Raw genomic sequence first — 141,127 nt, forward strand, 5'->3', positions numbered from 1 at the left:
GCCAGAATTGGAGAAGAAAATGAAATTATCTGCTGCTGATTTTCTTTATTATTCTGGACAATTCAGGGCTCAAGGATGAGTCACTTTTTCCAGACTTTTCAGCCTCAGAAATCTTTTTGCAGCCACAGTGGTCGTACCGCAGTTTGTTTCATTACGTTATTACATGTTGTGAATGGACTGAAAAGCTTCCTCGCCCAGAAACATTAAGGCTATAAACAGGAAGAAGACCATGTTTTCCTGCCTCTCACCTCTGACAGGTGTGCAACGCCTCCTTGATGGTTGCCATGGCAGTCTGGATGTCTCTGTGCTCAAAGGTCATGGTCGCCTGCATCACCAGGATGCTGCTGTATCCCAGAGCGTGGTACATGCTGTCCCTCCACCTGCGCACAGCAGCAGTCATTAATAACAGGGAGCTACGACTCCAGAAGACACTAGAGAAAGAGAGAGGTGTAACGAAGCAGCGCGAGGTAACGACTGCTGTGGTTACCATGGTTTGAGGAGATCCAGGGCTTGAGAAAACTTGTTGTTGAGGACTAGGTTGAGAGCACACTGAGTCTCCTGGATGGCAGTCTGCAGATCCATGCTACCCGCCCTACACAAAGGCAGAACCAGCAGTCAGCACAGAGCGTGACTAAAAGTGAAAGATACACAGGAAACGATGCTCACACACACACTCAGTCTGTGCGCTGCAGGTGTGTGTGTGTGCATGTGTGTGTGTACTCACGCAGGTATCCGATCAAAGGCATCTTCGAAGCTGTCCTGAAACACACAGAAACACAGAGTTTAGTTCTCAGCATCCTCCTCCAGGTGACAGAAAGGCCTGTGAGACGTCTGATTGGACGCGATTCTAAAGCACCACATTTCATTTGTACAATGTGTGTAATCAGCAACAAGTTTGCACTGCTCGGGAATTACTGGAAGGCTACATGACCCGAATCCTGAACCACGCCGCCATGACTCTGACCTACTCGAGGGCTCTGTGAAACCATCGGGGTCATTTCAGAACTGAACCACGAACTATTCATTCACCGCCACACACGCTGGGAACAAAAAGAAAACCATTTTTATCTCATTCTTCAAAGTGATGTAAAGAATCCATCAGGTTTCAGTCTGAATTATATCCTATAAAATAATACCAGAGTCTTTTGACTGTTAAGTAATTTTAGTTTGCGTTTAATCGAAGTGCTTTAAAATTTTAGTGTAGAATGAAGTTATTTCCGACTATCCAGGCAATGTTCTATTTAATTTTTATTTATTTATTTTTTGGGTCTTGTAAATTTATTCCAGTTTTTTTTATTTTTAACCTTTCAGACACTACTTTTTGAGAGTTATTCAAGAGTTTTCGAAGCTTAAGGTGTCTGGATTTTCCAAATTGTTATCAGTGACTTCTCGAGTTGTCACAATTCAGGGCTTCCTCTTAAAAAGCCTTTGAGATTTATTCCTGAGTAATCAAGGGAATACAGGACTTATGATAAATATTCTGACAATTGTAAGAGCTTTTCAAACTTTTTGCAATTTTTCTGCCTTTTCACGATTTTGCACAAATTTCAGAGTTATTCCAGTTTTGGGGGAATAGTGTGTCAGTCTTATGGACCTCCCAGGGCTATTCGAGAGTGCCTGGATTATTCCTAAATTTCAGGTTTTTCGTTTGTTTGTGTTACTGAGACTTTTCAGCGTTTGCAGGGCGTGTTCCAAGAATGCCCTATATTCCTATACTTTTCAGTTACTATGCTGTAAAGTGTTACAGCCCCGAGAAAGCAGCCATAGAAATTAAAATATGAATAGTTGAGAGCGTTTCCATCATTCAGTGTAAGATGGTTTCTCTGAAGTCTGGAATTTGTGTTTTATATTTTAGTAAATACCTGCAGTGCTAATAAGGGTCACAAGGGTCATACATGGCTTAACATGAGTAATAACAATCATGCTGCAGAGCATTAATTCATTAGGCTAATTCAAGGTTTTCCATTCATTTCAATGCAGTCAGCGATTCAGGGAAGATTGCTGTTAGAGGAACTGCTGCCCATTGCTTAATGCTAAGACCTGAACCCTAGAATTAGGTTCGAAACTCCAGATGTTTGAAAGACAATATTTCTAGCATAAATCCAAAAACACTTTTACACACATCTACACGTGTAAGCACGACTGCAACACTTCAGAGGTCTCAACTATGAAATATAAGGATTCATATATGTGCGTAATGGTGTAAACAGATTTGTGTCCACACTACATAAGTAACATTTACACAGCATGTCAGCAGCAGGCTAATAATAGCTACACAGTGGCTCCTTACATAATAGGGTGCAGCTGCAGTCAGCGCTGTAAAGTAACTCTGCCTGCTGGCAGCAGCTTCTCACTGCTCCACATTGGAGCACTGTGACCCATCTAACCACAAAACATATATTTAAATCAAAAAGATATAAAAGAAAAGAACCAAAAAGTGAATCATTGTGAGTTAATAAGAACACAAAAATATCATAGAAATGTGGAAAAAAGCCTTGGAAAGAGAAAAGAACAAAAAGTGACAACATAAAGAAGTGAAAACAAATATACAGAGACACAAAAACACCCCAAAAAGAAGCAAGACTAGTAAACAGACAAGGTATGTAAAAGAAAAAAGCAGGAATTAGAGACATGAAGAAAATACCTATAAATAAACAAATAAATAAAAGTGCTAAACTTCAATAAAGTACCATACCACCTTTATTTATAAAGCACTTTCACATAAAACCAGGGTTCACAAAGTGCTGTTCAAATAGCACAAGCAAAGTAAAAGTAAAATAAAAAAATAAGATAAAATATGTTAAAACAAATTGAGTTAACCTCTTAATATATTTTAAGAAGCGTTTTAAACTCAGAAAGAGAAGAGGCCTGCCTAACGTGCAAGTACTAAGAAAAGACACAAGAAGTTAAGCAACAAATGAGTTTAAAGACACACTCACAGAAACAACCACAAAAAAGCAAAACAGCTAGAAAGACTTAAAAGCAATATAAATACAAAGTATCAAAATAATCACAAAAACATTCAGCAGAAACAAAAATTACTACAAAGGTGAAAAAATAAAAACGAGTACAAAAAGACTTTAAAAGTGGATCTGTTCATTTTGCCAGTGTTTTACCTCATTTTGATTGTGGTTTTCCTCTTTTTGGGGGTTATTTTATGTTGTTTTGAGGGCATATTTACTGAGAGTTCAAATGGCTTCAAAGAAACAAATTGACAAGAAAGAAAAATAAATTTAAATAAATTCACAAGAACAAAAAATAAAACATCAACAAAGAGGCAGAAAAAGTTCTTATTGCAAGCAAACCGCAACAAAAAAAAAAAACAGCACAAAAACACATTACTGAAAATAATGAAGGCCTCAAAAAATACATAATCAGAACTGACAACCAGAAAAAACTAAAAATATAGAATAAAAGAAAAAAACAAAATCAAAAAAAGAGAAAAAGTCAAAATCATGGACAAGCAAACATCGATAATAAAAGAAAAAGAAAGACTGGAATAAGTAAGACGGGATTAGCACAAAAAGTAGAAAAAAAATTAAAATATATACACGAGTAAAAAAGAAAATAACCATGAACCACCACATTTCACGCTTTGACTCATTTAAATTTAACGGTAGAATTTTTAATGAAACAACAAAGTAATGCAAGTATATCAGACGTGTCGATCAGACATGTGCACAGGAGCAAATAAAGGGCTGAGTGTCAGCATCCCTGAAGGTTAAAAATGGTTTTACAAGAATTACAAACTCTACGGAGTGACTCTTCCTGCAGGCAACAGCTTCAAGTCTGATTTTTCTGACATGTTTACATAACTCACTACAGCCCTGTGTGTGTCTTTTACCCTGAGAGAGAGGCCTTTAAATGAAAACAATGGAAAACGAGACACAGGACAGAACACAGAAGAATAATAGGAGGCAGAAAATTACTAAAATACGAGACATAATCCCTTCAGAAGTAACATTTGTAAAAAGTTTCTTTTTAAGTTAAAAACAAAACCCCACAAAGAGAATCAATTACCTCCAATGCCCAAGAGACAAAACTAACCACACACAACAAATACAAACATGACAGAGGCCAAAAACCAACCAGAAAAAGAAATGAAATAATGGAGAAACTAAAAATGATTAAAAGTACATTAAAAAAAAGATCAAACACAATCAAAAAGACATAAAAGGCCCACAAAAAACAGAAACGATGCTATCAGAAAGAGCATAATTCCCACAAACATAGATGCAAAGAAAAATATCCAAAAAACTAACAGAAACACGTAAAATGCCATCAAAAAGAAACAAAATTCCCACAAAAAGAATTAAAGCAAATGTAAGCAAGCAGCAAAGCAGCAAGAAGCAAAATGTCAGCAAACAATGTAAAATAACCCCCAAAAAGAGGAAAACCCCAATCAAAATAAGGTAAAAAAGTATGTATGTATAATGTAGAAAGATGAGATCAAAATGAGGTAAAAAACTGACAAAATGATCAGAGTATGTAGAAAGTTTTTATTGGCTGAATTATGGACCGTGTGTTATTTTATGTGCAAGTTTTTCTCTGTTTGAAAGTGAGGTGGAGAAAATGTAGCAGATGATGGAGGAGGAGGAGGCCGGCTGCAGTCAACAGAATATTTTCACAAAACTGGAAAAGTCCAAAAGTAAAAATGTGTGAATCCAAACAGACGTTGCTTCCTAACTCTTTTCATTCCAGCAGATGCTCCGTGTGGCATTCCCCTCTCGCTCTGTCAATGTTTTGGTCTGTTTGCGACATTCATGGCTAAGGAACAGCTAGCGATCACAGTGAATAAGACCTGGTTATGTTGTAACTCAGACCTTGCCAAAGTGTGGGGCTGGGGGGTGGGGGGGGGGGGGGGGGGTGGGGGGGGGATGAAATGGGGGGAAAAAAAGCAAAAAAAGAAACAACAACGCTTGGACACTGCTAGCACGGGGCGCCCACAGAAACGCAAAGCAGGAGGTGAAGCATCGCTGAATATGTTTCCAAACAAACTATCTTCCAAGCCAAAGACTAGAAAATATGGTGAAGCAAATCTTCTCTTTGGTTTCACCTGCACAAGTGCCGAGGTAGGTCTCCCCTGCAGGATTGGTTTCCCCTGCGTCGGGAGCACGGACTGGGCTCTCCAAATCACAGACAAACAGTATCCCACATTCTTGATTTTTAGTTCACAAACACTTGTTGTAATGACTAACTACTCCTGACATTTTGGAGATGTTAGCTCTTTATACAGTAAAGTCACAGCTGGATACAAATAACATCAGGCTGATCCTGCACGATTTGTTCCCTCGGTTCAAATCACGGACAAACAGTATCCCACAGCTGTTTTTGTTTTTAAACCCATTTTGCACAGAGAGGCCTTTTTTGAAATATTTTTCTTGTAAAACAAAGGGGGGCCTAGCAAAAAAAGTTTGGGAACCACTGTTGTAACTACAGCTGATAAAGTTATTTAAAGCAGAAAGCTAAGTTACATTATCAGCCCCTAGCATTTGGATGAATCAGCTAATCTTACTCAAGATTTAGTTTTCTTGAAATACTTTCAGATTTGCTTGTGTTAACACCTTTGGGATGACTTATAGTGGAGACTGTGACTATGTGATTAGGTAGAGGATCATCAGGGGGTCCTTTGTCCCTCTTTGAGGGGAAACTCCCACTGGGTTTAAATCTGGGACCTTAGAACTGAAGAAGCTTCTCGGATGAGAGGTGAAACATCTTCAAGCAACTTAAAGAAGTCCAGACGCTTTTCTTTCCAAGCTCCTTAGACAGTCTGATCTCACAAATATGTTTCTGGAAGAACGGTAAAAACACACTCCTGAGGCTTGTGGAAAGACTTCCTAGAAAAGTTGAAGCCGTTATAGCTGCAACTCTCTTGGGCCAGATAGCTTTGTAGAAAACAGAGACTACAGATGAGGAACATACAACCATTTAGTGTATTAAAGAGGTTTGAGTCATCGCCAGTTTTACAGCCTAATAATCGTGAAAGTCATTAAACCTAACCCACCATATCATACCTGAGAAAGGTGGCTACGCCCAGGCATCCAGACAGGCAGCAGTGGCTTTTTTAACAACTATATTTAGATTAACCATTAAATATTAATTTTTCGACCATAAAGAGAAAAAATATTGTTATTGTTATAGGCTGGGATCAATTTGGAAGAAATATGATCCAGTACATCTAAACAACCCATAAAAAACTGAGTTTAAAAGCTCATTTAGAAGTTGCATCATTTTATTTTATAGCTTTTTATTCCTGTTATACTTTGGTAGTTAAAGAAGTCAAACTAATACCAGCAGACCAGATACCAGCGTATTGCAAACACACAAAGCAAACACAAAGAGACAAAAAAAAGACAGAAAGCCTTAAACACTGAAAATAACCACAACTAGAAACTAAATGACTACACAAATATGGGGGAGAAAAACACACACAAAAAAACAGAAATGGGCAGAAAACGACTATAAAAGGTAAAAAAACAGGAACAAAAAACACAACCAAAACGTAACTACAAAGTAACACAACACTAACACAGAGAGACACAAACAGACTAAACTTCAACGATAGGCGACGCAGGATTTCTGAACACGTTTGAAACAATCGAGATATAAAAGTCATTGAATATTTTTATCTTTCTATTCACTGTTTGACTTTATTAAGATGTAATGGTGACTTTAATCATGTTGGGATTTTCTGATATTTACAATCAAACAAAAACCAGATTTTTCGGAAAAATCTGCGTCACTTCTGTTTGATGTTACAGAGCAGGAGAGGTCAAAGTCAGAGACGCGTCTCCTGTGACTGCAGCAGCTTCCTCATCAATTAGTCAAAGCCTGCAACTTGTGTCCGATTACCCAACGCACAAATAACCCGGCTGCACTCGAGGAGCGCCTATGGAGCGTCCTCACAGCCCCATCGGAGCCTCGGACCTCCCTTACATCCTCCAGAACCAAATCTGTGACACCTGGAGTTAACAATGATCTTCCCTGACCTCTGACCTCACATGGGGAACAGAAAGCAGACAGAGAGTGTGTTTTCTTAACCACATCCTGCAAACTGAACTGGTTGCAAACCACTACGGGATCTGAGGTGTACTTAGGCTTACCAGATGCCATTAATAACAAATTAATACATTTCATATAAACTAGTGAATCTGAATTATATTTCTTCATTTTTTGGTATTTTGTAATTATTCTTTTTGAATTCTCCCACTTTTACTCCCCATTTTTTTTGACCCATGTTTGAACCCTCCCTTTTTCTCATAGTACCACCAGAGGAACACACAACTCCAAAGGGATTTGTGTTTCCTCCTGGTCCTGCATTATTGCCAAACTCACCTCTGGGATTCCTAAAATCTGCTCTCTGGACAACCTACTGCTTCAATTAAATAAGCATAAATTAAATTATCCACTTTGTGAGTATCTGTAAAAAAAAAAAAAGCCTCTGTGTTGTCTGAGGAGGGCTTCAGCAGTCAGGCTTCCTAACTGGCTGTGAGAAAGGTGTGCATTATATTCTATAAGACTGAGCTGATCTGTGTTTTCTTGGCGTTGCTCACATTCCTGTCGCGCCTTTGGGTGTGTGCACTGCATGGTAGGATGAACTTAAGATCCTGGATTCACAGACAGTCAAATGTCACAGCAAACATGCCAAAACTGACATGATTAGTAGTTTCAGTCTGAGCAGAGGCAATACCCTTGCACTGAGTGTTTTTTAAATAAAAACAGCTCGCCTCACATTATTTAGAGCTGAGCGAAAGTCAGCTGAATTCCTCTGTATTAGGATGAGTCAAGGCTGAAGGAGTCGAACACAGGAGCATTTGTCAGCTGAAATGAGGAAATGACTGGCTGAGGTGTGACGCAAGAGGGCCTTAACAGAAAAAACCAACCCATGTCATCAACCTTAATGTCTGCAGCGGGTCTATCGGGGAAAATGGTCATTTCCATCTGAATCCTTGACACCTCTTCAGAGACAAACAGGTAAAAAGGCTTTATGGAGGCTAATTGGGTGTCCTGCTTGCTAAGTTCATCTGGTAGTAAAACAAGTAGTTTTAAGGGAGCTTAAGAGCCATGGACCTATAAATATCCTACTAAAATCCCCCTGGATTTTTAGTTTTGCTGAAGTCCTTGCAGATACCCAAACTTGCAAATAAGTGAAAGTCCTCATAAAAATCTTTCTTTAGTGTGTGTGCTGAACTGAACTCCTAGACGTCTCCAATTCTCTTCACATAGCAACTTGACGAAACCCTGAAACATCTCTAAATAGAAGTTAGTACAGAGTTTCAAAAAATATCCCGATGGCCCTTCAGCCCCCTTGGCATGCTTTAGCGCTTGTCACTACCCGATCTGTACCGGAAACCCGATGTGTACCATGATGCGTGAATCTTACGTCACTTCCTCTCTTTGCCAACATTGTGACGGTTAATGTATTTGAATGGCACGGTTAGCGCCCAGTTAGCTCCTAGCATTTCTCAACAGCTCTGCCTCCTTTTCGACTGCCCGGGACATTTAAACAATGGATAATCCGTATACAAACAAAGTCATGCTTTTCTACTCAACAGAGAGCGTTCCCCGATTGAACAACAGTGCCGTAAAATAAGAAGAATGGCGCCTAATTACAGACTTAACAATACTGACTTAGTAATGTGTCACGTGAAGATTCATCAGCCAGATTAAGTGTTTACTGACAATTGACAGTGATAGCGAACATCATCATCACTATTCCAACAATCCTCTCCTCACAGACAAGCATGAACACACTCTATCACTAAATCAAGTTTAACACACGTTTATAATGACTAGGGATGGGTATCGAAAACCGGTTCTTGTTGAGAACCGGTTCCCACTGTTTCAATTCCTTGGAATTGTTTGCCATTTTAACAAACGATTCCCTTATCGATTCCAGTCGCCCCGAATGGCGTCACCACGTTGCGGAGCGTCATTTACCTGGCAGGAAACACGGCGCCTAAGCGGCTCAAATGCTCAAAAGTTTGGTTATACTTTACGAGAACGGATGACAACAGGGCAACTTGCAATACTTGCAAAGTAGATATTTCATTTAAGGGAGGAAACACTACAAATATGCAAAAGCATTTGCTCACAAAACACACGATGACCTTAAATGAATGTCGTGTTTTTAATTCCGCTCCGGACTCGTGAATCTCAACCCAGCAGCAGCGGTAACGTTTGCACGTCCTCTCCCGTTAATGCGGCAGGTAAATAATCAACTAACAGTGCATATTATGTTAGCGCGATCTGCCTTATTACAAAACCTGCCATTACTGTGCATTTAGGTGACCACGATGAGAGAGACAGAGTCTGGCTCAGATGCTGGCAGCTCTCGCTGCAGTCTACCGGTAGCGTCTCCTTTCAGGCCAGGATAGAAAAATGTCACCGAGCAGTGACTGAGTTTGTGGTAAAAGGCTGCCACAGCAGATGTTCCCGATTTTCGGTAAGTGAATGTGTTTAATTGTAGGCAGGGACATTACTGGATATTCTTGTGTAATTGCCACAGAACAATTTATGTTATACTTTGTTATTGCTGCAGACGAATATTTATTTTATTATTTTACATTTACATTTTTTTTCCTGGGGACCCTGTGACACCCCATTGAAGAGCCGTAGGCTGTGGATCTCTTAAGATCTCACTGCTGGGTTTGTAAGGCCATGTTACTCCTCAATTTCTATCTTGTTCAAAGAGAAGATATAAAACAAAGTTCTAAGCTAATCGACCTTAGTGTTCTCCTTTTAAAAAAAAAAAGAATCGATAAAGAATTGAATCGTTAAACAGAATCGAAAATGGAATCGGAATCGTGAAAATCTTATCAATACCCATCCCTAATAATGACGCTACTCCGGTTTACAATAGGGTTCATTCGCTCGGTCAGCAAGTGGCGGTATCCTTGTACAAACTGCCATTAAATGAAACAGAAGAATAAGAAAACATCTGCACATGCGTGGCACGGATCCTGTAGACCCGATTTATAACTGTCTTTGTTTTTGTCTACATTATATAGAAAGGTTTCATTATCGCACACATTTTAAGAGATACCTATTATTGTTAACACCTTAATACAGGGGTAGGGGACGTTAGTCCTTAAGAGCCGGTGTCCTGCAGGTTTTAGATCTCACCCTGGGTCACCACACCTGAATCAAATGATTAGTCCATTACCAGGCCTCTGGAGAACTTCAAGACATGTTGAGGAGGTAATTTAGCCATTTAAATTAGCTGTGTTGGATCAAGGACACATCTAAAACCTGCAGGACATCGGCTCTCGAGGCCTGGAGTTCCCTACCCCTGCCTTAACAGATACTCTGACCTGTAACTATCGTAAAATGCTTCGAAGTACACGCCTGTCGAAAATGCATGGTACGGATTGGGTTTCCGGTACAGATCGAGTAGTGACAGCTCTCTTGGTGGTCCACTTTCTCAGGATATTTTAAGAGTTTATGGAGACTTCTTTTGGTTCCGTTTCTGTTTTGGGGGTCTTTTGTGCCTATTGCTGGGTTTTGTGTCTAGTGTCTTGTGGAGATGATTTTGAATGGCTGCTTCCAAAGAACACCTGATGGTCTCTACAGCCCAGCCATATATCCAGTATACAGACCTGCTGAACCCTGTCATCTAAACTAGAAAACCTCAAAATATCCTTTAACACCATGACAAACCAGTTGATGAGCTCTCTTCTACATTACAGCTGTACTGCGACACTCCCCATTTGAACAGTGTGAACCAGGGAGGGTCAGGGTGGAGGACTGGCTTTAGTGAAAACAAAGGTTAAAAATTAAACCTGGGAACTCGGTTCCCATCATGTTACCACTGACAAAGTTAGCATACTGTGAACATTTTGACTTCCTCAGCTCACTGATGTTATCTTGTCACTAGTTTGAATGTGAATGTGAATTTGAATGAATGTGGTGGTGTGAAAGTGCAGAAAAAAACCTGATATTTCCTGTGTTTACAGTGCAGGAGGCAGCCTGTGGCTGAAATCAGAGCTGTCATTTACATGAAGCTGTGCACACATGCAGACACGTGAACCAATACTATCAGCTCACTTAGCGCTGAGACATAAATCCAATAATGAGCAGGCTGCCTCCACAGCTCTACACATAACTGAGGAAATACATCCAGAGCTCAGTGAGAATCCCATATTATGACAGATCTATGGTCCCATACATTGCTCAAGGATGGCGATCAAGATAAAATGAAAAGTTACTGTGCTGCATTGTATATTTATTAATGAATTGCCCTTTGGTGCACACCCCTGTCCTCTACTTTTACCACTTAATCAAAGTCCAAATTCACTCCCCACAGCCTGCGGCACATTTAGTTCAGTTCAAAGTAAACTGTTTTTTCCCCTGTGAGTAATCATTGTAAATAAAACGGATCTGGAATAGGTGTGATGATGGGTTTTGCTGTAACTCAGCTGCCCTACATGCGTGCAGCACTGTATGTTTGGAGAATTGTATAGATTAGGATCTATTTACGGTCAGTTGGGAGTTCATTTTGCATCCATGGATACAGTCTGTGGTGACTATAGAAGCACAAACATAGGAAAAAATGAAAGTCTCACTGAAATACTACAGGAGGCTTTGTAAGGTCGATTTCAACAGAAATATAGACAGGCGTGGTGAAAAGATGAGAAAACCTGACAGAAACCGATAAGGACTACGCGTTTATGTTGCATTATTTAGAAATGGTACCACTATACAGTGATAAAACACACTATATGTACACATATCTAGCTACCAACACATATACCACATAAGGCTTTCTCCTCTAGCAGCACAGTAGCAGTAGGTTATTTTTTTGTGTTTTAACGCACATCAACATTCAGAGCTAAAGAAAGGTAGTGCTAAAAACTGCAGTTCCTCTAACGTCAGCTAGAGGCTGGCTCAGAAAAGTGAGACTCTAATGTTAAAACATACAGTGGAAATTGAAAGAAAAAGCTGTGCAGCTAAATTTGACCTTCATAACAACTGTAAAGGGTTATAAATGTTCATATAACTCACCTATTCAAACTATATTAATGCTAGGGGGCGTGGCCACTGTTTTTAATGACAGCTGCTTGCTAGGTTTCACTCGAGCTAATTGGAGATGCTGAACCTTGTGCTGCTTGTGCCTTTCAAAGCATTTTATTACCAACACGTCCCTTTTAGGTCCCTGCAAAAATCCAGCATGGTCGCGGCCAAAACACCAATTTTGAAGCCAAAGCCATAGCTGTGGCCATCTTTTAATACAGTCTATGCTTTCCAGCCAAACAAAGGTGTGTGTTTTTAACGCCTAACCAGTTTCTGATATCATATTCACAGTTTAGGTGTAAAATCTGTCCTTTCCAGAACTCTGATGTGACAGAGAGACTAAAACACCCTCAACAGCCTGGTGGATGTAGCCCACGTGATGTAGGTATATGAGATCAAAGTGGGAACATCATCACAAATAACTGGTTACATCACGCACTGTGGACATGTCAGTGGAAATGCGTGCGTTAAATGCGATCTCCGGCTCCCACCTCCTCCTCTGCGGCCGCTCCGTTGCCTACGTGGGCCATGTCCGCTCCCGGTGCCTGTTCTCCCTCTGGTCCGCGGGTCGCCTGGTTCCGCTACGAGGACGGGCAGAGTCCCATGACAGCTGCAGCCGAACCTCCGCTCCTCTGCGGCTGCGCACGGATCTCCTTCTGCTCCTCTGTGCTCCGTTTATTTTGATTCTTATCGCCGTAGGTCCGCTTCGTCCTTGAGTCAGGCGCGCTTCTTTGCCTCTGGTCTCTTCCGTGAAAGAAACACGGAGAGAAAACACACCTCCCACATTTCCGTTTCTCCGCCCATAGAAAATAGAGGAGAGGGAGGAAATGAAGGAGGAGAGGAGAGAGGGAGGAAACGGAGGAGGCCAGTGTTTGTGTAAGCTGATCAGGCAGAGGCGCAGATTACATGTGAGCACGGGGCGGGGGCACATTAAGTGTGTAGGGGGGGGGGCTCGTGTTTATTAATGGGACAAAAAAAACACTAAAACCAGACAGCAGGCAGAAGTTCAACCTACTGTTTTGATTCAAAGCAAATCCCTTTTCTTCTATGTGTCATATATAAATTATATTTTAACTATAAATTTAAAATGGCCACTTTATTAGGCACAGGCTCCTCTGCATGTTAATGCAAGTATATAATCAGCCAACTGTATTGTAGCGTCGACATGCTCTACATGGTTGAGTTCAGACTGGGGTTCAAGCTGTGGCTGGTGTGAGAGTGCCAACTGAGCCTTGTTTAAACAACCTGCCCAATTATTGTCCAGGCCTTTATGATGGCAACATGACACACTGCCTACATGACGATGAGTTCACTGTCCTCAAATGGCCTCCACAATCACCAGATCTCACTGCAGCAGAGCAGCTTAGGGATGTGGAGGAACAGGAGATTCACACCATGGATACGCAGCCTGTCACTACCAAGGTGTACCTAATAAAGTGGTCGTTGAGTGTATGTGGGTAAAATAATAATAATCAGACTTGAGACTCTTTGTTAAGTTTGTAAAATTCTTATTTGTGAAATAAAAAAAATACATATTTACATGAAGACCAAGATAACAGGAATAAAACTGCTAAAAGGAATAAAAACACATCATTGAATCACAAAAAAACCAAAAAAATTAAAACGGCCAGAACCGTCTGTAGGCCTCGTGCATCTCAAGGTTTAATGCTTCAGTTTAAAAAAAGAAAGAAAAAATATCAGCCCCAGTGACGGCGATGACAAAAAACTTCATAAGAGATGACAGAGTCAGAACTGTGTCAGGTGCAGGAAAATCTCGCCTCTAAATGTCACAGCAACAGGACGTCAGCTTAAACAGCAGGTACACATTAATGCTTAGGTGTGTAATGCTCTCGCCGTCAGTTTAACGCTCATTACATTAAAGTGGAAAATAGATAAACATCCAGTTAAAATAAAATCAGCTGCTCCAAAGCGCTTAATAACTTAATAAGGTGGCCTTAGCACAACAAGCTGTGGGGTAGGAACAGCACACCTGCTAAGGTGTGACAGTCCACACTGCGAGAAGTTAAACAGGTAAGCACGCTACTGCCCAATGAGGTAAGTGGTTTTGGAAAATCCTATTGTGTGTCTGTGTTGCTCCCCCCAGTAGCAGTTGGTCCGGTCCAGGCTGCTTCCAGTGATGATGAGCCGTCAGGAGGAGTCCACTGGAGCTTTTGGAGAGGGGGGAAAAATTATTACATAAATCCGAAAAAAAAAAAAAAAAAAAGTATGTGTGTATATATATATATATATATATATATATATATATATATATATATATATATACACACACACACACACACACACATATACATATATACACAAAAATTATGAACTGAAACCAAACAAACAGCAAAAAACCAAAATGTACAACAGCATTTTTGCATTTAAATAAACACCCCTCACAAAATGTCAGTATTAATGCTTTAATAAACTTTATAACTTTAATTATTGAATGATACAAAAACAAAAAGATGTGGTGTAAATATTTCAGTGTTATTTATGAAATTATGTTTTCTCAATTTTACTTTTAAAATATTTTCTAATATAAGCTATAAACGCTTGTCTTTAATATTTTTACTTCCTGTAAGTTTGTGTAATTTCTTGTCACAAATCAGTTGATTTAGTTTTTATTTATTTTTACCTTCAGCTTTCTCCTCTCCATCTTCTCCTCCATTATTCCTCTTCTTGTTCACCTGCCCCATACTTCTCTTCGCCTCGTGCAGCAGCCCCTCCTTCCTCACCTTCTCCATACAGCGCTCCACCCTCTGCGCCTCCTCCTCCTCCTTCTCCTCCAGCAGCGAGCGCAGAAAGGCGGCGCTCACCACCTCCTCCCCCTCCCCCACCAGGAAGGCGTTCTTGAAGCGGTTATAGAGCATCGACGCCTTGTCCATGATGTCCTGGTTTGCCCGGTAGTAACGCATCTGCTCACGAGGAAAACAAATACATAATAACAACTGACACGATTTGTATAGTTATTATTTGTTTATTCATTTGATTTATTTTGAATTCAGTCCAGGTTTAAGGTTGCAAGTGACCAATCACCTTGGAGTGATGTCATAGCTTTGCTACGTGGAAACACCATCACACCTAATCCCAAACGTAATCACAGTGACACCCTAACCCCCACCCCATTTTTGTGATTTCTTGTCCTGAGTGGACACAAAGCGATGACATCATAGTAGTGTGACAGGTCAGATGCATTGCTTATCCAAGAACCACCACGAGGATATCAGTATGTGCGTTTACCTTCCTGAGCGTGGCGACGAGCTCGCTGTGCCTCTGGACGTGTTGAGACGTCACATAAACCATACTGAGCTGATTCAGCGCCGCCAGACACTTGCTGATGTCCTGAGGATGAAGCACATTAGTCGCGTCGTTCAGTTTCAGTAAGCATGCAGCGTTTTTGAAATATTAAAGCTGCATTTAGATTTTCTGGCCACAAGGGGGCGATGTAGCTCCTGATAGCTAAAGCAGTGAGAATCATAAAAATGATCTAATGTCGGCTCACTTTTTATAAAATCACTGTGAACGGTTTTACATTTTGTGCCGTCGTTAATCTGCAGCCAGTTTAAGTTTCGGCTCTTACGGGATTGTCGTTCTTCAGAGAGATCCGGATGTCTCCGTGGATCCGGTGTAGCGTCGAGTCCGTCAGCGTCACCGTCGAGCGCTTCTTCTGCTGCTCCTTTACCGGGTTACCTTCTCCTCCAGCGCTCTTCTCCACTGCTGCTGACGTCTCGGGTCGGCTCGCTCCGTCACTTTCCTTCTCCTCGCCGGTCTTCCTCTGCCCGCCCGGCTCCGCGCCTTCACATTTCTTCTCGCCCGTTGTTTTTTGCGTTTCGTGTTTTTCTGCATTTTCCGCCTTTTTTGGTTTCTCCGCCTCGTCCTTCTTCTTTTCTTCACCCTCCTGTTCTTTTCTTCTTGCTGCTGCTGCTTCCCCCTCCTCCTTGCGCTCCTCGTTTTTCTTCGCAGCCTCCGTCACGCTCTTGGCTTTTTTCTCCTCCGCTTGAGTTCTTTCAGATTTCATCTGGACCTCGATGCTTTTCTTCGAGCTCCCATCATCCGACTTCTCTTTTTCTTCAGCGCCCTTCTTCTTCTCCTTCTCCAAACTTCTTTTCTTTTCCACCTTCTCCTCTTTCTTCTTCTCCCCCTCCTTTGCAGATGTTCCTCCCACCTTCTCCTCTTCCCTCACGGTCATTCCTCCCATCATCGTCTTCACCTGGACCTTCGGACCCTGCCCAGCTGTTGCCTTGACGATCTTTCCAATTATTTTTCTCTCCTCCTTCTTTTCTTCATCAGTCTTCTTCTCCTCCTCCTTTTCCTTTGTCTTCAGCTCCACATCTCGACTTTTCTCCAACTTTTCTTCTACCTGCATCTTCTGCGATGTCCTGCCGTTCCCCTTCTTGGCTCCTTCCTTCTTCTTCTCTGATGTTTTCTTGGCTGAGGCCGACTCCTTCGCACTCCTCCACTCTGACCTTGTCGGGCTTCCTGTCCTCCTCCTCTTCGCTCCGTCGCCGCCTCTCCTGATGAGAAAACAGACAGAGGTTTAAACTCCTGACTGATTTTACCGTATCATTTTTTTCCCCTTCCTCTTACAGAGCGCTCCTCGTTGCCTCCCTCCTCCTCCCTCCTCTCCCGGCCTTCAGCAGACCCCTCAGAGACTTTAACACGCTCTCCCTCTTGGCGGCCAGGTGGCGCTGTCGCTGCAGGAGAAATGTTGAGACGTTTTCATCCTTCTCTTCAATTTAAAACATTTCCTTAATGAAGACAGACTCTACCTCATCGTCTGGAGCAGCACCTCCTCTTTTCTCCCTCTCAGTTTTCTCCTTCTGCTTCTCTCCCTCAGATCTCCTCTCCCTCTTCTCCTCTTCCACCTTTTTCTTCTGCTCCTCTTCTCTTCTTAAATCTTTCTTTGCTTCTATAACATCCTTCCTCGCCTTCTGCTGCACCTTCTTCACCTCCTTCTCTCTTCTTGACTGTTTCCTTTCATCTGAATCATCCTTCCTCATCTTCTGAAGTGCCTCCTTTTCTCTCGTCCTCCTCATTTCTTTGGGCTCCGGGCTGGTGTCTTTCCTTGTCGTCTCCTCTTCCACCTTCTGCTCCTCCTTCTCTCTTCCTAAATCTTTTTCTTCTGAATGATCGTTTCTCGTTTTCTGCTGCACCTCCTTTTCTCTTGTTTTCCTCGTTTCTCGGGCCTCTGTGCTCCTTTCTCTCCTTGTCTTCTCCTCTTCCAACTTCTTCGCCGCCTTTTCTCTTCCTAAATCTTTCCTTTTCTGTGAAGCATCCGTCCTCATCTTCCGAAGCGCCTCCTTTTCTCTTGTCCTCCTCGTTTCTCGGGCCTCACTGGTGTCCCTACTTATTTTCTCCTTTTCAACCACCTTCTCCTCCTCCTCTGTTCTTAAATTCTTTTCTTCTGATGTGTCATTTCTCGTTTTCTGCTGCTCCTCCTTTTCTTTCGTCCTTCTCATTTCTCTGGCCTCCAGCCTCCTGTCTCTCCTCTTCTCCCCCTCTTCCTCCACCTCCTTACTCTTCACATCTTTCTTTTCCTCTGAAATATCCTTCCTCGCTTTCTTCTCCGCCTCTTTTTCTTTCATCCTCCTTGTTTCTTTGCCCTCTGTGCTCCTGTCTCTCTTCTGCTTCTCCTCTTTCTTACTCTCCTCCTCCTCCTTCTCAGCTGGACTCGTCTTTACTCCTTCCTCCTCTGTTCCCTTTTCCTGTTCCTTGTGTCTTTTTGATGATCGTCTCTCCATCGTTGCCTTTTCCTCGCTGCTGTCCTGACTTTTCTTCTGCACCTCCCCTTCGCTCTTCCTCTTGACTCCTCGGGCCTCTTCTTTTTCTCCTTCCTCTTTCTCATTCGTTTTCCTCTGGACCACCTCCTCATCGTTTTTCTTCTCTCTTCTCTTCTTGACTCCTTTGTCATCTTCCTTCTCCTTCCCCTCATCCACCTTCTTCTCGTCCTCCTCGTCCTTCCTCCTCTTCACTCCTCGGCCCTCTTTCTTCTGCTCCTCCCTCTCATCTCTCCTTGTCCTTACTCTTCTGCGGTCTTCCTTTTCCTCCTCCTTCTTCTCCACCTTCTCTTCATTTCGGCGCTTGAAGTCTCTGCTCTCTTTCTTTTCCTCCTCCTCCTCCTCCTCCTCCTCCTCCCTCCTTCCACCGGTCGTCATCAGAGCAGGTTCCATCTTCTGCAGCTTCACATTGATCTGACGGAGACGAGGAAAACATGAAACTTTATTCAAAAGCTGAAAAGACAAAATGAGAAAAAGAAGTTTAACATGTGTCTCTGTTGCTTAGCAACGCATCAGATTAGCAGAGGGTCTGAATTGAGCTTTTAGATTAAATCTTACATTTTAATCAAAGAAAGAACTGAAGGCTTTTCTTTGAACAGTGTTGAGCTGCTGAATAACACAAGTTATTAATGGCTCATTTAAACTTACAATGGGCAGCATCACTCCATGCGTGTTCAGCTTCGGCTCTTCTGCTCGGCTCCTGGTCGTCACTTCACTTGCAGCTTCTTTGGAGGCTTCAGCCTGTCTGGGTTCTGCTTCAGTTGTGCTTTTAGCCTTTTCTTTACTCGCTGTGGTTTCACCCATTGAAGCTTTGACCGCTCCTGTCTGAGAAAAAGAAGAAAAAGAAGAAACAAAAGTTTATTTGTAAGCATTTAATGTCAACAGTTCACCATGCTCTTCCCCACTGAGCTCTAATAAAAGAAGAAGCTCCAGTTTCTTCCATAAACTAGAGGATGAGGCGAGCCATGGATTGCTGGTGTTCTCATGAGGGTGTGTTAGAGCAGAATGAACCAGACACTTTTTTCCTGTTGCAGGAAAAACTGGAAAAAGCCTTCAAAGGCGGTGACGTGAGCCCGAGACCGTCGTCCACACAGATTTGTTGGTGCTTTGGAAGCTTCTGCATGGGAGCTTCAAGCTTCAATTCAATCCTCCAATTTCGAGCACACAGAGACGGATCTCCGTCGCCCTGCTTTACTAATCTATATATCCAGAAAACAGGAAAATATCCACAGAAATATCCGCAGGTGCAAAGCCAAAAAAACAATATCAAGCAAAACCTTTATTCTCTCTCCACTGTAGGTCCACGTCATTATCTGTGATCTACAGATGCAGAAATGTGCTCACATCTCCATGAAAATGTTTAATCTGTGACATCCAATTACTCCACAGCATCACCCGTTGAGACAGACACTGATGGACACATGGATGGGATAAACATTAAGAAGATGAAACTATTCTACTTGTGTTTATGTCTCGAGTTTCCCACATCCCCCTCCTCTGCAGACAACTCCTCCGTGCTTCTGAATTACCCCCCCCCCCACCCAAAAAAAAAAGAAAGAAAAAAAAATATATATTTTTTTAAAATATAAAAGAATATATTTATATTCTTTATATATATATATATATATATATATATATATATATATATATATATATATATATATATATATATATATATATATATATATATATATATATATATATATTTGTTTTTTTTTGTTTTTTTTCCCCTCACTTTGCAGCTTTCAAGTTCAATCTCACAACAGACAGTGAAACACCAGCACACAACAAGGAGCTTAATCCTTCTAAATCCCTCCCTGCAGCACACTCTGAGGATGTGATTTTTCCAAGTTCACAGAGCACATACAGAGTGGGTCCAGTGCTCCACAACCAGGATGGTAACCCTCACTGTCTGACTGACAGGCACCATCTCCAGCCCCCTGGTATAGTTGTTGCAGGGAGGCTGAGAGACCCCAGAACCACTGCTGAACCACTGCCAGTCCAGAGGCCCTCTCCCCAAATGGAACAGCCCCACAGCTTTAAAACATTTAACCTCTCACCTCTTTGTCTGTCTTGGCCAAGGCGGTGCGTTCACCTGCACTCCCTCCTGCAGACGGACCACCGCTTGCCGACCTTCTGGTTCGAGCAGTCGCAACGGTCTCTGCAGTGTCTGCAGCAGGGGTGGAAGCCTGCTTGGACTCCTCACTTTGCTCTGCAGCCAATCTTGATGAAACTCGTGTGGGAGTTTTAACAGCAGCTTCCTTTTCGCCTCCTGTGCGCCGCCTGTCGGCGGCAGCTTTACTGGCCGACTCGGATCTGCTGGGGGAAGATTTAGTGACAGCGCTTGGAGTTGGACTTTTAGCAGCAGACGTCGGTTTAGAGGGTGTAGATTTGGTCGCTGGTGCGGACTTGGCAGGTGTAGCCTTGGGTGATTTGGCAGGTGTAGTTTTAGGTGCTGGGGTTGGTTTAGCTGGAGTAGCTTTGGTTGCGGAAGCCGGTTTTGCTGGTGTACTTTCTGTGTTTGTCTTCCCCGGTACCTGAACAGAAGATAGAACGAAGAACCTTTATTAGAACCGAAACATGGGCTATAAACATTTATGAAGCAGAGGTGCCAGCAGTGTGAGAAATATGTTGGAAATAGCCTTTTCAGCCCCCTATCCATGCCTTTGACCCTAGTCTGTTCTGATTGGTCAGCTTCCAAAACAAATGTAACTAGTTGAGATGATGCTGCACGTGAAACATTTACTCTTTCATGTCTGTCACATGAGGTCATCCTGAACCTGCTCACATCTGTGAAGAGAACCAGCCCTCACTGTTGGACCTGTCACTTCAGGTGATGATCTGACCCAACTGGACAGACTGATACTACTGAAGTAGAGCTGTGCCACATCAAATCACCCAATGTAATTGTTTAGGTGATGTAAGAGTGTCTGATCAATCACAGCAGCTAACTGGAGAAGGTGGAAAATGCCCTGAATTCACTGACATTAATAAAAGCGGCAGCATCAATGAAAGCATCAATAAAACACTGTTCAGTATTTTTATATACCAGATACATCATCACAAATATAATTTTAAAGCTATATAAGCTTTTTTTAAGCAGTGCGTCAGAAATATTACAAACACATCATTAGAAAATGCTTTTAGCAGTTCATTCATAACCATTCAATTACATAAAAATGAACTGAAGCGATTACGTAGCATTTTCATTGCAACTGATGAGTGATCTTTAAAGAGAGACTGACTTTGAGTTTACTCCCGACTCCAGGCGTGTTCTGGATCTCCCACATGCCCTCGGTGAAGCCTTTGATGCGAACGCCGCTGCCATACTTCATCTTGTTTCCCACATAAGGGACGATGTTCTCCGGCGGCAGGAAGCCTCTGGGGAGGGGAGATTAATCACAGTTCGATCAATGCTGCTCAGAAAATGATACGATCGATCTGCAGCTGCACGTACGTACATCTGATGGGTGCCGAAAAAGAAGACGGGGACTCGCTTCTTGTACCCCTCGTCCGACTTACAGATCTGTAAAACACAGAAGAAGAGTTAAAGCGCGTACACACAAACAGCTGCATGCAGGTATTTACAGCTGAGGTGTGAGCGCACCCTCGCCGGCCAGTGAGGGAAGCCCTTCATCTTGGCGAACACCAGGTCTCCGGGTTTGAACTGGTCGCCGTTTTTTCCCGGCATCCTGTTGCTTCAGAGCTCGGTCGCACAGCAGGAATCAAACACTGAAAGACAAGCAGACCATTTAGACCACAGCAGCTGCTTCACACACTTTACCGTGTTTCATTTAAGGAGGTAAATGTGGGTAAGAGTGAGAGTAAATGAACAGATGTTGATTCGAGCTGTTCTTCAGCCTGTAGTAACCCCACACAGCTGTGACATACGTTGTAGTCAGAGGATTACAAACACTCATTAGCATGAATGTGATGGTCGTTTGGGGGTTTTTAATGACTTATTGAATCCACTCTTTCTCCAGGGTGAAATGACCGTACATCAATCTTTAATAACTTAAATAAAACAAGAACTGGATGCACAAGTTTGAATTCATTTTGGACTCTCTCCACACAGGGTCAAACATACACACAATCACTTAATCTTTTATTGATTCATTGATTGATTGATAATACTTTATTCATCCTGAGGGAAAGGGTGGAAAGATCTCATTTCTAAACAAATGCAGATTCAAAGATCATCAGTTCAAACAACTGTATTCAAGTACAAGTTATTCAGATCTGTCACCACTTTTGGTCTAGAAGCCCCATGATGTGACCCTCAGATGATGTTCTCAGTTAGGATGTTTGGGAACCACCAAGAGCTGGAAACAGAACACCAGTGAAACCAGTTTTATATCACCATGGACTGAGAGGGTGAGAAAGAAGAAATAAGCCTCCAAATCAAACTCCTTCAAGCCAAGCAGCCGTCTCGTCTGAAACTGTGCTCTGTAGCAGAACACAGTTTCAGACGAGACGGCTGCTTGGCCTTGTGTGTCAAACAGAAATAAAGACTTCATTGTGTCAGCTGACGTCAGCATGAAGATAAAATATCTCTGGTAACATTTATAAGGTGGGGATGGGTTTTCTTATACAGGACAAGATCCCTGACTTGAGGTTAATTCCGCTGTGGCCAAGTGGAAGGACGACGAGGAGAACAAATCAGCAAGCACTAAGTCTAAACCACAGCATCTCCCCATCAATAACCAACCACAAATATGTTTGTTTGCATGTGTCTAATAAATTCTTCTCTGTAAGCAGACTGAGAGTCCACAGCTGTGCAACCCAAACCTTTAACTGCCTGATAATAAAATAGTGTGAACTCCTGAACTTCTCTCAGCAAAAAAGAAAACCACTCAAACCTAAGAACACAGAGCAACTGTACAGCACGGTGGTAGCATCACACCCTGGGGCTGTTTAGCTGTGAGTGGTACTAGTAACATTACACATTAAGGAATAAAGAAGAAGAGAACTACCTCAAAAATCTTCACCTTAAATAAACATCTAGGTGGTTGAAACATAGACAGTCAGGTGTTCCAACAGGACAAGAGCTGCTTTTTATGAGATAAAGCAGGTGAACACTGAGCTTCTGGTCTTCTTAAAGCCTTTCTCGAGTTTAAAGAAACGACCAATTCTGCCAAGAAGATATCCATCCTGAATTATGAGGAAGCTTGTTAATCCAAATTGTGCACCCAATTCTCATTTTTTAAAGCCATTAAAGATGTAAGCGGTGCAAAGATTCCACAGTTCAAAGAAATCATCAAACGCCTAAAATTATCATGACATTCATGGGTGGGTGTGAACTTCTGACCACAGAATACATGGACTGTGACATTTTTTTTAAGTATTACTTTGCTCCGTGTTTTGTTCACTGTGCGTGTCCAGCCCTGATCTTACCAGGTGCATAAAATCGTCTGTAGGAAACAATTAAAGCGGAAACCCCAACTGTTTCCTTTCTCTTCTTTTTAAATATGAATGTCAGGCCTGAGTTAGAGGGCTTTTCCACTAGTTGGGGATTTGAATATTTCCTCAACTCAATTTCAAACTCAAACACACCACCACACAAAGAATTAATACATTTAACGTAAACTTGGAGATTAACGATAACGTGGCAGCAATACTTCAATCAATACACCCAACATGTGCTAAACCTGAGAGGATGCATAAGCAGGGCCAGACTTGAAGTCTGTAAGTAAAACATTTCACTTCCTGGACCTGAATCGTCCCACCAGCTGACCTTTGCGTGTGCAAAGTATAATCTTTCACACTAGCTCATCAGTTTCGCTCTCGTCTGCGTGTTTACGCTTTGTTTACAAATACAGGCTAACCACTGAAAGCTCGCGCTAACATGCCGACTCGCGCACCCTTACTCCGTGTTCGTGGCATGCACCGTGGATGTGACGTGGACTCACCTGCACACGGAACGACTGCCGCCTGGCACCGCGGACAAAAAACACGAAACAACAAGGCTTCTTGTTACTAAGCTATCCTCTAATGCACGTCGCCATATTGACCTCTGTGTTCGTGTCACGTGATCCACAATGGTTTTTCCCGCCGCTAGAGGACCGTTCCAACCACACGGGAGCTTTTGGACCGTACCACCTTAGGGTACAAAGGTTTTGTTTGTTTGTTTGTTTTTTTAAATCTGAATTTAGATTCCTTTCTTTATAATCACCATAATGATGTCATCAATGCACACCTTAAGAAATAAAGCACTACTTTGAACTAATAATTCTGTCGTCATTTCCGACTTTCGGCATTGAGCGTCTGCCCGTTGCTACGATACCTCAGCGCGTGGATTGGTCTGCCCTCAATATAAAGTACTGAACTTCGTAATAAGTTCATAACTTCATTCACATATTCACGCGTGCACTAATGTGTTTTTGGGGAAAAATAAATGTAACGAACGTAAAGTTCACTGATAATTATAAATGAGAACTACTCGGTGTATGTTTAGAGTGCAGACAGGTACCACACCAAGGTGAATTTTTCTAATGATTTTTTTATATGGTTACGTCTTGCATTGTTAGTAACATAGTAAATAGTTAGTATCTTTGTTGGGGTCACTGTTAGTAACAGTAACTCCAACAACTTTTAAAAGTCAAAATAAGACACTGTAATTGGCAGTGATCTACTCCATCTTCTCATAGCAGTGACACTATATGAAAAAAAATGTAGATCCTCGTTTTTTTGTATAAATTAAAATTTCATGGTTAAAGTAATAATAAAAAAAGAGAGCTAGTTTCAACAGTTGCTTTGCAAATGCAAAGTGTGCCAGAAATTAAATGCACTACTATATCGTTCTAAACCTTGTGGAAGGCTTTCCACAAGGTTTAGAACTAATAAATCAATCAAGCTTTATTAACAGACTTATTCGATGCTTACACAGATTAAAAATGAACACAAAATCTAAAAATCAGTCTCTGCTCTAATTCATCATGAAGGTGTTTTGTCAGGTTTCGATCAGGACTCTGTGCAGGCCTTTATGGACCTGTCAGTCATGTTGGAACAGGAAGGGGCCATCCCCAAACTGTTGCCGCAAAGTTAGGAACATTAAATTATCCAAAATGTCTTATGTCAGTGCTCTAGAGTCCAGTGGTGGCATGCTGTACACAACTGCGTATGACATGTTGCATTGTGTTTGCTGATATAATGCTTGGATGCTGCTGTTTCTGTGGAAATCCATTCCATGACACTCTCTAAGATAATCTGAATGCCACGTGAAGTTTGGAGGTCCATAGTGACTTACTCTGCAGAAAGCTGCTGGCCTCTGCACACTATGTGCCTCAGCATCTGCCGACCCGCTCTGTGATTTTACGTGGCCCACCACTTTATGGGTGAGCTGAAGTATATGTCAGTGGGACTCGAGTGAAGGTGATATGGGCAAGAATGTCCCTGGTCACAGTCAGCCGAGAGTTACCTCATTGGTATCACTGTGATCTAAAAGCTCTAAAAGAAAAAAAAAAATCTTAATACCAGTTGCAAGTGAACAGCAGATTAAAAGCCCTGCTGCTGATCTTCAGTCACCTTAGCGTTGAGGATAACAGAAAACATCCAACCTGCAGTCAGGTTCTGACCGTCTCAAGTTCTGGCAAACTTTTTAATAATTTTCATTATACTGGAGAACGACTGTCAAATTACAGTGTTCACTCTAATATTAGGTTTTACCTAAAGTTTTACATCCATTCACAACTATGAACAATTAGGAATCACTAATTAATTGAACACACTAAGTGCATGTGTTTGGACTTTCGAAGTTGGAGCACACCACATCCACAGATGGTGGTGTCAAACCCAGGAGCTTCTTCTTGTGAGGCAACAGTGCTTAACTGTTTTTTTAAGTTATTTTTTTATTTATTTTATATTTAAATTGTGTTAAATAATAATAACAATAATAATAATAAAAAAATTATAAATCACTAATCATAACAAATCTAATAAATACAATAAAACCCCTCTTTAATCAGCTTTTGATGTCCATGTTTTAGAATGGTTCGTATATAACAGAAACCATCTAGAATTGTATTTTTTTTTAAATAAGAACCTCTTTACCATCAAACATTCTGTGAAACAAAAAGCATAAACAATTGTGTGTCTGAACTACCACTAACTGTTATGGAAATATGAAATAAATTGAATCACACAAGAACAGGTCGTCTTTGTGAGGTTTAATCTGTTTTGCAAAGAGACAAACGACAGTACAGAGTACTGCAGTCTGCATCACATCTGACCAACAAGAACAACAAGCACCAAATCATTTATAGACACAAGTTATTTATCATGGTGAGAAAAGCAGAGCTGTACATGTGGGAATATTTAGTACTGAAAGATTATATGGAGGCAGAGCGTGACACTGTGGAGCCTTTCATTCAGCCAGGTTAGCCTGACACAGAGAAGAGCAGAAACTTTCCATCACACAACTGGCTACAGAGCTTTGTACACAAATATAGTTATATTAAAAAAATAAATTAAATATAATTTAGAATTCAAACAGTTGTTGTTTTGAGCCACCAGATGTCAGTAAAGAGCTTCTATGCATCCTGCAGGTTCTTTCTATAAAGTGCAGGCAGGCAAACCTGCTGCTACTAACTGTTAGAAACATTTAACAACAGACAGAATTTAACAAAGATTTTTTGTTTGTATTCTTAAACAAAAGGCCTTTAATGTGAAAGGATCGAGAAAGTGTTGAGAGTGCAAACGACCAGAGAGTACTGTAATATTGTAATAATTATTATTTTTTCATTTCTTGTGTTTTAAATGTATTTTCATCCATGATTTCATTTTTAATTAATATAGTTGTTGATCTTTGATCGTTGGATCTAAAGAAACTCTCGTCTCTTTGATGGTGTAACGTGTAGTAACTCAGCCTGGGCTCTGTCTGAGTTTCTCCTGTGGATGTCAAATACTCAAGGATATTATGACACAGTGAGAGTGCATAGCTGGTCATGCACATCACATATGTTGCTGCTTTGTTTGAGGTATTATTACAAGGGTTAATTTGTTTCCAGTGTGGAAATTTACAGGAACAGCAACAGGACCTGAATGCAATATGAGACTGCAGGTCTCTGCTTAATTTCAGGTCAGAAGTGATGCTCTATAGTGACATCATCATAGTGGGCATCTAATCCCTGCTCAGCCTGACTGGGTTGCATCTTTTCCACTGATGCATGAGGTTCATTTCCTGAAAGATAAGTTTTAAAATGTATCTGCTGTTAACTTATGAGGAGTTCAGACAGAGAGATGAGTTAATCATCACCATATTGATTGTTCAGTGAGTGATTCAGAGTGTTACCTTTGGCTCTGAGTTGATATAAAGATATCATGAGAAGAGTGGACATGAAGTATGGAAAGAACACCATCAGGTGGAGGAGCACTCTGAACGCAAGCTGGAGGGAGCTGTAGTCAGGGAGTGGAGCTGTCAAAGGCGGCACAGCAGTGGTGGATCTCACTGTAGATGTGAGTGAAGGTGTGGTTGTATGTTTGTCTGCAGAGAGAATCCCACCTGTTCAGGTGAATATGTGGATGAAATAAGAGGTGAAATCAGAGTGAAGCTCCTCACCTGTGACAGTGATCCAGCTGGATGGAGACTCTCCATGACCGCTGATGTCACACTTGTAGAGGCCTTCATCAGACCTGGAAACATGCTGGATGGTCATGTGACCTGTAGGCTGCTTCCTGATGAGGGAGCCATCTTTATAGAAAGCAGCTGGGAGGTTGGAGGGAGTGGTCTTTGTTTTACAGAGCAGAGTGACGTCATCTCCCTCCATCACAGGGAGGACAGGACTCTGCAGGATCACTGATCCACCTCAACACAGAGACAAACTACAGCATTTCATCCATTTACACACAGCTTCATCAACACTAACTCCACACACTCAGCTTACCAGTGACTGTCAGGTTAACCATGTTACTGATGGGACCCTCTCTGGACTCACACCAGTAAACTCCACTGTCCCACATGAAGATATAGGTGATGTTACAGGATGAACCAGCTGGTTTTTCCCACCCATCTCTACACTGAGTCCTCTGTTCTGTGCTTGTGTTTCTCCACAGAGTCCATCCAGCAGAGCTGTCGTCCTCCTCACAGCTCAGAGACACAAAGTCTCCTCTAAAGAACTGAGAGCTGCTGGGACTCACAGTCAGACGAGCTGTGATAGAGAGAGCAGGATATTTATTGTCTATGTTTTTTGATCATGAGACAGTTGCCAGTTGTCTCCTCTACTGTGACATATGGTCCTGAAAGTAACTGGTTGTCTGTATTCACAGCTTTAAGAATCTCCCCAAGTGTTTCAAATTTGCCCATTTTGAAACAGTGAAAGATGAAACTCTGTTCAGTTTAGAAAAGATAGTTGGGTTTTAAATGTTTCTACTTTTCAGAGCTTTGTTTTCTTTGATTCAAGGGTGGGGTATCTAAACAACATATGTGCTACACATGAAACATTCTTCCTAAAGAAAGAAAGAAAGAAAGAAAGAAAGAAAGAAAGAAAGAAAGAAAGAAAGAAAGAAAGAAAGAAAGACGGGTGTAGGTTTAGCTCAGTTGGATGAGCATGTAGTCATATATCGAATCGCTCTGAGAGTGGCCGGCCCATGTTCTAGTACGACCGTTCTTTAAAAAGAAAGAAAGAAAGAAAACTTGATGTTGCGGTCATTTAGGTTAGGTTTTTTTAAACATATAAATTCCCCTCTCGCCCCTGCGGGGGGTCTACCCTTCAAGCTCAGGCGAATGAGGCGTTGACAGATAGTTTTTTTCTTTCTATCAATTTTGTTTTTCTTTACTCAAAGAGATCAAATTATTGGTGGGGACAATTCAATAATCGCTGGATATTGGTGGGGACATGTCCCTTCCATCCTTGCCAAATCACTCTTGCATTTTTTATTGTAACAACCAATGAAAATAATGACTATTAGCAAGGTTGCCCAAACTTTTGCATCCCATTGTAGTTGCCTGTGTATGGTGACAACTTTAATAATCTCTTCAAGTGAGTCAAAAAATACTTTCATCTTTAAACAGCCAAAACGTTTATGCAGACTTGCTAATGAAAAGAAAATGGAGAATTCATATCCATGAAAACAGACAAAAAGGTTATTTTTTAAAAACTATTTCACATTTTGCTAAGTCTGCCAGATTTACAGAGTGACAGAAGAAGGTTACTGACCTTGGTTTGTGGTGCAGCTCAACAGTGAGATCAGAACTAAAGAGAAATTAAACTCAGGTTAGTTCAGAGTTTCACATTCAACAAGACAGCAGAGGCATGAAAAACACAGTGAGCTTACAGAGCAGACACAGCAGAGACGTTTCCTCCATCCTGCTGCTCAATGATATCAAACCAACACTGAGATCAGCTCACAGTCATATAAAGTAAAACCCGCCTCCCTCTCCTCCTCTTCCTCTTCCTCTTCCTCTTTGATAGGATGTCAGTATTGTGGTTTCCTTTGTAGTGATCATCATGAAAAGGTTTCTTTGTTTGTTTGTAGAAAAAGAGTTTTAAAGTAATAAAAAAAAGTCGTAGGTGAGAAAACTGAACCAGAAAATAAAGCACAATGGATAATAAATTACAGCTGACCCAGCATCTGTAGCTGTGGGATGCTTTCACTGACAATCACTAAGGTAGTGGTTTTGAACGTGCTTTCGTTTCCTTAGACTCCTATATTAAAATCCTATTCCTAATCCTAAAATTTCCATCAAGACTAAACCTCACTGACAGACCCTTCTGTAAAGGATGTTAGCGGTAGCTTTTGTTCACCTGTACAGGTAAAAATTCTCTAGTCACCAGGTTTCTGGGGTCGATGAGATTCACGTGTATATCTCATCTTTCGGGTTGGTCACTGGACTGGCACCTTTCAAACACTTTTCATGTCAAATTGCGCTCTCCAAACATTCACCAATCACACACACACACACACACACGTTCATACTGTACTTTATTCTCTACCTAAGCGCTTTGTCTAGCATTCACACACACTCACTCTCAAGGTTCAGCCACCTTCCCCATGGATACTCCAACATGCAGACTCAAGTAATCGGGAATCAAACTACGGACATTCTGATTAGTATTCAATTGAATTGAATTCACTTTTATTTATACAGCGCCAAATCACAACGACAGTCGCCTTAAGGCGCTTTGTAAGGTAGACCCTACAATAACACATACAGAGAAAAACCCAACAATCATATGATCCCCTATGAACAAGCACTTTGGCAACAGTAGGAAGAAAAAACGCATTAGGAAGAAACCTCCGGCAGAACCAGGCTCAGGGAGGGGCGACCTCTGCTGTGACCGGCTGGGGTGAGAGAAGAGAGACAGGATAAAGACATGCTGTGGAAGAGATTAATAACAAGCATCACTCAATGCAGAGAGGTCTGTTAATACATAGTGAGTGGTGACTGGAAAGGAAATACTCAATGCATCATGGGAATCCCCTGGCAGCCTATGTCTATTGCAGCATAACTAAGGGAGGATTCAGGGTCACCTGGTCCAGCCCTAACTATATGCTTTAGCAAAAAGGAAAGTTTTAAGCCTAATCTTAAAAGTAGAGATAGTGTCTGTCTCCCGAATCCAAACTGGAAGCTGGTTCCACAGAAGAGGGGCCTGAAAGCTGAAGGCTCTGCCTCCCATTCTACTTTTAAATACTCTAAGAACAACAAGTAGGTCTGCAGTAATCTTGTTGCAGCATTTTGGATTAGCTGAAGGCTTTTCAGTGAGTTTTTAGGACATCCTGATAATAATGAATTACAGTAGTCCAGCCTGGAAGTAATAATGAGAATCAGAATACTTTATTGATCCCTACACAGCAAAATCTCCAGTGTTAAATTAACACTGGAGATTTTGCTGTGTAGGGGAAATTCTTTTTCGTTACAGTGCTCCATTATAAAAAAACATTAACAAAGACAGACAATACACAAACTAAGAATAGCACACTATATACAGGCATATATATACACGTAAAGGTCACTTATTAATAAATAGCTGAAAGAGGAAGAACATGTGCAAAAAGGGTGTAGCTGTTGCAGTAAACAGTGTGTTAGATGGAGGAGTTGTACAGGGAGATGGCCACAGGCAGGAATGATTTCCTGTGTCGTTCAGTGGTGCTTTTCGGTAATCTCAGTCTCTCACTGAACGAGCTCCTGTGACTGACCAGCATGTCATGGAGTGGGTGGGAGGTGTTATCCAACATTGTCTTTATCTTGGACAACATAATAAATGCATGAACTAGTTTTTCTGCATCACTCTGGGACGGGATATTTCTAATTTTAGAGATGTTGCGCAAATGGAAGAAAGAACTCCTACGAGTACAATAACCTCAGTTTTATCTGAATTAAGGAGCAGAAAGTTAGCGGCCATCCAGGTCTTTGTGTCTTTAAGAAATTCCTGCAGCTTAACTAATTGGTGTGTGAATAGGGAAGCATGTATAATGTAAACAGAACTGGTCCTGGCACTGAACCCTGTGGAACTATGAGTGGAACTAATTAACTTTAGTATGTGAAGAGGACTCTCCATTTACACGAACAAATCAGAGTCTGTTAGATCAGTGATTCTCCAACTGTGGTACACGTACTACTAGTGGTACTTGGGCTCTCTCTGGTGGTACGCAGTTAATCTCCAATTTCTTTAAGATTAAACAATATACTATTGTGGAATTATGCAAAGACGAGTTCCCGAGGCTCTTCTGGGAGCCGGAATCAACCAGAAAACATCTCCCCGAGCGTGAGTCCTCTATGAAGAGCAGCCTTTCCTAGTACAGAGCAGTACTATCACCCAGGTCCGAGAGAGAGACGAGTTTCTCGGCCGCTCTGCGTCGGAGAGGGAGTAGCCCCACACCAGCAGCGCCTTCAGAGCAGTTTATTTTATTTTATTTAATTAACAAAAGCTGACTCAACACTTTGATTCAGCAAAGACAAAAGTCACTACGTCTGATTACCTTCCTCTTTCTTTTGTGAAGGATTTCACTGGCAGGGTAGGTTCAGCTTGCCATGTGAAAGAGGTGGCGTTCCTTGAGGGTTACACAGGAAACCTCTGACATATGCCTTTTTTTTTTGCTGAAGATAGCTCCCATCAACACTCTGTCATGGTTTTGGCATGGGTAACACCAAGATGGAGGTTGCTTCCAGTAGCGGCAGGTATCGACCACCCTGTTATTTCTCCAGAAAGTTCTCACAGACCCACAGAAACTACAGCACTATTGTTGTTGATGCTCTGTCTGACATTTATGAGTGCCATCACCTTCATGACGATGAGTGTTACATCCTGTTTTATTTTAGAGTTTCCTGTTTCCCTCGCCTTCTTGATGAGATGATTGGCTACAGAACGTTCTGGCTCATGGGCTGTTCTGATATCAGTTTATCTTTTGTTTGCAGCTCTCCATCCTGCTGCAGCAGAGGGTTTGAAGTGCATTGCATATCATTTTCAGTTATTGGCTCATTTACGGTAAAATTAATCTTGGTGCATTAAACTTTCAGTCTGGTGTTGTGTCCAGTTGTTTGCTGACCTGCAAAAAACTCAGAAAGAACCAAACCCACAGCTGTGTTGTTAATGATTTAGGTACAGTGAAGCCATCACATCATCTCAGTGGGTGTAGTTTGATGTCATTTAACCACAAAGTTTATTTCTAACGACATGTTAGAAATAAACTTTGTGGCTAAATGACATCATTTAGCCACATCATGTAACAGAAGCTCAGACACCCCAGCACCTCCCCCACCTCCAGCTCTCTTCCTCTCAGCTGACCTGCTGTCAGTAACAGTAACAGTCTTTATATTTAAGATTTGACACCTTCAAAGAAACTCCTCCATCTTTCTGATGAAGCCTCAACTTTACGTTCACATGGAGGAAACATCTCTGCTTTTGCTGCTCTGTAAGTTCAGTCTGTGTGAAGATTCAGCTGAGGAAATCTAACAAAAAAAACCCCCTCAAAAAAACAGTCTGTAGTTTGTTTTTAGTGATGTTTGTCTGTAAGATGAATCTTCTGTACATGTTTCAGCTGAACAATCTTCCTCCTTTCTGCTCCGATTCTTAGCAAACAGACATGTTGCGTCTGCTCTGCTCTCTGATCACTTCATTAAACACCACAAACCCTAAACTAACCTGAGTCTTGTTTCTCTTTAATTCTGATCTCACTGCTGAGCTGCAACAAAAACTAAGGTCAGTAACCTCCTTTACTCAGTCTGAAACTCCCTGATTGTGTCTGCTAAACTCAGGCTACATCCACATGTATAGAGGTATTTATGAAAAAAAAAATCCCATACACATGTGCAAAGATGTCTCCGTCCACATGTAAACGCTAAAAACCCAGTCAAATGCTGTCATTTAACCGTGTAGAAATGTTGGCCAATTAGAAGTCTAGAAGCATGGGAGGTAAAGAGTAAACAGGGTTCTTAAGTACTCCGGAATAGTTTTTGTATTTTTCTGGAAAGGCAGCTAATTTTGTGTTACTTTTGAAGTGCCTTTGTAGAAATTCATCTCATGTAAACAATGACGTGTCTTAGACTGGGATAGTAAAAAAAGGCGCACACCTTTGATGTTGCGTGACTAAATCCCCATTTTCCTTGTCCACATGTAAACGCAAAAACTGAGTTTTTAAAAAGCAGTTTTTAGTGATCAAAAACGCTGTTTAAGTGTGGATGAAAGGTAGGAAAAACTGCGCTTTCAAAAATACCCATGTATGTTTGGACGTAGCCTCAGGCTTGGTTTGATTTTGTGTTTGCAGGTCTCCTCCCTGTTATACTCTGGTGGCTTTTAATGTGGGCACAAATATAAAAGATCACTGTTGTATCATTTTAACCCTCACAGCTCGTCTGACTGTGAGTCCCAGCAGCTCTCAGTTCTTTAAAGGAGACTTTGTGTCTCTGAGCTGTGAGGAGGACGACAGCTCTGCTGGATGGACTCTGAGGAGAAACACAAGCAAACGACAGAGAGATGGGTGGGGAAAACCAGCTGGTTCGTCCTGTAACATTAGCTACATCGACCCATTGGACAGTGGAGTTTACTGGTGTGAGTCCAGAGAGGGTCCCATCAGTAACATGGTTAACCTGACAGTCACTGATAAGCTGAGTGTGTGGAGTTAGTGTTGATGAAGCTGTGTGTAAATGGATGAAATGCTGTAGTTTGTCTCTGTGTTGAGGTGGATCAGTGATCCTGCAGAGTCCTGTCCTCCCTGTGATGGAGGGAGATGACGTCACTCTGCTCTGTAAAACAAAGACCACTCCCTCCAACCTCTCAGCTGCTTTCTATAAAGATGGCTCCCTCATCAGGAAGCAGCCTACAGGTCACATGACCATCCAGCATGTTTCCAGGTCTGATGAAGGCCTCTACAAGTGTGACATCAGCGGTCATGGAGAGTCTGCATCCAGCTGGATCACTGTCACAGGTGAGGAGCTTCACTCTGATTTCACCTCTTATTTCATCCACATATTCACCTGAACAGGTGGGATTCTCTCTGCAGGTAAACCTACAACTACAGCTTCATCTTTCATTTCTTCTCCCTTCAGCCTTGTGTTCAGAGTGGTCTTCTACCTGGTGGTGCTCTGTCCATACTTAATTTTCGCTGTCCTCACAGTGTCTTTATAATGACACGTACCCACAGGTGACCCACAGGCACCACATGTTCATCAGGTTTCACTCACCACAGAGCATCACTTCTGAAGCAGACCTCATGTTCTGTCAGATTTCATATTTCTTATTAATGATTCTATTGTGTCTCTGTGGTTCTCACTTGCCTTCATCTGTCATCTTTATTCTGGAGATGATTCGGATACATGGACTCTAAAGTACTCTAAATGTACTTATGTGGTCAATTGAACTATATTGGTATTTACTCTGTACTACACTATACTGAAATCACATATTGGGTTAAATTGAGATATATACCATAAAATTATAGTGAAACACGAGCATTCTGTTTTCAATATTTTTAATCATATTATAAAATTATTAAAATTTTTAGTCATGTTACTGAGAAATTATTCTTTATTAGCCTCTCTGATTCTTCTTCATACTTGTTCAAACTCTGCAGAAGAATCTATTCTATAAGTCTCTCTGAGGCCTGTACAATAACTCAGAGATAAGAAATTCCATTGTTATCACGCTGCAATTGTTTTTTCTGTATTTGTTCTTTCACAAAAAGTTTACTTCTGAATATAAACTTTGAACAGCAACTCTGTGGCTCTTCAGTACTCCTCTTCATTCTCGTGTCTCCTCCGCTCCACCATCTCTCTTTCTATTTTCACTGGCATGCTTGACTTCCTGGGCTTCTTCTTTGGCACGGGGTCAATTGACTCCGGCTGCCACTGATTTCCTTCGTAGTAATGGGATGCTCTCGGAGTGTCACAACTTTCTTGGGAAATTGGGGTGGTGCTGGAAGAATGGTTAGTCAGAAGGGGGTGTTTGATTTTGTCTGTTGCAGAACTGACTACAGGGATCAGAGAGGGAGGGGAACCTAGCGAAGAAGCAGTATGAACTGAATGGAGGTGGGGTGGAAGTGGAGGCAAGACCTGGGGGTTATTTAGGGCAAAGGTGGGATTGGTGTGTTGGTTCTGGTGCTGAAGAGGGGAAGAAACAGGAGTTGAGTCAGAGTGATGTGGCATGCTCTGGAGAAAGCAATGTTGGAGGTTTTTGTGACCATTTAAGCCACTCCCCACAGTGTGCACATGTGCCTGTGAATCCTTAGTATGTTTCCAAAATGTGTTGGCATTTTCCTTTTTCCTATACACATACATGTGACTGTCTTGTGTGCTTTTGCGAGCCTGTTTAGAGCCATGTATCTGTGTATCAGTGTGAACGCTTGTGTGGTCAGAGTGTAAGCTGCTGTAGGTGTCTCTGCTGCTGCTCGTGTGAAGTCTTGGGTTTGGGTTGGCGCTGTGTCGGTTTCGACTACGCAGCGAGCTGAAGACCATGGTGCAGCCTGCCACTGTACAGCGATGTTTGATCTTCAGATGGACAGCGTTGTAGTGGATCTTCAGTGTTCCTGCACAAATTAAAATGGGATTTTTATTAGGTTGCTACCGAGCTACAAATAAAAACTTTTCAGGGCTGAAAATTAAATGGTATTAAATTAAATTCAAAGTTTCTTTTCATTAATGCTGGTGTATGATTCAAAAATGAGATCATTAATAGACAAGAGTAGTAGACCTTGAATTAAATCTTCTGGATCTCCATCGGACAGACACAGGTCATTTTTATAGGCTGCTTTACTGGCAGAAAAAAGACTCTCTAAGTATACCATGAAGTAAGGGATAGAGTCTAAAGATAGAGTAAGGAAATAGAGAATATTCAATTGGAGTAAGGGGAACCACAAGAAAGCAAGATAAACTATATAGGACCCAAAACAGAACCCTGTGGTACTCCAAAAAATACTTTGTTATCCAAATTTATAACTAACTGCATGTCTGTAGCAGTACTTGTACATAACCCTCACAGACATGAGTAGAACATGCAAACTTTACAAAATGAGGCCCCAACCAGATGGTGGATTCAAACCAAGGACCTTCTTGCTTGGAGATAACAGTGCCAACCACCACACCACCATGCTGCAGTTAGCGGGGTTAGGTTAATTAGCGATTCTGAATTGTCCAAAGAGGGTTAGGGTTAGGGGAATGGTTGCCTGTCTCTCTGGGTTTGTCCTGTGACAGACTGGTGACCTGCCAAGGGTGTGCCCTGCCTCTCGCCCTAAGAGAGCTGGGATAGGCTCCAGCCCAACCCGCGACTCTGAATTGGATAAGCAGAAGAAAATGGTGGGATGGATGTTATACGTAATACTATCATGTTTAATGTTAGTCTTGTTTAAGCTGTCAGTAAACCATTTAAGGATGCATAACTAACATTTACTTTCTATAGTAACAGCATAGATTAGGCGGTTAGCCAGCTAGCTGTAACTTAGTTACACAATATCCATCTGATGTTTTTAACTTTGTCCAAGTAAATTTTGTTATCAGTATAGTGATACTGAGGTATACATTACACATTCTGGTCTCTCATTTTGCACAAGACACTTGATATACAGCACATATAAAAGTGCAACACAAAAATTAAGTCCTATATTTATACTATAGGATAATTTATAGTATATATATATTTTTTTTCTTTCAGACTCTATTATTGCACACACACACTCACAAAGGCCTGAGGATCCATACCTTTGTCATAGAAGCTTTTCCCGCAAACGCCACAGCAGACCCTCCCTTTCCGACCTCCTGCAGCAGATGAAGGGACAGAGCAGAGGGTGGAGGGGAGTGGATGGAGGGTGGTAGATGAGGAGGAGGGAGGATGCAGGGAGGAAGAAAGTGAGGCAGTGGGAAGAGGACAAAGGAAAGATGAGGAGAAGGAAGGGAGAGGATGTAGAGAAGAAGAATGGGAGCCTGGCACGTTTTGGGAAATCTTCAAAGGTGAGGACGGAGAGGGGGAGATGGGTGAAAAGACTGAAGAGGAAGAAATGATTGTCGATGGGTTTAAGGTAGGAGAAAGGGAAAAGTCACTCTCGTGTTTGGCTGTTCCCCTCTGAAGGTCATTGTCCTGCTCACTGTGGAAGGAGGGATACCACAGCGAGCGAGGCGGGCTTGGCTTATCGGGGTCTGCTTTGACTTTTACGGCCAGTTCTCCTATACACTGAGGTAAGATTGGATCAGTCTCTTGGTCTGTTCTTCCTCCTTCTGGCTTGTGCTTCTCAACCAATTTGCTGCAATGGGACTTTCGTAGAAACTGTGTCAGCTTACTGGGAGGAATAAGCTCCTGATAGAAAAAAGATGGTAATTGTAAATGTAAGAAGCCTAAATCTGGAGGAACTTTAATGTAAGAGGTTTCGAGTATTTAAAAAACTTAATATCATTTGATTACCTTAGTGGGAGAAACCAAACAGTGGAAGGCCGAGCTTGGAAAATGGAATGGCAGCAGAAAAGAAAGTCCACCAGCAAACTTTTCAAAATGGCGGACATTATTGTTGTGGTCAGCAGGACTGCTTTTTTCTAAATGACAGACAGTGGTCACCAGTCGTGAATCTCCTCTTGAACTCCTTAACATCATCATGGTTCCTTCTTTCGTGCTTGACTGGCAGCTGCTGTGTGTGGGTTTCAGCTCAGGATCAGAGAGGATTTCAGCACCGTCTGCAGTCTGAAGCATCAACTCGACTATGGGTCGCGTCTCTCCAAAGCGAAGGAACTGTTTGAAGATGAGCACTTCTTCTTCTGGAGTCACCATAAACCAGCGGTCCAAAACTTTTCCACTGGGAAACTGCAGAGGACGAAAGCTCTTTTAAGTTTGGTTGTTGGAAAACGTCCATCATGCACTGCTTTTAATCAGTTAATTACTGTAAATCTAAAGTGATGCTTTGAGAGCACGTGAGGAGAGGTTCCTACTGGCACGAAAAGTCAAAAAGCTTGCTTAGCTGGATGGACTTATTTTTAAACAGTTGTTTTCTAGTCTTACTGACTACTCAAAGTATTTTAGGCTCAAGTCATATTTACACTGACATTCATACTTTTTACACATTTCAGCACTTCTTCATCTGAGGACAATTTAAAATCGACATGCAACAGTTGTTTTATAACTTCAGCAGAATGAGTGTACATTACGTGTGAATAGTGAAGAACTAGTCCAAATCTGCTAAAACAGAAGCAGGAGCAGTTTTAAAAACAGAAATTCAAGTTTTAGTTTTCTCATTAGTTTCTAAATATCATCCACCTTTTAATCCGAGCCACAGTTATAAAAGCAATTCTTGTTTGATTTTTCCTCTGGGATCTGGTGAAAGGTGTGTACTTCTTCTTACCTGGGTTTAGTAAATGCTTACATCTAATTGGTGCTTTTTGAATGCCCCCAAACTACAAACTCAATTTTGAGAATCCTTAACTTAAAAACCAAAAGGTAAAGAATATACTCATGCTTGCTGGTTTACAATTAATTTGTAATGATTTAATGTTAATCATATATTCGTTTTAGCTGTTACTTCTTCATATGGTATCACAAAGTACAGGTTATTTTAATGTCAGACATTAGATGTTCATATTCACTCACTCACTACTGTGAGTAGTTTACCTGCAGCATGTAGCCTCTAACATAATCCCCCAAATTCCAGCCCAAAGTGTGAAGTATGTGTCCGACCTGGAAAAGAGAAAAAGCAAATTCAAACGGCTTCTCTGCATTACTACCAATCACAGAGGTGCACTTACTTACCTGCTCTGGGGTCAGGATGCTGTAGAGGCGGTCCAGCAATATCTTGAGACGAACAGGAATGGCCTGAGCTCCGTACAAGACCAGGGAGCTCAGGTCGAACACCACCCCAGGAAGAGCCACCTCCACTGGACCACAGCTGGAGGGAGGCTGGGCCTGGAGCTTCTCCAGTGCTGAAGGGGCAAATACAGTTTCCAAGTTTTGTATTTATACAAATGAAAAATGAGTTACATCAGTGATAATCTGGTGATTAAAAAATATACAAAAAGGTCAACAGTGATAAGATGCCTCTGAAGGCCAGCCACAGGTACGACTCACCTGTTTGTCAAAGCAACAGATGTGTGTTTACCATCTACACACTGCAACATTTGTGTGTGCGAGTGTACAGATGCTTACTCCAGATGCTCACACTGATGTGATGACAGCGACACCTGACTCCATGTCACCATAGTGACAGCACACATCTGCACTCTGAGGGCTAACATGACTACTGACATTTTGTCAAGAAGTTTGTTTTCCACGACTTCACGTTACAAAAAGAAGCCGACTCTGACTCAATACTTAGCTTCGTCAGACACATGACCTCTGTTTTACATATCAAAAAGCACAGTTTTATTTATTGAAATTTATTTAACACAGTTTAATTAAATATTGCCATTTGGGGACTCAAATTTTATTAAACCTATATAAACATTTTTTTTCAGTCTCCAGGACTTTAAATACACACATCTGTTCGAATACCTGCATCACGGGGACATTAACCTGTCACCTATATTATGGAGACAGTTTTTTATTATCAATAATCATTAAGGCTAATGTTACTGTCCTCTCAAATACAAACAGTGTATGTAACAGTGTAATATAAAATGTGTATCCATGGTATTACCATGTGCCACCCAGCCGTGTCCACAGCAATCACATGACCTGAGCTGTACACTTCCTGGTCTGAAACACACGCAGCTGCAGCAGGATAAAGTGCACCTGATGGACTGCCGAAGCACGACACATTTGAGACTTAAACATTTGCATTTTCCACTTTGACATATTTGTAATAAAACACAAACGTGTTTGCCTCATTAACAGAGTCGGTACCTCCTCTGGGTCTGGAGTCATCCTCACGTCTCGGTCCTGCAGTCAGAACAGAAACATCAGCTCAGGCCTCTGATTGGTCAAATACAACGTAACCTCTATCTGACTGGTCACTGTGATTATTTAAAACTTTATGAATATTTATCATAAATGTGCTGATGACTTCTTTTTTGCAGACATGATTTACCACTGTTTTAAGTACCAATGCAATTGGGAGTAATTGTGAGTGTGATTAATGATAATCAGTTAGTGAAATTCCTTTTTGATAACTGGGTTTTGATCACAACTTATTAAGATTCATATGAAGTACTGTTTTAACATAATATATAATATTATATAGCATTATATATTAATATCTTTATTATTATTATATTCTTATTAATCATTAATGTACAATTTCTTTTCCTTCTTTCTCAGAAATGGTCAGACTTATTATATATTTTATTTTGTTATATACTTAATATAATTTTAAATGATGTTAAACAATCTGTTTTAAAAAATATTTCTATTTTATGCTCATTTAAATTCATTTAATTTAGTGTGTTTCCAACTTTCTTGTTTAACAAATCAGATTTTTTTTTATTATTGTTGAGTGAAATCGTTTTTATATATTTGAGATATAATTTTTTCCCTGATATAGACACTGTATATTTTCTTGAAAATGTAGTGAAATTAATATTTAGATGTTCTTTCTTCATGGTTTAAAGTTATTAGAATGTTTATATTATATAAAAAAAAAGACATACTGACCTTTTTTGCCGATGTTAAATTCTCCACTGATGAACAAAAAAAGCTCTTCTTTCTATTTTGAACCTTTTCCTTTTTTATTAGGATTCTTGGTTTTTATTTTCCTTTCCTTGTGGTTCTTCTTGTCTTTTTATTTCTTCATTTCTTTTTTCCGTCTTTCCCTCCTCCTCCTACTCACTCTGTCTTCTCATTTCTTTCTATCTCTCCAGTACAAAACTCCACTTTTCTCTCTCCCTCATGTATTTATTTTCCTTTTTAGGGCGCTCCATCCTTTGACTCCACCCTCTAGCTACACTCACTGGATGTGATTGGGCCCTTTTGTTCTTTGTCTCCCACCCTGACAGAATATCATGATTATAATAATGGCAATGATGCTGATGCTTTCTGATGCTTTTCAAAACAGAAGTTGGAAAACTATCTGAAATAAGCAAATAATAATAACAATCATGTGTTGTTGTTTTTTTGTTGAAAACCTGTAAGCCACACACCCAGCATCCCCACCACAAAAACAGAGGTTAGAAGTTTCAAATACAAAAATTAAACAAATTTGGTATGGATAATCAGAATCATAATAATTAATTAATCCAAGGAGAAATTGTATTATTACAGACACTCAGCCCTTTAAAGCCCAAATCATGATATAGTTGCCAAATTTATTGAAATTATTGTGTTTATTGAATCATCTGACATTTTTGTAAAATAATGTAAGTCATATATAAAAAAAAATAGGGCCAAATGGAAATGAAATATTTCAAAGTTAAAAAAAAACCCAACAGTATTTACAAAATGTTACAAGTGAAAACAATCCAGATGTCACAAGGAGGAGTTAAACTTTGATACTCACAGGTGGGAATAATTTCCTGTGATATTTTGTGATGCATCACATGATGTTGATTGAGTCTTTTACTGAATGCGCTTCTGTGGCTGTCCAGCATGATTTTAAGAGAATATGAAACAGTATCTACTGACTGACGCTTGGACAGCTTCCTCCTTTCTGAAACCTGGTGCATTACTGGCGTTGGGGATCAGTTTAATTAGTCTGTTGTTATCTGCTGCACCACCACAGCCTCATCAAACATCCTGAGCATCATCTAGCACATGTTAAAATACCTCGGTCACATCAGAAAATGATTTTTGCAAGTGTTTTTCTTTTTGCAGCATTTTTCTTTTTGCAAGTGTTTTCTGAAGTTGCAGTCCGTTTGGCTTCTCAGGGCCACCGTAGAAGAGGGCCATGTGACACATCAAACTTATTGGTAATGTCACAAGAAAAACAATGGTGTGCTTGGTTTCAACGTAACTTTATTCTTTCATGAGTTATTTACAAGTTTCTGACCACTTATAAAATGTGTTCAATGTGCTGCCCATTGTGTTGGATTGTCAATGCAACCCTCTTCTTCCACTCTTCACACACTGATAGCAACACCGCAGGAGAAATGCCAGCACAGGCATCCAGTATCCGTAGTTTCAGGTGCTGCACATCTCGTATCTTCACACCATAGACAATTGCCTTCAGATGACCCCAAAGATAAAAGTCTAAGGGGGTCAGATCGGGAGACCTTGGGGGCCATTCAACTGGCCCACGACGACCAATCCACTTTCCAGGAAACTTTTCATCTAGGAATGCTCAGACCTGGCACCCATAATGTGGCGGTGCACCATCTTGCTGGAAAAACTCAGGGAACGTGCCAGCTTCAGTGCATAAAGAGGGAAACACATCATCATGTAGCAATTTCAAATATCCAGTGGCCTTGAGGTTTCCATTGATGAAGAATGGACCCACTATCGTTGTACCCCATATACCACACCAAACCATCACTTTTGTTGTTCCAACAGTCTTGGAGGGATCCATCCAATGTGGGTTAGTGTCAGACCAATAGCGGTGGTTTTGTTTGTTAACTTCACCATTCACATAAAAGTTTGCCTCATCACTGAACAAAATCTTCTGCGTGAACTGAGCGTCCTGTTCCAATTTTTGTTTTGCCCATTCTGCAGATTCTGTGCCGATCTGAGTCATCCTCGTTGAGATGCTGCAGTAGCTGGAGTTTGTAAGGCTGCCATTTGTGAGTAGCTAATATCCGCCGAAGTGATGTTCGACTAATGCCACTCTCCAGTGACATGCGGCGAGTGCTACACTGTGGGCTCTTGCTGAATGAAGCTAGGACAACCACTGATGTTTCTTCATTAGTGACAGTTTTTCTTGCGTCCGCATTTTGGCAAATCCAACATTGAACCAGTTTCACGAAACTTAGCAAGCAGTTTGCTGACTGTAGCATGGGAGATGGTTGGTCTCGTAGGGTGTCTTGCATTGAAATCTGCTGCAATGACCCGGTTACTGCGTTCACCAGATATCGACACAATTTCGATCCGCTCCTCACGTGTCAACCTCTTCGACATGTCAATGGCTGTGAACAAAGAGAAACTTGTAAATAACTCATGAAAGAATAAAGTTACGTTGAAACCAAGCCCACCATTGTTTTTCTTGTGACATTACCAATAAGTTTGATGTGTCACATGGCCCTCTTCCTATTGAAAAAACAAAAGTTGTACCCAAGATGGCCGACTTCTAAATGGCCACCATGGTCACCACCCATCTTGAGGAGTTTACCCCCTCACATATACTAATGTGCCACAAACAGGATTTTAATATCACCAACCATTCCCATGTTATTACAGTGTATCCATATAAATGGCCCACCCTGTATATTTCTGCATGTGCAAAACAAACAAAAAAAAATTAATTGCAAAGAAACTCAGAAGCTAGTCAAAAAGAGAATAAAGTACACAACAGTATGTGCATTTAGAAAGGATAAGCAAGCCATGTAGTGCTTGCCCAGAAATCTAAAAATCAATTAAAATGTTTTATCTGTTAAAACGAAAATTGTTTCCACCTTCTTTTAGCCATAGTCCTGGTTGCAGATTTAAAAACTGATTATTACTTTGTTTCTTTCACAGGTCATCTAATGTGAGAGACACCGCTCTAAGACTACTAAATAAATAAGGCTGCCCTTGGTGTGTCCATCAGCATCTGTGTCCCCTGAGAAACAGCTTCCCCCAGGGAGGAAGGTTCCCCACCCGAGGGTCAGATTGAATCAGGGTGACAGTGGGACTTCTGCCCTGCAGTTAGAAACAGCAACAAGGTTAAATTGATTATATCGTCCTGAGAGTTTTGTTCTCTCAGAGCTTTAATGAAGCAGTCAAGTTCTCTTGTGAATAAAAAGAAAGAAAGAAATGTCACACTGTTCCAACTAAAGGAAGTTAAAGTGTTTTTCTTTGTAAAGAATCTGATCTGATCGTCAGCTAAATCTGAGGCATTGGGAGATAATAATAAATGTTTCTGCTGCACAAATATGTAATTTTCTCTTGTTAAGGACTAAGTTTAGTTATTACCTTTCTCTGTGCGTTTCTCAATAATCTTATCTCTGTATAGATCTTTAAAATAACTAAAATTTTTAAATACTTTCCTCTGTTGAGCGCTGTAACTTTCCATATCTAAATACTTTGGGTCACATCCAGAAGTTGAATAATCTGAGACTTGTTTTGGATAGTTACTGCTCAAGATTTTATTTTTATTTTTTTTAAAGTGATCTGCATATATTTTTGTTCACGTTTGTTCACTACACATTTAATTCTTTCTTGGAGCCTTTTTTAAATTAATCTTAAGACCAAAGAGAGATGGAATTAACTATTTCATAAGACATAAAATAAGATGACTGATGAAATATGTCAATGTATTTATTGGTGTTAGAATAAAACTAGTGTAATTGATGTTACCACCCAAATCCTAAACAAAGTACTTTTAATGTTTTTAAAAACCTTTAATTAGAACATTTATTTAGGCTTGATTAAGAACCCATTATGCAGATTTAGGACAAAAAGAAAATTTTAAATTAAGCTGTGAATTAAAATAATCCAGTAGACCAGAGTTCAGTTCAGTCCTTCACACCGAGATCAGCAGAAGAAAAAAAACAGTCATACCAGAAGCAGAGAGACTTCACAGTTGTTCCTCATGGGAACTGAAACGACCTGAAAAGTATCTTGTATTGTTGCTGTGAGGTGGAGGCACTCGCATACAGTGAAGGTAGGGCTGTTGGACAGGCTGTCTGTCTGCTGGGATCCAATGGACCTCTTTCCCGTTTTGATGTCGTACTAATTAAAATATCAGACGATAACTCCCCGTTAGCGCGTGATCATCGCCGCTCCCTGACATACTTCCTGAGCAGAACCTCTCTGAGGGGTGGTGTTTGAAACACAGCAGCGGACCACCCCCTCTTTCTCCTCGTCCTGATGTGTGTTTGTAAGTCCTGGTCCTGTACTCTTGGCTCAGTCTACAGGAAACTCAGTGAACCAGGTTACACTGGCTCTCCGACACTTTAACATTAAAGTATGTTTGAAACAACACTTTAACTCAAGATGTTTAAAAATACTTTAGGTGCTTTTGTGAATGAACTTTTTGGTAGTTGCAAATGTTGCTTTTACAGCTTTTTGTTGCCATGTCCTCCTAACTTGTTTGAGATGTGTTGCTGCCATCAAAGTCAAAATGAACTAATATTTTTCTTTAAAAGGCTCATTTTCTTAGTTTAAACATTTAAAATGTTTCATGGATTCTATTGTGAATAAAATGTGGGTTTATGAGATTATTGGAAATTGGCCGGCATTTGTATACGCTGCACTAAGATGGCCTGTATTTGTATAGCGCTTTACTCAGTCCCTAAGGACCCCAAAGCGCTTTACGCTACATTCAGTCATTCACACACACACATTGGCAATGGCAAGCGACGTTGTAGCCACAGCCACCCTGGGGCGCACTGACAGAGGTGAGGCTGCCGGACACAGGCGCCACCGGGCCCTCTGACCACCACCAGTAGGCAAACATGGGGTTAGTATTTTGCCCAAGGATATTCGGCATGCAGCCAGGAGGCAGCCTGGGATCGAACCACCGACCTTCTGATTTGTGGCTGACCTGCTCTGCCACCTGAGCTACAGCCACCCAAATTGGTTTTGGTTTTTTTAATTCACATTTTACACAGTGTCCCAACTTTATTGATTACTTTAGATCAATTCATCTCTAAACATGTGATTCTGAGACGATGCAAATGCATGACGAAGTTGACATTCTGCTTCAAACTCAATTCAAATGATCTAAACAGGAATGAAGAATGTGTGGCCCCTTGGTGTGATCCAACCTGACTTTCAGTTGTTCTAAAGAGTTTATTCAAACTAGCTCTTTCCTCAGGCCCCCTGCACATGTTTGGGTTTAGTATTCCTGATCTCCATTTAAACAGCTAATACATTAAAAATTTGCTCTGCTTCCAGCATGGCTTTTCCCCGTCTGTCACTTTTCTGCCATTTGTCACCTCAAACGTTGAGTTCAGCGGGCTCCAGAGGTGAATTTTACATGACACTAAAGACTCTGTGTGTGTTTTGTGGTAAACATATATTTAACAGGACATGTTGAGTGCCTGAGTGTGTCCTCTCTTTCCATCTTCGTTCCTCCCCCACTCTTTGCAGTCCCTTATCCCACCCCCTTTGTATCTGTGTCATTGCTCTGGAGAGTGAGAGGGTTTCTCTTTGTAGCGAGTCCAACTTGGCAGCAATGCAGTCACTGCTGGGAAAGTGTGTGTTTAAGTGTGGGCTTAAATGAAATGTGTGCGCTGTCACAGGTGGAACTAGGACAGCATGCTGGGAGGACTCGGAGATGGAGAAGAAAAGTTTGTGGAGTATTCATATGGGAGATCGAGAACAGAAACAGGACGCTGACACCTTTTAATTCATTCTTTTTGTACTGATGTTTTGTTTTCTTTCGGTGTTCCAGCCTTTAGTCGTATTATTATTTAATGAACAGGAGGCTCAAACTTGGAAGAAAGTTCCTATGATGTTGATAGAAAAACAAACCCATGAAAAGGCGGCTCTTTCAGGTCTTTAATCCTGTTACAGTTTGAGGATCGCGCTGTGGATTAACGTCTGTCATGTGTGTGAAAGGATAACATGGGATTAAGTTGCTGTTTGACATTTCGCGGTGTCACATCAGACTTCAGAGCAGAGGCCGATTCATCACATGAAACAAGTCAGGGCTTATTATCAATACTTTAATGTGGCTGCCGATGGGTAACGATACTCCACCCATCTGCAAACGGCAGGTTTGCAATCCTAAAGTCATCCTGCAAATGAAGTAGCTGTATTTACTGATCTTTAACAAGTTTCAGAGGAACGACTATGGTTAAGAAGAAAAACTGGACAGTTTTACAGATGATTTAAACCATTTGAGAAGGTAATTACCACACAGTTCTAGTGTTCTCTTGAATACTAAGGGCTTCGATTTTGGCACTCTCTAAAGAGAGAAATGGTATAACCTTCCAGAACCAAATTTCCACGACCAAAGAACAAACAGAATCAGAACGAACTTGTAATATTTGAACCTCAAAACTGCAAACCAGTTACTTACTCAACAAATATCCAGATCACCATGAACAATATACCCAAGCACTTGGACTCATAGTCCATCAAACACCATTGAAACACTACTAACCATTATAGGCCTGGGGTTCTCAGATAATTCTTTAATATACCATCAAGGTGCACCTTTTGATTTGCCTTTGACTCTCTGGACTACCATTGAGCCAAAACAATTTTCCCCTTTCAGATCTTCACACCTGCAAATGTCTCAAACTGACTGTAAAGATAAAGTTTGTCAGTTTGTTTAGTTTTTGAAGTTCCTGATCTCATACACAGTAAATTCTGCTATATTTCATGCATTTAAACATGAAAGTAGTCCTTAACAAATTTGCCTGAACTCTGTAGAGGTTTAAGAATTACAAATAAAAAGCGCAGAAACATTTTGCTTCATTGAAAACCTCCTGGATATTATTCCATGGAGGTTAGTGTTCTGTTATTGACTTATGGCCACTCCGTCACATCCTTCCTTTGTAGACTGTAACATTTTAAAGCAAAGGCTTTAACTACGAGAAGAGCCAATATTGTGGATGGATACTATCAGGTTTTCGTCCCCAGTGGAAATACTTTTACTTCACAGATTCTAACAGTCACAGGAGACATTGTGTTTGTATGTAATTTTCTGGGAAACGCTGAGATAAGCAGCCTCGAGTGCAGCTGCTGGTCACTGTGGCACGAGTCGAAGCGGTTAAAGCTGGCGATCCTGTTGTGTCGCTGCATGCCGGAGCTTATCTTTGTTTCTGGATTACATTTTTTATCCTCTGAGGGAATTCACAGCTCCTCAGATTTGTCATTTGAATCTGGTTTTCTATGAGAGAAGCTGCTGCTTCATCAGGAATTAAACTTAATCTGTCGTTTGAGAGCGGGACAAACTCTGACCGCTGCCTCCTGTTCAATGAACCTGTCACTTTTTTATTGGTGGAAAACACTAACCCAGCTGTCCTCTCTGTGATGCTAAGCTAAGCTACCCACTCCTTTCAAAGCAAATGACAGAGGAGTCAACAGCTGAAGGAGGGAGACAGCTTTTACCCGATTCCAGTGACTGTCAAGGAAAAAGCTTTCTGTGCACACCAGCACTTTCTTTGATAGAGACTTTAAAGCTTGCATGCTAAATAAAACTAAAACTGTGTAATCTGTGACAAATAAATACTCTAAAAAAAGTAAGCTGGGAAGGACTGGCCACCAGGACTCATAACTGAAAAGGTGAGAGCAGGTCATGTTACGCCCACTGAAAACGGTCTTTGTATTGATAAGAGCTGAAGTTTCATTAGGACTGAGTGGCACTTATGTGTATTTTTTCTTTTCTGTTTGAGTTCATTTTGTTTCTCTTTGAGTGCAAAGAAGAACTCAAGACAACAGTAAAAATCAGAGAATATAAGTTGGATATAAGTATGAAAGGAAGAGTGTAAGACAGGAGGGGGAGCTCAAAGGGACTCCTCAGAGACAGAGAAAAAAAAAACGACGAACCCCTCCAGAGGAAAGAGAGTCGCGTTCAGCTGAATCAGCGCGGCTCTCTGTGTGTCAGCAGCTTAAGTCGCTTTGTAAAGACGTCACACACTCAGAGCCCGAGGACATTTCTTTGGCCGTCTCATGGTAATGCCAAATAAAAAAAAGAAGCACACACCGCCTGAGGCTTCACACACACACAGAGTTATTGTGCTGATGCAGTAGTTATGAAATGTTTGTCTTGATTGCTTTTCCTGCTGAAAACTTTTGTTTTCACAACTTCAGTTTTGATCTTTAATGTTTTTTATTTTTGCAATATTTTGTTTGGAGGAATTTGTTTCTCTCTGAGGTCATGTATGTTTAAACTTAGTGGTCATTCAGTGTTCCTGAGATTATTATTTTTTGCTTAGTTTATTTATTTAATTGGATAATTTTAATTTTCCTTTAAGTCATTTGTTTTCTACTTTTTCCTCTTAAGGACTCATTTTGTGTCTGTGATGATGTCCTGTGTCCTTAGAGATTATTTGGGGTTATTTTTTTGTTTGTGATCATTTTGCTCCTTTAAAAATTATTTGCTGTGTTCAGTTACTTACAGATTAGTAAAATGAAAATGCTGCCGTCACTCCTTAGTGTTTTATTTTTAATTTTTAATTCCTAACAGTGAAAATCTGACAATAAATAAGTAAAAACAAATACAATAAACAAAAAAACATACATTTATATTTCTTTAGTTTTTCTGCTTTAGCTGGACATGTATCTGCTCGTGAGTTCTGTGTGCAAACAAACAAAATTTCAGCTCACACGAGAGCGAAAAAGTAACACGAACAGAAAATCTGCAGTGAGGTAACTGAGTAAAACCGACTGAACACACTAAAGAAGAATTTTCACGCTTTCTCTGTGATGTTTTCTTTCACATGAATCCTTTGAGAACGCACTCGGCCACAGCACACGAGCAGTAGCGTCTGAGTGACAGCAGCTCTGGTGGCAGCGGCAGCTGCTGATCCGTCACCGAGTCGCCGTCGTAACGCTCGACCATCTGGCCTTCAGGCGTCTGTCACCAGACAGCTGTGGAGAGAGCATGTTTGCCCGCTACTGCAGATGAATAAAGTTTTGGTTATTTGAAGGAGAAGTTTCTAAAATCAGAATGCCTCCACAACTTCAAAAAAGTGTTTCTTCTTCTGTGGTTTGTATCATTATATATGTGATCATTTCCGCCCTCCGCTCTTCACGTGGCCTCTGGTTTTTTTTGTGGCTTTCTTCAACTTCGTTTGACCCACGGTGACTTTGCAAGAAGCCGATGTAGGGGAGGAACTTGCTTTTGATGGAGGGGTGGGGTTTACCTTAGAGGGGGAGTGGTTTACAGTGATCATCGGGTTCTTTGACAAATCACAGAGGGGAACAGCTTGAGGTATTTCCAAGTCAGCGACAGGAAAGGTTTCTGTGAAATCAGACACCTGAAGAGAAACAAAGGTAATATTTATTGTAAACAGGAATTGTTGCATGTATAAAAATAATTCATTACACTAAAGATAGAGGCTTATAGAGACCAGTATTTAAAGGAGAGGGAGTCTTACAGGAACAAAGGCCAAGTTGTCACGGAGACAGGCATCCTGCAGCTCGCTACGCAGTGCTGTCACATGACTGCGGTGGGCAGAGACTTCCTGCTCAAGCCAATCAATCCTGGAGCTGCAGGTGTGGCAGAGCTGAGAGACGGCGGAGAGAAAACTCTGCACAGGAAGAGAAACATGAAGGGATGAACTGAGAGCGGCGAAGGGTGGAGGCTAAAGAGGAGAGAAAGGTGTAGAAGGAAGGAAGGAAAGAAGGAAGGAAGAAGAAAGGAGGGAAAACATAAGAAAAGAAAGACACTTCCTTCCTCGCTCTGCTACCTGGCACGCTGTCGCCTCAGGAGCTCCCATGATGCTCTCTGCTCCACTCAACTCTAGGTTCTCGTGAGGTAACAGCAAGGGGCGGGGCTTGGCCTTCAGAGAGTGTTGTGATTGGACGAGACTGTCCCTGAACTGAAGAGCACACTGCATTGTTTCAACAACTGTGAGGCCCAGAGTGAGTTTTCAGCAGTCAAAGTGAGGTCACCTCACTGTGTGTGTGTTTGTGCGCATGTGTTCACCTGCTTGCAACTCGCCTCTGCAGCCTTCATGAAGCTGACCACACCGTCCCGACGTCTGAGAAACAACAACGTCAACAACCGACAATCTCACAGTAAACAAACTTCTGGGCGGAGGGAAAGAAGGCCCGCTACCTGCTGGCATCGCTCAGCTCTTCCTCAGCTCGCTGCAGCCTCTCCTCCACCTGCTTCTTCCCCTTCTGAATCCCTGATAGGTGCTTACCCAGAATCCTCAGTGAGCGCTCTTTCCGATTCACCTCCTGCCGTGCCTCTGACAGCACCTGGTGAGAGAGAGAGAGAGACCTAGAGTTACCTGAAAGTAACCATCACTGCACCAGGGCTAAGGTGTCCACTGTGCAGGCTTGCAGGCATCTTTTCCACATTAACTGTGAAGGTAAATTATTGACAACATCACCATTAAACAGCTCACAGTAAACAACTCTAGGTTCTCGTAAGGTAACAGCAAGGAGTGGGGCTTGCTCCTCCTGTTGGTTATTAATGTAGAATATTAATGCTAGATTTTTGATTTGTACCTTTTTGTATATTTAAAATCCGTGCAGTTTGACATTAAACATGATAGCATCAGAGAGAGCGTCTCACTTTCTAAGTTCCAGTTCACCCAGTTCTTACATTGGTTTTGAAATGTGTTTAAAGCTTTATCTACCCACCTATTTGTGGAAACAGATGATGAATTGTTTTCCACCAAACTCCACTAACTAAACTTTAACTTTTCTCTGACAGGATGACGGGGCTGCGGTCAGACTTTTCTAGTTTGTGTCTGAACCAAAGGATCAAAACACCAAAGTCACGTAACAGGGCAAACTTGCCCGATCAATCGAGGCAGCAGGAGGCAGTTCTGTGTTCTGTGAGGTAAAATTACTGTTTTTATGAATGGAGTCTGGTGGACAGCAATTTGGGTGACTTCCTGCTTACTGTAGAAAGGGCTGTTTGACAGAAGGCAAAGTGGTGAACATGTTCTCAATAGAGCGTCCATCAAACCCAGGTCGAGTCAGATTCTGTGTGGGCGTGTCCTAATCCCACCTGCTGCAAGTAACACACTTGTTGATGTTCAAAAAGAGCAGAGTGAATATTTGTGTGTGGCGTACCTGTGTGGTCTGTCTCAGTGTGCGCTGTGTTTCAGCTTGCTCGGCAGCATTTTCGTCGACTCGCCGCTGCAGCGTGTGCAGCTGGTTGGACTGTTCCTGGATCAGCATCTGAGCCTCCTGCTCTCTGCTCAGAGCCTGACGGAGCTCCACGCACACACTCTGGAAACGCTCATCTGGTACCTGAACACACACACACGTACGTCATGAAGGTGTTTAGCATGCAGGTGTGTGTGTGTGTTTTGCCTCACCATTCTGCTCGTCTCCTTCCGGAGTCCTTTCCTCAGATTGGCCACCTCCAGCCGCAGGCTCCGCCTCTCCACCTCTGCCGAATGCAGCCGCTGGCTGAAGACCAGGAAATGCTGCTGGAGGACCGACACCAAACTCTGCTGGCGCACAGAGGTCAAAGGTCAGCAGAGGGAGACAGTTTCTCAGATAAAATTGAGTTTCTTTTGTGTTTAGCGACCTTTGTGTCAGACTGCAAAGACGTCAGGCTACTCAGACCGAGCCTCATTCGGCTGCTCAGTGTCTCCTCCTTCACGCCACAGGATGATAGGCTGGACTCTGATTGGTCGAGGAGGAGATCAAGGAGGCGGGACAAGCCTGCGCAAGCCACTGAGAGCAAGAGTGGAGGGGACGAATCTCGAGAAACAAAAGAAACAAGATGTTTTTGAGGTCTGTGTGTGTGTGTGTGTGTTTGTTTGTGTGTGTGTGTGTGTGTGTGTGTTTGTGGTTACCAGAGTCTCCCAGAGCCTCCTGCAGGTCAGACATGGAGGTCAGGATGGTGGATGAGAGACGTTTAGATCCAAACAAACGAGCACAAAGACCTTCACGACCGTCAGTCAGCTTTTTGTCTAAATAAAAAAAAAAGAAAAGTTTCTCAGTTTCCTTTTGTTTTTTAAACACACTCCACCAAACATTTATCATGAATGAAACACTTATTAATGTCTGCCAATGAACTAACTGTGCCAAAACTCTAAGGTTTTATAAATCAGGACATGAAAATCCTTCAATCTTAAAATTTGGGAAATCCCAAACCAACTACAAAACACAACATATCACACTGTCTCATTATTTACTTTTTAAAAATGGCGTCTAAATCCAGGAGTGATGTGTGAAAAACTAAGTCCACCCTTACTGCGCCCACAGGAATTCAGAGGCTAAGCAGCAGCCACGTGCTGATAATCAAAAGCACTCAATTAAACTCACGATCATGTGTGAGCGCCTCTATGACAGCAGGAGAAAGCCATTGTTAAACAATCTGAACTCCACCTCTACAGTCAGAACAGATTAATCCCACATGGAAAACATTGGAGGCTGCTGCCAAACTTCCTGCTGCTGCTGCAGTGGACCTCCCCGCAAATTCACTTGAAGGTCGGAGTGTAATTTGAGGCTCTACGGTCCTCAGTTAGCACGCTAAATGCTCGAGTTCTCGACGGTACAATTAGAAAACAACAGAACAAGTGTGGCTTGTTGGGTATTTCAAGACCCTGCCTCTTCACTCTTAAATAAGGTAGCATGGTTCAATTGCATCTGAAGAAACCGCAAGACTTCTGGAACGATGTGACCGATGGGCACATGAGAGCAAAGCAGAGATGTTTGTCCATAATGCCCAACACCATGTTTGGAGAAAACTAAACACCTCATACCAACTGTCTGTTTGTTATTTAAGATTCAAATGTGAGGAGATGCATCCGACAGCTAAAGCTTGGCTGAAACCAGGTCATACGACAGGACAACGATCCCACCAAATTAACCAAGTCCAGACTTCAACTTGATTGAAATGCTGTGGAAGGACTTTAAGAGATCTGTGCACAAACCTCAATCATCTGAAGCAATGCTGTGAAGCAGAGTGGGACAAATTTCCTCCACAGAGATGTGAGAGATCGATAGTCATACAGGAAGTGATGACTTCAACTTCTTGCTGCTAAAGATCGTTCCACAAGCGACTGAATCGTGGGCTGAACTGTTTTTCACAGGACCGCAGCTCCACAGCATGTATGTGAGTCTGGTAGCTTGTCATTACACTGACACTCAGATACACAGTATTTACGCTGCTCTCTCAGCTGCTGCACAACATCAGTGACACACAGCAGTGCAGCACAGTCTGTGTGTGCCTCAGCACCATCTCTAACATCAGTGTGTTACCTTCTGAAGACGGTGTTTCCTTGAGCTGCTACAAACACACTGAAAGTGTTTCCTTTCTTGTTTGTGGAGGTGTGTGTACCTGCTGTGTCTCGACCCTTCTGTGTCGCCGTATCCGCCCCTCCACAGACGCAGACAGCTGGAGCTCCGCCTCCTCTCTCCAGACGAAGCAACACTGTCGTGTTCCTGGCCAGCGAACACCACCTCCTCACTGCCAGCACAGCACACACAGTCCTCCTCCACCTCTTCGTTGCCCTCCTCGTCCTCTCTCTCTTCTTCTCTTCCTCCTTCTCTTGGTCTTTCTCTCCTTCCAGAGCATCAACCAGCCTCCTCACCTCCTCCTCCAGCTGCTCCCGCTCTGCCAGCTGCCGGCACAGGAATTTCTTCTGCTCAGAAAGCCCACACAGACGGTGGTGAGCGTGCCTCAGCGCTCCACCCAGCAGGGCGCAGGCTAAGAAGAAGGACGAGGACTCCTTGCGACTTCGAGAGAGGAGGCCTCTGAGCTGGGAGAGGTCAGAGGTCAGCGAAGAACAGCGTTGCTCCAGAGAGGAGGTGCGATCACGGAGAGAGTCGCACTGAGAGCGGCAGAGCTGGAACAAAACGTGGAGGCGTTAGCATCCAAAATCAGAAACACGCTGGTTCAGCAAAGAGAAGGAAGTGGGCGGAGCTGATGTGTATGCCGCCTCCAACGTAAAAACACACAAACAAACAAAATCTGCCATTTTCAGATCTTAGGTAACTGTGCACGTCTGGTATTAACACGGAGTGTGAGTATTTATTACACGGCGTGCTGCGGGGAAAAGCCTGTTTGAGTCTAAGGTTTATTTTTTAGCACCTTTTTTGCTTCTCATCCGTAAACTCTCTGCATTCTCTTTCACGTGATTCGGTTTATTTTGAAGCAGACGATGGAGCCACACTATGGTTTTACCGTCGTTGTTGCTAACGACAACGCATAAAAACAGGCGCTTGTCCGTCTGTAGTGTGGTTATATTACATATAATAGAAAGAGAGAACTTTAAGAAAGTAATATAGCCACTACAGTGACCATCAAAACGATGAAAAAATATTGCCATAAACAGTTTATTTTGCGACACCTCGAAACAAACGATAGCGTAAAATGAAACGATAGATGTTTTTATATCGTCATCCGATATATATCGTTATATCGAACAGCCCTAATGCTGGGTGTCACGGTATTTTTAATGGTGACAGTTGTTTACACGGTTAAACAAAGCTACTTATTTTCTTTTACATTAAACATGAAATGTGTCAACATGTCTTTTCTTCTCTGCTTTCGCATTTATTGCGTTTTCATGAGAAAAAACGTGTAAAGTGTGACGCTGCTCAGTGACACAAAGGTTGTAATAACTTTGTAACAAATCCCTATTAAGCTTTGCCTTTTTCTGCTCTTCACTCTTCGGTGAACTTTTTCTGTTGTTGTAAATGTTGCTGCAGAGAATTTTATGCTTTCGGAGACAACAAAGTTGGAAGTGAACAGATGATTTTTGTATCTGTCGTCTCGTCTCTTCGGAGAATCTGACCAAAGGGACTGATAACTGAAATCTTTCTGCTTCCATCCTGCTGATTCAGCTCACAGTGCCTCTGTCGCTGCAGGGCGACGTGACTGACGTACACGAGGCGCCGAAACACCCCAGGGATGAGTGTGTGTGTGTGTGTTACCTGCAGCTCGCTCTGCAGCCCCCTCACAGTGTGCGTGTGCTGTCTGCTCCACTCCTCCTCCCTCCTCCTCACGCTCTCCTCCAGACGGGACAACACACACTCCTGATTCCGCTGCAGCTCGCGCACACACACACTCTTCTTGTCGCACACGCTCTGCAGGTGGGCGATCTGCAGCGAGAGAGCAAAGAAAAACAGGGTGGGGGAGGGGCAGAAGAGCACTTCAACATTTTAGCCACATGGGAAATATAATGTTCACAGTCTGTCAGCAAACTGTTGCAGATGTGTCACAGCTGGCAGGTACAGGAAGTGAAACCTTGTAGCTCAGTGTCACCTCACCGGTTTGTGAAAATACTCTGGGGGTCTCAGGCCTCTGAATGACGCCACAGTCCTGGACAAGACCCCAATTTATTCATATAGTCAGGAAGCTAATGTTAGCCGGCTCGCTCCTATATTGCTTATCAACATGTTTGCTAGCATTAAACAAGATAAAGCCACTTTTATCAGATGAAGCCCATTTAAACAAACAGAAATTTGACTGGCATTCGAGTAAAGTTCTTTCACCATCAAAATATCAATTGATTCAAATTCAACACTCAGACTGTCTATATTTTGACTAACATGTTATCAAGTAGGCAAACACATCTAAATGCAAGTTATCTACAGCTGTGACCACACAGGAACTGATTCCCTCTGACATGATAGCCAGAAACCATACACACTACGTCACTACTAGGCAGACCCTGGTCTATTACTAGATTTTAGATTTATTAACCTGGCGCAACTTCTCTTGTATTTACAGCACAGTAATTTTAATCTGTAAAACTGTAAAATGTAAATAAGGACAAAGAAAAAGGACGAACCTTAAACTACATCTTTGTGAAAAATAATTAAAACGCAATAATAAATAATTAAACATCGTTGAAATCTTGTAGAATTGTACTTTCTTTGTTTCATTTGACAGCCAGTTGCTGATTGTATGCAGTCACTGATGCAACTGTTAGGCTACTTCAAATTATAACTTGTCATCCTGCCATAGAAGGACAATGACATTCAGCATCTACAGGTGACTCTTGGTGACACAAAGTGGCTCTGAGATGTATTTTCTCAACATCAAGGAAAACCAGTGAAGCAATGGGATTGACAGATACTGGTGAGTAACTCATGAAAGCAGAGTGAACATGTTTAAGGGCAACTAGAGTTTAAATAACCCTGTGGTGACCAGGTTTGGCACTTGCACCTAAACAATTTACCTTTTTTCTTAAGATCTGGCTGTGAAAGAAGTTAGTCAAGGCAAACAAAGTTCTCACTAACAACAAATTTTATTGGCTCTGTACCAAAGGAACAATCATCAGAGCTGCAGTGATTAGTCAATCATACTTTTATTCTTGGGGTCTGAAGAGTAGAGCTGAACAGAAAACACCTGAAACGAAACCTGGATTGTTTCTAATGACAAGCAGGGGGCGACTCATCTGGACTTCACTTAATCCTGGTTTCAGATTCTAGTTTCAAGTCTTATTAAATAAAACACATTTATTTTATAAATTGTGTTCATATGAAAGTAAAAAATGTTTTTGAGGTGAAGACAGGATGGGTATCAGTGGGTGAATTCAGCTTGGTTTACCTTGTTGTTGGCTTTCTTGAGGTCAGAGGTCAGCTGGTCCACCTGCTCGCTGATGACATCACACAGCTCCTTCCAGGTGAAGTTACCCAGAATGCTCTGAGATTGATCGAGGAGGACGCAGCCAGCCAGCAGGCGCTGGTAGAGGCAGTAGAGGAAGGACAGATGGGCCTGACACACAGACAGAGGCTCAGTATGAGGAGGCTGTAATGCATTTAAGCCTCAGCTGTAATGATATAATGACATCATGCTGCTGAGAGAGCGGGCTCAAACTGTGACTCTGCTGCCACACAACACACACAACACAAGTGTTTAACTGACAACGTTTCACTTTTTTCATTTAAATTGAGTCAACAGAAGATAAAAATAGTTTGAAAGTAACGGACAGATTAATGCAGCACCAGAATTATAACAAATGTTAAAAATCTCGATTCAGCACCGTCGACTCTTTCTTGTAGTGTTCAGTTATCTCCTGGACGTCTGCTGTCCTCTCCTCCCTCTCCTTCTCTAGTTCCCTCTTCCTCTCCTCCCTCTCTCTCTGCAGCTCGGCCTCCTGGCTTTGACTCTGTGTCGACCAATCAGAGCTCTCCTGGCGTAAGCGAGACACCTCCTCCTTCAGTTTCAGCGTCTCCTGCTGAGACTCCTGGAGAAGAAAAGAGAGAGAAAAACAGGTTGAGACATAAAAATGTCCTCACCTTCCAACAAACCAGAAAATGTCTTTGCAGATTACACAGAGATCCTGACCTTCCACCAACGTACTGAGAATCTTTAAATAAACGTCCTTTGAAAGTAACAGTCCCTGCTTCACAGAGACACACTTGTGTTAGTCCCATCTGTCCAAAAAAGCAAACTTGGTGTTTCCACTCTTATGTCTGCTTATATCACGTCATGTGATTTATATACATGCTGGATTCTGTCTATCAAGGAGCACTTTTATTTATTTTTACCATTATTTATTATGTAAAAAAGAAAACTCATCCAGTGCTCCCGACTTTTCCAGCACTGGCAGTCCACATTAGTCCCATCGTTGTCTGGGATTCCATTTAGGATAAAGACCTGTACTTACATCAATCTGACTCCTCTGATCTGAGGTCAGCTGCTGAAGAGTCTGGTTCTCCTCCTGCAGCTTCTCCGACACCAGCAGCAGATCCTGGAGCTGCCACAGAAGAAGAGCAGAGGAATAAAATCACAATTCACCAGAAGAAACGCAGAAATAAACGAGAGGAATCTGTACCTGTCTGTCAGCGTCTAACAGCCTCTGCTGGTATGAGCTGAGCGTGGTCCTCAGCAGCTGCAGGACTTCAGCAGGAAGACTCTGTTTCCCATCATCCTCTGCAGGTTGCGCTGATGGTTCGCTGGTGTGCTGCTGCAGAGCGTCTCTGATCTGTTTCACACAGGTCACAAACGCCTCCTCTGTGTCGCACTGCCTCTGAACGGCCTAAACACAGTTCACAGAAATGAGCAAGAAGAATTCAGATATGATCGTAGCGCGACATGCACACGACACACAAACATGAACACACCAAGTTAAAGTGTGTGTGTGGGTGTACGTTTTACCTGCTCCAGCAGTGAGTGTGTGTTTGCATGCTGTCGTTCCTCCTCCTCAAGTTTTTCTGAGAGGTCGTAGGTCGTCTTCCTCTCCGTTTCCAAAGCAGCGCTCATGACAGACTTGCACTGCTCGTACTCTAACTGCAACCTGTGCACATGTTAGAAATCCCAATTACAGACAACTAAAGAAAATACATCCAGCCTTTAGTGATGTGATTGGTTGATTAGATCAGATGACAGTTTATATATTTTTTTAGCCGCAGTTTCTGCAGTGACTTCACCGCTCCAGAGCGCGCTCAGTGCTGCTGCTCCTCTCTCTCTCCCGGCTGTAAGCGTTCTCCACCTCTCTGAACTGAGCTCTCAGCAGCTCCAGGCTGCTCTGTGCCTCCTGCTGGCCGGACCGCTCCACCGCCACCGCCGCCTCCAGGTCCCGCACACGCAGCTGGTGGTTACATGAACAGGGAGAGATATTGATAAGACTTCATTGATACTTCAGTGATTCTTTATGAGTTCCTTTAGTGAATCGTTTTTATTTTAAAAAACTATTGATGTGTTTTCTCTGTTAGTGAAAACCTCTCTGCGCTTTAATTGAATGTGTTAAAGCTCCGACTCTGCGCGTTTGTTACCTGGACGATCTCAGAGTTGAACTTTGTCTCCAGGTGAGCACCTCGCTCTGCCTCGATGTTCGACTGAAGAGACTTCACCCTCTGCTCCAGCAGCTGGAGAGAGAAGACACACATCTGTTCTTTCTCCCGTTTCCCACCCAATGTTAAAAACAGGAACAGGGTCTGGCCTCACCTCCTTCTCCCTGCGGCTCCTCTCCTCTCTCTCCATCAGCTGCTTTAGCTCGTCGGCACGTCGTCTTTTCACCTCGGCCTCCTTCTCTCGCTCTGTCTGCAACTTGGCCAGCCTCGTCTCTGACTCCTCCAGAGCAACCTCCTGATCCTTGCAGACCAGAAGACACAAACCAAACCCCAAGAAACTTGTTTGAGGGTGAAGAAATACTGGATTCAATCTGTTTTTCAGCCTATTATTAGGCTGGTAAATGACATAATGTTTTAATCATGTTTAAGTTACATTTCTGAGTTTTTCTTTGTCACATGAAGACTAAAAACAGAGCTCTTTTCTGTTGTGACTCTAACCTTCAGCAGTTGGTGCAGTCTCTGGTTTTCAGAGCTGAAACTCTGAATCAGTCGATCTCGCTCCTCCACCTCACGCTGCGAAGCGTGCCGGTCTCCCTCGCTGGCCTGCCGCGTGATGTCCAGAGCTTTCTGCAGCTCCTCGACCGCCTGCTGGAGCTGCGCCGCTCGCTCTAACACACAAACACAAACATTGTCAGAGCTGTCGGTGCTCTAAGCCACGACGTTTATAGAGCAAGGGATTGATGCGGTCCTGCTGAGGACAGGATTTCTTGAGTACAGATGAAGAGTTCTTATATTTCTTTGACTTGTCGACATGAAAAACTCTACAAGGACAGAACTTTGTAGCACTTCATTTCACAGATCACTCTACAATCAAAAAGGAAGGACTATTAAAAGTCTGCTCTGTTAAAGTGACATCATGTGTTGCACTAAACTACACTGCCAGCTTTATTCTAATTGGCCGATTTCGGGAAGCCTGCTCCTGCGGGGGATCGCACGCAGCATGAAGCAGAAAGGTGCGTTGGATTCGTGTACCTGTGAGCGCCTGTTTATCTCTGCTGAGCTCGGTGATTCGCTCGGCATCTCTGCGGCTCAGAGTCAGTTGGTACTGAAGCTCCACCCTCTGAGCCTCGCCGCGCTCCACCGAACACCGGAGCCGGGTCAGCTCTGCCTGCAGCCGACACACCTTAAACACCACAGTAACCACACACACACACTTACATTATTATTATTTATTTGTAGCTGATTATTTATCATTTGCTAATTATTAATTTCTGTCCAAAGTTTTGTCTTTCTATCTTGAACATTTTGGATTTTCGATGCGTTATTTGCACTTTTTTGCCAAAACTCTGAACCTTCTTTCTCACTCTTTCATATCTTTTAATCATAATTATGATTTTCATCTTTGGTCACAATTTCAGGTGACTTTATTAAACGATTCACCTCTGTTTAGACTGTTTAGATGACATGAAGGGGGAAATTAGCTCTTGAGAGCCAAACCGTTTTTGTAGCAGGCTGTAAACATGTTTAAAGTTGGACATTTTGCTGCTGGAGCCTCAAGTGGACATTAGAGGAACTGCAGGTTATGATTGGCTGTAGCTCACCTCCTGGTTGTGGCTCGCCTTCAGCTGCAGTTTCTCTTTCTCCACATCGTTGACTCTCCACCTGAGCCTCCTGCAGTCCTCGCCCCCATCGTGCCCTTCTGACGCCACCCTCCTCCCTCCCCTCCCCCCATGTCCTCCGCTTCTGTCTTTCCCTCTTCCTCTCTCTTCCCACTCCTCTTCCTCCTCTCCTTTCCTCTCAGCCCTCCTTCTTCGTCGGTCTCCTACTGCCTGCTTCTGTTTCTGCTGCGGAGCGTCAAAGCTCAAATTTGACCTGAAGAAAGCAAGAAACTATTTTTTAATTTTTTTTATTAAATACCCACATAACAGCTTAACTTAATCTCAGAAATGTGATTTTTTTTATGTAATAATTTTTAAATTTAGCTGATGCTGTGAACACCTTCAAAGAGCAGATTGTTTTTAATCAGCCTTCTGTCCAGATTCTTCAGATTCTTCAAAAAAAAAAAAAAAAAAAAATCGACATTTTTGTTTAATTTCCACCTTATCTTCTGACTTTTTATCTCAAACTTCACAGAATCTAAAGCTCATTTCCCCACATTTTTATGACTCATTTATACCATTCATAAAAGACTAATTTCAACATTTATAATGTCGTGTTGTGTTGTACGTGGGACAGTTTTCCAATGTACTATTGTACTATGTATGACTGTGCAATAACAATAAAGAGTTATCTTAAGTAAAAATTATAACTTCTTATATAGTAGCCTTTTTAAGATCTTTTTAAAAAATATGTCGAAGTATGCTTTTAACCCCCCTTCAAACTGTTCCCTTTTTGGCTGTTATTTTAGTTTAAATCTTAAAACTAAAGAAAAAACAGTCATTTAATTCTTCAATCATCCAAAGTTTACATTTTTAAGGCCAACTAGGTCTTAAAATTTGCCTGCACCCACCTTGCCTTGTCCTCCCCGGAGCTCCGGGCTCTGCTGCCCGCGGGTCTCTCTTCGATATCCCGCGGCTCTGCTCTCCTCTCCCCGCTCTCGCTTCGGTCAGGTTGTCTCCTCCTCTTTGCTGTTTCCGTCTGCATATCTGAGTTCAGTGAACCTGGAATTGCATTTAAATGTCTGTTACTGTCACGCCTGAAGCTGTCCGATTTCCTCTTTGTGACCCCGGAGACTCTTTTGGTTGCTTAGACGCTGCTGTTGCCCTGCCAGCAGACGCACACGAAATTACAGCGAGCTCTGTTTACAAATCGTCTAAGTTAATTATTGCCTACAAATAATAAAGCTTGCACAAGTTCTACAAAAACAGTTACGACTAGTGATGAATAAACAGACCAGGTGATCAATTCGGCATCAGTAACAGAGCCCCCCAAAAAACCGTATTTCCGCAAGATTTCTATTTTATAACTTAAATCTCTACGTATATCTTCAAGCGCTATAAATACTTGTCAGGTGTTTCCTGTTGGGATTTTTATCATTTTACATAAGTCTTTGTTGGCTTAAATGTGTACCGAATTATTTAAAATACTGCCTTCATCCTAACCAAATTGTTGAGTTTTCACTTACCTCTCTGACACTTGCTATCTATCGAGTCAGCGACGAACTCCATTGTTTTGTTAATGAAGCTTTGTTCTCGTACGATAAACAGTCCCGAAAAATACTCTTACTTAATAAATAACCAACATTGGAGGGTTTTTTAGCTTCAAACCCGTGTTTAATCATTATGCGACGCTCAGTGGCATCTTATCTAAGCACACATTTAGAAAGAAAACGTTTAAAACACTGTTATTAACACTTACTGTCGCACTAAAACCGAAGCCGTTTGAATCTGACGCCATCTTTAGCGTCAGTACGTCGCTTCCGGATCAGCGCTGGATTGGCTGGTTAAAGTTTTTTTATATACGTATTTATTTTTATTTGTTTTGAATGCATTTTATTTATCTTATACTCAATTTTAGAGCAGTTTATCAGATTAAATTATATTTCATTAAATTTAGTAATTTTGGTATAATTTAGTTATTTTTAGATGAACATCAAAGAGTACTCACATGATTATATATATTAAAGAGTTACAAATATTCCCCTCAGAACACACAATATAAGCGAGTAAGCTTCAGCATATTTATTTTTAACTCTTGACCTTTAAATATATTAATTTGCTGAGTGTTCTTCTGCGTGTGTGTGGTTTATTTAACTACAGCTTGGGGGCGGTATGAGGCTGGTTTTCACCTGCATCGCTTCTTTAATTCAACGTAAAAGAAGAAGAAAGGCAAAACAACATGGCAGCTACCACGGAACACGTTGAAGTAGCGTCAGAAAGTTCGGAAACTGAGCAAAAAGAAGCTCCGGAAACCACCCAAGACCCCGAAACGTCTGATTCTGAGCCGGCCGGCTCCGAGCCAGATCCGGACCCTGATGAGGACGAAGACGAGGATGCGGGCGAGCCGCAAGGACCGAGAATCCGAGATACCCCCATGGACCTCCAGCTGGAAGCGATTGCCAACACGGTTGCTCTGCACCCGACCAGGGACGTTTTGGCCTGCGGGGACGTGGACGGGGACGTGTACGCTTTCTCGTACTCGTGCACGGAGGGCGAGAACCGGGAGCTGTGGTCCTCGGGGCACCACCTGAAGTCCTGCCGCCAGCTTCGCTTCACGGCGGACGGAGAGAAGCTGTACAGCGTGTCCCGAGACAAGGCCGTGCACCAACTGGACGTGGAGCGGGGGCAGCTGGTCACACGGATCCGAGGGGCCCACGGGGCGCCAATCAACAGTTTGCTCCTTGTAGACGAGAACATCGTGGCGACCGGAGACGATGGAGGCACCTTAAAGGTCTGAACAGGGTCTCGCTCCGTCTTTACCCCGAATTTGAGTCTGTGTTTTTAGAACACACCCAGTTACCAGAAAGAGATTTAAGAGATCTTTTTGTGCCAGATTCAGTCATTAATACACAACAATTCAAAATTTAAACACTGAGGACTAAAGATGTTGAGTGTTGGAGGGGTCATAATTTGAAGAGGTGCACTGGTTCTGATGTTTAGAAGCAACTAAAGCAAAGCCTCTGTCTCCTCTGTTCTTGAGTCTGCTTCTTGGAACAACCAGAAGCATCAGGTCAGCTGCCCTTAAAGATCTGTTTGCAGCGTGCTTAGTTAAAAGTTGACAAAGTTAAGAGGGTGAGACTGCAATTGGTGACTTAAAACACACATTTTCAAATTAAATCTAAAACGTACTGGAAGCCAAAACAGGTCAAATATGGTCTCGTTTAGCTGTGCCTGTCAGGGGTCAAGTTGCTGCATCCTGAGCGAGGATTAGATGAGAAAGCAGAGCCTGGAAGGTTCCCTGAACCAGACCTCTTGAAGTAGAGCACATTGCACCTCTGCACTCCCGTCAGACTTCACCATTCTCCACTCCTTCAGTTTGCGGCCGCAGTCATCGCTCTGCTCGCCGTAACATGCCGTGAACCTGTTCTTCACCTTCTGTCGGTTCTGTTTGTAGTGACCCATGAGCTCACAGAGGACCTCTGGAGTAGAAAAGAACGACTACAATTGTAAGCTGCAGTCCAACCATGCTGGACGATTGGGCTCCGTGATGCTTTGACATAGACGTGCAGTCTATGGAGCAAGTTGTGTAAAGCACATTCAGAGTTCAGAGTGAAAAACCGTGCATAACAACTAGTCCAGTCATTATTTACATCTTGTAAGCAAGTGGCAGCCGTTGTTGCCATTTATGCTTATACTGGTGCATCATGTGCTAATTACCATGTAGTGCTGTCCGGATGTTTCATATGCAGTGCCAGCCATGATGGAAACAAAGTGTTGTAATGTTTGTTCCCTGCAGGGTTCTCACTCTCTGTTGTAAAAAGTATTCATTCACTCATCCAAAACATTAAATTCAGGTGTTTGATTCACTTCCACTGCCACGCTGAGGCATGCAGACTGCTTCCACAAACATTTGTGAAAGAATGGGTCGCTCTCAGGAGCTCAGTGAAATCCAGCGTGGTACCGTCATGAGATGCTACTTGTTCAACAGGTCCGGTCATAAAATTTCCTCAACACGAAATATTCCACAGTCAGCTGTTCGTGGTATTATAACAAGCTGGAAGTGATTGGGAATGACAGCAACTCAGCCATGAAGTGGTAAAATGCCAGAGTGGGGTCAGCGGATGTTGAGGCACATAGTGTGCAGAGGTCGCTGACTTTGTGCAGAGTCAGTTACAGCAGACCTCCAAGCCTCATGTGACCTTCATATCAGCTCAACAACAGTGCGTAGAGAGCTCCATGGAATGGGTTCAGATCAGCTGCTTCTAAGCCTTACATTAACCAGCTCAATACAAAGCATTGGAGTGATGTTAAGCACACCGCCACTGGACTCTAGAGCACTGGAGATGGGTTCTGCTGTATTGATTGATGCTGTCGCCCTGTTTCTTCTGGTCTTTGGTGGCCACAATGTCCCCTTTCAGTGAGTTCAGTTTTTTAATTCAGGCTTACCTCCCTGTCGTTTGTTTCCTCTCCGAAGGTGTGGGATATGAGGAAGGGGACTGCCATCATGGACCTGAAACACCACGAGGATTACATCAGTGACATCACTGTGGACCAAGCCAAGAGGATCCTGCTCACAGCCAGGTAACAACAACTACTGATCAACTATAGACAAAATCTACTGAACAATTCAAAAATCTCTCTGGATCACTTGGATCTTTTCACATCCAACAACCATGCAAACTTTACATTCACTTAATACTTTATTTTCTGAGAGTCTCCTTTCTGAAGAGCATAGGCTCTGAAAACTTGATAAATACTGGAAATATTCCCAAACAAATCATATTTACACAGCCTCCAAGTGTCACAGTGGTGTAGGTGTAGCTCCGGAGGTAGAAGGTTGGTGGTTCGATTCCTTGATGCTCCAGTCTGCATGCAAAATTAACCTTGTGAAATATACTAAACCCCAAGTTGCAACTTTTTGTCTCTATCCAGCTTTGACAATAAGGTAAGTTTAACAACGTGCATAACTGAATGTAGAAAATAAGAAAACTCCTCCATAGTTTGCTGCTCTAGAAGTTATACCACCGTGGCAGGTCTCGTCTTTACCTCTCAGCTGTGATAGGCCGACGGCGTGACCACCAAAATATGTGAATATGACAGGCCTCAAAAGGTCATGGTCAGAGGTCAAGTTTTTCTAAACATCACCTGTCAAATTTAATAACACAGGTGTGCTGCTACGAGGCTGAGGAGCAGCACTGGTGGCTGTCAGCACTTTGTTTTGAACGTACATTTGACTGAAGGCTCACGTCTAACTTGGATCTTCTTCTGATGTTTTGATAATCACAGTGTCATTGATGTCGAGTTTTCCCAACTTATCATCAAGCGCGTGTGCTGCTCAGCTGCTACTATAAAGTGAATCAAGATACAGTTCTGTGCAAAGTGCTGAGGCAGCCCTCATTTCTTTATATTTGCCAGAAAAATGGCAAATGTGCAGGCATTTATGAAAATATAGTATAGAAGCGCAAAAGAGTTTGTATGGTTCTAACAAGCTTGCAAGTCAATAGTTGCTATGACCACCTTCTAGATATGTTTTTGCTGCATTGGCAGTGTGCTTAAGATCATTATAATGCTGTAAAATAAAGCTCTTTCCCAAATGTGAAGCGTCTGATTGCTCCAAACTGCTTTCAAAATGACAAGAAAGCCTGACTCATTGGAAGGAAAATATGAAGACGTGACGGGTGACTCAAGACTTCTGTACAGAGCTATAGCAATAAAATGAAGAGTTGACATCCAACTGAAAACAACATTAATTTAGATCCTGGTACAGTTTTCACGAGAAATAAGTTCCACAAGAGAACTTACTGCAGAAGTCAGTCATGGCAGCAGCTCACCTGATGGAATTGGATGACTCATTTAAAATTCAAAAGGCTTGAAGCCTGAGCCAGTTTGTAGCCCACCATCAGCGATCAAACCCTGACCCAGCAGCAACTCTTTGACTCATCTTAACTTAAGCTTCTTTTTTTGTTTTTACATCAGTAAGACACTCAAGATACTCCAAGGAAACCCAAAACCATTACAGACTGTGACGCTTGAGGTGGGCGTTTGGTTGCAGTTTTTTGCAGAGCTTCGATATGTTTTTAGCCTTGGAGTTTTCACCTGGACGTCACGTGCAGCTATAAAAAAAATCACATGAATTTTAAAGTTTCCCAAATTTCAACCAAACTTTATGCGCTTAGGTGTTCTTAGTGAAAACATAAAGTTTCAGGGTTTTATTAGATATGATGGAGTTAAGGTACAGAAAAAAGCCAGAAATGGTGATCCTGAGCTCACCATCTGAGCTCCAATCTGATTTGCTGTGATTTGTCACAGTGGCGATGGCACCATGGGCGTCTTCAACATCAAAAGGCGGCGGTTTGAGCTGCTGTCAGAGTACCAGAGTGGTGATCTGACCTCAGTGGCGCTGATGAAACGGGGCAAGAAGGTGGTTTGCGGCTCCAGCGAGGGGACGATCTACATCTTCAACTGGAACGGCTTTGGAGCCACCAGTGACCGCTTCGCTCTCAAGGCTGAGTCCATAGACCAAATCCTCCCAATCACTGACAGCATCATGTGCACCGCCTCCACAGACGGGTACATCAGGTGAGTTGTGTTAACATTGAAGGTTTAATACAAAATACAGTGTGATATACAGCTGGAAATATCTGCCAGTTTGAGCAGATTATGAAAGTTCTTCTTGCTTTTGACATTACTATCGATTAAAAGCCCTGTTAGCCGTCTGTTAGCCTTTACTGCAGAATCACTAAAACACAGAGTGTTACTCAGGTAATTTAGCATCTGTGCAACATGTTGGTGACAAGAAAAAATCATCTACCAGCAGGGCGCCAGACTAACTTTTTGCCATAGTTGCACTGGGTGCGCCTAGCACAAAAGTTAGGCGCACCCAGATTTTTCAACCACATTGCTCAACACCGCAGTTTTACATGTGCACATTTTTGGGGGGGAAATTGATGTCAATACAGACAATATTGATTTGTAAATGATTAACTAACAATCTTGTGCTTGTGCTTAAAGTGCTTTGGTATTCTTTGGCAATATTGTAGAAAATCTTAAACTTAATCATCACATCGGCCTCCTCTGTTTGCTGCTGTCGCTGAAAGGCAGTGGGGAGAGGGGACACTTGGGCAGTGCATTTACCACAACATATAGTGTTCTCTGGATACACTGGGCTTTTTCAGCGTTCAGAGGTTGATGGCTCTGTGTCAGAGCAGTGGCTGTGAATTTCAGACTGATCAGGCCTTAAGTTAACAAAAAAGTTAGCAATAGTTCTTTTCCTATTACAGCTACATCCACTTCTCTCAGGCCTAGGCTGCTCACTAGGGCTGGGTATCATCACTGATTTCTATAATCCATTCAATTCCAATTCACAAGGTCCCGATTAGATTCAATTTAGCCTCAGACAGTCAGAAATAATATAATTCTGATCGTTTATCAGTACTGACACATGTGAGACTTCATCAGAGGTGTGAACATCACAGCAGATGCCTTTGTGTGAAAGTAACTGAGAATAAAACACAGAAAAACATGAAGGAGATTTTCCTGGTCTGGCTTTTTATAGCAGATAACCTTGAAAATATTCTACAATGTTCTGCAATTTTGCATAATTTTAAAAAGTTTAAATGTCTTCAGTATTGAACAGCAGAAATTAGACTTTCTTGTCCATTTAAGTTAAAAAAAAACCCACAGTGGCCGACAGCGCTGTAAACAACGGTAGACTGGTGGGTTACTCACCTCTCTCTCTCCGCCCACCCTGCACTTTCAAACGTACACACCGACTACATGAATATCTGGACCACGACCAATCAGAGAGGTCCCGCCCCTGACTATCTCTGATTGGTTTAGACCACGATAGGGGCACAATGTGTGTCTGCTGTTGACCACACGAAGACTTTCAGAGTTGCAAAGACTTTTTTTTTTATTTGTTTTGTTACTCGAACAGTTGGTCGCACCGTCGTGCCATTGGAAAAAAATTGGTCTCATTTGTGACCAAATTGGTGGCACTCTGACCAATGAGCCCTGACCAATGATTCCTCTGATCTTGGTTTTGGACTTCAGGCCATTTTCAAAAATTATCGTCATCCTAAGTGAAATATTAGCATTTTAAACCAGCTTACTTTCAGTAATCTCGAAGACCTTAACCATCAGTTCCTGGGCTGCTGCGATTGGTCAGCACACCATCTGTAAAGTTGTCAGTACACGTTTGTCTGATCATCTGTGAAACTGCATTGAGTCAGAGTTGTTTTATGTTGAAGCTGATAAACAAATGGTACTCGTTAAGACTCATCAGACATCAGATTGTCAATATAACTTACTAACACACTCTGTCTCTCCACCATCAGAGCCGTCAACCTCCTTCCCAACCGAGTCATCGGCTGCATCGGGCAGCATGTTGGTGAACCCATTGAAGAGCTCGCTAAGTCTTGGGACTCACGTTTCCTGGTCAGCTGCGCCCAAGACCAGCTCATAAAGTTCTGGGATATTTCCAGTTTACCCAACACGACTGTCGATGAGTACCGCAAGAGAAAGAAGAAAAACGGTCGGATGAAGTCTCTCACCAAGAAGGCCCATGGTGACAATGACTTCTTCTCAGGACTTGTAGAGGAAACTGAGAAGGAGGAGGAAGAGGAACAGGAGGAAGAGGAGGATGACAGTGACAGCGATTGAAAATGGTAGTCATTAAGCCTTCGGACAGATTAGTCCTAGAGAATGGGTGTGTCTGCTGTTTGAGTCGGGCCTTTGCCTTTGGTGGATTCCAGTATTGTTAGAAACAAACAACCACTGAGGACTAAACAGGGGTTTAGTTTCTCTTGAAATGTGCCGGGATTAAATGTGAACGTCTCAGAGGAGAAAATGCTCTTCAACATTAATACTGTACATCAGTTCTGGCTATTTAGTGGTTGGTTGTGCATGTTGAAACTCAGTGCTTCCATGAAACAGTTTGTTAAATGTTTATATACTTTGTGTGAAAATTTGAGGATGTCTGTTGTCAATCATATTAAAATAATTTATAAGAACTTTAATATTAGATGTTGTGGTATCAGTACCAGAAGTCGGGTGATGGGGCGATGAACCTGATCCAGAGTAACGCTAAGATCCAAAAACAGACTTTGCTGTTACATTTATACGCCTGCAGGATATCCTGTAAATCTGCTGAAAGTTGTGTTGTATCAAACTCATTTCTCTCAATAAAAGTGTTGTTTATATTTAACGAATTACTCATTTGAACTCTTAAAATTTAAAAAGGAAGTATTACTTTTATATTGACGGATCTCAGCCATCCGACTGATGGTAGTCTAAGGAGCTTGGAAAGAGACGTTACTGGACTTGTTTAAGCTACTTGAAGAGGTTTCATTTCTCATCCAAGAAGCTTCTTCAGTTCCGAAACAAAATGGTGGAGAGTCCCAGGAATGTAAAGGCCAGTGGGGGTCGTGCCTTAAGAGGGTCATTGACTTATGATCAATAACAACCCCTGTTTCTTTGTAACATTGCTGTGACAGGGTTGTGTTTGTGTATAATTTGACACATTAAACACTTAAAACTACAATAACTGATTGTTGTGTTCTTGTTTTCAGCAGAATCACAAACAGCACAGGTTGGTTTTCCACAGAAACACAGCTCATGTTCATGTTTATGCTCGAGGCAAACACTGAACTGTATATGTCAAAAGGAAATAATGTTTGGTATTTATGCCTCCATGAATGAAGTGAACTTATGACAAACGGGTTTACAACACATGAGCATGTTTTATTCTCTGGATGGTGAAGGCTTCAAACTTTGCATTTGTGAGGTTGAACTTTTATAAAATTGTGTTTTGTTGCTGTTTAGAGAGCAAATCTGTCAAATGTCAGTGTGATGACTCCAATTTCACAGATGGATGAGGAAGCATGAAGACATTTGTTTTCTCTTTGTTTGTCTGACAATGTACACATTTCACATAGCACGCAGTTTTTTGTCCAATCAGAGGTGTTGAAATGTCAGCTGACTGACCCTCTCCAACATGCTCCGCCCTCTGCTCTGCCTGTCTGTAAAACAATGATTTGCACATATCTCATCAGTCTTGCACAAAATATAAAAATCTATTCATTTGATCAGAGCATTGATCCATGTTTGTGCAGTGTTTTGTTTTTGCATTAACCCCAAATATTTCCCTACAAAATAAGTGACAAAGTGAAACATCACATCAACCATTATGGAGTCGCCCCTGATATAAAACCATGATGTGATCCAAACTGAGGATTATGCTTATTATGAAGGAGAAAACCACAGAGAGATGCTCAAACTGTTTTTATGTCAGGCTGTAAAACATGTTAACTTCTGCTATGAGTTTAATATTGAACATTAAATGCTGGGACACTTTTACCTGAATAACCAGTGACTTCTGAGTGAGATCAGAGCACAGCCTCATAAAGAGGAGCTGTACAAGTTCTTGACGCAGCACATGTAGCAGACCTAGTTCCAGGAACCAACGCTGCATCATGTGACTTCCTCTTCAGCACTAAAGAATGCTGCTGCTCAGGTCCTGTGAAGACAAATGAATAAACAAATCTTAAAAAATTTTAAAAATGGTACGTTTTTGCATTAAATGCATCACTGGGTGAGGCCAAATGTCTTTTTACATTACACCACAGTCATGAAGAGTGTGAACAAAATGTAGATGCAATTGTATCACAGCTGTTAGCAGGACAAAGAGCTTTAAGAAGACATGAAGAGCATTATTGTTGAATGTCTTTAATCCTGCAGTGACAAACTTTTTTCAGTGTTTCCTGTTGCTGTTGTCCTGTTTGTGTAAGAAGAGGCTGAATAAGCATCCGTCAGTGGGAGGTTCCCATCAGGTGTCTCCACCGTGGACTCCACCTCCAACCCCATTCTTGAGGTTGGAGGTGGAGTCCACGTCCGTCTCTCTTTATTCACATATGGTGAGACGGACGGAGAGAGCAGCGTCTTCTTCACAGAGACACCACCTGCAGAATCACCAGAGAGCCTCCTGAGCAGCAGCCTTCATCCTCCTCATCCTCCATCAGAGCTGCAGGTAAGACGAGCTGCACACCTGGACTCTTGCTCTGCCTCTTGTAACACACATCAGGACGGCTCAGTGGACACATTTCAGAGCTGAACAACACATCAGTGTTAGGACTGTTAACAGACACAAACACATCACAGACAGATGAAGGTGTGAAAGCTGACTTTTAGTGTTTTATCCAGATGTTAAAAGCTGAGTTCAGTGTTTTGGGGCTGGTGGTCATCATTCCTCCTGTTCTTACTGGACATCAGGAGATCCTTTCCTGATGTGCTTGGAGCACAAAGCTCCACAGAGAATAGATTTGAATGTTTGTCTAATTTATCATTGTTGGAGACAAACTTCCTCAAACTGAACTAAAGTAAAACAGAAACATTTTATTTGAACATCCCAACCTGTTGCATGGATACGACAGTGCCGTTGGTCTGTTAGTGTTTCCTGTCAGGAACCTCGCTTACTTTCAGCTCGAGCTGAGCTCAATATCCTGGCTTTTTATGCACTCACACTTTTATTTACTTGTTTTATCTGATTTATTGTTTATTTACTGACTGTTTGTATGCAGTGTATATTTGTATAACTTCTACAGCACTTTGGTCAACAGGTTGTTTTAAACGTGCTGTATAAATAAACTTTGACTGACACATAAAGTAAAGCCAGCTTTGCATTGTTGGAATAATTTGGTGAATTTCCAACAAGCTGGTGACTCGCCCTCCTGCCCCTCCCTCACTTTTCTTTCTAATAAAGCTTCTCATGTCCATGGTTGATGAGCTTCAGCTGGTTAGCAAACACCAGTTTGTCAGACCTGGACCAATCAACACTGTCAGCTTACAGGTGCTGTCGGAGGAATGCAGTGCTGTGATTGGTTGGTGATGATTGGGTAGTCTGGTCAGAGACGTGAGTGTGACTTCTGCCCAGATAAATTGTGACGCCTGAACACATCTTTACTTAATAAACATTTATTTTTATTCTGGAGCCCCGAACGCCTCGTGCTGAAGACACGCCCACTTTTATTTAACCTTATCTAAAGGAAGCTGCTGCTCAGGTCCTGGTGACAGAAACCTGTGAACACATCAAAGCTGACAAAGAGTCCGAACACAGCGTCACATGACAGGGTTTTTGTGTTTTTACAGAATAAAGTTTTTTGGATGTTGTTAATGTGTGATGTTATATAGAGCTGATCATGTATTATGTCATCTATAAGTTTGTCTTTGCATGATTGCTGTGACAGAGTTTGTGTTTGTGTATAATTTGACACATTAAACACTTCAAACTACAATAACTGATTTTTGTGTTCTTGTTTTCAGCAGAATCACAAACAGCACAGGTTGGTTTTCCACAGAAACAAAGCTCATGTTTATGTTTATGCTCGAGGCAAATACTGAGCTCTGTAAGTCAAAACAGAAATAATGTTGGGTTTGATGAGTTCATACACTACAAGTGAAGTGAACTTAATACAAACCGGCTTACAACACATGATCATGTTGTATTCTCTGGATGGTGAAGGCTTCAAACTTTATATTTGTGAAGTTAAACTTTACAGAAAAGTTCAAAGTATAAATAAACTGACTATAAATGTTAGAATTTCATGCAGTTTTCTCAAAATGTGTTTGTGTTTCAGGGATCTGTCAGCTGATTGGCCCTCTCCAACATGCTCCGCCCTCTGCTCTGCCTGTGTGCTCTCATTGCACTGACAAGTAAACACACACACCTGGCAGCCATTTTGCAAGTGTCCTCAAAATACTCGAGTACAAAAACATGAGAGTGACGATGAAGAAAGCTTTAAGTACAAATAATCTGACATCGTCAGCAAAGTTTTATCTTTTTCTTTTTTATTATTCTTTAACAATAAAGCAAAACAAAAAGCCCTTTTCAATTGAACTTCTCATCTTTGCAGTTTTATTACCTTCAGTATCCAGAAGTCTATCAAGCTGTCGTTTCCTGTTATGTTTGTTTCCAAGAAAGCTAACTGATGATGTCATAGTAAAGCTTTACACTGATTGGTAAACAAACGCTGTTTAATCCATTCATGAAGGCAGTTTTTCAGCCTGCAGCTCTCCCTGTTTGTCCGACCAGCTAACAGACTGTAGCTCACAGCTCTCATGTGTCTCTGTGTCTTCAGGTGCTCAGTGGTCCTATCAGCAGACATTCACTGAGTCTTCAGTGCTGAACATCAGCTCATGTCCCATCACGTATTATGGACAGCTGTACGAGCAGCTCTATGTGAGTAGGATGAAGCCTGATGTTTTAGCAGATCTTTGTGTTTCCATCACTGTGGCTGTTTAGTCTCCACCTGTGGCAGAGATCATGTTTGCAGACTGAGTGAACATCAGCAGTTAATGAAGGTCACACACTCTCTGTTCATGGGTTCAGGCCCTCAGAGGGCAGCTGGCTTTAAGCTCAGAGTCTCATTAATGTCCTCTGCAGTGATGCTGAGTATGTGGACATCACCTGATGCAGCTTCCTGAAGCAGAGCGAGAGCTCTGACTGAAACCTGAGCAGCTCTGACACCAACAGTTCAGCTGTAAATGACTCAAAGCACAAAAGATGTTGATGTTTGACTCGTTGTGTCTCTGATTTTCCACAGGTGAACATAACATCTGGAAATGTTACCGTCTGTTTCAACGGCTTTTTCAGTCCTGAAACTGGAGGCGACTGTGTTGTGGAGCGTTCACTGGGAGCAGAGCAATTTCAATTTTTCATAATGCTACAACCTTCCACTGGTGATGTGGATTATGTTCGTCAAAATTTTCCAACCATTCAGAACAGTTTGGAATGCTATTTTTTGCTAAGTTTTCTTCGTGTGAGTGTTTTTCTTTATCACATTGTTAAATCTGACTGGTGTCACTTTTTAATGTTTTACCTCAAATTAATTGTATAAACACTGAAAACCAAAAATAAAATTTAAGGTTTTATCACATCAAACAGTTTTGTAAAAGCTTTTAGAGGAAACTTCCTGACAGTGTCTGAAACTTTTCTGTTTGCTGGTTACAGTTTGGTTTCTATCCTTTAAACTTTGGGAGCAGCTCACAAGCAGCTCTGGTGTTGGACACCTCTGATCCAGTGGTGAGTCTCTGAGTGTTTGTAAACAACTATCCACCAGAGGTGGGACCAAGTCATTGTTTTGCAAGTCTCAAGTCAGTCTCAAGTCTTTATCCTCAAGTCACAAGTCAAGCCTCAAGTAATGTCAGGCAAGTCAGAGTCGAGTCTCAAGTCACTGGTGTAAAAGTCCGAGTAAAGTCACAAGTCTGAAATTTTGAATTTCAAGTCCTTTCGAGTCTTTAAAAAAAAAAAACGAAAAAATAATGTTGCAGTTATGCTAAATGTAAATATTAGACCATGTAATTTTTATATCTGTGTTTTTCTCAACACATGACAAAATAGTGAACTTAGAAAATATACACAAATTGTGAAATTGCACCTCTTTAAAATGCAGCTCAATTAAACTTAGCTCCAAGAATAATTTTCACCGACAGTTCTGAGATAAGCTGCATGTTATTCTTGGATGCGGTTGTAGGACTGGCTTTAAAATCGCATGACAAAAATATCATACATATTAAAAAAAACTGCATCACCAACGTAGCCTGGAAAACATTTGCTAGTTAGATGAAGTCAACTATCTCATTTTAGCATATTTATATGCATATTTATAATCATACGGTTCTTGGAGTGAGTGCATACACTCATGAAGTTTAGTAACTTCCGGTCACTGCAACAAGCCCAGGTACAGTTTACCGACGGATGGGTACAGGACCTTGAAATGCACCGTGTAGAACGAAAGACCATCGTACGTATCATAAGTTTACCAGTCTCACAAATTGTCTTCATAAATACACATTCGTTAACCGTTTATTAATAGGACCTTTAAGCTCAACGGTAATTAATTAGCAGTGGAAATAATTTCTGGTAGCATCACAGAAATGTAGCAGTGACAACAATACTGTATGCTGTAATCGTACTGGGCAATTAGTGATACAAAAAACCTGTTTTATCCTGTGAATAAAAGTATATGTTTTTGTCAATGTACCATAATAACAGAGGCGAAACACAATATTGTGTCAGGACAATTCACTATTTATGCACAATAAATAAAGGAGCATAGCGCGACAATTTCTGTTCAGCGCCAGACTTGCTTGTAACCTATATCACCAATAGGGATGGGTACCGGTGTCCGGTGCCACGATGGCACCGGTTCTGACATAAACGGTAGTAACCAGACCGAAAAGCAGCGCACATTTCGGTGCTTTATTTCGGTGCTTTTTTTTCCTGAGCTGTGATACACTTTAGATTCTAGCCAATAATTTTACGTTTCCGAGGATAGTAGGCGGGCCCAGGTACGTACGTTCTTTTAGAGCAGAGCTACAGATTAAAAAAGTCCAAGGCGAAGCGGTCAAAAGTCTGGCTGTACTTCACAGCAAAATATGCAAACTCAGCAGCAACAAGTGCTTTAAGCTGATACTGTGATACTGTCAAAGGAGGTAACAACTCAAATCCGATGAAACACCTGGCGACGCATAGCGTTTTTTTTAAAAGCCCAGAAATGCGCCATATGATAGCTTGCTGCGAGATCTCACACCGAGCGCATCTACTGCGGGTGGGTTGCCTGTTATCGGACCCGGAGTTAGCAATATCCCCCAAAAAACCCCGAAGAGGAGAGTCCTGGCCCCTAGCCCTGCCAGTGTAGCAGAAATGATGAGGATATTGATGCAGCAGCAGCCGTTCTTCTCTGCGTGAGTAGCTTAATGTTGTTCGTGTGTAATTTACGTTGAGTAGGCTAACCACGTTATTACATTAATGCATGTAAGGTGAACTAGCAAACCTCATCATAGCTACATGCAGCTGTCTTCTTGTTTGATGGCAGATACTCCCTTCACCCTGGCCATGTTTACATACTACATGAAATAGACAAAAATTATTGTTTTCATCTTGACCTGTCTGCTTTGTGGTCATAACATTGATTGTGTTTGTTTCTGTCCAGGTGTATGAGCTTCAGGTTGGTGGAACCACAGTTGATACAGTCAATCTTACTTCCTCATCTCGAGGTTTCTTGGACATCAGTGGATGCAGACACTCAGGTAAGTGAATCTAAAGCTCCAAACTTGACTTTGGGATTCTGTAAAATGTAACTATTTGAATGTTACAGAGATGTTTGTGCTCACAGTTGTTAATACCCTCTGTTGTGTGCACCCCTTACTGTAGTGTTACCGGTCACAAGTGACCATTCGGCTTTAACAGCTCTTAAATTAACATAAGAAACATTTTTCACAACCAAATTCAGCTCAGTGGGTTGTTCAGTAGGTCTTAAAATTGGATCTTTCATTTGGTCATTCAGTGGGCCATTCAGGGGGTCAGCATAGTGTGGAGGATGTCATAAAGCCATTGGAGCAATCAGATGTAAAACACAATATTTATGAGTTTTTTAAAAAACACGACAGAAAGGTGATCTGTTAGTGTTTAAACTAAAATAAACTCTTCTTCAATCCTCAGGTCAGATGTATCAACCTGGTACAGTGATCAACTCTCCACAAACCTGTTTCAGCTTCACCTGTAATGAGACTGCACACCTCAACACCTCCAGCTGTGGTGCGCTGGAGCGTTGTCAAGGCAACGGCATGTAAATATATCCTCTTTGTATTTCAAAAAAACGCTGTGATGACAGAGTTTAATAAACAGAATTATATGAACAGCAAGACAACACATAGCAAATCAATCTGCTCCACTTCAGCAGCATCAGGTGCTGAAAACCATGTGAATGTTGATTCGTGGTTTTCTTTAGTGTTTGATCTACTGCAGAATATTTTTAAGGTCATCTGCTGTAAAAAGCCAGGCCAGGAAAATCTCCTTCATGTTTTTCTGAGTTTTATTCTCAGTCACTTTGACACATCTGCTGCGATGCTCACAGAACTATTTGTGACTGTCTGAGTCAAAATTGAATCGAATCAATTTGAATCAGGGATTGATAAAATCAGGATCTTATGAATCGAATAGAATGAGTTGCAGAAGTCACTGATGACTCAGCCCAACATAACCTTTGTTGGCAATAACAGAGGTCAAACGTTTACTATAGGTCTTTACCAGGTTTGCACACACAGTAGCTGGTATTTTGGCCCATTCCTCCATGCAGATCTTCTCGAGAGCAGTGATGTTTTGGGGCTGTCGCCGAGCAACACGGACTTTCAACTCCCGCCACAGATTTTCTATGGGGTTGAGGTCTGGAGACTGGCTAGGCCACTCCAGGACTTTCAAATGCTTCTTACGGAGCCACTCCTTTGTTGCCCGGGCGGTGTGTTTTGGATCATTGTCATGTTGGAAGACCCAGCCTCGTTTCATCTTCAAAGTTCTCACTGATGGAAGGAGGTTTTGGCTCAAAATCTCACGATACATGGCCCCATTCATTCTGTCCTTAACACGGATCAGTCGTCCTGTCCCCTTGGCAGAAAAACAGCCCCATAGCATGATGTTTCCACCCCCATGCTTCACAGTAGGTATGGTGTTCTTGGGATGCAACTCAGTATTCTTCTTCCTCCAAACACGACGAGTTGAGTTTATACCAAAAAGTTCTACTTTGGTTTCATCTGACCACATGACATTCTCCCAATCCTCTGCTGTATCATCCATGTGCTCTCTGGCAAACTTCAGACGGGCCTGGACATGCACTGGCTTCAGCAGCGGAACACGTCTGGCACTGCGGGATTTGATTCCCTGCCGTTGTAGTGTGTTACTGATGGTGACCTTTGTTACTTTGGTCCCAGCTCTCTGCAGGTCATTCACCAGGTCCCCCCGTGTGGTTCTGGGATCTTTGCTCACCGTTCTCATGATCATTTTGACCCCACGGGATGAGATCTTGCGTGGAGCCCCAGATCGAGGGAGATTATCAGTGGTCTTGTATGTCTTCCATTTTCTGATGATTGCTCCCACAGTTGATTTTTTCACACCAAGCTGCTTGCCTATTGTAAATTCACTCTTCCCAGTCTGGTGCAGGTCTACAATACTTTTCCTGGTGTCCTTCGAAAGCTCTTTGGTCTTGGCCATGGCGGAGTTTGGAGTCTGACTGTTTGAGGCTGTGGACAGGTGTCTTTTATACAGATGATGAGTTCAAACAGGTGCCATTCATACAGGTAACGAGTGGGGGACAGAAAAACTTCTTACAGAAGACGTTACAGGTCTGTGAGAGCCAGAGATTTTCCTTGTTTGAGGTGACCAAATACTTATTTTCCACCCTGATTTACAAATAAATTCTTTACAAATCATACCATGTGGATTCATGGATTTTTTTTTCACATTATACACACACATATACATATATATATATATATATATATATATATATATATATATATATATATATATATATATATATATATATATATATAATTAGGGGTGCAACGATATTCGTATCGATATTGAACCGTTCGATACAGTGCTTTCGGTTCGGTACGCATATGTATCGAACAATAATAAACAACAATAATTTCTTCCACACTATGAACTTTAGCATATAAAAGTGATGATTACCTCGTTCATTGAATTTTGAGTGTTCTAATCTATCTTGTTACATCTGTGGTGTTCCCGATCAAAAGTCACTGCCATAGGAAATGAATGGGAATTCATTTATTCCCCCCACCCAGTTGACTAAACGACCACTGAAAAACCCACTGAACTGAATGTCACGGTGAAAAATGTTTGATATGCTAATTTAAGAGCTGTTAAAACAGACCGGTCAATTGACCAGGAACACTAAAGGAACAATGCCAGAATCTATCACTAATTAGCACATATTCCAAAGGTAGGGTAGGGTAGGCAGGTAGGTAGGTATAGATAGATAAACACAAACAGTATACCAAGAATCTCCAAATGCTAATTCTGTTCATCTGGACATGGCATTTTCAGTGGCAGAAACGTTTCATCACTCCTCCAAGTGACTTCTTCAGTCTCAGCTGACTGCAGGTTTCTCCAATATTATAAACAGTACATTTGCATAAAGACTGAAACCAGCCCAAGTATACCAAGAATATTAAGTAAAGAAATACAAAATAAAAAAGGTAATACACTATATACAACGAGCTAGAACCAATATGCACAAAAGTAGTAGGGTGCAGCATCTTAAACATGGAACATGAACTCATGTTTATGTGATGCACACCATTCATAATAAACAGGATGGATTATTCGCTTTGGTTCCCAGCAGCTCTCTCCAGCATCATCAGCCCAGTAACTAAGTCAGGCTCTCCAGCTCAGGAGCGAATCCCACAACTGCACAAAGGCTGCTTGGTAATGTAGTCCATGCAAACACTGACTTTTCTACATAAACACTCCAGTCTAAGTATATAGTTTATGTGTGTGTGTATGATTATATAGTATTGTAATGATCCTTAAGGTGATGTTATTGTGATGTGTTCACTATTGGTTTCTTTAAAAGACATACTTTGGTTATGCTGCATAACAAATGTAGAGTGTGTGCTGTGTGGGGGGAGTTAGTTATTGGACCTGGAAATGGAGTTGTTCGTCTCTACCTGGCATTAACTGCCCTGTTACTGTACCGGCTCAATAATCTGGGGAGAGAGCAAAACATCTTTTGCTTAAGAGTCTTACAGGATATTTACTCAGTGCAGATCGATATATCGTGTATATAGGTATACGTGTCATCCCAAAAAATCCACAAGAGTTTCTTCCTGACCATTTTTCATTCCCACTGTTGCCAAAGTGGTTGCACACAGGGGGTCATATGATTGTTGCGTTTTCTCTCTAATATTTACGTTGAGGTGACTGCTGTTGTGATTTGGTGAACATAAAGTTGAATGAAGTGGAATTTTCTGCATTTGTCAGCTGCGTGTTGGACACCATGTTGGCCTCCACCTGCACTGTGACCGGCCCCACTGTCATTGACGTCCACGGCCAGATTAACTCCATCCAGGATCGGTGTGCGTACTCTCTGTTCTCGACTCCGTCACTCCCAGACTTCCATGTTTTGGGGAACTTCAGGGACAGACGTCGTAAAGATGTGAGCTTTTTGGACAGTGTGACGCTGCGTGTGGACGGGCATTACATTCACCTGGAACAAGGTGGGAGAGTTCAGGTAAGCGACCTACAGCCACAGTTCATGTGTCAGAGTGGAGTCTGATCCAAAGTCCTCCCTCATCCTCTGCTGTGTCTCCTCGCATCGTTCTTCTCAGGGATGTTAGAAGCAGTTCTTTCAGAGCTGCTGGACTCAGTGGTTGTTGCTGTGAAATCAGCCTGTTTGTGTGTTTGACATGTTTCACTCAGTGTTTCCTCCACTTTGTCTCTGCTGTGATGCAGCTGGACGACTCCACACTGACCCTCAGCAGCTCACCTCAGCTGGTTCATGGTGTGCAGCTCTCTAAGGACCAAACTGGAGTCACTGCCGAACTCTCCAACCTCAACATCTCTGTCTTCTTTGATGGCAACACCGCACAGATCCTCTTAGAAGGTGCAGAAGATAAAGTTTAATTCATGTAACATAAACTGTAAACTGTGCTGTTATTTATTGAGCTGTTGTGTGTGTCCAGTTTAAATATTGATGCTGATCTGACTCATTCTGTCCTGATCCTGTGCAGGACCTGCTGGTTCATCTGTGGAGGGTCTGTGTGGAAACTCCAGCAGGTCTCTGAGTGACCTGAGACTCTCTGAGTACAGCTCCACCAGGTAAGACCTCATCACAAGCTCAGAGTCCCTCTGACTGCTGCCTCTGATGTTGCAGATATTCTGTTTGTATGAATGAGCCTGAACTTTGTTGTTTGTCGCCCCCTAGCTGTGAGATGCAGTACAGTGAGCCTGCTGACAGCACGATCAACTGCACCAGTGTGACTGAACGGTGAGCAGATCCACACAGTAGGAAACATCTGTGTTGTACCTTGATCTCTGTGGTACATCACATATAACTGCAGCACAGATAGAAGATAACACATCTGATTACAGATGATCATTTTATTATCTTCAACTTCTTCTTATATCTGTGGTACAGCTGTAATCTCCTGAAGGAGGCGCCCTTCTCCTCCTGTAACAGTGACATTGACCCAGAGCCCTACATAACCGCCTGCACCGACACTTTGTGTAAATATCCTGCAGTGGACGGACTCAACTGTCAGTTCCTGAAGGCCTACGCCAGAGCCTGCAGTCTACACAACCACACTCTGGATGGCTGGACATCAAAGACCGGCTGCTGTAAGACCTTAATAAGACATTAATAAGCTCTCCTTTGTTAAAACCTGAACTCTGGAGTTTTAGAGCTCCCATGTTTTCAGGATAATACATCAGTGTGTTCCTCTGTAGCCTCTGAGGCCTTCTGTCAGGACAGGACCTGCAGCGATCACGAGTTCTGTGGTGAGAAGACGGTCGGTGGTGACACTCGCTGCTTCTGTCGGGACATTTTTGCCTCCAAGTACCAAGAAAACAACTCTTTGGGTACGACAGCTGTGACATCACCATGACAACAGGGCTGAATGATGGAGGAAAACCTCTAACTGTGATTTTTCTGACTGATATTGTGATGTTCAGGTGATGCAACGGTCTGCATGCAGGACTCTGCTTCACTAACTCTGGTCGGTTGTCTCCTGGAGGACAAAGGCATCGACTACTCTGCCTTACACCTCAACGACCCGACCTGCAGGGGTCAGGTGGACGAGCTCACCCACATGGTGACCTTCAGCTTCAACAGCAGCAACAGCTGTGGGACGGTGGTCACGGTGGGTTTCATCTCCTCCTCTTTACCTTCTACAAGCAGCCAAACATCTTCCATCATCTGCTGAGCTTCTCCTGCTCTGCTGCAGTTTGAGATCTTTCTGTGGGATCAGCTTCACCTCTGAGCTCTGAGGCTTCTCATCATGTTGACGATCTGTGTAGTTCATACACAGAAACATCAGAGTAGGAGTTTGATTCAGTACAGGAAGAAACTCTCTAATGTTTATGCTGTGTTAAAATAAAGTGACTTCATTTGATGTGCTCGACTCGTCTGCGTGACACGAGGCAGAGACAGAAAGGAGACTAAAGCTGCTGTTGTTGCTTTTAAGAACAAAGTGAATGAGTTTGATGTTTTTGACGTGTCTATTTAGCAGATTGTTTCTGATGAAATCTGTGATTATAATCACTGACAAGATGTCATAAACATTGGACTGAAAAAACAAGGACACTTTCTTAACTTAACTTACTTAACTTCATACGTCTGAGTTAGAGGTCCATCATCTTCAAAGTGTAGTCAAAGTGTTGATGTTCTCAGATTAAAATCACTGTAAAGAGACTGAAAATAAAGTTAACGTGGCTTCATGTGTCTGTGCAAATAAAGCAAACAGAGCATGATTTACATTCACTTTTTCTAATTGAATAAAACTGATTCAGTGCACTTTGGGATTAATAAAGTGAATTGTCAGATGTTAAAAGTCAGTAACAACATCTGATTGTGTGACTCTGCAGACCAACAACAGCCAAGTGATCTACAAAAACACCATCATGACCCAGAGCAGCTCCTCTGACATCATCAATGGTCACGACCAAGTCTTCATCGACTTCTCCTGCATCCAAACACAAGCAGACATCAAGACTGCCACCTTCAGGATCAGAGACAGGTGTGTGGTTGAATTACTTTAAGATGTGAAGCTTCTCATGAGGTTTGTGAGTCAGAGAAACCTGAAGTGTGTTTGTGTTCTGCAGCTCTGTGATCCAGCACATCACATCTGGAGTTTGGGATTACACTCTCACCATGTGTGCGACCACTGATGTTGGACACACACAAGCTGTGCAGTCCAGCACTGAAGTGCAGCTGATCCAGAAGATCTGGGTGGAGCTGAAGACTGATGGGCTGGATGGCGACGTGGTCGTCGTGGTGACCGACTCCTGCTGGGCAACTGACCAGCCATCAACTAACAGCACTCCGAGATACGACCTGATCATAAACGGGTGAGACAGACTCAGAGAGTCATGTGGTTTTGATCTCTCTCATGGACTCCTGAACAAAGTGTGTTTTCCTGTCTGTGAGCAGCTGTGCCAACCCTGCTGACCAGACGGTGCAGGTGGAGGACAACGGACTGGGAACCTCCAACTACTTCTCCTTCAGTATGTTCCAGTTTACTGGTAGCTCTGGTGAAGTCTACCTGCACTGCGAACTCCACCTGTGCCCCAAACAGAACAACTGTGTCCCGGTACAGCTTTGTTACCAAACACATCACACACAATCAAATGTATCTCTCTTCTGTTACGATCATTAAACAGGTTATTTTCACTTATTCTTGTTTCTATTCTGACACAAAAACTCAAATGTTCTCAGCAGATTCAGTCCTGAATGAAAGGATCAGTGTTGATCTTCTAAAGTCTGGACTTTGTCTCTCGTTGTCTTTAGACTTGTCCTGCAGGTGCTCGCAGACGCAGATATGCCAGGTCCAAATATGAAGGTGAAGCCTTCATCAGCATGGCCTGGACTCATTAGGTGAGACACAGTCTGCTTTTTTAATAGTGCTGAGAAGTGTTTGTAGACAAAGTGCTGATTGTTAGTGGTGTAGCAAACATGTTTCCCACAGAGAAATGTCTCCATTCAATTTAAGAGAAAGATATTCTCTGAGTTCCTACCAATGAAATTGTTTCCAACTGTCTTCGTGTAATAAATTTAATATACTGCTGAGTGAGTGAAAAGCCCTGGCTTAAGGTAAATGTCCATCTCAATACCAACGATAAACATTTAAGAGAAGGAAGTGACACCACAGAGAGGATGAAGGGTTGTTCAGCAGTCACAGTGGGGTCTGGTTTATCTTCTCAGGTGGTTTCCACGGTGACTCGGACTGACCTACAGGTTATTGACCTCCATGATCATCCTTGACTTCTGATTGGTCCTGATCCAGATCCTGTGTTGGGCCTGCGTCCTTGACCCAGCATTTTGAGTTATTGTGGGGGTTTTTTTTCTCTTATGAGATAATGTTAAGTTCTGGGGTTATTATTAGCTTGTCTTAGTTGAAGTTTAGTCTAGTTTATGTTGTTGTCCATGTCTCGTTGTTTATGAGTCTTTTTCCTTTTTTTCATGTGTTATCTCCTTGTCTATAAAGGTTCCCCTTGTGTCTCTCTCCTCTGTGTCCTTCTCCTTCTCTCTGTCTCTTGTCTCAAGCTTGCGTGTGTAACAAACCTTTTGGGTTATAGCACCACTAGGGGGGGTTGCCCAACTATTGTAGTAGCTGTGGGGGTCTCCTAGTGGGTGTGTGAGTTGTTAGCGGCAGCCATTTCATGCTGCTCATGTTCCATGCTCCAAGAAAGCACCTTACTTACTGTTGTGACAAGCTGGCGCTGGTGGTACCAATCCCCGCGCATGTAGGTTCGGACGAGTACAGCCGAGGAGACCTGGCTTATAAAGTGTAATGTTGCTGACGGCGAATAAAGGTCTGTTATTGGATTTAACCGACTGGTTCCGTGTTATCCGGCTAACCTCCACACCACATGCCCGCTGGACCGGCTAGCCGCTCCTTCCTCGCCAGACTGCTGTTACACGTGTCCCAGTTCATGTCGTGTCTCTCCAGGTTTCTTGTTTTATTTTAAAGGTCTGGTTTCCCTGTTCAGTGTGTTTAGTTTTGCTTCCCCTGTGGCATAATAGGTCGTGTCCAAATTCATGGGCTGCATCCTCCTGAGGCCGCATTTGTAGACCGATTACGTCACAGCGACGCGCCGAAGGCTGTCCAAATTCGTAGACTCCTCCGAATGCAGCCGACAAATGCGTCCTCCTTTTCCCCGAATTTGAAGGATGGGTCGGGTGTGTCCTTCGTGGCCTACCACATCCCAGAATTCATAGCGCGGCCCAGCCAAACTCCAGTTTCCAATAATGGCGGCCGCTACTAAGTTTTAAGATTACGCTTACTAATCTTTCTGGGTCACAAAATAAACTTTTAACATATTTTCAGGCGAGGAAGTAGCTGTGTAAACATCAAATATCTGCTCGGTTTATCAAGATATCCCATATTTGCAAAAGTGCTTCGACGTTTTCGGAGACGTCTGCTACCCACCAGCTCGACAGCTAGCCGGGAGCTCGAGGGTTACTGATGCGGCCGAGAACGGCACAACTCCCGGCACATCATTTTCAGATCACCGCGGACTTTCGCTGCTCGGGTTAAACGTAATATATAAGTTACTTAGACAACCTAAAAATATTATTGTTGGGCTTTTTTCAGTGTTTTGTTTGTTTGTGAGTAAATCGGTTTGGCTGAGATTAAAGTTATTAGATTAGATTAGATAAAATAAAACTTTATTAACCCCCCGGGTGGGTTCCTCCTTGGTTTTTACACAGCTGACTAAACGTCAAACAGAAAACTGATTAAAGAGAAGTATGAGACAGTCGAGAATTTACGCCAGTGTCCTGTTATATTTTAGATAGCAAGAAGCAGACGGCCGAGTTTATTAAACTCCACCGAGACAGCGGTGACGCTAATCAGAAGGCTAGACCGCCCACGTAGACCGCGAAGGCCGGGTCCTCAGGAGGATGCAGCCCATGAATTTGGACACAACCATATTCATTTGTGTCAGCTGTTTTTCCCCAGGTGTTTCCACTTCCTTCACTGCTCTCCTATGTATTGAAGTCCTCTGGCTCCGTTTGTTCAGTGTCGGTTCATCTGTTTGTATTTCTTCATGTCATGTCAGGTCTTAGAGTTTTTCATGCTCCTGCTCATGTTCATGTTCTCATGTCATAGTTTTTGTAGTTAGTGTTAGCTTTCCCCAATTTAGTTTCTTGTTTAGTTATGCCCCAGTTTCCCTTGTATTTGTTTTGTGTTTTTTTTTCCTATCAGCCAAATAAACAGCTCACTTTTTGTTCTCCCGTTCCTACTTTTTCATCCGCTATGCAAACACACTGGCCACCCTGCCTTGACAGATCCTGGATGTTAAAAGGCTGAGCTCAGTGCTGCTGTGAACTCCCACAGCTGGAACAAGCCGATGTTTACACTCACTTGTCACATGACTGCATCAGGATGTTCAGTAGATGTCTCTTGGGAAGTTCATGGGTTAAAAGTTAATGTTGAAACTTTAACATGAACTCTCCTCAATGTTTAAATGGGCGATGACAACTGCCTCACAGTGAGATATAATGGATTAAATACATATCATTTATTAATACAATGAATTTAATTTTGGACATATTATATCTACATTATATTACCAAAGTGCGATAGGCACTAGTTTTTATGAAGTACACTGGGTAACTGTTGTTTAGTAGCTCATCTTAAAATTACTTCATAGACATATACAGGGTGAACCATTTATATGGATACACCGTAATAACATGGGAATGGTTGGTGATATTAAAGTCCTGTTTGTGGCACATTAGCATATGTGAGGGGGCAAACTCCTCAAGGGTTTGAGACAATCCAGCACATAACAGCAGGGTGCAAGGGATACATGGAACGCCATAACCAAGTGGTGTTTCATGTATCCCTTGCCTGTATAGTGTACAGGAACATCTGTGGCAAATATTACCTGGAAGTCCTGAGGTCAAAATGGGAGATGCCCCCAAGGGTGATGGGGAATGACCGAGCTAAGATCCTGTGGGACTTCCAGATACAGACGGTAGAGGACCCCAGCTTATGTATGTATGTACGTATATATATATATATATATATATATATATATATATATATATATATATATATATATATATATATATATATATATATATATATTAGGGGTGCAACGATACACAAAATTCACGGTTCGATACTTTGGTGTCACGGTTCAATATTTTTTCGATACAAAAAAATGTTCATGTCTTTTTAATTTGTCATTTATTAAAATTATAAATATATATTTTAACTCAAAAGTACAGTTTTTAAATTTAACCCTAACCCTTGTGCGTGTTTTTTATTTTGACAGTGAATGCGCACCTGCGGACCACTTATGTGCAGCCCTGGTTATTTAGCTCGTCATATTGCAGCCACAGAAATTCTTTTGTCCATGAACCGGCGAAAGCAAATGCCTCTCTCTTTCAAAACTCGTTGAAGACAGGCAATGGTCCAGTCCGAGACCTTCGACGGTAAAGAATCTTCGGGAGACCTCACCCGGGCGTGGGAACAGCGGCGTTTCCTCGGAGTTGGACACTGAGATGGTTTTGATTTCCGGGGTGCTCCGCAGTGCTGGAGACGTGTCTCAGAGTGATCCGGTGTGGAGCTCCGCTTTGAACTTTTGCTGGAGGTGGGTCGACCTCTAATAGCGGTTCGGAGGTCGTAGTTTCGCTGGGATGAAGAGCAACCAGAGCCGTTGTATTGCTGAAGCGAGTAGAGAGAGGAGTTCGGAGCAATGGATACAGCCGAGCGGCGAGAATGGCCGCTGGAGCGCTCCCCGGACGGGCCGGTGGTAATCGGGCTTTCCACGGCTGCCCCGCTTGGAAATACAGGCTGCGGATCCAGGACTGCCAGGGGAAATTCAGGCGGAGAAAGAATGAGGTCTTCGTTCAATGGGCTGAGCGACAGGGAATCCATGGTAATGAGCCGAAAGGGTGAGTAGGATTTTAAGCTCTTAGAAAGTTCGCCAGAGAACAGCGGGTATTGGAGAAGGGGGCATTTATAGTCTGAGGTCCGAAGGGGCGTGAAGGAGGAGTGTTCCCGCTCCTGAATTTCAGATGATATCTCCACTTAATTCAAGGCATAATTAAAGAAACATAGGCATGAAAAGCTTATGAAACTATTAAAAGGTGTGACACACGTGGCTGTTTCACGAGTTTAGACTAAGACAAACGGTGACATTGAAAGACATTCCTTTCCTGTGTGAAGCGCATCACATTTCTCACAGTTGCTGGTGTTTGGATTGACTTTGCAATATTTGCAATGACCCTTTTGTCACACTTCTTGATCTCATCCTCCTGAGCAGCTGAACCTCAAGACAAAGTTTGATGATGGAGCAAATCAGACAACGTATTTGTGAAGGTCCATGGGGCACACATTGTGAAACAGTACGACACATATATGCATCAAGGACGGACTGACATGAAAGAAATGTGCTTTTGATCTTATAATCTTAGAACTGAAAGAGAAATGGACCTGGAAACAGCTGGAAACACCTGGAAACAGCTGATGGCAACAAACAGTTTCTGAGTGGAAGTGACAAAGAAGAGAAAAAACAAACTCTGGTTATTTTATTACCCATGTCCTTTATTTATTTTTTTGGTCTTTTGGAACAAACAGTAAAGCGTGAAGGCGACAAAGCAGAGCATCAAGTCTCAGTTTCATGTGCTGTTATCAACACTGCTGCCTCCAAAAACAACACAGAAAGGAAAAAGTCACCATGAAATCATGCTCACTTTGTACTGTGTGTTTTCTAAAAGGAAAGATGTAACTTCCATATGTTCTTGAGCTTATCAGAGCACTAAAGATCACAGTAAAGGTGATGCTGTCCTGCAACTTTAAGTGCCAATCAGCAGCTCAAATGGGAAACACATAAACCAGCTGTTTTGTTTCACTGTGACACAGTTGTTTAAAGATACGACCACAGATCAGCTGACTGCAGCTTTGGTTACAGCTGGTCAGTTTTCTGTCACATGGACTCCAGCACTGGTTTGTTTTACCTGCTTTAAAGAGACCAAATTACAACTTTGATAACTCAGCTGTGGTCCTCTCTTGGTTCTTTCGCTAATAACAGTTCAGCAGCTGTGTCCACTTTGAGCTGCATCCGGCTTGTTTTAGAAGACAATCGGAGTTAAAGAGACTCTGCTTGCATACTTCACATGATTGTAATGGTCTGATAACAGGTGAAAATGAAATCCACACACCTTCACCTTTACAACATTCAGCTACAAAAAAAGAGTAAGAAACCAGATGATCCCCTTTAAATATTTTACCATGATTACCACCTTCTTAAAGAGATGATTTTCATATTTACTTTTAAATCACTTCATGTTCACAGAATAAATCATATTTTACTTGATTCACTGGAAATTTTCATCACTTTGTACCTCAATCATTTTAAATTACAACAACCTGAGAAAGAAAAATGCCGCTTTGGTTAAGGCCTCACTGTTCATGGATGCGTTGGACCTGTGTTCATATATTTCTTTCTATAAATATAGCCAAGAAATAAATATGTCCGGTATCCTCAACTCAAGTAAAATATCTGACAGTGTTAGTGAGATCTGATTCTGTTAAGTTTCAGGAGTGTAGATTTACCCCAGATTTATTTATATGGTTAGGCTGGAAATCACATGCAGCTCACACTCTTCCCTTTCACCAAGTTACTAATGAAACTGAAAAAAAAAAAACATCATCTGAACTTTATCATGTGTCAAAGACGACAGTTTGGTCCTGCTCTAAAAAAACATCTGCTTATTCCAGCTGTGGGAGTTTGCTGCAGAACTGAGCTCAGTCTTCCCAACATCCAAAATCTGGCTTAGGACCAATCAGAAGTCAAGGATCATCGTGGAGGTCAGTAACTTGTAAGTCAGTCCGAGTCACCATGGAAACCACCTGAGAAGATAAACCAGACCCCACTGTGACTGCTGAACAACCCTCAGTCCTCTCTGTCATGTCACTTCTTCCTCTCATCTGCTCACCATCAGAGCTGAGATGGGCCTTGTATTGTCCTAAAACATTTTTCTGAATAAATAAGTTCATACGTTTAAAATAAATAATTCTAAACATGTTTGTCATAAAAAAAATAAATACATGTTGTTAAAATGTGTAATTCATGCTTAGGAAGAAATCACTTGATGAAAGGAAGGCCTTCCTTAAAGAGAAAAGAAATATGCTTCAGATGCTGTTCTTCAGACACTCATATTGCAAAGGAATGCAAATCTTCAGCAAAGTGTTCTGAATGTGAAAGCACAGGTCACGACACAGTCCTCCACCACAGACCAACAAGCCTCCACTTCCAGCACAAGAGAATGGCGGGGAGAGAGCAAGCAGTCATGACCAATGTTCCCTCTAAGCTGCGCGTGTTCGCAATTGCGCACTGCTGGCATGGTCTCTGTGCACAAAAAAACTTTATTACGCACAAAAAAAAAAATCTAACCTGAATTGAAATTAAAGTAAATACGTTAACAATTCTGTTTTGCAGTGTTAGTCAGCAAGTGACTGGTTGCTCCAGTATGTGATAAGAACGATGCCACCTTATCCCATAGTCCAGCCAATGATGCTATTCACATTCGTATACACGCAGCTAATCAACGTCGTTGACAGGCTGTGACAGTGTCCTTATGTGCCGACACCGGTGTTTTAGCTAGCAAAGTGGCGTGGCTGATGTGGAGTGAAGTTAATGACAACGTGTTATGATAAAAATATATGCAATGCTTGGTTTTCTTCCTGAATACTATTGTTGTTTATATTTACTGCGGGAAGAAACGGTAAAAACAGCATTTTAAAAGGAAAACGCTCGAAAGCACTCTCCGCCTGTGAGCAAAAACAAAATAACCCCCCTCCCCACCCTTTCCTATTGGTCGAAAAATGTACCATATCGACCAATCAAAAAATGATATGGCAACATGGCTTTTAGTTGTTTAGGAAAGGGGGGAAGTTTTAAGAGTGACTACGGTGTTTTAAGTTTAGCGCAAATCTTGTATGGTTAGTGTGTAGTGTAAGCAATAGTTGTGTTGTGTGTGAGAACAATGAGGTGAGTGTTACAGGTGTTACAAGAGTGATACATCTGCCTGCAGGTATCAGACTTTTGATGTTCTCATTTATCTCATAGTGGACACAAATAATTTTTTGGAGTGGCACAAATAATTTGTGTGGCATCAGATTTGATGCAGAACACCTGATTGTTCTGTAAATAAATACATATTTTGAAATGTTTGTTTAAAAAAACGACTTGGCAGCATTTTAAGTAAACAGCTGCAAAAAACGTTGTTTTTAAAACTCAGTAAGTTTTTTTTGAAGAAATAACTATATAATTAATTGCCCAACATTGGTCATTATATGCTGTATTTTGCAGACAGAGAGTTACAGACTCTCTCCCAGACCACAGACTCCTACTCATAATACAAGTCAGAGCTCTATTAAAAAAAATAAATTGTGTCTTCAAAATTAGAGTTGAAGTTATTTTTTTTTTACTTCCAATGGTGTTAACATACTACACAGGTCATGAACAAGATATATTTTAATTTTCTTTTTCTGTTTTTTTTTTAATTTTAATTTTCATTGTAAGTGGGCTAAAGCAGTTAATTAAAAGTAGTCTAACATAAATGTAAATGCTGTAATTTGATTATTTTAATAAACCATGTAACTTGGATGGATTTGATGCTGGCGTGACCACAGTGCACACGTCTGCTGTTGCTCACAGTGGTCCAAGGGATCGCTCAGGGAGTTTGTGTGTTCACTCAGACACATGAAAAATTAGAGGGAACATTGGTCACGACACAGTTGATGTCACAACAAGCTGCACAGACGTGTGCGGTCCAGGTCAGTGGGGACGTTCATGTTCCATGTCTTGTATTGGTGTACCCTAAAGGTTACAAAGACAGAGCTGTTAAGGCATATGTAATACTAGACGATCAGAGCATTTGTTCTTTAGCCAAGCCTGAGTTCTTCGAACTTTTTGACATTAAAAGTGAACCTTTCTCCTGCAATCTTAGAACATGCTCTGGTGTAGTAGAAACATGGGGTAAAACAGCTGAAGGCTTCCATATCGAGTCACTGGATAGGTCAGTAGTTATCCCTCTACCATTGCTCATAGAGTGTCAGGACATTCCTAACAATAGGAGTGAAATCCCAACTCCCAGCGTAGTGCTACACCAGCCACACCTCCAAACCATAGCAAAGTACATCCCAGAACTAGACCCTAAAGCCAAAATACTCCTGCTACTAGGGATGTGTTTTACATGGCAGATGTTTTACTGGCACAGAAGGTCAGGCAGAGAATTAATGGCCCCCATAATGCCCCCTTTGCCCAGTGCCTAGACCTAGGGTGGGTTGTAGTTGTTTGGGTCTGTCTGGGTAATGTTCATAGGCCTACAGTCAGCACCCTGAAGACAGTTGTTCTAGAAAATGGCCGCCCTTCAGTTTTTGAACCATGCAGCAGCCTTCTGCAACTCAAAGAAGTGTCACACACAAATAGGCCAGGTAAAGCACCCAAACAAACTCTGGGTCAAACATTTTTTAACCAGACAGATAACGACAATAAACCAGCTCACTTAATACAGGACACTTTCTAAAAATAATGGACCAAGCTATGTACAGAGATGTGGAAAACAGTTGGGTTTCCCCACTTCCGTTTAAGGAACCCCACCAGCAATTACCAAAAAACAGAAAACAGGTAGCCACAAGGTTCTCATCCTCAAAACGGACGCTAAATAGGAAACCTGAAACACAGCAGCATTATGTGGCCTTTATAGAAAAGATCCTCTCCAATGGTCATGCTGAGGTCCCACACCCACACACACACTGAAAAGAGGAGAAGAGTGCTGGTATCTTCCAACATTTGGAGTCTACCACCCACAAAAACCTTTACTTAACCATGTCCTCCTTACTGGCCCCGATTTAAGTAACACACTCGTCGGAGTTCTTCTCATCTTCCGGACAGAAAATGTTGCAATCATGGCAGATATACAGCAAATGTTTCACTGTTTAATGGTGCGTGATGACCACAGCAACTTCCTCCGTTTTCTGTGGCACAGGGACAACGATCTAAACAAAGAAGTTATCGAGTGAATGAAAGTCCACGTGTTTGGCAACTCAACATCTGCTGCTGTTGCCATTTATGGACTACGCAAGGCCTCAGAGTAGGTTCAAAGGACTATGGTGCAGATGTAGTAAAGTTCGTGGAGAGGCACTTTTATGTAGATGATGGCTTGATTTCTGTTTCCTCTCCTGCTGAGGCTATAGATTTTCTTCAAAGAGCACAAGCCCCACTCACTGGACCCAACCTGCACCTGCATAAGTTTGTTTCTAACTCTCAGGCTGTTTTGCAGGCCTTCTGCCCAAAAGATTGTGCTCCTGTCATTAAAAATTTAGATTTAAGTGGTGAAGAGACACAATCCCAGTGAAGCCTTGGACTAATTTTAATTTGGGAAATAACAAGAGACATTCACTTACTCAGTCGCCAACTGAAACAAGCCAATTACTCGCCATGGTGTATTGTCCTCTGTCAATAGCATCTTCGATCCTGTGGGCCTATTGGCACCTGTTACAATCCAAGGAAGGGCCCTACTCAGAGAGCTTACTTCAGAATGTTCAGATTGGGACGTACCCCTTCCAGAGGATAAACAAAGCAGATGGGAAATGTGGAGAAATTCCCTTCAGAACCTAAAAGAACTACATGTTCCCAGAACCTACACATCCACCTCACTAAGTTGAGCAAAGCGCAAGGAACTGTGTTTTTTCTCAGATGCCTCTACTAAGGCCATAGGAGCCATAGCCTTCTTAAAGGCAAATCAAACAGATGGGAACGTCGAGGTAGGCTTCGTAATAGGCAAAGCAAAACTAGCCCCCCTGTCAGAACCTACAATACCAAGGCTTGAACTATGTGCAGCCAGCTTGTCAGCAGAAATGGCCGACCTCATTCAAAATGAGTTGGACTTAAACTTTGATGCAGTGCACTTCTATACAGACAGTAAGGTAGTGCTTGGCTACATCTGTAGTCAAAAAGGTTTTACGCATATGTTCACAACAGAGTACGGCGCATTCGCCAGTCATCAAGCCAGAATAGTGGCATTATGTGCACACAGAGGAAAATCCACCAGACCATGCATCTAGGTCAGGGCTGCCCAATCCCAGTCCTCGAGAGCTACTATCCTGCAGCTTTTAGATGCATCCCTACTCCAACACAGCTGAATCAAATGGTTTGATTACCTCTTCAGCATGCCATCATGTTTGGCAAAGGCCTGATAACAAGCCATTCATTTGATTCGGGTGTGTGGGAACAAGGATGCATCTAAAAGCTGCAGGACGGTAGCTCTTGAGGACCGGGATTGGGCACCCCTGATCTAGGTCATTGTCAGCATTCCAACTGAAAAAGTCCACCTGGTTCACCGGACCACCCTTCATCCACCATCCTGCCGCAGATACAACAAAAGTGAGTGGAATGTTTGACCTGATTGAACCAGATAAGGACTCAGAAATTAGACCACAAGTAAAAACTTAAGTCACTCACCTCCAAGTACTCATCTGGACACTCATGGCTGAAGTTACAGCCATAATAAATGCAAGGTCGCTCGTCCCAGTGTCCACTGATACAGAGAAATCTTTCGTCCTATCCCCTATCCACGCTGGAGGTGAGAGTATCTACCCACATTGCAGCTAAGGCAGAAATGGACTGGGTCACGCAGAAACCTCCAAGTTGGTGACCTGTTTCTGCTCAAGGACAAGCAGGTTGCATGAAACAGCTGGCCCATGGCCAGGATCACTGCCAAATTCCCAAGCAATGACAATCGAGTAAGGAACATTGAGGTAAAGACATGCGATCAAGGGTATGTAAAGACATTTATGAGACCGGTTACAGAATTTATCCTCCTCCTGCCAAAGGACTGATTGCATAATGTTTGTTTAACATAGTGGCCTCCTGAGGCCAGGCATGGAGTATGTTGCCCTAAGGCATTTTTCTGAATAAATAAGTTAATACGTTTAAAATAAATAATTCTAAACATATTTGTCATTAAAAAAATTAATACATGTTAAAATGTATAATTCATGCTTTAGATACGTTTTTGTTAAAAGGAAAAGAGCTAAAATGTATTTCCGGTTCTGGTCAGGCACTTCCGGTTCAGGACAAGTACTTCCGGCAGCTCGGTTTTTGCTGGGTAACTAGCTCCACATGCTAAAGGTAGTATAGAAATGTAATCAGATGCCATCTACTCTGAATTATTCAGGCTGGAAGTTTCTTTATACGATAGTTTACACAGATAGGTTTGGATATTGATGTATAGTTTGCTGAAATGAATGTTTTAGTGAGCGTTATGCACTTTATTGATGTAAACATGCTTCTACCTGTTGAGATGGAGTTTATTATCTGTCATTTCAGTTTTCCCCAGATGTTCATGGAGACAATTAAACAAGCTGCAACTAATCTCCAGGGTCTTGATTTGTGGTTTAACTCAGTGTCACCAACATCCTTGTTGAAAACACTACAGGCCTTCACCCTGATCCTGGACTGTCAGGCTACAGATGACACACCAAGAGTTTTCACTCACTCAGCAGTTCATTTAGTTTATCACATGAGGACAGTTCGAAACACAAACTCATTGGTGAGGAACTTAGTAAATATCTTTCTGTTGAATTAAATAAAACATTTTTCTATGGGAAACATATTTGCTACAGCACTAACAATCAGCACTTTGTCTACAAACACTTCTCAGCACTAGCAGACTCTGTCTTACCTAATGAGTCCAGGCCATGCTGATGAAGGCTTCACCTTCATATTTGGACCTGGCAGATCTGCGTCTGCGAGCAGCTCCAGGACAAGTCTAAAGACAACGAGAGACAAAGTCCAGACTTTAGAAGATCAACACTGATCCTTTCATTCAGGACTGAATCTGCTGAGAACATTTGAGCTTTTGTGTCAGAATAGAAACAAGAATAAGTGAAAATAACCTGTTTAATGATCGTAACAGAAGAGAGATACATTTGATTGTGTGTGATGTGTTTGGTAACAAAGCTGTACCGGGACACAGTTGTTCTGTTTGGGACACACGTGGAGTTTGCAGTGCAGGAAAACTTCACCAGAGCCCCCGGTGAACTCAAACATGTTGAAGGAGAAGTAGTTGGAGGTTCCCAGTCCATTTTCCTCCACCTGCACCGTCTGGTCAGCAGGGTTGGCACAGCTGCTCACAGACAGGAAAACACACTTTGTTCAGGAGTCCATGAGAGAGATCAAAACCACATGACTCTGTGAGTCTGTCTCACCCGTTTATGATCAGGTCGTATCTCGGAGTGCTGTCGGGTGATGGCTGGTCAGTTGCCCAGCAGGAGTCGGTTACCATGACGACCAGGTCTCCATCCAGTCCGTCAGACTTCAGCTCCACCCAGATCTTCTGGTTCAGCTGCACTTCAGTGCTGGACTCCACAGCTTGTGTGCGGCCGGCGTCAGTGAAAGCCTTCATGGTCAGAGTGTAATCCCAAACTCCAGATGTGATGTGCTGGATCACAGAGCTGCAGAACACAAACACACTTCAGGTTTCGCTGACTCACAAACCTCATGAGAAGCTTCACATCTTAAAGTAACTCAACCACACACCTGTCTCTGATCCTGAAGGTGGCAGTCTTGATGTCCGGCTGAGTTTGGACGCAGGAGAAGTCGATGTAGACTTGGTCGTGACGAGTGATGATGTCAGAGGAGCTGTTCTGGTTCATGATGGTGTTTTTGTAGATGAGCTCACTGTTGTTGGTCTGTGGAGTCACACAATCAGAAGTTGCTACTGACTGTTAACATTTGTCTATTCAGTTCAGTTCATTAATCCCAAAATGCACTGAATCAGTTTTATTCAATTAGAAAAAGTGAATGTAAATCATGCTCTGTTTGCTTTATTTGCACAGACACATGAAGCCACGTTAACTTTATTTTCAGTCTCTTTACAGTGATTTTAATCTGAGAACATCAACACTTTGACTACACTTTGAAGATGATGGACCTCTAACTCAGACGTATGAAGTTAAGTAAGTTAAGTTAAGAAAGTGTCCTTGTTTTTTCAGTCCAATGTTTATGACATCTTGTCAGTGATTATAATCACAGATTTCATCAGAAACAATCTGCTAAATAGACACGTCAAAAACATCAAACTCATTCACTTTGTTCTTAAAAGCAACAACAGCAGCTTTAGTCTCCTTTCTGTCTCTGCCTTTGACCGCTCGTGTCACGCAGACAAGTCGAGCACATCAAATGAAGTCACTTTATTTTAACACAGCATAAACATTAGAGAGTTTCTTCCTGTACTGAATCAAACTCCTACTCTGATGTTTCTGTCTATGAACTACACAGATCGTCAACATGATGAGAAGCCACAGAGCTCAGAGGTGAAGCTGATCCCACAGAAAGATCCCAAACTGCAGCAGAGCAGGAGAAGCTCAGCAGATGCTGGAAGATGTTTGGCTGCTTGTAGAAGGTAAAGAGGAGGAGATGAAACCCACCGTGACCACCGTCCCACAGCTGTTGCTGCTGTTGAAGCTGAAGGTCACCATGTGGGTGAGCTCGTCCACCTGACCCCTGCAGGTCGGGTCGTTGAGGTGTAAGGCAGAGTAGTTGATGTCTTTGTCCTCCAGGAGACAACCGACCAGAGTGACTGAAGCAGAGTCCTGCATGCAGACTGTTGGATCACCTGAACATCACAATATCAGTCAGAAAAATCACAGTTAGAGGTTTTCCTCCATTATTCAGCCCTGTTGTCATGGTGATGTCACAGCTGTCGTACCCAAAGAGTTGTTTGCTTGGTACTTGGAGGCAAAAATGTCCCGACAGAAGCAGCGAGTGTCACCACCGACCGTCTTCTCACCACAGAACTCGTGATCGCTGCAGGTCCTGTCCTGACAGAAGGCCTCAGAGGCTACAGAGGAACACACTGATGTATTATCCTGAAAACATGGGAGCTCTAAAACTCCAGAGTTCAGGTCTTTAACAAAGGAGAGCTTATTAATGTCTTATTAAGGTCTTACAGCAGCCGGTATTTGATGTCCAGCCATCCAGAGCGAGGTTGTGTAGACTGCAGGCTCTGGCGTAGGCCTTCAGGAACTGACAGTTGAGTCCGTCCACTGCAGGATATTTACACAAAGTGTCGGTGCAGGCGGTTATGTAGGGCTCTGGGTCAATGTCACTGTTACAGGAGGAGAAGGGCGCCTCCCTCAGGAGATTACAGCTGTACCACAGATAAAAAAAATAAATAAAAAAAAAAACATTAATGAGAATAAAATAATAATCTGTGATCAGGTGTTTTTATCTTCCATCTGTGCTGAAGTTACATTGTTTGGTTAATAGTTGTCATTGTTCTACTTAAATTTGTAAGCCTTGGTTCAAACTGTATGATCAACAACATTCTTCTGTTTCCATCCTCCTCCCGGCCTACATCTAGGTGGGGGGGGGGTAATTGGTTATAGTGTTTAACTGCAGAAACCCTATGTGAAGGTTCTCTGTCCTTATTTAGGGAGGATGTTTACTTCTTGCCATTTATGACCTCACCTGTGCTTGTGTACCATTAGAGGGGTTAAGCCATACACAGGGTGAGGGGAGATGATCCTTTGTGATCAGGAAGTTACATACACATGCTCAGTGCCTTAGTTTAATGACATTTTATGGCGCACCACAGGGAGGTTTAACAGTGGCTGTTTGGGAAACTGTGTGTGAGAGAATAAAAGGCTGCAGGGGAGGCTGGTTCTTTTGGAGTCGTCTGAGGTCGAGGGCAAAAGTGCTGCTCTGAGGATCCGACCAGACTCCCCTTACTAGCAAGTAAAAAACGGTTAAGCTGTTTGTCTTGCTTTGTTAACGGGTGCAGACACAACACACATAATTTAAGTATAATACAGAAAGATGGTGGATGGCACTCAACCTTTTTAATTTTAATGAAAAAAGAAGAAAGACAGAGGTCATGATTTTAGATCTTTCCTCTTTGGTCCTGCATAAAAAGTCCAGCATCACCAATTTAGTTGTGAAAATAGACCCCAGCCTTAAACATGACTCATATGTCAACCCTGTGGTTAAGTCCCCCTCCTAGAAACCACCTAGACACTTTGAGCCATGTGTTCGTGACCTGTCGTCTGGATTATTGTAATTCTCTTTTGACTGGAATTAGCCATTCTACAATTGTTACAAAATAGCGCTGCATGATTTTTAACTGGTACAAATGAAAACAGAAAGAAAAAGAGTCTAGACTTTTTTAAGTTGCTTGAGGACGTTTGACCTCACATTCAAGAAGGTTCTTCAGTTCTAGGGTCAAGCGGTGGAGAGTCCCAGATTTAAGACCTGTGGGAGTATCCCCCAAGAGGGACAATCGACCCCCTAATGATCCTCTACCTAATCACATGAGCCATGGTGTGAAAACGGGTGTGGGTCACAATCAGCCAGGGTTTTGGGTGAGCTGTCCCCACGCCAAGGTGTGAAGACCAGTGCTGGGCAAGTTACTTTGAAAAAGTAATTAATTATAGTCAGTATTGGTCAAGTTACGTGAAAAAATTAATCAGTAACTAATTACTGATTACTTCCCCCCAAAAATAATCCTGTTACTTTACTGATTACTTATTTTCAAAAGTAATTAATTACTTAGTTACTTGGTTATTTTAAAAAAAAACTATTTACAAGCCCAATTCTACTTTTTCTGCATAATCCATCATACAAAATGTAATCAAATGGAAACATCTCTTTTTAAAACTTGTTTTATTAGTTTTAATCTTTTAATTTTATGTATCAAGCACAAAAATTAATTATATGCAACATTCTCTGACTGGAAGAAATTAGTTTAACATTTAAACCTATTTTCTGTACATTCCAGCACATAAAATAAAATATTTTTGGTGTGTTTACACTCACTCTTTCAAATAGATGCAAGTAAAACACAGAAGAAAATAAATAAAGTCAAAGACTCAGCGGTCCTGTTGCTCTATTTTCACCTGTAAAGCAGGACTGCGGTAGGCAGATTTTACCCTGGTGCAGGTGTGTCGCAGCGCTCAGTGGAAGAATCCGCAAGTTTGAATCCGTGAATTTCCCATTACGTCGTTGCGCACTCGGCGCTTGCTTGGAAGTTTAGGGGTTTTTTTCGCTGTAAAAAGAAGTTTTCTTCGCACGCACAACGGACGCTAATGTTTTTGTCACTTTTTATGGAATCAAACTCAAAGTAAGGTCAGTACTTCCACGCTTTAAACGCTGCACGCTCATACTCTCTCCCGCACTCGATATATTATCCATTGTTGATCTGCACACAGCTGTTGTCGCACTCGCTTACGTCACTGTCATGAGACATTCTCGCAAAAAAAAAATCACGGTTTTAGTAACGCAGTAACGCAGCGTTCCTACGGGAAAGTAACAGTAATCAAATTACCGTTTTTGCATTACCGTTACAAGTAACGCGGTACTGCCCATTTCTGATTATAGTTACTAGTTACATCTTCAAAAAAGTAACAGAGTTAGTAACTGAGTTACAAGATTCTAAAAGTAATGAATTACTTGAAAAGCAACTATTGCGTTACTTTAAAAAGGTTATAACTGGACATTTTAACTACTTTTGATTTTACCTCTACATTTCACCTTTAAAAACTATTTACTTTGTCTTGTTTAGTATCATCCTTTTCAGCACAACCTCAAGTGTCTGAATTTACAGTTGTTTTCTATTTGTATTAGAGATGGCACGATACCACTTTTTTATGTCCGATACCGATACCGATATCATAAATTTGGATATCTGCCGATACCGATATGAATCCGATATAATGTTTTTTAATCAACAAAACTGTTTTTTAAAATATCTTGCTGCATTTTGTATAAGTTCATACTCAAGTTTAAAACAACAACTACACTAAAGCTATTCTGTTATACCTGTATACAAAAAAAATATTTCATAGTTCAGCAATACTGATCAATCTAATAAACTTAAACCTACACCATCCTCCCTATTCTGGTATTTTAAAGAGTACTTAGCGTAAATATTAAGCAACCTAACTAATAGGGTTCCAACTCCCAGCAACAACAAAAATAAATAAATAAAAAATAGGGAACCACCCCTCACGCTCCACCTCATGATGCTTAATCGACGTAATCAACCTTAATTTGATGAAGTGTGAAAAAAATGCACAGAAATCAATTATTTTTCAAGAAATATTAAATAGATTCAACATCTTTCTTCAACAAAATTGCAGACTGCACAGATGGTACCTTCCCAAAGTAAAAAGTACTATAGCTTACTAGGGTATATATATTAGACTTAATAGTCACTATATACAGTAATTGACTTCTATTCATTTTACATCAAATTAAAACTTTGGGTGTCAGATAATTATTTATTAAAAGCTAGACATTTTAAATAAGAATAAGAAAGAAAAGTATGTCTTTGTGCCCCCTTTTCCCTGTTCATGCCCTATCGGCCCCCCTGGCTAAACTTTGCTAGATCCGCCCCTGCACAGTTACCAGCCGTCAGCTACGTAGAAAAAGATCCTGGTGTAGAAAGTAATATTAAATACATTCAAACAACAGCTGATCAAGCTTAAACGTGCTGCTGTTGTTCAGCCGCTGGTTTCCTCTTTCTGGTGCAAAGTGGGCCAAAAGCAAACTAGAGACACGGACTCGCGACAGAAAAGCCGATCAGCTGATCGTTAGCAGTTTCATGATTGAAGTAGCAGCCGGAGAGCGAGAGGCAGTCGCTCCATATATCGCTTGTTAAGCTTAACGCAGGAATGCTTTACAAACATTCAGAGATGGACTTACACACTTGCTTTACTTCTCTCGGGATAACTTTGTCGGAGATGAAATGCCGGGTTGCTAGCGAAGCTCCACATGCTATCCAGACCACCGACAGGTCCTGCATGCCACAGCCGCTCTATCACGTGACCACACTGCTCCGACGTGCTAACGTTCTGAGGTGAGTTACGGCGTGTTGCAAGTTTTGTGAGGTGCTTTCGTGATATTTAATGGATCGGATTACATTTTTTATTTTTCTCCGATATCCGATCCAGTAATTTAGGTCAGTATCGGACCGATACCGATACGTAATATCGGATCGGTCCATCTCTAATTTGTATTAACACAATTGATCTAAAATCATACAAAAATCATAAAATCTGAGTAGAAAAATCTATATTGTTTACTGTAACAACCGCAAACAATTCTGTTGAATCATATTTCATAACTTTAAATGCAAATATAAATTGGCAATTTTAAAATCATATGCACAGTTACTTGCAGCCATTTACCCAGATTAATTATGTAGACCGCTACTTCCGTGCAGCTGATAGAAGGTGTGGTAAACTGAACACAGCTTCAACCGATGTTTGTTGAAAAATAGTAACATGACTGCACTGCATTTTCTTGTTAGTAACAGTAACGGCGTTGTAACAATAGAAATAGTAATTAGTTAGATTACTCGTTATTGAAAAAAGTAACGGTGTTAGTAATGCCGTCATTTCCATCACTGGTGAAGACGAGTGTAGGAAAAGAAAAAAGCCAAGGTTTTGGGTGAGTTCGCTGTGAAACCTGGCCCCACCCTATCATGTAATTTCTTAGGGTCAAAAGGCCCAGGATGTGAGTGGGCGGTAAGGCGTCTGGGAAGGGATGTCAGAACTGGATTATAGATGGCAGACAGTTGGTGTCGTAAACCACCTCCTCTGTTCAAAGATGGTCGCTCACAGTGGACATAGATGGCTTCTTTCACTCATCTTTCAAACCATCTGTCCTCTCTGTCCAAAATGTGAACATGTTCAGATCTGAGCATTCCTCATTGCACTGTACAGCACACACTACATTATTAAGTTTGTGTTTTGGAGTTCTTGCATTTGGGAAGAACCAGTTTTTGTCTGAGTGTGTTGCTGGGCCTGAAGTACATTGAAGTACGTCTCTCTCCTTTCACTCTCTACACGCTGCCTGGGTGCAGCTCATTGTGGGCTCCCCTTCACCACCTGCAAGCAATCACCTGTGGCTCCTCACCTCGTTTGCTCTCATTAAGGCAGTGATTGAGAGCACCTCGTCTGGACTATTGAGTAAAGCTCGTCAGTGCTACTTTAGCCTAAGCCAATTTTGAGTACTCTTCTCATTGTTAATTCCTCATCTCTGTGTGCAGATCCTTCGTGCTCTGTTTGGAAGTTTGGACACCGAAGCCTATTTGTGAGTACGGCAGTGAGAGTGGCGTGTGTGAGAAAAGGACCATTCCAAGAGAATTGTGCTGTTCGTGTGGAGCTGTGCGAGAGAGGACGTCTCCTGATTCTTCCCTGTACCCCTGGGAACCTTGGACCCTTTCCCCTCACCTGTATATAGTGCACCGGGAGTGTGTAAATAAAATTTAAGTTTTCTGTAATTTTTCAGTCTGCGCCTGAGTCCTCCCTGTTCCATCGTGACAAAGTTCAAGTAATGTATTCTTATTTCTTAATTTAAAATAACGCAATCAGACTTTAGTTTGCAGTACCGTATTTTTTGGACCACAAGGCACACCGGATTGCAAGGCGCATTAGGTGAAACAAAGCAGTCAGATAAGTCAAACTTTACTCCACTCATTCTTCTTGCTTCCTCCACTTCCGTACCATTCATTCATTAATAGTGAAGTCTCTCGCAGCTGCTCTATTCCCATGTTGTTGAAGTATATTATTTTCACAGCACGTAGATTGTCTCTGGACATTTTCTCTCGTCTTGCAAGAGTTTGTTGCAGCGTGGGTTGTGTTGGTTTAGAAGTGTGGGTAAACTCCTTGTACTCATTGTCATGTTGGGATTTTAGGTGCTTGATTAAATTGCTTGTGTTAAATGCGCTACCTTTCGAGCTTCCTCTGGACAATTTCGCTGAGCACAATTTGCAGTCCGCCTTTATTTTGTCGTCTTCATTCACTTTGAAATAGTTCCACACGGCTGACATGTCTTGCCTCCCCTTCTCCCCCGCTCTGAGCTGCAGCCGGGGCCTGGGGGCGGGCACTCGGCGCGGGCACTCGGCGCCTGTGATTAACCCCTTACACGCCGCTCAAACAGACTTTTCTCAGACCGTGGTATCGGTCCCCGGTATCGGGGGACTTTTAACGAGTACTATATAGATAGATAGATGGGGAGATAGATATCTATCTATACACACACACACACACACACACACACACACACACACACACACCTGTGTGTCATTTCCTCTTCAGGTCAGTTACGATTGTTTGGGCAGTTGTTTGGTTTGTTAAGATTGCAGTTCTCTGCCCGAGTTCAGTTTTGATTCTTTGACCTCTTTTATGAGTTCAACATTTATTACTTTTGTAATTAAAATTGTGGGGGTTAAATGAAAACCCTACCTTTCTAATAAACCTTTGACTCCTGCTTTTTTAACTCGGTCCATCACAATGTTGTTTTATTTTTTATAGTATGTAATTATGTCTCATCTTATCCTATTGTTTTTTTTCTTAATTTTTACTGCTCTTAACTTGTGCTTTCTGCCGTGACCAAAAATATTTCCCACGTGTGGGACTAATAAAAGTTTATTTTATCTTAACTTACAGCGATTTGATGTTTTGTTCTGGTTCTCTTATGTTTTTATACATGACTTTGTTCAGCTGTTATGATGTTTTAAAGTGAATTAGAAATAAAGTGGTAAGATGTTTCCTGCTGTGTGGATCAGTCTGCTCACCGTTCAGTCACACTGGTGCAGTCGATCGTGCTGTCAGCAGTCTCACTGTACTGCATCTCACAGCTAGGGGGCGACAAACAACAAAGTTCAGGCTGCTTTATACAAACAGAATATCTGCAACATCAGCAGCAGCAGTCAGAGGGACTGTGAGCTTGTGATGAGGTCTTACCTGGTGGAGCTGTACTCAGAGAGCCTCAGGTCACTCAGAGAGCTGATGGAGTTTCCACACAGACCCTCCACAGATGAACCAGCAGGTCCTGCACAGGATCAGGACAGAATGAGTCAGATCAGCATCAATATTCAAACTGGATGAACACAGCAGCTCAATTAATAACAGCACAGTTTACAGTTTATGTTACATGAATTAAACTTTATCTTCTGTACCTTCTAAGAGGATCTGTGCGGTGTCGCCGTCAAAGAAGACAGAGATGTTGAGGTTGGAGAGATCAGCAGTGACTCCAGTTTGGTCCTTAGAGAGCTGCACACCATGAACCAGCTGAGGTGAGCTGCTGAGGGTCAGTGTGGAGTCGTCCATCTGCATCACAGCAGAGACAAAGTGGAGGAAACACTGAGTGAAACATGTCAAACACACAAACAGGCTGATTTCACAGCAACAACCACTGAGTTCAGCAGCTCTGAAAGAACTGCTTCTAACAGCCCTGAGAAGAACGATGCGAGGAGACACAGCAGAGGATGAGGGAGGACTTTGGATCAGACTCCACTCTGACGAATGAACTGTGGCTGTAGGTCGCTTACCTGAACTCTCCCACCTTGTTCCAGGTGAATGTCATGCCCGTCCACACGCAGCGTCACACTGTTCAAAAAGCTCACATCTTTACGACGTCTGTCCCTGAAGTTCCCCAGAACATGGAAGTCTGGGAGTGACGGAGTCGAGAACAGAGAGTACGCACAGCGATCCTGGATGGAGTTAATCTGGCCGTGGACGTCAATGATAGTGGGGCCGGTCACAGTGCAGGTGGAGGCCGACACGCAGCTGATAAAGGCAGAAAATTCAACATTATTCAGTTTTGTTTTGTTTTTATAGCCTTAAATCACAACAACAGTTTACCAGCTGTCAGCTACTTAGAAAAGGATCCTGGTGTTATTTGTCAGAAACAGTTCATAACTTCTCTCCAACTCATTCATGTCACCTAAAAGGTAAACCTGTTTCTCCATCACCTGTTCAGCTCTGATGATTCAGTAAGGACATCTCCTGGTTTCATCTTCATGTTTCCCTCTCACCAGATATACAAATCATATCATGACCAGCAGGTTTACAGCTGTGGCTCCAGCAAACATCAGCTGATACTAGAAATTAATATTAAATAAATTCTAACAACAACATCTGCTGGTTTCCTCTTTCTGGCGCAAAGTGGGCGATAAACAAACAAGAGAGAAAAGCCGATCAGCTGATCATTGATCAGTTTTCATGATTGAAGTAGAAACAGGAGAGGGAGGGGGGAGAATGAGAGAAGAAGAGGCAGCTGTGCAGCAAAGACACAGAATAACTCCAACTTTGTGTCTTTTTCATTGCAGCTGAAGTCCGGGACAAACTGCATTCTTTTTCACCTCAATAAGAAACGCGTAATATTTTCTCTGAATACGAGACGATTCCGTTTTTTAGGGAACGGTTGGCAACTCTAATAATTAACCTTATGAACAAAATAAAGTTCAACATCAGTAACATAGCACCCACCCAGCTGTATAGAAACTCCGTCATGCTAGCTAGTACGCAGTACGGAAAAAGTCAGCATAACGAAAATAAACTCCACCTAAACTTAGTTCATATCTGACCCAGAGAGACTGCAGGTCATAACTTCTTACCTGAAGTTCAGTTCACCTGACACTCTCGGACCAGCGGCCACTTCGGGTCTCTCCTCTTGCCTCCCTTTTCCTTCATCCACCTGCTGGCCTCCACCACTTGCTAATGTTACTGAATCTGTGGAAGCTCCGCGATAGCCACCACACAAAGTAACGAATAACGAGCCTATCTAAATCCCAGTAACGACTAACGCGTTCCTGATTTTGGCATAATAACTAGTTACCGTGCTCGTTACCACAATAATAACGTAGTTACTGTAACGCGTTACTTAATAACGCGTTAGTCCCAACACTGGTGGCTACACAAGCCAGGAAGTACTAATAACTGGATTTGGTGTGTGGTAGTAACAGGTAAATGAACTTTTTTTAAAATTATTTGACTATATATGAATGCTTGTGTATAAATACACAAACAATACACACATGCTTTCAATTGTGTAATTTAAGTGATCTAGTAGCTCTGCTTTGGAAGTTCAGTTCATGCTAGAAATGTGTTTTGGAGTTTGTACGTGTTTTGTCTGTAGGGGCCACCGCATATATTTATATATAAACATATATAAATAAAACTACTTTTTTTTTACATTAGTAATTCCTTTTGTGCATAATTTTATATTATTGTTAATAATAAATTAATTAAAGCAACAAAACAACCTGAAGAGCCGGTTCGGAGCCGAAACAGCCGGCTCTTTTTAGTGAGCCGAACCGAAAGAGCCGGTTCTCTAAAAACAGACGGAAATCCCATCACTAATGGAGACGCTGTCGGGGCTGAAAAAGCTCACAGATTCTGAGCTGCAGGTTTTTTTTACTCTCCAACCAAAATTCACTGAGCCAGCAGCAAAAGAAGATCCAAACTGCTGTTCCCGTTTGATAACATCCTCATTAATTCACTCTTACCTTTGCTGTTTTGCTTCCACCAAGATAAAATCACACTTCCAGCACAGCTCTCTCTCTCTCCCCCATTCATTTGCTTATTTCACACTATTGTGTACAAGCACTGACAACAGCTGTTTCTTTTTCAAAAATGACAAGAAAGGCTTATTTCTGCTGTTTAATACTGAAGAAAGTTTTAAAATGATGCCACATTGCAAAATGCTTAGCAAGTTTTTAATAAAACCTCTGTAACATTCACTTCAGCAGTATCAGGTAATTTTATATGTTGAGTCATGTTTTTCTTCAGTTTTCAATCTACTGCAGAATGTTTTTAAGGTTATCTGCTATAAAAATCCAGGCCAGGAAAATCTCCTTCATGTTTTTCTGTGTTTCATCCTCAGTTACTTTGACACAAAGGCATCTGCTGTGATGTTCACACCTCTGATGAAGCCTCACAAGTGTCAGCACTGATAAATGATCAGAATTATAACATTTCTGACTGTCTGAGGCAAAATTGAATTGAATCAAATAGGGAATTGAAGCAAATCTGAACATTGTGAATTGGAATCAGATCGATTATTGAAACCAGTGACGTCTCATTCTCAAACATGTAGAGAATGAGAAGTGTTGTTTTTGTGGTTTATATTTAGCCCGAGTGAGCAGCTTAGGCCTGACAGAAGTGGATGCAGCTGTGGGCATTAAGAAAGATGAAAAGGACGATTAATAACTTTTTTGTTGAGTTAAGGCCTGATCCATCTGAAATGTATAACCAGTGCTCTGACTCGCAGCCACCAACCTCTCAGGTTATGTCTAACACTGGTCCTGAGACGGCATCAGATAATGAGCCACAGCCAGAGCCAGAGCCCACTGAACGTGAAAGGGGGACATTTATACATTTGGAAGAGAGTGGCTTGACCAGTTTCCCTGGCTAAGATACAATAAAGTTAACAACATGATGCACTGCCTGTACGGTTGTGAGTGTGGAAAGCCCATGGCCGACAATACTGCATTTGTGAACTGTGCTAATATGTTTCGAATTGAAACGCTGAGAAAGCACCAGTGTATCCAGAAAACACATTATATGCTGTGATAAATGCACCGCCCAAGTGTCCCCTCTCCTCACTGTCCTTAAGCAAACAGGTCGTCAGAGATGATGATTCAGTTTAACATTGCTTACAATCTTGCTAAAGAGTGCCAAAGTGCCAACGCACTTTAAGCACAAGCACTTTTTCAGTAACTTATCTTTCGTGTAGAACTTTGCTCTAAATAATTGTTACGGCCCTAGCAGGGCCTCTCTCTCTCCTGAGGGTGCCTGTGTGGGCGTGTCCCACTACCTCCTACCTGAGATGCCACCTTTCCCTCCGGCGCAGCTGACTACCATCAGCAATTAAGGGTATTTAAGCCCAGAGCAGGGTGAGCTCTGGGCCAGAGTGCCATTTGTGTGGGTACAGCTAGTGAGCTGAGTGTTTTTGCGGTGTTTCCAGCTGGTGAGCTGTGTTTTTGTGGTTTTCAGCTAGTGAGCTGCGTTTTCCTTTTGACATTTTGCATTACTGACCAACGCCTGAGTTTTGTTTGTGTTACTTTTATGGTGATAGCGGCTTGTCCGTCTCTTTTAGTTGAATTACTTCAATAAAACTGTTTTATTTAACTGCTTCGCCTCCCTGACTCCTTTTTCTGACCCGGTCACTTTTGTTACTTCCCCCTCCCCGCCTAGACCCCCCCAGGGGAACGTAACATAAAGAACTTTGTCTTGACGAGATTGTTAGTTAATCATTCACGAATCAATATTGTCTGTATGGACAGCAATTAAAAAAAAGTGAACATTTAAAACAGTGGGGTTAAGCAATGCAGTTGAAAAAACCAGTTGGGCGCACCAGTGCAACCATGGCGAAAAGTTAGTCTAGAGCCCTATGAAGGGAAGCCAAAACAGGAGAAATCTGCTCTCTTTCTAGTCCCTGTCAGTACTCTTGCTGCAGCATTTTGGATCAGCTGAAGGCTTTTCAGGGAGGTTTTAGGACATCCTGATAATAATGAATTACAGTCGTCCAGCCTGGAAGTAATAAATGCATGAACTAGTTCTTCAGCGTCACTCTGAGACAGGATATTTCTAATTTTAGAGATGTTGCGCAAATGGAAGAAAATACATGCTTACATATTTGTTTAATATGTAAGGACATATCCTGGTCATCAAAAAAAATAAAAAATAAATCCAACCATGAACATCTTAATGAGCTGCTGTTGGGAGCTGCAGCCACCAGTGGGAGCTCTCATGTTTCAAGACATCTCAGAGAAAAACCTGATGGTGGCGCTACAGGAAACACCAGCCAGACAAACAGAAGGGGTTTAATTGATATGTGATTCATCAAATAATCCAGCTGTGAATCAGCAGCTGTGTGTGAAGTTTGAGCATTTTATCAAACTCACTGTTCACTGAGAAGAAGAAGAAGAAGAAGAAGAAGAAGCTCTTTGCTCTGATCAAAATGAGTTCAATCACTGCTGATGTAATACTAACACTTCCTGCTTTCTTTTAAATACAAAGAAGACATATTTACATGTTGTTGCCTTGACAACGCTCCAGTGGACCACAGCTGGAGATGTTGAGGACTGCAGTCTCATGACAGGTGAGACTGAAGCAGGTTTCTGGATCAGAGCTGATCACTGCACCAGGTCGATACATCTGACCTGAGGATTGAAGGAATTCAAACACTCACAGATCACTGACTCGTTTAACAACTGTGAGCACAAACATCACCGTAACATTCAAATAGTTACATTTTACAGAATCCCAAAGTTGAGTTTGGAGCTTTAGATTCACTTACCTGAGTGTCTGCATCCACTGATGCTGAAGAAATAAGGTCTATATGTATAAGTAAGAGTCACTGTATCAACTGTGGTTCCACCGACCTGAAGCTCAAACACCTGGACAGAAACAAACACAATCAATGTTACGACTACAAAGCAGAGACAACGATGTTTGTGTTAGAAAGTATTTAATGTAGTATTTAAACATTAACAGACGTGTAAAGTTGTTTATAAACACTCAGAGACTCACCGTTGGATCAGAGTTTTGAATGAACGAGTACAGATATCGTTGTGTTCCAGAGATAAGATGAACCAAATACATCTGTAACGAGCAAACAGAAAAGTTTCAGACACTGTCAGGAAGTTTCCTCTAAAAGCTTTTACAAAAGTTTTTGATGTGATAAAACCTCAAATTTTATTTTTGGTTTGCAGTGTTTATACAATTAATTTGTGGTGAAACAGTGAAAAGTGACAGATTTAACTGTGTGATACAGAAAAACACTCACATTATTGAAAAGTATAAAGAAGTAGCAATAATCATAATAATTTGAATCTGTCTGAAAGTAAAAACTCTCTGCTCCCAGTGAACGCTCCACAACACAGTCGCCTCCAGTTTCAGGACTGAAAAAGCCGTTGAAACAGGCGGTAACATTTCCAGATGTTATGTTCACCTGTGGAAAATCAGAGACACAACGAGTCAAACATCAACATCTTTTGTGCTTTGAGTCATTTACAGCTGAACTGTTGGTGTCAGAGCTGCTCAGGTTTCAGTCAGAGCTCTCACTCTGCTTCAGGAAGCTGCATCAGGTGATGTTCACATACTCAGCATCACTGCAGAGGACATTAATGAGACTCTGAGCTTAAAGCCAGCTGCCCTCTGAGGGCCTGAACCCGTGAACAGAGAGTGTGTGACCTTCATTAACTGCTGATGTTCACTCAGTCTGCAAACATGATCTCTGCCACAGGTGGAGACTAAACAGCCACAGTGATGGAAACACAAAGATCTGCTAAAACATCAGGCTTCATCCTACTCACATAGAGCTGCTCGTACTGCTGTCCATAATACGTGATGGGACATGAGCTGATGTTGACCACTGAAGACTCAGTGAATGTCTGAGCACCTGAAGACACAGAGACACATGAGAGCTGTGAGCTACAGTCTGTTAGCTGGTCGGACAAACAGGGAGAGCTGCAGGCTGAAAAACTGCCTTCATGAATGGATTAAACAGCGTTTGTTTACCAATCAGTGTAAAGCTTTACTATGACATCATCAGTTAGCTTTCTTGGAAACAAACATAACAGGAAACGACAGCTTGATAGACTTCTGGATACTGAAGGTAATAAAACTGCAAAGATGAGAAGTTCAATTGAAAAGGGCTTTTTGTTTTGCTTTATTGTTAAACAATAATAAAAAAGAAAAAGATAAAACTTTGCTGACGATGTCAGATTATTTGTACTTAAAGCTTTCTTCATCGTCACTCTCATGTTTTTGTACTCGAGTATTTTGAGGACACTTGCAAAATGGCTGCCAGGTGTGTGCGTTTACCTGTCAGTGCAATGAGAGCACACAGGCAGAGCAGAGGGCGGAGCATGTTGGAGAGGGCCAATCAGCTGACAGATCCCTGAAACACAAACACATTTTGAGAAAACTGCATGAAATTCTAACATTTATAGTCAGTTTATTTATACTTTGAACTTTTCTGTAAAGTTTAACTTCACAAATATAAAGTTTGAAGCCTTCACCATCCAGAGAATACAACATGATCATGTGTTGTAAGCCGGTTTGTATTAAGTTCACTTCACTTGTAGTGTATGAACTCATCAAACCCAACATTATTTATTTTATGACTCACAGAGTTCAGTATTTGCCTCGAGCATAAACATAAACATGAGCTTTGTTTCTGTGGAAAACCAACCTGTGCTGTTTGTGATTCTGCTGAAAACAAGAACACAAAAATCAGTTATTGTAGTTTGAAGTGTTTAATGTGTCAAATTATACACAAACACAAACTCTGTCACAGCAGTGATACAAAGACAAACTTATAGATGGCATAAAACATGATCAGCTCTATATAACATCACACATTAACAACATCCAAAAAACTTTATTCTGTAAAAACACAAAAACCCTGTCATGTGACGCTGTGTTCGGACTCTTTGTCAGCTTTGACGTGTTCACAGGTTTCTGTCACCAGGACCTGAGCAGCAGCTTTCTTTAGATAAGGTTAAATAAAAGTGGGCGTGTCTTCAGCACGGGGCGTTCGGGGCTCCAGAATAAAAATAAATGTTTATTAAAGTAAAGATGTGTTCAGGCCTCACAATTTATCTGGGCAGAAGTCACACTCACGTCTCTGACCAGACTACCCAATCATCACCAACCAATCACAGCACTGCATTCCTCTGACAGCACCTGTAAGCTGACAGTGTTGATTGGTCCAGGTCTGACAAACTGGTGTTTGCTAACCAGCTGAAGCTCATCAACGATGGACATGAGAAGCTTTATTAGAAAGAAAAGTGAGGGAGGGGCAGGAGGGCGAGTCACCAGCTTGTTGGAAATTCACCAAATTAGTCCAACAATGCAAAGCTGGCTTTACTTTATGTGTCAGTCAAAGCTTATTTATACAGCACGTTTAAAACAACCTGTTGACCAAAGTGCTGTAGAAGTTATACAAATATACACTGCATACAAACAGTCAGTAAATAAACAATAAATCAGATAAAACAAGTAAATAAAAGTGTGAGTGCATAAAAAGCCAGGATATTGAGCTCAGCTCGAGCTGAAAGTAAGCGAGGTTCCTGACAGGAAACACTAACAGACCAACGGCACTGTCGTATCCATGCAACAGGTTGGGATGTTCAAATAAAATGTTTCTGTTTTACTTTAGTTCAGTTTGAGGAAGTTTGTCTCCAACAATGATAAATTAGACAAACATTCAAATCTATTCTCTGTGGAGCTTTGTGCTCCAAGCACATCAGGAAAGGATCTCCTGACGTCCAGTAAGAACAGGAGGAATGATGACCACCAGCCCCAAAACACTGAACTCAGCTTTTAACATCTGGATAAAACACTAAAAGTCGGCTTTCACACCTTCATCTGTCTGTGATGTGTTTGTGTCTGTTAACAGTCCTAACACTGATGTGTTGTTCAGCTCTGAAATGTGTCCACTGAGCCGTCCTGATGTGTGTTACAAGAGGCAGAGCAAGAGTCCAGGTGTGCAGCTCGTCTTACCTGCAGCTCTGATGGAGGATGAGGAGGATGAAGGCTGCTGCTCAGGAGGCTCTCTGGTGATTCTGCAGGTGGTGTCTCTGTGAAGAAGACGCTGCTCTCTCCGTCCGTCTCTCTTTATGTGGATCCTGGAGAGCGGGGATGGAGGTGGAGTCCATGGTGGAGACACCTGATGGGAACCTCCCACTGACGGATGCTTATTCAGCCTCTTCTTACACAAACAGGACAACAGCAACAGGAAACACTGAAATAAGTTTGTCACTGCAGGATTAAAGACATTCAACAATAATGCTCTTCATGTCTTCTTAAAGCTCTTTGTCCTGCTAACAGCTGTGATGCAACTGCATCTACATTTTGTCTCACACTCTTCATGACTGTGGTGTAATGTAAAAAGACATTTGACCTCACCTATGGGCTCAAAATGTGGTCATAAATATTTTGTACTTTTTGTAAATCAGTTTTGTATGTGTAAAAAAGATTTGGATCATATCATAGTTTTATATCAGAGACTCCATAATGGTTAATGGGATGTTGAACCTTTCACATAGACGGAGTCAGAGTTTCTGTTTCACTCATGTTGAACTTGTGTTGATGTGGAGGCAGCTGTGACTATGGGCCCTTTAAAGAAACGGCTCACATTTCAACAGTAACACATCATTACTAACAGAAGCTGGAGTCACATTAGAAATCTTTTTGAGAAGGCACAAAAACAATGCGTCTTCTTCACGGTGCCATGTTCCATTATGCAAAGGCTCTTTGTCAGTTTGACGTATGTCAGATGTAAGAGCTTTACTGAACTCGTGAAGCTTTCAAAGGATCAGAGTTATGAAATGTGTGTTTTCATAATACAGAAAAAAGAAGTGTCAAATGTAACAGAGCAGGAAGATCTGTGCTTTTCTCTGAGCTAATGAGGAACAGCAGGTTGGTAAATGTGTAAATACCTCTTTAGTTCCAGGTAGAAAGTCACTGAGACCTGCAGCAACCGAGAACCAGAACTTTCTTTCCTCAGTGCACTATTACTTCTGTATTATACTCCAGACACAATTATTGATAAAGCTAAAATCAATAAAAATAAATGAAAAATGAAAACACTGCATGATAACTGATCAATACTCTGTCCAGATAAATAGATTTTTATATGGATAATGGTGAAGGGACTGGTTCCTATATAGCACTTTTCTAATGTATCTGAGCTCTCAAAGCACTTTACACAACTTTCTTTCTATGCTTGTTCTCAGTGCTACCTATCTAACACTGACACACATTCATATGTGAGCAACATGAAATTATTATCTTGACCAAGGTCATTTGGCATGAAGACCTGAGCAGACTAGGATCGACCAGCCCACCTTCTGGTTAGTAAGTGACCTGCACAACCTCCTGAGGTACAGCCTATATAGTGTGCAAGATTGATGAGATATGTGTAAGCATGTTGGACAGGGTCAGTCAGCTGACATTTCAATACCTCTGACTGGACAGAAAGCTGCATGATATGTGAAATTTGTAAAACATATGCAGTGTTGTACATTGTTATACAATATAAAACAAATGTCGTCATGCTTCTTCATTCATCCGTGAAAATGGAGTCATCACACTGACATTTAAAAGATTTTGCTCTCCAAACTGCAACAAAACACAATTTTCTATAAATATAGCTTGAAGCCTTGAAGCCATGTGTTGTAACCGTGTTTGTAACAAGTTCACTTAATTTATAGTGTATGGAATCATGAATACCAAACACTATTTCCTTTTGACGTAACTGTGAGCAGTTGTGCCCTACATTAATGGCACTGTGATTATCAAAACATCAAGTTAGACCTGAGTGTTCAGTCAAATGTATGTAGCCTATCACAGCATATGTAAAGAGGAGACCTTACATGTTGCACAATTTGTTTAGAGGAGCCAACTATCCCAGATCTGACTCTTTAAAGCTTACCTAAAGTGCAGTTTGATAAAATTTCACAGATAACGCCCACGTGAGCTGTGTGACTGTTCACCACTACACTGAAATAAGTAGGCTATTACTGAAATACACGTGCTATATCATAAACTATGATATAAATGTGGAGGTGCTAATAACATCTTTAGTTGTAAAGGACACCGTTCTACCTTTAGTCTCATTCATGAGCAGTATTAGTTTCCTTAGTTTCTAACAAGCCTTTGACAGTTAAACATAACATGACTGAAACACCAACATTAAAAAAAACACCACACACAAATCAGATGTTACTCTGCTTTTATTTTTATCTTAGTAAACTTTCTCTTTCCTCCTTTTAGCTGTAGTGCCTCTTCACCTCACTGTACAATACCTTTGTGCAATACTTTTGTAAATAGTCAATGGTGCAAATAGACCTCAATACTTGAAATGTGCAAACTTCACTTGTATTTTTATTTCACTTGTATTTTTATTTTTTATTCCTATTTATTCTATTTATCCCCTTCGTATATTTTATTTTTATTTATATTTGTCTCTGTATTTATATATGTGTGTGTGTATGTATATATATATATATATATATATATATATATATAACATTCTGTAACTGTAACTTCTGTCGGTGCTGTGCTTTTGGAAACCGAATTTCCCAGAGGAACCCACCCGAGGGATTAATAAAGTTCTATCTTATCTTATCTTTTATAAAAATGATTTTTAATGTTAGTTTTATCTCAAAATTCATGGTTAAGAAAAAAATCCAACACATATGAACACCAGGTAATAAAGCAAAGCGAATGGCTCAGTCTAACATGTGCTCTGGTGAGACATTAAACTTCACTAAAACAATGCAGTTATGAAACGTAACTTTAATCTGAGCCAAACTGATTTGCTCAGTTGTAAATAAAACAGTGAAGTTAACGTGACCCGACAGACAGAACCTGAGTGAATTAAGTCCAGTAATAGTGTTCAGGCTGTATGGGAGAGTAAAGGTGATCGTGCATATTTTTCACTTTCAAGTTCATTGTACAAACTGTTTTACCCTGTATACTGTATTTCCATATATGTTTGCACATTTCAATAAATCACTGCACATATTCCCTATCGTCATAGCAACATGTAAAGAAATAAGCCATGGCTCAAAGGTAAACTTACAAACAGAAACTTCAGTGATGTTAAAAATGTTGTTATTATTCTTGACTCAGCTACATGCCTCTTCTTCAGTGTTGTATTTGTTTTACTAGTAACAATAATAAAACCTTTATGTTCAAGACACTTTATAATACCATGCTGTTAAATCCCATCATCTATTCTTTGACCATAACAGAGGATTACTGTATCAATTTTAATGATAACAGCGTTAGCATCATTGCTAATTAAAGCTATTCTCACAGGTGAGCTACTATACATGCTGATATTTAGATTTGTCTTTACAATCTTGCTGTTTGTCTGTATCATGATTGTTAATAGCTGTTCTTTATCTTCTTGTTTTTCATGTTTTGTTTTGTTTTTTGCTCTTTTAGCTGTCAGTGACTCTGCATCCACAGTTTCAGTTTCTGCTCCTGTTTGATTTTTTAGTGCTTTGTACTGTGAGGGTTTAAGTATGAACAGTATGTGATGTTTGAAGTACTTTGCATTGTTGTTCTGCTAACAGGTGCAGTGCAAATGACTCAACATCATCTTGTCTTAGACTCTTAATGACTCTTCGTGACTTCTAAACGAAACAAAGTTGTTTTGTGCCAGATCAGATTTCATGCTAATGACTCACACATGCTCTGAATTCTGTTCTCACACATTGAGAGTTTCGATGTGTTTACAAATGTGTGTTCTCATCGATACTTGAGCAGCAGCTTTCTGTAGCCTTGAAGATGACTTACAGACAGGTCATAGAGTGCAGTGCTGATTACCAGGACTGTGTGCTACGTGTCTCTCATAGAGCACTCATACAGCTCCCCATCATAAGTCTGTGCCCACTGCACATACCCAGATTTCAATCATTAATCAAGTTATATGATCCCAGGAAAGACTGTAAAATGTCCTAATTATTTACAGCAAAATATAAATCTTTTACAGTCTGCAACAAAGCAGTTTTTGCCTTTATGGGTAGTTTTCCTCCTCATTATCAATTGTGTGGTGAGTTGATGAGCAATAACAACGAGTACTAATCAGTAAAGGTGTCTTTGCAACATACTTACAACTAGCAGCGTTAGAATCAAAACGTGAACTTTCCTTCAAAATTTTACTATTACTGCCATCATAAAGCAAACTGCAACTTACTGAAACATTTAGTGGTAAAAATAGCCATTAATTAAAAGCTTCTCAGAGTGATGAATAAACATTTGACATTTTCAGTTTAAATTTTCAGGATTTGGGGCTTCATTTCAGCCAGTGCTGTTGAGAATCCTGTCAAAATTGATACAATTGGAAATACAGAAAAATACTGTCAGGTTCTGATGCACCAAAGTGTTTGATTGGCAATTGTTTGATTTTTCAGCATAAAAATGAAGTAGAGCTCTAAATGTCCTACAGGAAAATATTTCTGATGATACCTAAAAGAAATTACAGAAATACAGTTCAGGCTGTGTATGAACTTTGTTTTTCCATGTACTGTACTTCCATATATGTTTCAATAAATCACTGCACCTATTTCCTCTTCTCAGCAACATGTAAAGAAATGAACGGTTGCTCAAGACTTTTGCACATTACTGTACATCATGGTAAACTTACAAACAGAAACTGCAGTGATGTTTAAATGTTGTTATGATTCTTGACATTGTAGACTCAGCTACATGCCTCTTCTTTAGTGTGCCATGTTTTAGTTTGTATTGGAAACTTTTATGTTCAAGGCATCTCACCTCAGAGAACAGAAGAAATGAAAAAATATGTCAAATGTACCAGAGCATGAAATTCCACTTCAAATGTTTCACTGAGCTGATGCAGGTTGGTAAAGGCGTCTTTGCAACCTACTTGCAACCAGCAGCATGAAAAAAAAGTAAATGTTCCTTTCTAAGTAACTATTATTATTATTATTATTATTCCCATCATAATGCTACTGCAACAGTAACAAATACTGAAAACGTTTAATCATGAAGATAAAAATGAAAAGATTTCAAACTTGTCTTAAACTATTTATTTCAACAGACATTTTGAACATTGTCAACAAGTTTGAAGGATTTAAAGAAAGAAAGAAAAGAAAGAAAAAAACTGTAGCAGTAATGTCCTGATGCTCAGCTGTGTGACGTCAGTGTTTTATTTACAGTTTGTTTGTTTTTTTCCCCAATGCAGTGTGGGCAGCTTTTCAGGTCCTTGTCCTAGTTCTGCACTCCTCTCCTGCACCTGCTCCTGCTCCTCTCTTCCCTCTCCAGGCTTCACATAGAAATTTGAGGCTGTTATTAGTGATGACTGCCAGCCTTACCTGATGCAGTCCTCTGAACATGTCCCTCCACCCCTCTCCTTAACACCCCTCACACCTCTTTGCCTTCAGATGTTAATAGTAAGAAAACAAGTACTAAAAACAAACATATAAAGTATATATTTAAACTGAAAGTCAGAGAAACAAACATCAACAACCAGGAAGCAGCTTCACCTCTGATCACACATCATTGAACTTTTACAGCCCTGTGTCCCTAGTAGGTCCCTGAGGTCATGTGATCAGGGCCTACTTGTTATTCAGCATACAAGGCTGAAAACCAAGGGAGATAGAGCTTTTGCCACTGTGGCTGCCAGACTGTGGAACTCTCTTCCTCACAACTTAAGATCTGCGGACTCAGTGATCACTTTTAAAAAACAACTAAAAACACATCTTTTTAGAATTGCATTTTGTTAACTTTTGTCTGCTTTTTGTTTTATACCTTGTGAAGAACTTTGTGATCTTTTATCTAGAAATGTGCTAAATAAATAAAATTTTGCTTACTTACTTACTTATACACTCAACTCTACTCACTCACCTGGAGGATCAACTCTCAGGTAGATGATGCTGATCGAGGAGTCTTCAGATGAGCTCTCCTGCGGCCTCTTAGTCTGTTGACACGACACTCGTATGTTCCAGTGTCATTAATGGTCACATTCTTCAGAATCAAAGACACGTCTCCCTCCTTCATCTGTCTGTCCTGCAGATCCACCCAGTTCTCAAAAGATGGATGCTGTTTAGCTAGATCAGGATGATCATCCAAGTAAAAAAACACATATTGTTCTTCTATTTCAGCCCTGCTCCACTCTACAGCTGTGTGCTGGGTTGTTTGGAGCTCGACATGGTAGAGTGACATTCTGTCCGATGGTGGCTGTGAGGTTCACGTGGACTGAAGGAGAGAGAAAACAACACAGAGCAGAGAGGACGGATTCACAGCTACAACGATATTAAAGACATCAGAATCACGTGTTTTCTGAATGAAACAAACAAACTAAAAACACATGATGGGAGAGATGAGCAAGCATTTTCTTTTCAGCAAGTGGATGAGTAACATTGCTGCCTTATATTCAGACATAGATCTCTTATAGGTTGATCACATATTAGGCTAATGTTCCTCACAGCTTCATTCAAACATTTCAGCAGATAGTCTTTAAAACACCCTGAGCAAACTGTTACTGTACGTTTGTGTTCTGATGTGGAAACTCTAGAAATATGTCCACTCTTCAAACAAAGCCTTAAAAAGAAGTATGACTATATATATATATTAGGGGTGCAACGATACACAAAATTCACGGTTCGGTTCGATACTTTGGTGTCACGGTTCGATATTTTTTCGATACAAAAAAATGTTCATGCCTTTTTAATTTGTCATTTATTAAAATTCTAAATATATATTTTAACTGAAAAGTACAGTTTTTAAATTTAACCCTAACCCTTGTGCGTGTTTTTTATTTTGACAGCGAATGCGCACCTGCGGACCACTTATGTGCAGCCCTGGTTATTTAGCTCGTCATATTGCAGCCACAGAAATTCTTTTGTCCATGAAACCATAAAGCTGCACTTTCTTTTTGCCTTATAGTCTCATTTGTCATAACTTCTCCGTTTTGTGGTAAGCTTTTCTTTGGCTGTCACTTCTTCACCCTGACCTGTCTTATTTGGCTCAGCAGAACTAAAATATATATCCTGCTGCTTTTACACACGCACTCACATAAGCTCAGCGATTCTCTGCGCGATCAACCTCTCACATTTTTAAGCTTGCTGAGGGAGATTTCACTTGTCATGTTTGCGTAGTAAGCTAACGATTAATAGGACGATGTCAGAGGAATTGGTGCACAAATTATCATCACTCACAGATCAGTGCTGTCGCTCTCTACACACAGTTCGCTTGATTGCAAAGTGAAAACAAAAAACAAGCGCAAATTCAAACGCGATTTCAATATGTCACATATTGACAGTGGCTCACCGATGCCAATGACATAATTACCCAGCTACATTTCTGAAAGAATGCAAAAGCATTGACATATATTTTTCCTTCCTACAATAGCCCGACGGGCAGGGCAGAGATAGATTTTGGTAGCCCGACTGGAAAAATCGCTAGCCCCAGGACGTCGGGCTAGCGATATTGCGAGCCCTGTATCTGATTGAGGAATCACTCATCTTTGGAAAAGAGAGTTTATTACAGAGAAATGGTTATACTATAAGCTTCTTCTGGGCTATATTCTCAGCAGCATATTAAACATATCAGGTCCCCATAAGGAGAATCCTGTGCTAACAGCTGTCTAAATGACTCGGGTAAAGTTTGTCGCATGCATGCTTGTTGTTTTTGTCTGCTTCCACTTGTCTTTGCACTAGGATGATGTAAATGTGCAGTCATATTCGTTGTGTTCCCACTAGTGCTTTCAGGTTAATCTCGTTGAAATGACTTTAACGCCACAACACGGCAAATCTCCGTTAACGAGCTACCGCCGATCGCCCCGTGCATGGGGCTAGACGGCCAACACGTTAACTAGCAAACTGCGCTAACGCACTAGTTCCCACCAGAGATGGGCAGTAACGCGTTGCTTGTAACACGTTACTGTAATCTGATTACTTTTTTCAAGTAACGAGTAAAGTAAGGGATTACTATTGCAAAATCGGTAATTAGATCACCGTTACTTTCCCGTAGGAACGCTGCGTTAGTTACTGCGTTACTAAAACCGTGATTTTTTTGCGAGAATGTCTCATGACAGTGACGTAAGTGAGTGCGCCGTTGGTGACAACAGCTGTGTGCAGATCAACAATGGATCATATATCGATTGTGGGAGAGAGTATGAGCGTGCAGCGTTTAAAGCGTGGAAGTACTGACCTTATTTTGAGTTTGATTCCATAAAAAGTGACAAAAACATTAGCGTCCGTTGTGCGTGGGAAGAAAACTTTTTACAGTGAAAAAAACCCCTAAACTTCCAAGCAAGCACCGAGTGCGCAACGACATAATGGGAAACTCACAGAGAAACTTGCGGATTCTTCAACTGACCGCAGCACATCTGCACCAGGGTAAACCTCCGCCAAACCCATCATCTGTTCTTTGACCATAACAGAGGATTACTGTATCAATTTTAATGTTAACAGCGTTAGCATCATTGCTAATTAAAGCTATTCTCACAGGTGAGCTACTATACATGCTGATATTTAGATTTGTCTTTACAATCTTGCTGTTTGTCTGTATCATGATTGTTAATAGCTGTTCTTTATCTTCTTGTTTTTCATGTTTTGTTTTGTTTTTTGCTCTTTTAGCTGTCAGTGACTCTGCATCCACAGTTTCAGTTTCTGCTCCTGTTTGATTTTTTAGTGCTTTGTACTGTGAGGGTTTAAGTATGAACAGTATGTGATGTTTGAAGTACTTTGCATTGTTGTTCTGCTAACAGGTGCAGTGCAAATGACTCCACATCATCTTGTCTTAGACTCTTAATGACTCTTCGTGACTTCTAAACGAAACAAAGTTGTTTTGTGCCAGATCAGATTTCATGCTAATGACTCACACATGCTCTGAATTCTGTTCTCACACATTGAGAGTTTCGATGTGTTTACAAATGTGTGTTCTCATCGATACTTGAGCAGCAGCTTTCTGTAGCCTTGAAGATGACTTACAGACAGGTCATAGAGTGCAGTGCTGATTACCAGGACTGTGTGCTACGTGTCTCTCATAGAGCACTCATACAGCTCCCCATTATAAGTCTGTGCCCACTGCACATACCCAGATTTCAATCATTAATCAAGTTATATGATCCCAGGAAAGACTGTAAAATGTCCTAATTATTTACAGCAAAATATAAATCTTTTACAGTCTGCAACAAAGCAGTTTTTGCCTTTATGGGTAGTTTTCCTCCTCATTATCAATTGTGTGGTGAGTTGATGAGCAATAACAACGAGTACTAATCAGTAAAGGTGTCTTTGCAACATACTTACAACTAGCAGCGTTAGAACAATTTTGATCTGTTGAATGGTATGTTTAATGACGTCAAAAGGTTTAAGTAATGAGAAGCACTAACTCAGAATGATAACACATTGAAACATAATTTGGATGAAACACATTTCATGCTGCAGCTGAAATGTGGTAATGAGTAGGCGTAACAAAGCAAGAGAAAAACAAAAGAAAACATGCCCAAACTGGAAAGACTGGGAAAATTACACGGTAGGTATTTGCAATTATCACATTTGGGCACTGCAGAAGAAAGCGCTAGCAGCTTTCCTAATCATGTGTTACGACTGTGACCATAATCATGTGTGAATTTGAGTGTCCAGGTGCTCCTCCGGGATTGGTGCATCCAGGGTGGATGGCTCACACCAATTGGCTGAGGACTGGGAGGCAGCGGATAAGAAGAGACCGCCAGGGACTGCCAATTCATTCATCCTCGGCCCAACCCAACCGGCAGACCGTTCACTGTGTCAAAATATTATGTTAATGTAAGAGCATGTAGGGGTGGACCGCCTTTTTGGTTGATCAGTTTTCTCCTGTTTTTGTTAGGCAGGGAGGAAAGTGATTGTCATTTGGTTTAGTTCTTTTGAGTAGGTAAGTTGTGTTTATCCCTGAGATAGGTTACTTTTTGTTTGTTGTTTTGGCCTCGGGTTCACCCTGAAGTTATGATATGCTCCCTTCCTTTGTTTAAGTCAAAGTCAAAGTCAACTTTATTGTCAATTCTGCCACATGTACAGGACATACAGAGAATAGAAACTTCGTTACTCTCAATCCCTAGATAAAATAGCAAATGAACATTTAAATATAAGAGTGATTAAAAATGCAAGTAAAATAATTAAAGTAAAAATTTAAATAAATACAATACAATTTTACATATAACAAGAAAGCTATACAATATACAATATAATGGGTAAATGACAATGAGTGCAAACCAGGCAGAGTAGTGCAAATAGGCAAATAGTGCAAATGGAGATTTAGTAATGTACGGTATGAGATAGTGTAACAACAAAGTCTTATGAGGTAATGGCAGTCCAATGCTCCACAAAGTGACTGGTAACTGGTGCAGGCCAGTGAGTGAGTCAGAGTGTGTGTGTGTGTGTGTGTGTGTGTGTGACAGAGTTCAGTAGGACCGTGGAGGAGAGAGGGGGCAGAATCGGGAGGGAGTTAAGCTTCCTGACAGCCTGATGGATGAAGCTGTCCTTCAGCCTGCTGGTCCTGGCCTGGAGACTCCGCAGTCTCCTCCCCGACGGCAGCAGCTTGAAGAAGCTTTGCATTGGGTGCGTGGGATCAGCCGCTATGCAAAGGGCTTTTTTAGTGAGACGGGTGCTGTAAATGTCCTGGAGGGAGGGGAGAGAGACACCAATGATCCTCTCTGCAGCTCTCACTATGCGTTGGAGGGTTCTATGACAGGACGCATTACAGGCTCCAAACCACACAGTGATGCAGCTCGACAGGATGCTCTCGATGGTGCCTCTGTAGAAAGTGTACATGATGGGGGCTGGTGCTCCTGCTCTTCTTAGTTTGCGGAGAAAGAAGAGACGCTGCTGTGATTTCTTGGCCAGTGCTGTGGTGTTGTACGTCCAGGAGAGATCCTCTGTGATGTGCACACCCAAGAACTTGGTGCTGCTCACTCTCTCCACAGACGCTCCGTCAATGGTCAGAGGAGCATGTTGGGTGTGCATTCTCCTGAAGTCCACAACAATCTCCTTCGTCTTCTCCACATTCAGAGAGAGATTGTTGTCAGCACACCACGTGGCCAGGCGTCTCACCTCACTTCTGTAGTCGGTCTCATCCCTGTTGCTAATGAGACCCACCACCGTTGTGTCGTCCGCAAACTTGATGAAGAGGTTGGAGCTGTATGATGGAGTGCAGTCATGGGTCAGCAGAGTGAAGAGGAGGGGGCTCAGCACACATCCCTGCGGGGCCCCCGTGTTTAAAATGATGGTGCTGGATGTATTACTGCCGACCCGTACTGTTTGAGGTCTTCCGGTGAGGAAATCCAACAGCCAGTTGCACAGTGAGGTGTTGAGCCCCAGCTGGACCAGTTTTTGAATGAGCTGTTGGGGGATTATGGTGTTGAATGCTGAACTGAAATCTATGAACAGCATTCGAACATATGAGTCGTTTTTGTCCAGGTGTGTGAGTGCCGAGTGGAGTGCAGTGGAGATGGCATCATCGGTTGAGCGGTTGGGCCAATACGCAAACTGGAAGGGATCCAGGGAGGGGGGCAGGACAGTCTTGATGTGTTGCATGACTAGTCGTTCGAAGCACTTCATCAGGATGGGAGTAAGTGCAACAGGACGGTAGTCATTAAAGCAGGAGGGAGATGACTTTTTTGGAACCGGAATGATTGTGGTGGCTTTAAAACATGTGGGGACGACAGCCTGGATGAGTGATATGTTGAAGATGTCTGTGAAGACATCAGTGAGTTCCACTGCACAGTCTCTCAGTACACGACCAGGAATGTTGTCAGGACCCGGAGCTTTACGTGCATTGATCCTGCTGAGGGATCTCCTCACGCTGTCCGGGGACAGAGTCATCACCTGGTCACCAGGAGGGGGTGGGGTCTTCTGTGCATTGGTGCTGTTTTGGACTTCAAAGCGAGCAAAGAAAGTGTTCAGCTCATTCAGCAGGGGGATAGTGCTATCACAGGTCTGTGGTGGGGGCTTGTAATCTGTGATGGTCTGAATGCCCCGCCACAGGCTCCGTGAGTCTCTGCTGTCTTTGAAGTGATGCGATATTTTCCTGGAGTACTGTCTCTTAGCCTCTCTGATGCCACGGGAAAGGTTGGCCCTAGCTGTCCTCAGGCTTGCCTCGTCTCCATCTCTGAAGGAAACTGCACTTATTGTAAATAAATCACTGTCACAAAATATAAAGTGTGTGACATGCTGCTTGGGGTTGGACGGGGATGGATCACCCTTTATGTTGTGGTCTGGCCGCGCCTAGACAGGCCATAACATAATTGGGGGCTCGTCCGGGAAAAAGTTCTTTTCAAGGTTTAATTCAATTCAATTTTATTTATATAGCGCCGAATCACAACAAAAGTCGCCTGAAGGAGGGTTAGGGGTCAGTTATCTTTACTTTTAAGATAACTGAAAAAAATTTGTAACACAAGTAGCAATATAAATGTGATTTTTTTTGCCTGTCCCGTTTGGTTCTTTTGCCATCAGAATTATTGTCTAAAGGCGAAGAAAGATGCCCAACGGATTTACTTTACCAAATGGACCATCCCAGCCTTGCCGTAATGGTCTATTTGATTCACCTTTTATTGTTTATTTTATTTTGTATTTTCACTTGCTAGATACAGGACAAACTTGAATGAGGAAAAGAAAAGGGAAAAAGAAATAGGGAAAGAAAAACAGCACAGAAGAGGGACGGGGATAAAGGGCAAAAAAACCCCCCAACAAAATAAGCAGACAAAAAATACATATATCAATCACCTGGATCACCTGCTGAGAATGAAAAAAGAAAACAAGCAGAAGAAAACGAGAGCAATAGAATAAACAACATCACAATGATATATGGGAATATAACAGTAATTACTAAATATTAAACATTATTGTGCAGCACGTAAGATCGACAGCGCACAGTGTGCTTTGAGGTAGGAGACAAAAGGGTGTCGTTTGTGTGTGTGAGCACCCGTGTGTACACCTGTGAGCATGAACGCGCTTGTTTTTGAAAGTTCCTTCATGTAATGATCTGCTAGAGGGTGTGGGGAGCCACTGCCCTGTCCACCAGGGTATGAAGCATGTATGGAGGGGATCAAAACTCCAGACATCCAGAGGCCCCTAGAACACAAGAGACCAAAAGAGGGGCAGCCGCGCCACTATCCCAGAAAGAGCTGAGGAGAGCCCCAGATGAGGGGTCACTCAGCAGCCGTGGAGCAGAAGCCAGGGGAGGTTGCAGTGACATGCCCGTGAGCTCCGCCGGCAGCCAGCTGTGCCAGAGTGACTGAACCCCAGGCCGAGAGGCCGAGGGCACCCCACCCCCGAAGGGGCCCAGGCTCCAGGCCCTGATAAGCAGCCACCAAGGAGTGAGCCGGTGGGTACCCGGACGCCCATCCCCGGACACAAAAAACCACCAACGCACCGATGTCTGAGGGCGTCTGCCACTGGCAGAGAAGTGGTGGTGGGGGGAGATAGTCCTCCAAACCTTTGAGGGCCTGAGATGTCCCCAGAGAGGTGGCGTCTGATACCCGACCTGACATATAGACTGTATATTATACATATAGCTCCAATTCACAACCTCTTCTTCCTTTAAATGAAGCTACAACTAAGCATAATCACAAAATTAAAAATCTTTCATCAACAGGGGACCATTATCTAGTGGAAAGTTACTGAAACACTGTTGTTTAGACTGGAATGGGACAGCTTCTTATAAAACTGTTGGTCGTCCGTTACCATTTTGAGATTCACGGCAACATGTCATGCAGGATGCATCTCCCTTCTAGAAGTATTTTGTAAGAGAATAAAAATGTGAAATGGTCTACTGAGCAGTGTGTTGTCTTCCATTGGATGCCTATGAGGAGTCAAAGGAACTCAGTGAAGTGTTGATATTTAACAATTGGTGGCTCATCTGGGGTTTCCAGTAGGAGGCTGAGGAAGACAGATTGGGTGGTCTGGGGTTCGGCCAGCAAAGCGAACAGCGACCCGGGTCATCTTAAAAAGGTAAGTGCCACCTTTAATCAAAAGTGTGCATATTGGAGCTTATCTAAATTGTCTGTTTGCTAAGTTGATTGAATACTCAGTGTCAATTTGCTGCAGTAGACAAAGAGGATGTATTTTCCACCCTGATTTACGAATAAATTCTTTACAAATCCTACCATGTGAATTCATGGATTTTTTTTTTCACATTCTGTTTCTCACAGTTGAAGTGTACCTCTGGTGCAAATTACTGACCTCTGTCATCATTTTAAGTGGGGGAACTTGCACAATCGGTGGCTGACTAAATACTTTTTTGCCCCACTGTATAAACACCCACATTCCAATGTAAGGAACAAACACCCACTGATGTATAAAATAAAGACCAGCGAGTCTCTGTGCCCTCACTCTCGTGCGAGCGCTCTAGTGGCTGCCCTTGATAGCAAGAAAACCTGTGTTTCTCCTCTCTGATTCTCTGCTGAAGAAGGGTTTTAGAATACATCTCTTGACAAAGTAACTTACCCAACACTGCTAACAACAAATTAAAACATTAACTTCAAGTATAAAGGTTTTTTAAAACTATTTACAGCGACTCAAATATCAAATTCCAGCTCGCAGAGGGCAGGAGAGCAGCATGCACCTCATCGGATGAACGGAAGGCTGTGGTGTGTTCAATGACTACCAAATCATCAGAAATCCCACACTCAAAAAATACCTGGGTTACACTGGCAGCACAGATTACACAACAGCTGGTCTCAGTGAGTGTGACAGCAAACACCTTATCCGATCACGTGGTCTCTCTAGCTGTGCCACGGAACCAGCAGAGCCAGACACTGGTTTTGCGATGCAAGCTATGAGGACACAGCGGTAAGGCCCAAATCAACAGAATCCAGAGCATCACAAAAGAAAAGGCCAGGCTGCAGTGGCTGTGAGTGCATGTTTCCAACTACATCCGGAAGGGTAACTGGCAGCAAAATTCAGGACACCTCCAGTCCACTCATAGAGTCTCTGATCTGGAGGCTCATCTAATATGTACCTGGATGCCAACCCTACAGCCTCTTTTCCTTGATTTCTTCTTAGGATTTCCTGAGGCACTTTTTGTAATTAGCTCCTTTTCCTATCAGGAAAAGCACACAAATAGTAGGGGGAAAGTTTCCTTGAACTATCCCAATCATCATAAAGGCGTTCCATAGACTTTTTGATGTGGAGCAGGGGAGAACAGTCATACGTCACAGCGGCAGAGGTGCATTTATTAAACGTCAGGGTTGATATAATAGCATAAAATGTAATAGGAAATTGCAGACAGGTAGAAGCCAAGCACAGGCATCATCTTGCTTGTCATCAGAAGCTATGAAGCTATGATTTTAATCATTTTACATCTCACCAAGAGATGTAAGAGATACTGTGTGTGTGTGTGTGTGTGTGTGTGTGTGTGTGTGTGTGTGTGTGTGTGTGTGTGTGTGTGTGTGTGTGTGATTAATATATCAGTGGAACAGCTCAGATAGGGTAGCTAGAGAGACAAGACTGAAATGGTTTCAACATGTGCAGAGGACAGATAGTGGATATACTGGACAAAATATGATGAAGAATAAGTTGCCGAAGGGGAGTAAAACTGTTTTATGAACAAAATGGACAAGATCTTTTGTATGGTGGTATACTGAAAGGACTTTATTGTATGTAAACACTTCCAAAAATAAGTAATCTCTGATACCCAACATGCAACTAATGAACAAAACTACACATTTTTTTTCTTTTTAGATCTACTATTCTTAAGTATTTTAATTCTACAGTTCTGGGGGCTGCTTATCTTAATGCCCCTGAGAGACACCAAAAGCCAGATTACCATCCTCTGAAAAAATGGATTTTCCGTTGCTTATGAAGTTTCTCGATATATTGATATTCCAGCTTTCCAGGATGTTGTCCAGTTCTCAGACGTGTGTTTTTGATTTCCTCATAGTAATGATTCCAGTTTCCATTCTTGTCTGCTCCAAATCCAAACACATTAACCTGAAGACACAAAAATGTGGATTATTAATCACAAATGAAATTAACATAAAATAATTATAGATTATAGATTTCATTAACGTGCTTTAGCTCAGGGGTGTTGAACTCCAGGCCTCGAGGGCCGGTGTTCTGCAGGTTTTAGATATCACCCTGGGTCAACACACCCTAATCAAATGATAAATTCATTAACAGGCTTCTGGAGAACCCCAAGACATGTTAAGGAGGTAATTTAGCCATTTAAATCAGCTGTTTTGGATTAAGGACACATCGAAACCTGCAGGACACCGGCCCTCGAGGCCTTGAGTTCGACACCTGTGCTTTAGCTTAATGCAGTGCAGGTGATTTGCCATTCCATTTTTCTTTTTTTCTTTTTTAAGTATATTTTATTAAAACCAAAAATAAAAATACAGTCTGTGTAAGTTAGGATTGTCAGTACTTGTCATAAATTCTATTACTAGCACCCTCACCATCCCCTGGAATTTTCTCATACCAAGAGCCTTATCAAGGCAATAGGAAAGGCCAAGAAACAAACACTTCAACATGCAAATACAGTAACAGTATAAAACTATATTAAATACATACAATTAATAATAAACAGATAAACTGAAGAAAGAGAAATAGGAAAGAAATGAATGTTAATGTTAAGTCTAATTGTTGAATGTCGCCATTGTGTTTCTTAAATTTGTATAGTCTTAGTTTAAGCAGTAGGATCAAAGCCATTCCTTTGATCCTGACCACCTCTCCAGCCACTCTGTGCTGGGGGAAGTTTTATTGTAGATACATCCTAACTTGAAGATCTGTTTGATGTTTGGTAGAGCTTCCTACCCTTTGTATGGTTTCACTGTGTTATCTTTGGTAAACCATACATTGGGTGTGGGGGAAGACTACCCTCTTTATGACCAAGGATGTTGTTCCTGCTTTTAGGTTTTATGACCCTTTGACCAACACACACACACACACACACACACACACACACACACACACACACACACACATTCTCACATAACACACACACACACACACACACACACACACATTCTCACACACACACACACACACACACACACACACACACACACACATTCTCACACACACACACACACTCAGTGTATACATTTACATACAGTGCCTTGTCTTTGTAACCAAAGGGGGGTTGCAAGGGGAGGTGTTTTGTAAACTATTGTTTGAAGTTTGTCAATAAAAGGCGGCAAGAGGAGGCCACCAGTGTGGTCATTTCAACGTGCTGGTCACAGACGAGAGGCCTCCCTTGCGCAAGAAATCGAACGTTGTTGCCTTGCTTTTCTTTCATGGGAATAAGTCTTAGATACAGCGGGGTCTGAGTTTAGACCCAACATTAATTGGTCCTTCGAAGCCGGAGTCCAAGAATTTCGCCGCACACTGAGGGGAGAGAGGACACGCCGCAGACTGTCGACAACCAGACCGTTAGGACGCCTGACAAAGCCCTGGAGTGTTAAATTCGCGACCAGGCCGGTGGAATAGCGTCTGAACTCCCCTCGTGGACGGCGACTGACGGGATTCTAGGACTCTCCTGTGAACGAAACGCAACACAACGGTAAGCAATCAGAGAGCGTCTCTATAACCGTGTGAATGAATGTGGATCCTAGATACGCGTCACCGTGATTCTGCGTGAAACGTTTGAGTCCGGGGGAGCGCTGGTCACGAGAGCGCACGTGACCCAAAACAATAGAGAGCGGCTACGGGCTGTGCGTTAAACGTGAGTCCGGGAGCGCGCTAGCCGCGTGAGAGAGACGCAGGCTTCTCCGCCATTTGGGGCGTAGAGAGTTCTCCGCCATTTGGGGCGTGGAGAGAACCTAGGTTCAGAGTCCGGAATCTCCGCCATTTGGGGCGTTGGAGAGTGTCCGAAGGTTGAATTCTCCGCCATATGGGGCGTTTGAGAGTTTTCAACAGAGAGCGCTAGCTGTGCGTGCAAACGCAAGCGATAGGCCTATGTTGTGTGTGTGCGGGCCAGACGTGGTCTGCGTGAGTGTGGCTGATTGTTGTCTTGTAATGGAGAATAAAATGTGTAAGTCTGCCTTAGAAGGAGATGTAAAATTTATGCAGAAAGTTTTACCAGGCAGCACGCAGTATGTAGGTTGTTGGCGTAAGAAATGTGGATTTGAAGGGACATTAGTGGAAGTTAAGTGTAAAATGCTGGTAGAAAGAATAGCTGTAAGTGTAGCAGGTAAAACAGGTAAAGCGAAGCAGAGGAAGGAATTGCAGTTAGCAGTTGCTAAGTTGTGGCTGGAGCAGGTTCAGAAGAGGAGAGAAGCAAGAATGTTAGTAGAAAGTAGAGTCAGAGAAGAGCGTGAGAGAGCAGAAGTGGAGGAGAGATTAAAGGCATATTAGGAGCAGGGCCTTGCAGGGCCTTGGAGTAGGGGTATGTCACCAGGGTGCTGGCGAAGCATCCCCCCCTCTGTCCCCTTCTGGCTTCTTGTGCCTCAATTTTATCTCACGACTTAGACATTGACATTACTCACACTCTCATAACACATACATATAGGATCTTGGGGGTGGGCACACTACACGGACTCCAAATTACCATCAGGGTGTACACCTCACCCCTGGCGTCGTTGCCCACCTCTCAATTTTAAGGAGGAGGAGTTGGCCGTCCGACTGGGGTTTGTGGGCCCTACCTGCTGCTGCAGAGTCGGGGCGGTCTGCTGGATAAATTTTGCTTAATCAAGATTACATATCCTTCATTTTTATTCTATAATAATCGGATTTCATTTTGCATGAGCAAACAGACTCGGAAAAAGAAAGGGGAAATACACGCACTTAACATGTTTATTGAACAGCTTGAAAATTCATGTTAACAAAAAACTCTGTAAACATTTATCCACTCTCTCTCTGTCACTCTTGGGGTCATTTCAAGTCCTTGAAACGAGGAACCAAAGCTATGTAAAGCGCGTGTTCTCAACGATATTAATAGGTCTGCAGTTTGTTGCAATCCAGCTGGCATTGTGTCAGTCAATATTTCCGAGGTCGACTTACTGAGTCCCAGATGCTCCGTGAGTAGTTTTATCACAAGCTGGGTGACGTGTTAGCCAAAGTCCTAGCAGCATCCCTGAGTTAACGTATGCTTTGCATCAATGTGATATTTTAAGCTTGAAGTGCTTCGGTGAAAAGAAAATTCCTTCTTGCACAATGTGCATAATACTTTGTTGGTCAACTGTTCAGTCTTGTTATTTTTTTAATACTCAAATTTCCCATCGAGAGGGCCAACGTGCGTTTATTATTTTCCAAATTGAATTGATTGGTTCAGCTGCCCATCACTACCAGATCAACTGCCCATTGACAGAAACATTTCAGGGATTTTGAGTCATTCTGCACTCCAGATGCTTTAATGTGTTAATTTGGACAGCACTAATTGTTACATTACAGATCTTTTTTTAACAATGTAATGTTTGGGGTGTTTTTAGCTGCTAGATGTTCAGAATGCACATACTGTCCTAGTTTCTACACCACGGTTGTCACGGTCTGCAGCAGACCGTATGGCGTGTGAGAGGAGGACCCAAATGCAGCCACTGAATGAGAGACGGTATTTTTGAATACAAAAATAAAATGGCAGAAAGTAAACTGAAGCCTAAACAGGAAAACTAACTGAGATAACTATGAATGGACTATGAGGACGTTACTAAAAAGACATAGAATAACCTAAACTACTCTTAAAACTCAAGGCAACCTGAAAATAATACTGGAACATCCTTTCAACATCCATAAGGAATCACAAATATAACAACAAACTCAAAGTGCTGGGTTGAGTTTTTAGACCTGGAGCTTTGATGAGAACCCCATTTCCATCTTCTGATGCTCATGTCAACGATGTCATCCGTTCATGGCTCAAATTCTTGAAGGAGATACTTTCAAAAAGAGAACTAATTTCAAGCTCGCTGCAGTCATTTCTTCCAGTTTCTTGTCATTGTAGTAGAAACTTAATAACAGATATAACCTATAACAGACCGAAATATAATGAGTTCAGATCTACTTTACTTTATCCAGCTAACTCGTTTATGCCTACATCTAAAGAATACTTTGCATCACATCACAGTTTTTCTCTATTTATCTTAAGCTTCAAAGATATTCTAGTGCTCAAATTACTTGTGGATGTGAAAGCTCAAAGTTAAGAATCATTACTTCTCACGGCTAGCCATGGTGCTTCAGAGTAACCCAAGGTTGGTACACCTGTTATATATTTATGCTGCCAAACCCTGTTCAGTCTGAGGGCAACCTGTCAGCACAGCCACCTTAGGGATTTTGCCCGTGCAGCTGGTTTTCTTAAAAGTTTGACCTTTTCCACTAGCCTTCCAAATAGGCCCCTGTGCTCCTAACACAAACTACTCATCCTGAAGTGCATAGCGAACAGAAGCTTGCGTAATAAAATTGAAACAGGAATATAAACAACCCTGAACTGTGTAAATGGAAAACAATGGATGGATGAAAATGTAAACAGAACCAGAGGAACCACAGCAAAAAAGAAAAAGAACAAACAGAAGTTGAGAAAAAGTCACTCCATTCATGGCCCTAACCAAATGAATCTGACGCTAAAAGAAACATGTATTTGTCTCCATGAGGAAATTGGGTTGAAGCAAAAATGAAACAGTCCCTTAAATACTTTCTAGGCTTGGTAAGGAAGTTCCCGACAATTTCCTGGTTATTTCTAATGGATTTTTTCTGTGCCTCAGAGGCATTTCCAAACCAACAAATAACAAGAAAAAGTCAGCACACTTTTAATAAAACCCCACTGGAACATGTGGAGCACTTTGGAGTTCACATTATCACATGAAATATATTCTCTGTTATGCCTTACTGCTCAGGCAGTCAATCTAATTTCAGTCTGTGTTCAAAGCACAACTCCATTACTGTAAGTGGGCATGGCTGATTGCATTAGCAGTTATAACATATTTTCCTCCCTATTTTCCAAGCTGTTTTTTAGTGGTGATCATAATGAACATGGAGTATATAAACACTTACAGTGTGTGTGTGTTTTTAAAAAAAATAAAAATTGCCCACAGAGACAGGAACGGGAAAATGATGCTGTAGATGTCGCCAGTTAACAATCAGTTGTGTCGAGCTAGGCTAATTACATGCTAACTGATGTACAACTACTGATTACCTGTTCTGTACTGATTAGCAAGAGGAGGCTTATTCCACTAAACTCTGAATGACAGTAACAGCTAATGTGGAGTTTTGAACTTAAATTCAGAAACAGCTTAAAATGTATTATATTAGGCTAAAACCCTTGAGTTTATCTTTGGAGACACTGCTGGCCTCCATGAATGGAAAAACATACATTTTGTCCCATTTCAGCATTTAACTTTTCATCTCTAAGAAGGATTGAGACATGCCGACAATGCAGACTATGACTGCAGTGTGAGCTCAAGTCAATGGGGACACAGTGTGATTAAAGCTGAGCATCGGGTCTGGGATGTGATTAGATGCCTCCAGCTGTATGTAGTGTCTCTCCTCTGATCAGCAAGAGACACAAGAGCCACAGTTTATTTGACAGGTTTGAGAGAGGCTTGAAATATGTTGGTGTCATCAGGGGTTTATAGGTCTGACTCTGTAGTCCTTTATGTTTTCTGCAGAGCTTAAAACCAGCCACAACACAACCAAGAACAACAGTAGGATAAATCAAACAGGCTCTGCTTTTTTTTCGCCAGTGTTTCTCTTATTTGCAGCGACAGTGTTGCAGTTTACGATTACATTTTTTCTATCCTCTGATAATTCACAGCTCTCATGTGGGTCAAATGGTGTGTGGAAAAACATTGATTCAGACACCTCTTTTTATGTGAGCAGGCACAAGCAGACAGCCCGATTTAACAGATAAAGTTAATAACATGTTTTAATAATACCTGTAATCTCTGCCTGGAGTTTGAATCTTTTGCATAAAGCAGTTAAGCATAAAGTAAGATTTACAAATGTATACCATTTAATTTGAGTGCTTCCAAATGTGCTTTAATCGACACGATTGCAGCGTAATTTACACACACAGAAAACTTTTTTTTAAAAACTAACTTCTTTTCTGATAAGTGTAAAGAATACTGTGTAGCCAGTACAGTACTATGAGATGTAGCCACACGTGACACAAGTGGTAGCAACTATAGCACAACGCAGGAAAGGGGTGAAGATATAAGGTGCTAGGGTCAGAAACTTTGAGAGCAGGTTGGAGGAAGCAGGAGGGCAGGCAGGCGGAGCAAGTAATCAGAGTGGCGGAGTGACCAACGGTGAAAAGGGAGGCGAGAAACTGCACAAAGTGAGTGAATGTTTTGAGAGGTACTATCACACAAGAAATTAGTATAATGAGAATGAATAATGACATTTACACAACTTGACAGCCCGTCACTATGTAAGGTTAGCAGATGTTCTGCCGGAGGAGCAGCTGGAGGAAGCTGCTTCCTCAGTGATTTTAGCATAGATAATGATAAAGTCTATCTTTTCTTTAGTGTATTAAATAAAGCTAGCACATCGAGCGCAGATCGAATGATGTACTCGCTTTTTTTTTTAAAGTGGAGCAAAATCACCAGGATGCATTTGTGTGTTTTAAATATGACTCCTGACCATATCATCATTTTCTCCTGACAGTTTTATCCTGTATGCAAGTAGGTCAAAATAGGCACAGATCAGATGTGAATGAGTTTAAAACTCAAATCGAAAAGTATTTTTACCTTTGAAAATGCCTTCCATAAGTTTATTGATCTAGTGCTGGGATCTGTGACTGACCCTTCTTGGTTTTACTGACCAGTAGCTGTTCTTCTGCAGGATGATTACGTCTCTAATGTGCAGTGCAGTTGCTCTAATCTGTACTGGGCTTTCATTAATGCACTCATGTACACAGCAAATCCAGCATGTCCAAATTAACACTGTCGGATTTGATTTCAACACTATTAAAGTGTCTATATGGGTCCACACCAGAGAGTGTTAATTTAGTGTTAAAACACCAAATCTGTCTGGAGTTGATAATTTAACACTTGGTGTTAAGAGTTTATATATTAACTCATTCACTGCCATTGACGTCTATAGCCGTCAATTGCAGTGCATGAGTCAATGGGTTTAACCCATTCACTGCCAATGGCTGGCAGTGAATGAGTTAACTCTCAAAGAGTATTTTAGTTTAACTACGTAAGAGTTATCTTCTAATTCATTCTAAAAAGCGGGAATTTTACTGTTCTGAACTTCTAGAAATTTCTTTTGGAAATAAACATTTACTAAAAAGATGCAATGGTTTTTGAAAAACATTTATTCTGAACTGTGCACCACAATTTCAAAACATTTTCTGAAAGATGTAACAGTGTACATGTTCTCACTTTCATTAGAATTTTGTTTATCAAAAGGTCTGACATGGGTGAGCTGGTAAATGCAAATAACAGCATTCTCATTACTTATTTCTTCAATACAATATGCATGTCCTTCATTCATCCCTTTGTGGAACTTCAACGCACTTCTGCTCTCCCCCATATTCCATCTTCACAAGCATATCCTGTGCGGAGATCGAATAAAAATTAGTTGACACTAATTAATGGCACAAATAATCCAGTAATCAATTGCAGCACAGTAAAAAAAAAAAAAAAAAAAAAAGGAATCCTCTTTGAGCCATTACTTGTGTAAAGTATTTTCCCAAAAGACAAGGACACAGACAACAGGTAATACTGAACTAAATGTAAAACCTCAACCTTTTTCATTTTTACCTAAACCGTGTGCACAAAACTCTGGAGGGATCTATGCTAACGTAGAATCCAGTCAGGACGTCTGCTACTGCTGTTTGCTCGTTTTTTGTTTTTTTTTATGGGAGATCGTTTTCAGGCTTCAAGTAGCACCATTATACCAACATTTCACATTCTAGACATTGTTTTAGGTGTGTTTGACTGAAAATTCACATGCAAGCTTTTTTTCAAGGCTGTGGTATTTGCCCGCAAACAATACCTGTTTCTACCCTGGTCGAAAGAATCCACGCTCCGTACTGATGTCCACAATTCTTTTATTCCTCTCACAATCATGGAGCACCGTGAAAACTAGAAACAAGTAAAATAATATCAATAGCACATATGATATTCATCTCAGCCACTTATTTCCTTTCACAAGGTGCACAAGTGTTAAACAAATAACAGCATAATGATTTTTTACCGTGTACGCCTTGTAAAACCAGCAGTAGAAAAGTTGTATATTCCGAAAAGTCCGCCGTGTTACCGTTCTGTCTTGTCTCTCCCGCGCACAACTTCCGGTTCCCGCAACTCACAGGAAGTGACTACTTCACAATAATATTTTAACAGAAACATTTCTTATAAGCAGGATATATCACTGGATTCATAGATTACCTTTCCTACTGCAAATGTACACAAGCATGAGAAGCAAATAAAGAAAACAAATAGAAAACAATAACGATCTCAGATTCACTTTGGTGTTGTCATGGCAACCCACATAAACATTTCAGCGTCAGCTACACTCCCACCAATTACCTTTGATTATTACAATTGTGAACGTAAATACACTTGCATTTCTCATTATATCAATGGTAATTCCCAAGCACCATGTTGTTGTTTTTAAACATTCTTGCATTGACATAAACAATATTCTTTTCTCAACAAATGAATTCAACAATATGAACAGTAGATTTTACATCTCCATAACATGTGCATGAAGTACAGCATAATGACAACTTCTATTTTAGAAGGGAAATCTAATCAATGAATGACATTTTCCCCATTTAGCTGTTTTTCACCAGGACCACTAATTTCTGAATGGGTCTCTGAATGATTGAGGGTTGGACGAGGCGTTCGCCTCCCTTTCCTAACTTCCGATCACCAGTCTGGATTGTCACCTTCCGTACAAGTCCATCATCATCCTCATGTGCTTCCACAACCCTAGCAAGTTTCCATTCATTGCGAGGAACATCTTCCTCTTTGAGAATCACAATGTCACCCACCTCCACATTACGTCTTGGTGTATGCCATCGCTGTCTCAGAGCAATATTGGCCAGGTATTCCTTTCTCCATCTGTGCCAAAATTGCTCAATCAGATACTGTACCCTTCTCCACCGTTTCTTAGCATACAGGTCCTCCTTGACGAATTTACCTGGAGGTGGAAGTGGGACTGAGGATTTCATGGTGATCAAGTGGTTCGGTGTGAGTGGCTCCAAGCTTTTGGGGTCATTGATGTTATCAACAGTGAGTGGGCGGTTATTCACGATGCACATAGCTTCATAAAGGAATGTTCTCAATGAAGCATCATCCAACCTTCCCACACTGCAGGCAAGGACCGTGCTCAGTACGCTTCTCACTGTCCGGATTTGACGCTCCCATGCGCCTCCAGCATGACTAGAGTGGGGCGTATTCATCTGGAAGTCGCACTGATTTTCTGCTAGGTATGCAGTCACTCTTTCCTTATCAAGTTCTTTCAGAGCCTTTGCCATCTCGTTTCTTGCCCCCATAAAGTTAGTTCCCTGATCGGACCTAATGTGCCTAACAGCTCCACGAAGGGCAATGAAGCAGCGCAAAGCATTGATGAATGCGTCAGTCGTCAAATCCTCCAACATCTCTATATGCACTGCCCTTGAGCAAAAACATGTGAAGAGGAGGCCGTACCGTTTTTGATCTTTGCGACCTTGTTTGGTGTGAAAAGGACCAAAGCAGTCCATACCACAATAAGTGAATGGTGGTGTGGGATCAACACGGTCACTAGGTAGATCTGCCATCCATTGCTCCTCTGGTGGCGCGCGGGCTCTCCTGCACTGTACGCACTGCCTGATGTATTGGGCTACAGCCTTACTTCCACCAGTGATCCAGTAACCATTGGCTCTCAGTGCATTGAGGGTTTGTCCTCTGCCTTGGTGTTGTATCTTGGTATGATGGTGTGCAATGATGAGGTTTGTAACAGCACCATCTTTAGGAAGGATCTCTGGGTGTCTTAACTCAAGAGGCACAGATGCCTTCCTCAGTCTTCCTCCTACTCTCATTATGCCATCTTGGAGGAATGGGTCAAGCTGAAAGAGTTGGTGGTTGCAAGGCAGCCTTCCTAGTTTCTGGCTGAGTGTGTTTAACTCCTCTTGAAAGGCATCTTGTTGTGCAAGCTTGACGAGAGTCTGTGCAGCTTGCTTTCTCTCTTCCACGCTTAAAGGCTCAGCGGTCCTGATCCTCTTTGCCAGCCACTGGATACGAGCAATGACGTTGACAGCTGTAGTCCATCTTGAGAACCGCAGCAGATGCTTCTGGATGTCAAACTGCCTTGCTACATCAACCTTCAACACCTGGGTAGTCCTCACCTCTGGGTCTCCCACCAGCAAATCTGAAGTAGCCTGTTTTGTGGCTATCTCTCTTTCCCATAGAAAGCTGGGACCAGAGAACCAATTTGACTTGATGAGGTCAGCTACTTTGAGGCCTCTCGAGGCATGATCAGCAGGGTTTTCTCCTGTGTCAACATAGTACCATTTCCGTGCATCGGTGGTTTCTCGAATTCTCTGCACGCGGTTTGCCACGAACACATGGAACCTTCTTGCTTCATTGTTGATGTAACCAAGCACGACCTTTGAGTCTGTCCAAAAATATTCGTCATCAACCTTGAGTTCTAGCTCCTCTCTTAACATGCTGCTCACAGATGCCGAGGTTACTGCTGCAGTTAACTCAAGTCTCGGTATGGTAACTATTTTGGTTGGTGCAACCCTCGCCTTGCCCATGACCAAGGAGCAGCATACCCTTTCTCTGCTTACCACTCTGATGTAAGAGCACTGGCCATACCCTTGACTGCTTGCATCAGAGAAATGATGAAGCTCGACTCTTTGAATCTCGCCAAGGCTGTCAGGTATGAAGCATCTTTGAATTTCAATTCTTTCCAGGTTCTCCAGATCCTTCATCCAAGTCTCCCACCTTAACTTCAAGCCTTTGGGTAGTGGCTCATCCCACCCTGTGCCTCTCTGACACATCTCCTGCAGCACTCTTTTCCCTTCAAGAATGACTGGGGCTAGAAACCCCAAAGGGTCATACAAGGAGGCCACAATTGAGAGAATCCCTCGGCGCGTTGCTGGTTTCTCCTCAAGTGACACCTTGAAGGAGAAGCTATCATTTTCAACATTCCACCTTATACCTAGCACTCTTTGAACTGGTAAATCCTCGTGATTAAGATCAACATTCTTTACCTCCGTA

The 141,127-nt window shown here is 41.9% G+C and overlaps 9 protein-coding genes and 2 long non-coding RNA genes across 14 annotated transcripts in view; 4 read left to right on the forward strand and 7 right to left on the reverse strand.

Moving 5' to 3' along the window:
* The window catches only part of ttc39b (tetratricopeptide repeat domain 39B), a 24,997-nt gene extending 12,117 nt beyond the window's left edge, over positions 1–12,880 (reverse strand). The window contains exons 1-4 of the mRNA XM_086272744.1: positions 12,504–12,880; positions 725–759; positions 488–592; positions 249–380 (exon numbers count right to left, since the gene is read on the reverse strand). Of these exons, the coding sequence (XP_086128870.1) occupies positions 249–380; positions 488–592; positions 725–759; positions 12,504–12,542 (311 nt within the window). The 5' untranslated portion in view covers positions 12,543–12,880. The remainder of the gene's footprint in view (positions 1–248; positions 381–487; positions 593–724; positions 760–12,503) is intronic.
* A 553-nt stretch (positions 12,881–13,433) lies between these two features.
* psip1b (PC4 and SFRS1 interacting protein 1b) lies at positions 13,434–23,859 on the reverse strand. 2 transcript variants are annotated; one of them, XM_086272757.1, is made up of 12 exons: positions 23,705–23,859; positions 21,403–21,527; positions 21,257–21,321; positions 21,041–21,176; positions 19,856–20,332; positions 18,444–18,620; positions 16,788–18,248; positions 16,606–16,712; positions 15,599–16,532; positions 15,259–15,360; positions 14,654–14,933; positions 13,434–14,180 (listed from the first exon to the last, which is right to left on the reverse strand). In XM_086272757.1, the coding sequence occupies exons 2-12, from the start codon at positions 21,484–21,486 to the stop codon at positions 14,161–14,163; spliced, it is 3,843 nt and encodes a 1,280-aa protein (XP_086128883.1). In that variant the 5' UTR covers positions 21,487–21,527; positions 23,705–23,859; the 3' UTR covers positions 13,434–14,160. The 2 variants fall into 2 exon arrangements, with proteins under 2 accessions (XP_086128883.1, XP_086128890.1); XM_086272764.1 differs by having other exon boundaries at positions 13,436–14,180; positions 16,788–18,209.
* A 2,146-nt stretch (positions 23,860–26,005) lies between these two features.
* On the reverse strand, positions 26,006–29,109 carry LOC147334479 (low affinity immunoglobulin gamma Fc region receptor II-like). Its single transcript, XM_086287341.1, has 6 exons — positions 29,067–29,109; positions 28,949–28,984; positions 27,677–27,940; positions 27,352–27,597; positions 27,085–27,276; positions 26,006–26,973 (listed from the first exon to the last, which is right to left on the reverse strand). Exons 1-6 carry the CDS (start codon positions 29,095–29,097, stop codon positions 26,873–26,875), a joined length of 870 nt encoding a protein of 289 aa, XP_086143467.1. The 5' UTR covers positions 29,098–29,109; the 3' UTR covers positions 26,006–26,872.
* A 2,761-nt stretch (positions 29,110–31,870) lies between these two features.
* LOC147334480 (Fc receptor-like protein 4) lies at positions 31,871–34,357 on the forward strand. Its single transcript, XM_086285929.1, has 4 exons — positions 31,871–31,911; positions 33,498–33,841; positions 33,912–34,157; positions 34,215–34,357. The coding sequence occupies exons 1-4, from the start codon at positions 31,871–31,873 to the stop codon at positions 34,355–34,357; spliced, it is 774 nt and encodes a 257-aa protein (XP_086142055.1).
* A 597-nt stretch (positions 34,358–34,954) lies between these two features.
* On the reverse strand, positions 34,955–40,060 carry LOC147334481 (zinc finger protein basonuclin-2-like). Its single transcript, XM_086287342.1, has 6 exons — positions 40,040–40,060; positions 39,834–39,936; positions 38,813–39,120; positions 37,619–38,011; positions 36,922–37,513; positions 34,955–35,753 (listed from the first exon to the last, which is right to left on the reverse strand). The coding sequence occupies exons 1-6, from the start codon at positions 40,058–40,060 to the stop codon at positions 34,957–34,959; spliced, it is 2,214 nt and encodes a 737-aa protein (XP_086143468.1). The 3' UTR covers positions 34,955–34,956.
* A 9,223-nt stretch (positions 40,061–49,283) lies between these two features.
* On the reverse strand, positions 49,284–62,936 carry ccdc171 (coiled-coil domain containing 171). Of its 2 annotated transcripts, none has more exons than XM_086272787.1 (24): positions 62,897–62,936; positions 62,049–62,199; positions 61,141–61,411; positions 60,572–60,722; positions 60,038–60,207; positions 59,694–59,840; positions 59,522–59,614; positions 59,177–59,337; positions 58,905–59,043; positions 58,582–58,785; positions 58,414–58,503; positions 57,787–57,990; positions 57,351–57,518; positions 55,730–55,897; positions 54,132–54,639; positions 52,642–52,758; positions 52,371–52,546; positions 52,156–52,290; positions 51,908–52,087; positions 50,937–51,082; positions 50,805–50,859; positions 50,566–50,697; positions 50,254–50,406; positions 49,284–50,133 (listed from the first exon to the last, which is right to left on the reverse strand). In XM_086272787.1, the coding sequence occupies exons 2-24, from the start codon at positions 62,180–62,182 to the stop codon at positions 49,885–49,887; spliced, it is 3,951 nt and encodes a 1,316-aa protein (XP_086128913.1). In that variant the 5' UTR covers positions 62,183–62,199; positions 62,897–62,936; the 3' UTR covers positions 49,284–49,884. The 2 variants fall into 2 exon arrangements, with proteins under 2 accessions (XP_086128913.1, XP_086128904.1); XM_086272778.1 differs by having other exon boundaries at positions 62,664–62,930.
* Positions 62,937–63,360: 424 nt separating this feature from the next.
* On the forward strand, positions 63,361–70,337 carry wdr55 (WD repeat domain 55). Its single transcript, XM_086272799.1, has 4 exons — positions 63,361–63,928; positions 65,612–65,718; positions 67,447–67,716; positions 69,474–70,337. Exons 1-4 carry the CDS (start codon positions 63,377–63,379, stop codon positions 69,796–69,798), a joined length of 1,254 nt encoding a protein of 417 aa, XP_086128925.1. The 5' UTR covers positions 63,361–63,376; the 3' UTR covers positions 69,799–70,337.
* Positions 70,338–72,061: 1,724 nt separating this feature from the next.
* On the forward strand, positions 72,062–75,010 carry LOC147334484 (uncharacterized). Of its 2 annotated transcripts, none has more exons than XR_015126182.1 (5): positions 72,062–72,163; positions 73,459–73,475; positions 73,770–73,845; positions 74,271–74,371; positions 74,736–75,010. It is a non-coding gene; the product is annotated as an uncharacterized LOC147334484 (long non-coding RNA). The 2 variants fall into 2 exon arrangements; XR_015126181.1 differs by having other exon boundaries at positions 72,086–72,163; positions 73,456–73,475.
* Positions 75,011–80,981: 5,971 nt separating this feature from the next.
* On the forward strand, positions 80,982–84,584 carry LOC147334485 (uromodulin-like). The gene is made up of 11 exons (XM_086272809.1): positions 80,982–81,224; positions 81,446–81,596; positions 81,724–81,811; positions 81,918–81,980; positions 82,131–82,330; positions 82,439–82,570; positions 82,664–82,851; positions 83,576–83,727; positions 83,813–84,058; positions 84,141–84,300; positions 84,498–84,584. Exons 1-11 carry the CDS (start codon positions 80,991–80,993, stop codon positions 84,582–84,584), a joined length of 1,701 nt encoding a protein of 566 aa, XP_086128935.1. The 5' UTR covers positions 80,982–80,990.
* A 4,660-nt stretch (positions 84,585–89,244) lies between these two features.
* Positions 89,245–112,021, reverse strand: LOC147334486 (alpha-tectorin-like). Its single transcript, XM_086285930.1, has 18 exons — positions 111,985–112,021; positions 111,843–111,928; positions 111,314–111,478; positions 111,058–111,129; positions 110,825–110,924; positions 110,558–110,687; positions 106,071–106,308; positions 105,699–105,849; positions 105,484–105,571; positions 105,315–105,377; positions 98,686–98,885; positions 98,445–98,576; positions 98,164–98,351; positions 97,274–97,425; positions 96,943–97,188; positions 96,701–96,860; positions 96,417–96,503; positions 89,245–90,576 (listed from the first exon to the last, which is right to left on the reverse strand). The coding sequence occupies exons 1-17, from the start codon at positions 112,019–112,021 to the stop codon at positions 96,417–96,419; spliced, it is 2,295 nt and encodes a 764-aa protein (XP_086142056.1). The 3' UTR covers positions 89,245–90,576.
* A 64-nt stretch (positions 112,022–112,085) lies between these two features.
* Positions 112,086–114,114, reverse strand: LOC147334487 (uncharacterized). Its single transcript, XR_015126183.1, has 4 exons — positions 114,037–114,114; positions 112,724–112,743; positions 112,354–112,429; positions 112,086–112,153 (listed from the first exon to the last, which is right to left on the reverse strand). It is a non-coding gene; the product is annotated as an uncharacterized LOC147334487 (long non-coding RNA).
* Between the last annotated feature and the right edge of the window lie 27,013 nt (positions 114,115–141,127).

Source organism: Aulonocara sp. 'chitande type north' Nkhata Bay, linkage group LG3 (assembly GCF_057382095.1).
Source record: "Aulonocara sp. 'chitande type north' Nkhata Bay isolate Kocher_YH1m ecotype deep benthic linkage group LG3, A_spYH_male_GT1.1, whole genome shotgun sequence".
NCBI classification, from domain to species: domain Eukaryota; kingdom Metazoa; phylum Chordata; class Actinopteri; order Cichliformes; family Cichlidae; genus Aulonocara; species Aulonocara sp. 'chitande type north' Nkhata Bay.

Bases quoted from the DNA above. Each gene is read 5' to 3' on its own strand.
- LOC147334485 (XM_086272809.1), top strand. From the start codon at position 80,991: ATGTTGGCCTCCACCTGCACTGTGACCGGCCCCACTGTCATTGACGTC. The intron at 81,812-81,917 runs GTAAGACCTCAT...GTCGCCCCCTAG, and splicing joins TCTGAGTACAGCTCCACCAG to CTGTGAGATGCAGTACAGTG. The intron at 84,059-84,140 runs GTGAGACAGACT...GTCTGTGAGCAG, and splicing joins TACGACCTGATCATAAACGG to CTGTGCCAACCCTGCTGACC.
- psip1b (XM_086272757.1), bottom strand. From the start codon at position 21,486: ATGCCGGGAAAAAACGGCGACCAGTTCAAACCCGGAGACCTGGTGTTC. The intron at 21,177-21,256 runs GTACGTACGTGC...TCCCCTCCCCAG, and splicing joins TTTTTCGGCACCCATCAGAT to AGGCTTCCTGCCGCCGGAGA. The intron at 14,934-15,258 runs GTAAACGCACAT...CCTCGTGAGCAG, and splicing joins TCGTCGCCACGCTCAGGAAG to ATGCGTTACTACCGGGCAAA.
- wdr55 (XM_086272799.1), top strand. From the start codon at position 63,377: ATGGCAGCTACCACGGAACACGTTGAAGTAGCGTCAGAAAGTTCGGAA. The intron at 65,719-67,446 runs GTAACAACAACT...GATTTGTCACAG, and splicing joins AGGATCCTGCTCACAGCCAG to TGGCGATGGCACCATGGGCG. The intron at 67,717-69,473 runs GTGAGTTGTGTT...CTCCACCATCAG, and splicing joins TCCACAGACGGGTACATCAG to AGCCGTCAACCTCCTTCCCA.
- ccdc171 (XM_086272778.1), bottom strand. From the start codon at position 62,706: ATGGAGTTCGTCGCTGACTCGATAGATAGCAAGTGTCAGAGAG. The intron at 52,291-52,370 runs GTCGCTAAACAC...GTGCGCCAGCAG, and splicing joins CTTTGCAGTCTGACACAAAG to AGTTTGGTGTCGGTCCTCCA. The intron at 50,698-50,804 runs GTGAACACATGC...TGTGCTCTTCAG, and splicing joins CAGAGGCGAGTTGCAAGCAG to TTCAGGGACAGTCTCGTCCA.
- LOC147334486 (XM_086285930.1), bottom strand. From the start codon at position 112,021: ATGAAGGCAGTTTTTCAGCCTGCAGCTCTCCCTGTTT. The intron at 111,130-111,313 runs GTGAGTGTTTTT...TGCTCGTTACAG, and splicing joins TCTTTATACTTTTCAATAAT to ATGTATTTGGTTCATCTTAT. The intron at 105,378-105,483 runs GTAAGACCTCAT...GTCGCCCCCTAG, and splicing joins TCTGAGTACAGCTCCACCAG to CTGTGAGATGCAGTACAGTG.
- LOC147334481 (XM_086287342.1), bottom strand. From the start codon at position 40,060: ATGACTCCAGACCCAGAGGAG. The intron at 37,514-37,618 runs GTAATCAAATGA...TTTTTCTATCAG, and splicing joins GTTTGGTTTCTCCCACTAAG to GAGCTTATTCCTCCCAGTAA. The intron at 35,754-36,921 runs GTATGGATCCTC...TAATTTGTGCAG, and splicing joins GAAAAGCTTCTATGACAAAG to GAACACTGAAGATCCACTAC.
- LOC147334479 (XM_086287341.1), bottom strand. From the start codon at position 29,097: ATGGAGGAAACGTCTCTGCTGTGTCTGCTCT. The intron at 27,941-28,948 runs GTCAGTAACCTT...TCTCTATCACAG, and splicing joins GAGCTGCACCACAAACCAAG to CTCGTCTGACTGTGAGTCCC. The intron at 27,598-27,676 runs GTAAGCTGAGTG...CTCTGTGTTGAG, and splicing joins GGTTAACCTGACAGTCACTG to GTGGATCAGTGATCCTGCAG.
- LOC147334480 (XM_086285929.1), top strand. From the start codon at position 31,871: ATGGGTAACACCAAGATGGAGGTTGCTTCCAGTAGCGGCAG. The intron at 31,912-33,497 runs GTATCGACCACC...TTGTGTTTGCAG, and splicing joins GTTGCTTCCAGTAGCGGCAG to GTCTCCTCCCTGTTATACTC. The intron at 33,842-33,911 runs GTGTGTGGAGTT...CTCTGTGTTGAG, and splicing joins GACAGTCACTGATAAGCTGA to GTGGATCAGTGATCCTGCAG.